This window comes from Pteronotus mesoamericanus, unplaced genomic scaffold (genome assembly GCF_021234165.1).
Source record: "Pteronotus mesoamericanus isolate MK-2021 breed Mesoamerican mustached bat unplaced genomic scaffold, CSHL_Meso_final contig_74, whole genome shotgun sequence".
Taxonomy (NCBI): domain Eukaryota; kingdom Metazoa; phylum Chordata; class Mammalia; order Chiroptera; family Mormoopidae; genus Pteronotus; species Pteronotus mesoamericanus.
In genome coordinates, this window is record NW_026555247.1 from 35454966 (window position 1) to 35597887 (window position 142922).

Here is a 142922-nt window from a genome sequence, read left to right on the forward strand (position 1 = left end):
GAGTCGACAAGGTAGAATGAAAAAATGAATTGGACTTGGGGTCTGCCCCCCCGAGTCCAGATCCCAGCACCACGACTTCGTACTCATGCGACTTCGGGCAAGTCGCCGACAGCTTGACACTCTGGGCTTCAGTTCCCAATCGCTGCCCACTCCACCCCTCTGGGCGGCTGGAGAATCAGACGAGCCATGTGAGATGTACTTTGTACATCTCTGTGTACATATGGTGCAGTCTTCACAGGCCCTCTCATTTGCTACCGTATTTCACTGGTCACCAAACCTTGCTGACTCCGCGCTCCACAGGCTCCCTCCCCCTGTACATTTTGCTTTTCCATCCTTATTGCTGCCACTACCCTTCTAAACTATGCATTCAAGCCAACCTGACCCAGCGGCCCCTCACTGTTATCATACGAGGTTCCCAGCCTTCTGGCAGCTTTCTGAGGGCGGAGGGAAGGAAGGCCATACGTCTTCTCTCCCACCGCCTCTCGACCAGGTGGCCTGCTACAATAAAAGCGCGTCTCAGACCAAATTCTGACACCTCGAGACGCCTCTCAGCCAGCAGGAACAAACACCAGACCACCTGGTTTGTATGCTCAGCAAAGTCCCGGCTCTCCATCCCTTTACTTGGAACAGATGTCACAAGAAGCTAGCAGCAAGATTCAGTTAATTGGTCGGATGACAGGGTTCTCCTTAAGCAGACAGACACAAGATCTGGTGGGATTCTAGGACCAGAGCCCATTCCTAAGGATACGCCTGCTTCTGCCCGGCTCAGGCAAAGGCCAGGGTGCCTGCACAGCTTGTCTGACCAGCCCAACGAGCACCGCAAAGTCCGCCGGCACAAAACTAAAATCGAACACCCGGTGTGCCAGTGAATACACCCTCTGGTGCTCACTGGAAATAATTTCACCGAAGCGTTGGTGTCAGCCCCTGGAATATAACAGATATTGTGAATATTAAAAGTAACATCTGCTTGAGTGTGGTTGGTAGGGTTATAATATGGATGTAATCATTTATAGTTTTAATTTGAACATTTTGCCTAAAATATCATATAATGTGCTTGAGTGTGATAGTGTTATGTTACAGAATTACATGCTTATGCTTTTGTAATAATGTATTTTGTGATAAAAAGGGGGTGCTATTTGTGCCGGACCCTGTATATGCCTCAGTAATGCCCAAATAGCCCAAGAATATTAGGAAACTTCAAATGTTAAATAACTGTGCCTAGAGTAGCAATTAAACAAACTCAAATACACATCATCATCACTTGTTTGAACAGAGTTCTCTTTTAAAAAATTATGGATAATACAACACCACACATAGAGTTTCACTTACTGTCAAATTGTCCTTTCTTCCCCATGAACATACCCCACAAGCATTAGCACGTTCCTCCTCTTCCTCAGGCTTTTAGCAGGGCCTGAAGAAATGTAACAACCCCTTACCTCCTAACTGATGCAATACTCCCTTTCCATTCACCTATTCAGCAACCACCTGAACCCCTAATAATAAAAAGCCATGCAGGCCTGAAGGGGAGGGACTAAAGCAAGCAGTGCCCGGGCTTCAGGGAGCCCTCAGTCCAACAAAGAGGCGATCTTGGAACTGAGCACCATAATACAAGGCAGCGAATCCCAGGATGGAGCAGCGCGCAGGTTACAACAGAAACACAGATGAAGCACCGACTAGAGGGAAAGGGACGAGGACCGGACTGAGCCTTAGAGAAACAGTGGAGGTTTAGGCCATGCATTCTAAGCCGAGAAGCCAAAAAAAATAAAATAAAATAAAATCTAATAACAATAGCTAAACTCTCTGAAGCTCCTGCTGTATTAAATTCCAGGCATTTTTCTAGGCACATCACCTTCAGCACTTCGTTTACTCCTTATATCACTCGAGATAGAAACTGTTATCTCCACTGCACGCAAACGGATGCTCAGAACATTGAACCCCCTTGCCCCGGGTTGGAAAGTGGCAGAGCTGGGATTTGAACCCAGGCCTTTCTGACTCCTAAGGCTTTACCCGATATTCTCTATTCAGGAACTACATACAAATGATTGAGTGCACCGCAAACTTAAGTTCAAGACAGAATGGAGCAATCAAGGTGCAGGGGTAAGTCAGCCAGAACACGGGCTCCTGGTTCACTTTCTCATCGGGAGTGTAACCACCTGAAGTCAGGTACATTTCCTCCCTTCTACCACAGAATTAAACACGCGGAGGCGCTTAGCAAGCCAGAGGGACTGAATTTAGAGAAAGAATTTCCAGAATAGATGGCTGCACCAACCGCTGGGTAGTGAGTCACTCCTTCTTTACAAAATGAGCTTTTCAAAAGTATATATATCTAGGGCTCCCAACATGCCTCAAATCACCAGAGATTTGAGTGTCTTCTGCACTGAAATGAGCATTGGGGATTCGGCTGGGGATAAAATAGACAATGTCCCTTCTGTTACAGAGCTTAAAACAACTGTCTCCCAATTTGACCTCACTGGTTCCTGAAAACTGCCAGGGAAATACCAGCCACCAGCCACCGCGGCTCTGACGGTGAGCGGCCCCGGGCACAGGCCCACCCGCGCACGGCCGCAGCATCCTGGGCCCCTCTCAGACCCTCTTGACTGCCACAAGTCCCTCGTCCCTGCTGTCACTGCCAGCTTCCCACCCCCATGGGGCCTTTATCCAGGCCATCGAGACCCTGCCCAGGGGACGTCCCAGACCCAGTGGCCCAGCCAGGCAGCACCTGCTGATTTGACACCACCCAGAGCACTGCATGCTTTGGCCTAAGAGCTCAGCCTCGGGCAAGGCAGTGGGATGTTTCCCTTAAGAAGAATTCACTTCTGTTCAAACTCCACTCTGCAGGAGTGCCTGGGATGCCAGCGAGGAGCAGGGGGGAAAAAGGATCTAAAACAGAGCATTCTGACGTGGAGTCTAGTTATCAGATCTTATGGCCTTTTTTGTTCTGAACCACAAACTTGCTGAGTGTGGAGGCTATAAACAGCCCCCTGGTTGTGTGTAAATAAACCTAGCCCTGGCCGGCATGGCTCAGTTGGTTGGAATGTCATTCTGTAAACCAAAAGGTCGCAGGTTTGATGCTGGTCGGGGCACACACCTAGGTTGAGGGTTTGGTCCCCAGGCGATACACGCACAAGAGACAACTGATTGACGTTTCTCTCTCACGTTGATGTTTCCCTCCCTCCCACTCCCTCTAAAAGCAATAAGCACGTTCCCAGGAAGGAAGGCATCTGGAGGCCGGGCTTCTCTTTCTCCCCAGCCACATGGCGGGGTCAAGTGAGGAGAGGGTCCTGCACCAGGAGTTCAGGCAGAGGTAGGGCAAAGGCCACTGGAGTGAGGCCTCGCGTGGCCTGTTGTCCGAGTGCGCTGACCCAGAGCTCAGGGTCCTGTAGGAAGCAGCCTATCCCCTAGGCCCACCCTGTGGGATCAGCCCCCGCCCCGGGCTTCCCTCAGAGCCCCCTCCCTTCTGCGGGTGCCCCCGTCACTGTCCTTACAGGTGGTGACCTTGTCCCCAAATGCGCCACTCTCGTTTCCCCCCCAAAGCAGAGCCGGCTGTCCCTGCCAGAGCCCCGTTCCGGGGCTGCTGGGGGCAGAGGAGGCTGGCTCTCTACAGCTCCAGCGTCTCCCAGCCTAAGGCCCGAGACCAGGCTCCACCCTCCTGGGGCCCTGGGCTGTGGGCCCATGGTGACTTGACCCTGAGACCTTGGCCGAACAAGACACACTGCCAGGCTTGGAGCACAGCGCCCTCATGGAGGGAGCTGCCTCCCTGCACTCAGCTGCTGGGGCGCTAGTGGCGCCCCCCTCCCCTGCCCCACTGGCACCCCTCCCCCCGCCGCGTCCCAGAGGGCAGGGCCTGATGGCAACCTTTCTTTCAAGGGTCAGATGGTCAGCATTCTAGGCCTTGTGGCCCTGATACAATCTCTGTTACATATCCTTTAGTTTTTAGGTTGTTTTTTGAAATTTTTTTAAAACACATAAACCATCGTCCGTGGGGCCATGGGCCAGATTGACCCGCAGTGAGCTGAGACCGCGGGCTTCCTCGAGTCTAGCGCAAGGAGCAGGACGGTCTGCTCAGAGGGTTCCTGACATTCACAAAGCTGCTCCTGGGTGGCGGCCCCGCTGGGGCTATGAGGATGCCGCCGTCTAACAAGCAAACATCCATGATCATGGTTTAAGGGAGAAGCATAGAATGTCTCTAGTGGGCGTTAGGGTCCGCTTACCCACTTTCTCCTCACTCAGAAGTTGCCCTGCCTGTACCACAAGTTTGGGGCGCAGACCTTCCAATTGTCTTGCTCTTGTACAAACTGAAACTGAATGCAACCATTCCCTTGGAAACAATTTCCTCAAAAGCACCTGTATGTCTTCCTGTATAAAAAAATGTTAACCTATAAATGAAAATACACACACAGTACACCAATAACCAGTGTCTCCAAACAGACATGTGTGGTGCCTTCCAGACAGTTCATACCTCCTTCTCTACAGCAGAGCTGAATAGAATGTCAAAACAGGAAAACAAAATGTCTAGGCAGCTTAGAACAGCTGCAGGAAATGCTCAGAGTTCACGCTCTCTGGTTCCTACTCGAGAAAGCATGTCCACCAATATGTCTCCTTCCTCGAGAACACGCTGCACACCCTCCAGATGCCAGGGGTTTCCTTGGGGCGGGGGGTGGGGGCAGGTGCTCCATGAGCCTTTCTCTAGGGCCCTTCACAGCCCGTGTCAAGGCGCAGGCTTTCTGTAAAATCCCGACAATAATGGTATTTTTTTTTTTTTTTTGTCTGAATAGAAGACAAATTTCTTTGCCTGAGCAAGAATTTTCTAGCTTCTGTCTTACATTCAGAGACTCCCGCAGCTTTGGCACTAGAGAAAGCAAGAGCCATCTGGCCCTCTTGTGCGGCTTGGCGTGAATTCCTGGGGCCGTTGTCACTCTCTTTGGGGAGGTCTAATGCAAAGGCATTCCCCAGTAAAAGGGGACAATAGCAGGCAGGTAACAAGCTGGCGCTGCAAGGGGAGGAAACAGGTGAGCATTCAAAGCCCTTCCTTTGAATGTCCGACCGCAGCTGCACGACCACAGCGCCAGGGTATGTGGAAGGCTGGAGCGCGGAAGTCTGGTCATTGTTCTACAGCGGGGAACTGCAGTGTTTATAGAAAAGATTACTCTATCATGTGCTCTCTTAGCGGGAGGTTTTGGGCTCCCATGGAGGTTCTATGAGCTATATTTAAAGGGGCAACTGTTTTCCCAGCAGATGAAGAAGAGAATAAATTTCTATGAGAAAGGGCAGCTTTGGAATAAATGCTTTGGAGAAGCAAGATCCTCAGGGGCAGGTGTCTACAAGTGATTGGTTTAGTGCCTCGGTAATTAGCCACTACTAACAAACTGCCACAGAGGATGGCATTGCACAGCACACACAAGCGGTATAGTTTTTAGGCAGCAGTTCTTTTTCCCTTGAATCCTGTAAACTGACCATATTTCTTACAGCAAGGGTCCCAGCAGGGAAAGGATGAAGCGCCTCCTTCCAGGAGCCCTTGGAGGTCGCAGAAAGCAGCGTGGACTTGATTTTCTTTTTCTTCTTCTTCTTCTTCTTCTTTTTTAAATTTATGCGATGTGTCTGTCTGCCTGCTTTCCCAGCACAGCCCAGGTTGGTCCTGGAGTGGACTCGTGGCTACAGGCAAAAAGGAAGAGCAAGCTGGTCCCATCTGCTGTAACCCTGGGGACCAAAGGACTCTCCCGATTCAACCCTGGACAGGGAGTCACACACTGTGATAAGGTGCCACCCCTGCCACCTGGGGCAGCAGCTTCCTCAATCAAAGAGAAATTGGCAAAGAGAAAATTCACTGAGGACACAGTTCTGAACCACAGCCCACGCGTTCAATGCTTCTGAGCTTTGATGATCTAGTGGCTAGCTTTACTTGTGAAACCTTATTGTATGCATTTCCTTCCTCCTTGCTCAGTGACTGTACAGTAAGACAATTGCCCTTATGGAGCCATTGTCACTGCAGGAGCCCTGTGTCTGCTGCAGGAATAGTCCAGGCTAGGAAGCCGGGCGGGAGAGTTAAGAATGGGAGCGCGTCTCAATGGAGCACCCAGAACGTGCCAGGCTGGCGCTTCCTGAGAGTGATGTCATGGAGTCCTCAGCACACACCCCCAAACCCAGACACAAGTTCAAGGGCATCCAGGAATGAGGGCTGAGGATACAGAATTCCAGGCTGCCTCTTGGCCAAATATAAAAGATGCAGCTTTCCCAAATTTACTATAAAATGCGTGGTCAGTCCCTCCATTTTCAGAAGGGTTATCGTGAAGAGGTACTTAGGAGGAAGAGCAAATATTTTTCAGACATTCCCAGAAAGCATTTCCTTCAGCGGTGTTCTACATGTGGGCTACAGAGCAAACCAGTTTGTTATTCTGACAATAACGACTTCTGCTACCTGCCAATAGTGGCTTTAAAAACAGGAAGCAACCGCAAATACTTGAGAAGCATAAACTGAGATAAATCCAAGTCACCCTAAGTGCTCACGCTGTGCTCCACAAAACTCTAAGCTCTTCCTGTAATGAACTCATTTAACCTTCACAAAAGCCCTATAAGGATCATTACTAGTCCTGTGTTATAAACGAGGACCCTGAGGCACAGAAAGGATTGGCCTGCTGCCAAAGGTCAGGAGGGCAGTGAGCAGGGTAGCCGGAATCCAAGCCAGTCTGGCTTCAGGGTCTACACTCTTCACGTTACCCCATCACGCCCCTCTCCACAGCAGATGCCGCCGCAAAGAAACATAGAGCTCCCAACAGGCCTGACTCAACAAGCAAAGGCAGCGTCTGTCTGATTCGCCGTCCTGTGTCATGGCCAAGGAAACCTGGAGTGACTGCTGCCAGCGCCGGGTGACATGTCAGACCAAGGCCTAACGGAAACAGCGTTGTTTAAACCCAGCGCATGATTCTCTTTGCCAGGTTCTGTTACATTAATTAAACCAGGAGGCCATTAGGCTGAGAGGGCCCTAATACTTTGTTCCCATTGGTTACCCAAGTAAACCAAAACTGAAGCCGGTATGTGCTTCATGGTTAAATAACCGCAACCTTAGCCTAAGCGAAAGAAGCCAGTCAGTGAAAGGCAAATACCATATGATCTCACTTATAAGTGGAAGCTAATGAACAAAATAATCAGCAAAATAGAACCAGAGGCACAGAACCATGGGACAGACTGAGAGGTGGAACGTGGGAGCGGGGGGTGGGGACTGATTGAAAGAAGGGGAAGGGATCAGTCAAAGAACATGTACGCATGACTCATGGAGGTGAACAATGGCGTGGGGACTGCCTGAGGGTGTGGGGGTGCTCGGCGGAGGCGGGCAAACGGGGAACAGTCGGGACAACTGTAATAGCGTGAACAATAGCAGCGGTGCCCAACCTTTTGGCATCTCTGGAAGAAGAAGAGTTGTCTTGGGCCACACATTAAATAACACAAACAAAAACAAAAACAAACCTCACAACGTTTTACGTACATTTACGATTTTTGTGTTGGGCCACATTCATAGCCACCCTGGGCCATGTGCAGCCCGTGGGCTGCAGACTGGATGCCCCCGCCTAAAACCTGAGTGAAAGGCCCACAGACTGGAGAACCGCTGCCAGAGGCCTCCACTCCCACGGCGGCCTGAGCTACCGGCCAGACCCCCGCGCGCACAGGGGTAGCGCTGAGGAGACCCGAGGCTGGGGAGGCCTGGGAGGTAGAAGGAATCGCTCAGGTGTGGGGCTCTGCTAACCCCAGCCCTTCTCCATTGACAGCTGCCGGTCCCTGAGGGGTGTCGGGGCCTCTTCCTCCTCACACCAGCTATGTGGTGACTTTGTATTTTCCTATGATGGCACCAAAGAGTGTCCCCTCTTCCTCTCTGTCCTGACCTCCCCAGGGACTGCGTGGAGGCTCAGGGAACCGCAGGGTCCCCTGGCGAGGCACAGGACAGATATTCACGAGTCGGTTCCTGCGGAACCCATTTCACAGGGCTCCGCAGGGCTAGACGGAGGGGCCAGGGAGGAGCCAGGCTGGGTGGGGCCTGAGAGTGATGAGGGGTGGCAGGAGGAAGGGCATGAGGTCCCCGGGACACCAACGTGATCCCCCACAGGGTGGGAGGTCAGCCAGGTCCCAGGGCAGAGGCCCTTATAAAAGCCAAGGCAGCTCAGGAGCCACACTGGGTGAGACGCCAGTGAGCCCGGGGACGGGACCTGCAAGCCGGGCACCGACGATGGCATCGGCCCGGTCCTGGCGCTCTGCGCCGCTTCCCAGGTGCCCTGTAGCTCCATGATTGCTCAGGCCACAGGGATAGCCTAGAACTTGTAAAGGTGCATCCGGACTCTACAGAAGGCCACCGCATGTCACCGCGTGCGCTCTGCTTCGTTTGTAAGGAAGCTCTGCACTCCACGAGTGCATGGTGTCCGCAGCCCGGTGTCGCTTTCTACGGCTGCCGTGACAGAGCGCCACGCACCGGGTGGCTTAAAAGAACAGAAATCGCAGTCTCACAGTTCTGGAGGTCAGGCGTTTTGAACCAAGGTGCACCAAGGACCGCGTCCCCCTGGAGGGGAAGGACAGTAGGACCGTCTCCTTGGGGGGCAGGGGGTGACACCAAGGTGCATCAGGGACGATTCCTGCTGGAAGGCCCTGGTGGAGAGGGTCTGCCCCCGCCCCCTCTTCCAGCTTCTGGCAGGGCCCGGCTGCCTGCGGCACCCTTGGTTCGTAAGTGCTGCACTCAGTCCCTGCCTCCAACTTCAGTTCCCATCTTCCCTGTGTCTGTTCCTGGTGTCCTGTCCTCTTCTTATAAGGACACCAGTCGTGGGGGCTTCAGAGCCCTCCCTACTCCAGCACGACTTCATTTTAACTTGACGTCCACAAAGACCCTATTTCCAAACAAGGTCACATTCTCAGGCACTGAAGGTTAGGACGTGAACGTATCCTGTTAGGGGACATAATTTAACCCACAATGTCTGGGTGACTAAGAGAAGGGAGCAGAGAGGGTCCTGCACACAGACGTGGCGGCCTGTGGCCGTGTCATTTGACCTCCCTGGACGGGGCAGCTTTCTCACTTAGAAAGGAAGGAGTTTGCTTAGACAGTCTGTTCCGGGGCTAAAGGCTGTGAATCTGTTTTCTCCTGTGATGCATCCTCTGCTTCCTCCTCCAATTCCAGACGAGGCGCTGGGATCCACAATGGCTCTCCCTCCCCCATCAGCCTGTGAGCCTTCTGGCTGGCAAGGACTCTGTCTGATACCCCGGCTCCCGCCCTCCGTTTCTGGTGTAATGACGGAATAGCGGTCTCTGTGCGCCTGCGGGCCTGCTCAGCTCCATCCTGGCCTGGCGGCCACTCACCAGCTATTGCACGCCTTCCATCAGTCAGGTTCCTGCCCCGACCAGCCTGTCTCCCTGCTGCTTTTATTTATTTCTCGTCCCACTCTCTTGTCTCACCTGTCTCCCCACAAACACCTTTGTTGACATAAAACACAGAGTCTGGCGTCTTGTCTATAGACAAACAGTCCGCAGGCCGCAGGTGTGGCGGAGCCGGCTCCCGGCTGAGACAGGAGCACCAGTTTTTACCAAGCTGTGCTGCCGCGGGCTTGCTGTGACTGCCTGTCCTTGGGCCTCAGTTTCTCCTGTGGACAACAAAGAAGTGGGACTCGATGAGAACACCAAGCTCCAGACAAGCAAACGCAGGCGTGCAGGGGCTGGTAGTTATACCCTCTGCTAACCTCACGTTAAAGGACTCGCTCCCAAATACCAGGCACAACCTCAGCACATCTGCAGCTCCTGGGCCTGCGAGGATGAGACCCGGGCTTGCTTCTGATTATCCGGCGCATTCCCCACGAACACAGGCTAAATAAAGGCCACTCTGTATATGGTCCCCCACCCCAGCTCAGGGTTTTCTAAATTCTAGGGATCAAAAACCCCTTGGCTGCAGGGGCTCCGAGGAAGATCAGTTCCCTGCAGGGGAAGCAGGACCCCGGCCGCCTATTTGACCTTCCACTTGAGGAGGAACGCCGTGTGCACCCTGCCTGAGACAGCAGCGTAGTGTCGCGGGAGCCGGGGCAGGCAGGACTTCAAGGCGGAGGCGCCGTTCACCCGTCTCACCCGGCACAAGGGTAACATTAATGGAAGTCCCTCCAGGGCCTGGCAGGCAAGGCGAACGTCAGGGAAGGGGTGGCGGCAGGTTCCGACCACTCTTCCAGCCAACCTGTCCCTGACAGGAAGCAGCCTTGGTTCCCCTCGTCCACCGCCACGTCTTCTGCTGGGCCCTTCAATGCACGATGCCCTTTCAGCCCCGTAACTCGTACAGGCATTGCTGTTGCTGTTTGTTTGTTTCTGTTTTAGCAGAGGGGAGACAGGCTGAAGCTCTTCCCCAGAGACACACAGCGAGAGGGGAAGCGAGGATGTTGAGCCCAACTCCGGCCACTGCTTTTCCCACGGGCCTTGTTCTCTCTGAGGTGTGAGGGGAAGGACAGCAGGACGGTCACCCTGTGCGTGTGTGTGTGGGGGGGGGGTGATGACATGTTTCAGTGAATGACTGTTTTTATGTTAGAACAGAGTGGGCATCTTGGGGAGGGCAGGGAGCAAGGGGAAGAAAACAGAGGGGACTTGGGGACCCGGAGAAGGGCCCTTTGCCAGAGTTAAGGGGGGCAAGGCGGGGGGCAGGGGCGAGGCGAGGGAACAGAGACCTCTCTCCATTTAGGAGGGTGTGCAAGAGCCTTGCACTTGAACTTCCCCCAGCCCGGGCTGGCGCCTTCTCTAGAAGGTGTTAGCCAGCAAGGTTTCTCTGACTTTCTTGCTGAGTTACGGCCAGATTTCCCTAGAAAAGCTCAGATATTACTGATTCAACATTCATGCCTTTCTCCCTCCTGCCACCTGCCTTTGCTACCCCAGGTGTAATGTCTGAGAAAAGCAGGAGACTGAAGACATGGAAACAGAAACAGGGAATAGCCTGGACCAATTTCAACATGAAAAAGTTGGGGAAATGTTACATTTTGCTTTTATTTTCTTTGCCTTCGGTGATTCTCAGTCATTGGTACAGAGCTTCAGAGCCTGGAGATGAGATCTTTTATTACTAAGCCTCCTACATGCAACGCTGGAAGAGCCTGGTGGATATTATTAGGTTCACTTCGCAGGTGAGGAAACTGAGTCAGGAAAGGGAGCGCCAGGCCTGTCTGAGCTCAGTGGAGATCAAGAGGCAGAGAGTCGAAAAACGGCCTCAGAAAAGGGCTGAAGTTCAGTCCCCCAGCACAGGGCTGGCGAAGGTGTATCAGTTTGTCTAGCGTGATAAAACTAGGGATTTTAAAGTGCATTCCCTTCCTTACCCTGGAGGGCTCAAGAACTCTTTCCTCTTGGTTTTTACGACTCTGGTTTTGCCTATAGAAGTAAGTGGCACCATAAATCCCAAATAGCTTCATACCTGTGGTTCCTCCCCACTGAGGCTTGAAGTGATTACTAGATATGGTTTCGGGCTCTCTGGAATGACAGGAAACTTCAAGAGTTTGCTTTCTGCTCAGATTTACCGGGAGGGAGGGTAATTTAAGTGGCATTTTATTATCTCAAAAGAGGTAGCAGTAAATATGTTCTGTTACCAAGAACAGACACTTAACTAATCTCTATTACTGGAGATCTTTCTATTGCAATTAGAGTAAAACTCCCAAGTTCAAACAATCGGCCTTTCCAGATGAGGCTGTCACCCTTAAAGACCACCTGCGGTTGGAAATCACCATTCCTTTGAACAAGTGGTGGAGGTAGGGAGGAAGGGAATTCGGTCCTTTGCACCCCCCCACCCTGCCCCAGTGTGGGTCCTTTGTCTGCACTGCCCCAGTGTGGTGGCCCCACTTATGTAGACTAAGGAGGGCTGCCTCCCCCTCCCAAATGGGAAAAAAATTGGTTGACAGTCTGCAAGTTGCCCTTCTTTTTTTTTTTTTTTTGGTAGGGGGCAGGGGATAAATTATTTATAACATCATATAAGTTTCAGGTCTGCAACTTAATAACTCAATATCTATATACACCATAGTGTGCTCACCACCAAAAATCTAGTTTCCGTCATCATGTATTTGACCCCCTTTACTCACTTCACCCTCCTTCCACCCTTTCCCTCTGATAACCACCAGTCCCTATTTATTTATTTTCTCTTTTTGTTCATTTCTTTTACATTCCCTATAATTGTTGTCCTTTTCCAACTGACCTATTTCACAGTACAATAACTTCAAGGTCCATTCCTGCTGTCGCAAATGGCAATATTTTATCTTTTTTCATGGCCGAGTAGTATTCCATTCTATATAGACCACATATTTTTTACCCCTTCATGGGCTGATGCCCACTTAAGTTGTTTACGTATCTTGGCTATTGTAAATAATGCTGCAATGAGCATAGAGGTGCATATATCTTTTTGAATTAATGTTTTCATATTCTTTGGATAAGTAGGTAGAAGTGGAATAGCTAGATCATAGGTAGAGCTATTCTTATATTTTGAGGAACCTCTATACACCTCTCTGTGATGGTTGCACCAACTTACAACCCCAGCAACAGTGTACAAGGGTTTCCTTTTCCCCACATCCTCTCCAACATTCAAGTTGTCTTCTAAAGACAACGTTGTCCCCTTTTAAAGAGGACAGAATCCCATTACGGCTGTAGGAACGACAATGATTGGCAGCTGGGAAATCTCATCATGCATTTCCGAGGAAGTGCAGCAAGGCTTTGATTGGTGTTTAGGCGTTTACATTTACAGACACAGCATTTTTCTTCACCCTTCAAGAGCCCTTGATAACACCAAGGGCCTGCATTGAAGCTCCAGTACGTGCTGAGGACAAGGCCGGTCCCACAGAAAACTAAGGTGTGTCTTGTTTTGTTTTCTCCTTAATTTTACCTTTTCTGGGTCGAAGCTGGTTTCCCTTCTCTTGGACAAAGAAGGAACTGAACAGAAATGATTCAGCCTGCAATTCATCCCAAGATAGCACAGATTTGCTCTTGACCTCTGAAATTCATTTCCTAATTCTTACATGTGATAGGAATGAATGGCAAATTAAGGCAGTTTTAAGATAAACCAAAGTGCCATCTTTATTTGCAATCAAGAATGGTCACATATATACATCTGGTTAAAGCAAACTCCATAGTTACAAGAAAATTAGCACGTGGTCAATAAGGATATTTTGACAGAATCTTGACTTGATATTTAAAGTCTTTGGTGACTAATGATGGAAAATGAGATTTTTCCCAAAACTGTTCCTGTGGCATAACATATGGTGCTGTTGTATCATAGGGCCAGGAGTTCCTCTCACTGGGTTATGGTGATGGGAACAGTGATTGGGTTGGTTATTAAGCTATTGCTTCTCTGCTCCAAACCCACTGTTCTAAATTCTGCTTTGTGGTTCTGGGGCTGGGATGCTGCAAACTCATTTATCCTTTTTTTTACTCTTTTAAAATAACCTTTAACAAATGCAATACCTATTTCAAATTTTAAAAATGTTTTTGAAATCCATTATTTGGAGTGCTTCATTCCCATCAGAATTCTTCCAAAGGGGGTGTTCCATGGGAATGAAGTGTTTAATGGAGCCTTTAGGGTCAATGCTCTGTCTGGGTTAGGCTCCCATCAGGGATAAGGAGTACAAAGCAGATGTGAATGCAGCCGTTCTGTCTGAGAAAGGTCTGCTCATTCTACTAATCTCATGGTAGATAGATCCTTACAGAAAATTATTGCAAATCTGCAAGGTTACATAAAACTACCTATTCCCTCCAATACCCATATGCTGTCTCAGTATTGTGTCCCCTACTCTTCCCAAATTCATAGGTTGAAATCCTTACCCAAAGATGATGGTGTGAGGTGGTAGGGCCTTTGGGAGGTGCCTAGGTTATGAAGCAAGGATGGTACCCTCATGAATAAGATTAGTGCCCTTGTAAAAGAGGTTCCAGAGAGATCCCCGTAACCTTCCATCATGAGAGGGACACAGGGAGAAGATGCCAGGTATGAACCAGGTAGAATGTTCTCATCAGAAAGAAATCACCAAACTCAACCATGTTGACACCTTGATCCTGGACTTCCAGCTTTCACAGCTGTGAGAAGCAAATGCCTATGTTTATAAGCCATCTTGTCTGTGGCTCTTTGTCATAGCAGCCTGAATGAACACACACTACTCCAGTTAATCTTTCTGAGCTCGGAAGAAGTAACTACTGGGAAATGTGGAAGCCTGCAGGGCCCTGAGGAATCTCTTGGAAGGGTTTGCACAATGAGGCATGACCGCTCAAGTTCCCATCCAAAGTGGCCCAAACCAAAGCCTTCTGTCCCATTCCATCTCCAAATCCCAAAACTAAAGTTGTTCATTCCCATGTTAGCAATTCTGAATATATTGACATTTACGATGGACAATTCCTGAGACTTTTTCTCGACATTCCAACATCCATATGTGCTTTTGACAACTGCAGGCCACTGTAGCATTTCCCTGTAAAATGCATAAAGGGAAACATAAAGAAGCAGAGCCCATGGAGATGCAGACGCCTGATATGCTTCTCTGAACATGGGAGCTTGGCCGCACACCTCAGTCTCTCAGGTAAGAGATTCACATCATGTCTCAGCAATTTCAATCCCTGAGCCATGGCCCTTTCAGGTCATTTGTGAATGAACAGTCTACCAAATCTTCAAAGCCAAAAAAGCTTAATTTTCCAATGTCCATTGCCTAGCCTGTATATTGACTTGGGTTGCTCTATTTTGATTAAAATCTAGTAACTAATGTTTATATAAAATGAGAATTATGTATTGGAAATAAAATAAAATCTGGAGGGTATATTTTACATATAAGTCCTTGGGCACAGCATCTGGCCTCCTGAAGCCTCAGTCTCTTCCTCAGTAAAATGGAGCTACTGATATCTACTTCCCCACGTTGTTTGGGGATAAATGCCACCATTCATGCCAAGCCACTCTACCACAAGGACAACTTCCAATCCCAGGAACCACTTTAGAGCTCTTGATAACCCTTACGGCTAACAGAGTATCTGGCATGTAGTGGGCGTTCAAGAAATGTTTGTTGACTGGCCAAATGAATGACTGCATCCCACAATTCACTGAAATGTCCTCACAGCACATCGGTGCTATGAAAAGAGTGTATATAACTCTTAAAGAAACCCATGTCAGGGACAAAGCAGCCCAGAAATCATTTAAATGTGATTCTTCTCCTGAGTTTCCAGGAATTAGGTCATTAATCGTGAATCTTCCCGATAAGAACAAGTGCAAGAGAAAAGCAGGCCAGCTACACAGCAGTTGTATGACAGCCAAAGAGACCTGAGGCACAGCCAGCTTGCCCCAGCCAGCGGCCCTGGGCCCTGGGCCTTCTGCTACTCACCGTGGCTGCTTCCAGAACTCAGGGAGAAAGAATGGCAAAAACCTGTCTTTTGGTTATAAGTAACCGAAGTGCATTTCTGCTGGCAGGCCATTTTCTAATTTCTTCTTTCCTCTTCTAGAAAGGAGAAAAGAAATTGATGTTCTCCACTGACTCCTGGTACGAACTGCCTGGCCATGGAATTTGCTCAGTAAATATAGTTTGCAGGTTCTGGCTTTTCTGTTAAACAGCCTCGGTATTTAGATGAAATAGAGCATGAAGATCATGTGACCAAGCCACTTAATTCTCTTATTAATATCCATGGCCTCAGCGCTGTGTTTCTAATGAAAATCAGAGCCCACAGCTTAGAACTTGCAGGGGAAAGTGAAAAGCTATGCTCGTTACCAACTCCCCTGCCTCACTCCCCAGCTCTGTCTCACTGCCACTCACAAAACCTACAAGCCAGGCCCAAGTGCTCCCAGTGAAAATATCCAGGAAATCCAAAGACGTTTTTTATGTTGCTTGATGTGCTGGACATTTTATACTTCAACGTTAGGCAAAGTTAAAAACAAAACTCAAGGCTATTTATATGTGGTGTTATTCCTTCTGCATCTTTTTACTAAAACACCAAGGATGACAATCTGGAACTCTCCATGGGAGCCCCTCTTCTGAGGATACAAAGGACCATCTAACAAAGGGAAGAAGAGGACTCTGGGAGAGGAGGGGGAAGCAGCAGGCAGGGTACACTGTCAAAGGTGACCAGCCCCTTTGGAAAAGGAACTCAAAGGACAGGGCCATAAATAACAGAAAATTATGTTTATGTTTAACTAATATTTATCACTTACTCTACCAGGGTCATAGTCCATTCGGGCTGCTATCACAAAAATACCATAGACTGGGTGGCTGAAATCCAAGATCAAGGAACCAGTAAGCACGCTGGGTGTCTGGTGAGAGCCTGCTTCCTGTTTGGCAGCCAGCCGTCTCCTTACTATGGGCTCCCATCGACAAAAGCGTGACGGGGCTCTCTGGAGTCTCTTATATAAGGGCACTAATCCCATTCATAAAGACTCCACCCTCATGACCTACTCGCTCCCAAAGGCCCAACCCTCCAAATACCAGAATTTCAACATAACGCATTTTGCAGGGCACACAATCGGAGAGTCCAGAGCCACCGTGTTTTCAGGACGTCCCTCCCCATTGACAACCAGTTCCCTTGGGCTCTCTAAACCAGGGTGCTTTCTTTCAGCCGCTCTCAGGCAGAGCAGTGAGTGGAGTCGGCGGAGTGCCAGGGAATCCCAGACTAACTGCAGGAATGTGAAGAAGTTTCTTCATCTCCCTGAACTTCATTTTCTCACCTGAAAATAAGGATAGTAATAAGTACCCGAGAATTCTGGGAAGCGTAACTGTCCAAGGAAGTCACTATCATAGTTTGTGGCACTTGGACACTTAATTAAGAAAAAACAAACAAACTATTGGGCATGTGCTATATTCTGGCAACCTGCTTCTGCTATGGGAAGAAGAGTGGCCCAGAGTGCTGAGAAATAGGGATCGTTGCTATAGAGCGTGTATCATCTAAATACCTGCCCTGCACCCTATCACTCAGTGAGTGTTCATTTTTTTCTTCCTCAGTTACAGCAAATAATCATTGTCAACTATGACTTTTTAGAGTCACACGGTGGTGCTTCAACAGTGCAAAAGAGTCACAGGCACACAAAAGCCCTGTCTCTCCTGCGATGATTCAGACCACAATCTGGCCTCTTTCCTCTAGGATAGACAACAAAAAGAAGTATGTACAAGAAGCCTCTCTCATCTGTATGTTCATCACTTACTTTCACGATCTCCTGGTCTGTAGAGAAGCACAGAACAGGAGGCGGGCAAAGCAAAGATCTGGCGAGGCCGTGGGGACCCTTCTGTGGGAAGCACTAAGCCACTGCATGGTACAGAGGGCAGGAACGGGCATGGGAGTCCAGAGACACAGGTTCCTGATCCAGCCCTGCTTTTACTGGTTGTACGACTGTAGGCAAGTTCCCTCACCTTGCCTCGGTTTCTATCACTGTGGAATGGGGCCATTCATGCATACTTTTTAAGGTTGCAGAGAAAATTAAATGGCCCATTGGGCCCTTATCCCACAAACATTTCTTTTCCCTCCTCCTGAATTTTTCTTGTAATGGTATAGCACAGGTTTATGTCACATCATCAGCCATTAGTTTATTCCATGCCTGATAATCCCAGGTGACGCTATGCCCTTTACTTTGGGACAAAGCATATCATTACACAGTAAGTAATTTGTTCAAGAAAATTTAAAAAACCACAGTGCTGGTCACATATCAGGGCTCAGAATCTATTTGTGGAAAATGGTCAGTTTGTCTCAAAACATTCAGATCTTCCATGTCATTAGTTCTACGTGGCATCCCCCAAATGAATTGTAGAGTCTCGGTATTTGTGTATGATGCACCTTGTTCAGCGGTTCCCACTCTGAGGTTTTCAACTCTCGGCTTTTCAAAGGGCTCTACAGAGGTGAGACGTTTGGGAAGCATGATGTCATTTGTGGTTCCTTTACGTGTTCTTCCCCCGCTGTTGGGAGGGGCGGTGGGCAGAAGCACCGCATGGCGTCTGTCCTAGGGTCCTGACCTGCCATTTTCTGTCTGTGAAACTGAACACATGCGTCTTCATCTCCTCAAACCCAGATTGCTATTCTGCTCTCATCCAAAGTTACTGAACTGAAACAAAAGGGCTGAATCTATTCTTCCGGGATAATTGCAGTAGTTTCTGCTTCTGGTTGTATTCAGTCTGGCAAAACCACCTTCAAGTGTAGGTTAAAGAGGTAGTGAATATAGGTCTTTGAAGTATTCCCTCCAACCCGACTCACAAAGAAATCATTTCCTATTCTCTCTAGTGGGCCCAGGCTTCCAGCACTGGGTCTGAAGAGATAATGGACGGACACAGGTCCAAAAGAAGACTCATCGTCCGGGGCTGAGGCATTGTCCCTCTGCCACCCTCTCAGTGTCAGCAGTCAGCCTTTTGGCTTACGAGTTTCCAGAACCAAGTCACAGAGATCCTCCTCCAAGTCTCTGAAGGCACTGGGCACTCTTTGTGACCTTCTGTCTCTCTACCTGGAAAACTACTTCCTGCCCATCGTAACTGCGATTGTCACCCCCTCTCCACTCTGCCCAGCAACTCCTACCGCTTAACCTGCAGGGAGCCCTTGTTCCAGAAAGCCCTGCCCGCTTTCCTACGTGTTCTCATAGCACCTGTTTGTTTTCCCAGCATAGCCAATTAATATGCAGTGAAACAAGTGCTATTATGACTGTCACTGCGCGTGCCCCGTTACACTACAAGCCTCACGGAACCAGGGACATAGCCATCTTATTAGTCATCGCTTCTGCAGTGCTGGGCATGACCCTGCTTACCATTTATAGCAGCCACGCCCATCAATTTCCATTTTGAAAGTATCTCCCAACCAAACTGCGTATATAAATAAAATTTTATTTCGTGTTTACATTAACCAATGACATAAATGTATCCCAACCTCCCATCCACACAAATCAGGTTCCTTTGATTATAAGCAATAGATATTATGATTAGGGCAATGTACTGGCAGGGTAACTGGTACATTAGATGCTGAGGATCCAAGTCCAGAACCTTGAATCAAGAAGGAACTGAGTCAGAGAGTTTATTTAGATCACTATTTACAGTCCTATCAGGGTGCTGCCTTTGGAAACTCTGGACAAGAAGTATTTTCAGTCTTTTTCACAGTCTGCTCAAAATTTAAATTCCAGAATACCTTGGGCCATGATACCAGCCCTTAGCTAGGAGGCCAGGATACCCTGAGTGACAATTTCACCAAACTGTATGAAATGGGGGAGAGAGGATTTCCCACAAGGAAATGGAACTGCTGTAACTAAAATGGGTACTGGACGATAGATAGTCAAAAAGCATCCTTACTTTAATAAAATATGCACTGTTACCACACTCAGTCAATTAACTTGTAATCAGAAGCAAATAAAGGTAACATTTTTGTTAGCCTGAGTAAACTTAAATGGATCATTTTCTTGAAACAAAACTTATTTTAATGCACTTTACAGTAAGCCTTGAGAAAGAGTGACTCAATAGGTTGTAAGCAGAAAACACCTCTATGGCTTCCCCTCACTGTTTGAGCTATTCTGCCCCACACCCTCTTGGGTGAACTCCTGGCTACCTACCATGGTTGTGTCAGGCGTCCTTCGGTAAGAAAACATTCTCCACTCCCTTTTAGGACCAAGAACAGCCTCCATTCAGTAGTTTTCTTCTCAAGTGTCATCATAAAACTATGCACTTCATTGAAAGTACCTGCCTGCACTAATCAGCTTTGCTCGTCACAGGGAGGACTGGCAAGGAGGACTTCTTACTGGGTCCCCTGCCTTCCCTTCTTCTTCCCCAGGCATGTAGCCTAGGTTTCTGAATCCTTCACAACTGAAGCTTGAATGTGGGATTGGGGGGGGGGGCAAGCAATTGGGGTGAAAGAGAAAAGCTTACGTGGCTGATACTGCCAAGACCTGCTCAAGGGTTCTGTGAATACAGATCACCCCCTGCAGCTCCCTTGACGGGAAAGGTCCCCTCCAGTTGTCTTCCTGTGACATTTCTACCAGCTCCTGCCTTCCAGAAAGCACCTCCGGCTTCCTCCTGGCAGGATGCCATCTTGGGTGAGCCCCCTCGGGGTGATCTATATTTAGTGTCCAGGGCACCTCTGCCTGGCCATCAGCGGAAGCCCGGCTCCTCCCAACAGAGCGCCTCAATAGTCAACAGCCTTAACAAAGGAATTCTCCGGACAGCAATCCTTTTGTGTTCTTAAGGGAACAAGACAGGCTCATAGAAAGGTCATTGGCAAGTCCTGCAAAGGTTGTCCAGCACCCCACTTCGGAACATGGGGTGCTAATATTTTGTTCTGAGTCTTTGAGTCTCATTTTTAAATGTTGATGTATGAACATCTATTATATTTTTTTAATCGTGTGCCTGGCATTGCTAGTCACTGAGAATCCAAAGATTCATTAAGCTTCCTACTCCCTAGAAGGTCTGAAGATGCACTTTAAGGTAGGAAGAAGAAGTATATTGTAAAAAAAAATTGTAAAAAAAAAATTTATGGTAACTTAACCTTCTTAGTAAGTATGATCTCAAAAAAGCAATTGGCCCTCCCCAATCCTTTTAACCTCCTTTAAAAATGACAGGCTGATTCCTTATAGACTCGCCATATGATCCAGCAATTCCACTCCTAAGTATGTGCAGAAGACTTGAAAGCTTGGACTCAAACAGATGATCTGTTCACAGCAGCATTATTCATGAGAACCAAAGGGTAGAAAAACCCAAGTGTCCATAAACAGATAAATGGATAAACAAAATGTGGTATATATGTACAATGGAATATTATTCATCATAAAAAGAAATGAAACTCTGACACATGCTACAACATAAATGAAGCTTGAAGACATTATGCTCAGTGAAATAACCAGACACAAAAGAATAAATATAATATGATTCCACCTACATGGGGTACCTACAATAGTCAAATGTATAGAGTCAGAAAATAGAATGGTGGTTACCAGAAACTGCAGGGAGGGGGCGGGGAAGGGGAGGCATTGCTTAATGGGTATGGAGTTTCTATTTGGAACGATTTTAAAAGTTCTGGAAATAGATGCTGGTGATGGTTTCAAAACACTGTAAAAGTACTTAACACCCCAGAATCATCCACTTGAAAATAACTGAAATGGTACATTTTATGTTATATCTGCAACAGAAAAAAAAAAAAAGAAGGTCTGGCCATGAGAAACCCCCCTATTTCAGTTAGAGTCTATATTCTCTAAGTATGGAAATTGCCACTCTTGTGAAGTTATTTTGGTTGACTGACTATAAAAATAAATTTACAAATTCTAATAGAAAAGAAAGAGGAGACTATCCACGCACCAAATTCACCTCCACTTAAAAGGGAGGGGACAGAAGTCAGGTGACTGAGACAGCCCAATTCTCACCCTCAGAAGGCACAGCTGCCAGGGAGCGCTTTAATTTATTCATTTACTGACTGTGAAAACCAGCGCTAAATGTCTGAGGTGCGACTTCTCATCCAGAAAGTTTAATTACATGACGTGAAGAAGCAAAGAGAAGCAACGTTTTCTGCTGGGGAAGTAACAGCCAGGGAACTGAGTTTTAAACGGGTTTCTGAGAGCAAGCAGAACTGGGAGAGTGAGACCTATAGACCGAAACACTGAGCGTGCCACCAAGCTGTCCCCTTGGATCTGGGGGGCTTAGTGGCTGTTTCATTTTTACGGACACTTCAGGAGGCAGGTGATATGGCATCCCAGGAATTCTCTAGCCATGAAACCGGAGGTTTCACCACCTGGATGATGGCTGCTTGGGAGACGTCACTGACACCGAATTATTTCACAAGTCTCATTTCAAAACCCAAGTGTGTTAAGGGCACGATTTTGTGAAATATCGCACCTCCAACTCCTCAGAGCAAAGCCAGTTTAGAAGAGGTGGTTATTGGAAGTAAAACAGGCCACAGAGGGAGAGGAAAGTGGAAAACACAGACTTCTGACCACATTACAGAATAAGGCCGGCCCAGAGACATGAGCTTTGGCAAAGGTTCGAGCACACACGCCCCATCAGAAGTCTCTGAAGGCTTGTGCCTGCCTCACCCCTGCTAAGCTCTCTTTACCCCAGCCCTCTGCTGGCAGAGTAAACTCGAGGAGAGGTTTCCTTCTCCATGAGTGATGTGAACTGTCCTCTTCTGAAGGCGGGGGGATGCCTGCCTTACCTCACAGCCTCGTCTGTGGACGGCAGCCTCTTGGGACAGCAGGTAGGACTCTGCCCCTTCGCAGCATCCGCAGCATTGTCCTGGGGACTGGTTCTGCCATCACACACGACTCGTCCGTGTTACTCACCTACGAAGTGTCACAGGACCCCTTTTGCTGTTCCCCTTCCTCACCCACCATGCTCTAGTCTATGAGTTCTGGCCTCGTGTTGGGGCCGCACGTGTCTTTTTGGACTGAAAATGGGCTCCATTTTCCTTAACCCCGTTTTCTCTCTCCCGTGGGAATGTGCCCTCTGCTGTGGCTGCTGGGACAGTGTTTGTATCTGGCCTTCTGCTGGTTGAAAGGAGGCTCTGTCCACCGAAGAGCCCTGTCTCCATTTTCTCCACCAGATTCAGCAGTTAACGCAGTTTGGGGATACAAGCGCGCAATGAGAGAGTTGGATGGGAATTCCTATTCCATCCCTTACTACTTATCTTGATCAAGTCACCTAACCTAAGATTCAATGTTCATATTCTATAAAATAGGGTAATAAGACATAGCCCAAAGGATCGCTGAAAGAATTTAATAAAATAATGTGTTAAATGCCAACGACAGGTTAATACATAAGTGGGAGGTCAAGCTGTTCTAAGTCAAGGTCTTTCAGTATATTGCTGGCCTTACAAGTTACTTGATTTTATTTTTGTTGTTTGTGCTTCTTTCTTTTTTGTTTTTTTTTAATTTTGATAAATGTTGGTACCATCTTATATTCCCACCAGCAATTCCAGTTGCCCCCAATTTTTGTCAACATTGATACTGCCATTTTTTTTTTTAATTTTTAGCCATTCTAATAGATATACAATGGTATCTCATTTTGGTTTTAATTTGCATTTCACTGAGGCAGCTCCTAAGACAGCCTTCAATGTTTTACACCTTCTCTTTTACACCCTCCTGCAATGGACTGAACTTAATGACTTGCTTCTAATGGACAGACACCTGCAAACTGATAGGACATCACATTTGCAACTAGGTTACAAAAAGACTGTAGCTTCCACCTCAGGCTGCCCCTCTCGCACCATCCCCGCAAAGCAAGCTGCCACGGAATGCTCAGGCATTATCTTTTTATGTATTTCCTGTCTGCCTTTTTTTTTTTTCCGCCTCCCTTTATGGAACACAGAAGAAATGTACGTTAGAACTTCTTGCTCCAGTTTCCACGTGTCTTAACTTCTTTTAACAAGTTTCAGTCTCTTTGTTTCTCTCTGCTGCATTCTAGATCATTTCTTCGAGTTTTTCTGCCAGTTCATAATCCCCTCTTCTGTTGTGTCTACTCTGCTATGAAACTTACAGTGTTTTGAATTAGGAGGACTTTCATTCCTAAGGTTCTTTTGGTTCTTTTTATTTTAAATTTCCTATACTTAGTGCATGTCGTCAATCCATTCTTTTATTTCTTTAAACATTCGGCATATTTATTTTCTGTATCCAATCAGTCTAACATCTGAAGTAGTTTTATATCTGCTGCTACTATCTATTATTTCTGCTAGCTTGTATTTACTGTGCCTTATTTCCTTGTTATTTTGACTGCTGACTCATATGCCTGAGAACTTTATCTTTGGGAATATTTAGAGGCCTGAGTTGAAGATGGTTTCCTCCAGAGAGGATTTCCATTTCTTTGCCAGAGGCCTGTTGTGACAATTCATCCTGAGTCCCCTTTAATGACCTCCTGTCTTACGGTTTTAGGAATCACCAGGTATTATAAATTTTGGTGACAAACATTTATGAACATAAGCTTATATTTTGCATTCTCAAGAAAGATTTGTTTTGCTGGACTTACTCCAAAATTCAAGAGAAGCAGTTTCCTTATAGTCCCTGCCTTACCTTTCAACCCAGGTATGGATTTATTTCTAATTCATCATTATCCTCAGGACATAGCACTTTGAGTCTCATCTCCATGCAGGGACCTCTAATTAGACACTCCATGGGGGGGTCCTGGTTTTTGTACAATGTTACTGTCTTCACAAGGCTTTGAAAACCAAGCTCAAGTTCCCTGGGTTTCAGTAAAGACACTCAAGGTGAAAGGTTGATTTAGTGCTCCACCTACTTCTATAGGTTAAACTTCTTCTTAGCTTTGGTGCTGGAGTATCCCTACCTTCTTGCCAGTTCACTGATGCATTGGAAAATAACGTTCAAATAGTTTCAGAGGCAGACTCCGTGCGATATCAAGTCCAGCTGCTGCCAGAAATAGAAAGGGTCCTGTAATTTTTACAGGTTTCTAAGGAAGTGAAATTACTTTGACGAAGTTCAACCATGTATCTAGTGAAATAATTCCCAGGGCTTTGCCTTGGTCACTCAGGCTGCTCTAACAGAATACTATGGACTCAGTGGCTTCACCCACAGAAGTTTACTTCTTACACTTTGGGAGGCTGGGGGGTCCAAGATCAAGGCACTGTCAGGTCCTATGTCTTGTGAAGGGCCTCTTCCTGGTTTGCCAATGGCCATCGTCTTGCCGGGTCCTCACATGGCAGAGAGCAGAGAACAGTCACCTCTCTCCACTTCCTTCTCCTAAGAGCACTAATCCCGTCCACAGGGACTCCGCCCGCATGGCCTCCCAGAGGCCCTGCCCCCCAATACCGCCACAGTGGGGATTAGAGCTTTACGTTTGAATTTGGGGGAAACAAAAACATTCAGTCTCTAGCAGGCTTATTGTTTTCCATTTACATGGTTCAATCCCAATCAGTTGAATGTGCAGCTCTAAATCCAGAAGATTCCAAAGGCAAAAGAGGCGACTGTGCTTTCTTGCTACCTTCAGCAAACTTTTCAGGAAGATACAGCTTCTACTTTTCAACCTCATCCCATATCCATCCCCACACACAGGGATGATTAAAATATTTTCCGACATCCCTAACCTGGGTGGAATGACCTTGAATCCTTCTGCTTTGCTAAAGATGAATCTATCTAGGAGAACATGGAATATGTTAACCTAAACATCTTTAGGCAGGTTTTCAAGAAACCTGGCTACCCAAATCCTCAAGAAGCCCCCTGGAGTTACTGTATCATGAAGGTGTAGAGCTAGAGGTCGTTCCTCCAACATCTCACTTGATAGCTAAGGGAGTCGAGGCCCCAAGACCTCAGCTGGGACCAAACCTGCACCTGGTACATTAAGTAGCTCATCGGCAGCAAGCAGGTTTGCTGCAAGTGGCCTGAATCCCACTCCTGGTCTCTTTCCACCAAGCCTCGTGGCTAATAGCCCTGTTCACACACCCTGGGACTTGCCATCTGAAATGACCCTTGAGGTTTTGTAGTACAAACATCCTCCCGGGAAAACTTCTTTCAATGCTTAATAAAACACACAGAAATATTGTTCATTTATGGTTGAAAATAAATTTCTGCTTCTATTTTAGGTCACGTCTCTGATTTGGACACTTATAATTTTATATGTGCTATCTTTGCACTTTATTGCCCATTGGGAGCCTGTTGTATCATATGCGTAGTACATTTATGATCAATTTATAGGCACTACTATTTGAATTAATTGAAAAGGTTAATACTTTGTATATTTGATTTTATGGCACATGTTTCACATATCCATTATTTATTTTATATTGCATTCTTGATCAGAAATGTAACCCCCCAATTATAATATGGTTCCCATAGGAAAATATAGCTTGCTTTATGACAGTCACTTTATGACATCCATTTCTAGAAGTGAATTATGGTCCACCTATAATTTGCAGTAACAAGTTTATGGGTAATGGGATTAGAACCCGTGGCCTATGTGCTGTCATTTGAGGGACAGTATCAACAGCAGCAGAATTTTGACAATTTATCATGGGAAAACCAAGATTTTATGGTAATTTAGTGGAGGAGAGGGGATTGGAAATAAAGCATTTAAAGAAAGATGATACATTATTAACTGAGATATATCTCATCCCACTAATAAAGAATGCTGCATGTTATTTTATAGCAGACTATCTCCTAGGGAATAGCAGCATTGGTAAATTTTTTCATGGGAGAACTGAAAATTTTTTCTTAATTATACAATTTACAAAGCAACTTTAGAAAAGGAGCAGTAATGACTCAGCTATGGATCTGTTTTAAAGTAGAGAAGGCACATTCGAGATTTAGGATGTCGGAAAATGTAAAGCGTGAGTTATCATGGAAAAGAAAGCCATATGAAAATAAGGGAAATTATCATTTGTTCAAAGGAATTAAGTCAAACATTGGCTTCCAGAGGTTTGTACTTGATTTTGCATCTTTTGTTGTATCCATAATCCCAGCAAAGACTTCCATCACCATTTAACATTAACAAATCATTGAACGAACACAGTGACCCACTGTGGTAATCCATGTTTGCATAGTCAGTGTTAAAGTTCTTAACATGCAGCACCTCCAAGACTTGGTGGTTATGCATGAGCTCTATGTTCCTTGAGAAGCAACTTGGCCTCCAATAATGATCATTTTAATCTGGTAATATTGGCAACTAGTCATCGTCACAACGCGAATAATTGAAACCCATTCTGACCATCTAATTATCATTTAATCTGATTATTACCACCCACCACATCCCCAAAATAGGTTTTAGGAGACTTTCTCATGTAAGCCTAGTTGAGAGCTAATTTAACGCTATCAGTAAGGTGGCTGAGAAAGTTAATCTGCTTCTTTGAGACCATGAGCCACTCAGCAATGAGGTATTAAGAAGGACGTGGATGAACTCTAGGATCACTTTCAAAACCACGCTTCTCATTCTCTGAAGGAAAGTGCATGTTACAATAAGTCACAGCTGGAGAGGCTCACGTGACTAAAGAGCATAGGACATAAGGAGCAAATAAAGTTGTGAATTTCCACTTCAAGGGGAAGCAAATCCAGCCTGAAATTGCTGCTATCACCTGCAAAACATTCACTCATGTGGAATAAGGAGGGGAGCATTGGTCCAAAAGTCAGGAGTTCTAAGTTCAAGTCCCAGCCCTGCCACTACATAACTGAAAGCTCTTAAGCAAGCTTCTTCACCCTCCTGGGCTGACTTGGAACTCAATAGTCCTTTCCAGCCTCAACTTTTGTCCTCTTACTTGCCTGTTCATGGTAAACCAACCTATATCACATTTCTCAAGCAGACCTTTGTCCACGTCAAGGCTCACCACCTCGGCTTCCTCTGGTACAGCAGAGAATGCAGGAAGGTACTAAGAGATAAACAGCCTGCTCTCACAGACTTCATATTCTAACCCATAGATTAGATGGTTCTTACCCACAGGGAAGTAAGAATTAACCTCTGCAATGCTAAGTATAAATAGTCCAAGGCTCTCTTCCCCTATAATTCAATGCATACTTTTTAGCCCTTACCTGGATGAACCACCGAGCGGCAGTTTATCCCACCGACGTCCTCCTCCTCCTTTAAATTGTTTCTGTCTCCCTTTTTCACATCAGACTCTCAGTGTGTCTGTTACCTCTCGTCTCCCCGTCCCTCTCCCCTTCAGGCTGCTTCATGGCCAGGCTTCCTGAACGCGCAGGTGCCGGGGGCCCGCAGCTCCAGCCCAGCTTCTCTTTCACTCTCTCTCTGAGTGGCTGCAGCCCGGCGCCAGCCTCAGCCACCGTCACATGCTCTTGCTCCCAAAGTCAACATCTGCAGCAGAGCTCTCGCCCCGGAACCTTACTTACGCCCGTGGTCACTGGCCCTGTGGACACGTCCACAGGGGTGTCCCGCTAACATTTCAAACCCAATGCGTTCAAACTCTGAAGGCCGCAGGGTTAGCCATAAACACCTTTGCCGCAGACACTTTGGCTGTATCCCTAATGGGCCAGGAGGCAATTTTGCCGTAAAAGGTAAAATACCTGATTGCCAGTTGGCTCACACTGGGCAGACTTAACGCAGTTTGCAAGTTTGGTTTTATTTCTCTGTTGATGAAGTTCTTGCAGAACCCCCTTTTTCCTGTGACGTAGACCTCAGTCCTCATGACAGCCTCTACAGTAAGGAGCAGCCTGGTGTCCCTAAAATAGTGGACAATAACTACGTACGAAGCCAGATTGCACACGGTACTAGAAAACGGTCGCACAGCAGTTTGCCAATCTCCCTGGGGGCGCAGTCATCCCATCTGCCCGTCAAAACCAGGAGTTTCCCAAGTCGCGGCTACAAATTCACAAGTCTTCAAGAGCATTTTCAATTTTTTAGTTGGAAGCTGATGCCTCTGTTAACGAAGGAAGACATTTTAGCCCCCACCTCCAAAAAAGTGATGCCAAACAAGGAGACAAATCAACAAAGTATAATGATATGAAAGACTGCTAAGATGACATATTTTCACTTTTTAATGTATTTCATTATGTCCTTTACAATGTCCCTCTTTAATGTTCTGCTCTTTTATCTCCTGCAGCCAATTAATTATGCAGTGAAAAGGCCTGAGGCAAATTTGTTTGTGGGGAAAATGTTTACTGTGAAAGCAGCTCTAACCTTTCACATTTGAACTCATTTTGGCCCCTCCCACATACACACACATCCAGCGCCTCCTCCGATACCCCTTTGGTTAAAATGGGAGAATGACCATTAAATACCCAAACCAGAAAGTTCACTTCATCTTTTATTTCTCCCTCCCTCTCATGCCCATTTCCCATCAGCTACAATCGCATTGATGTACCTGCTCCGGGAAACTGGAAAATCCTCAGGTAGTGCCAATGGCCCTGAGAAGAAACTGTATGATGCTCTGCTCATCCGAGAGGCCATTGATCGGCTTAACAGTGTGTCAAGGAAATGCTTTAATGGTGGTATGATCTGTGTATTAGGGAAAAGGATGTGAGTATTCAGATGGCGGACATTCATTGGTTATGAATGTTTTGGGATGATGTAGTAACCTGGTATTGAGTATGTCCATAAAGTCTGCTTTTGAAACACTGGAATTGTATTTGTTGTAAAGATTTAATATTGGCAACTGTGCTAAGTTACTCCCAGAGGCCCCAGGAACAGCATGTGTTGTTAGATGATAAGGCCCTGATAAGTAGCCAGCAGGCGGGCAGCTGGAGTTTGCAGGGAAGGGCTGGTGGAGGAAGCCCCGCCTCCTGCTGCAAAGCCTGCTGGAGGCTCCCAGGCTGTCAAAGCCCCTTCGAAGCCTAAACACTTGGCTCGCTCATGCTCCCCTCCAAGGCCCTCCTTTCCAGACAACTTGGAGCAAAGACACAGTACAGAGGGTGATCGCAATAAAATTCATGAAAGTGAAACAACACGGTTTTGTCTTCACTGACTGGTCTTTCTGTGACAGAAACCTCTTAAAGCGCGTTGTATATTGAATTGTGTCCCCCAAAATATGTTTGAGTCGTAGCCCCAATATCTATGCATGTGACCTTACTTAGAAATGGGTTCTTGCAGGAACAATCAAGTTAAGATGAGGTCATACTGGAGTAGAGTAGTTCCTAAGCTAATGACCCGTGTCCTTAGAAGAAGACATTTGGAGACAGACACAGGGAAGAATGTGGGGCACAGACTGAGGCAGGGAGTGGAATGACGTGTCTGCAAGTCAAGGAACACCAAGGATCGCCAGGAGCTGCCTGAGGCTGGGAGAGATGCATGGAACAGATGCTTCCTGGCAAACCTCAGAGGAAGCCTTTGTTCCAAACTTCAGCCTCCAGAACTGTGAGAAAATAATACATCTCTCTTGTTTTAAGCCCCCTAGTTTGTGGCACTTTGTTACAGCAGCCACAGAAAATGAAAGCAACCGGGGACCCCTGGATGGGACAGAAACAGGAGCCAAAAGGGGGACCTCCAGAACCTCCACCACAGATTTAAGTGGCAGCCTAAGCAATACATTGTCTTTTTTTTTTTTAATCCTTATCTTATTGACTTTAGAGAGAGAGAGAAACATTGATGTGAGAGGGAATCACTGACTGGTTGCTTCCTATACACACCCCAACCGGGAATGGAATCCAAGACCTAGGCATGTGCCCTGACTGGGAATCAACCCCCCGACCGTTTGGCACACTGGATGATGCTCCAACCAACTGAGCCACCAGGCCCGAGCCAGTACATTGTATCTAAATGGCTCTCAGATTCACCCACTTGTCTGCTTCTCCCAGGGAGGCCTTCATGCCATCTTGTCTGGATTCCATAATGACCTCTTCACTGGTCTGCCTACACCAGTCTTGCACCAAAGTATAGGGGCAACCCCGACAGCAATCATAGCCACGTTTAGTGAGAACTGTGTGCCTGGCACTGTCTGCAGTAGTCCACATAGTGTGTAAAAGGGCACACAGAAGCCTAAGGGGATCCCAATCCCCCTTTAACGTAATTTTCACAACAACCCTGCTACTTCAGGGCATTTGGGGCACGGGGAGACTGCGGCCCAGACAGGTGGAGTAATTACCCTAAGGTCACACAGCTGGAGTTTGAACTCAGGCCCAGGTAACTCATTTACTCTTTACTGTGAGGCTGTGTTGTAGGGGTGAGGTGGGGGACCACAGTCCAGACCTGGAAGGAGCAAGCAGAACCCCTAAAAGAGAGGGAGCACACATCTCGAACATCTTTTTGAATCCCAGAAGGGCCATCACCCTTATTTCTCAATGGAGGTGCTGAAATCTGAGATTTGCCTCCGGCCCTAGTGTGAGTCAGAACTTGGACCAGAAACACCACTTGCTACATGTCGTCTCGTCTACCAACCACGGCTTGTTCCCTCTTTGGGCCTCCTCCAGCCTGGGCCACAAACAGAGCCTGCAGGATCCCAGGGCTGCAGCCAGCGGCTGACGAGGCTCGTCTCCTGGGGTGAACTGAGGCAAAGGCTTGCTTGCTCACACTCAACAGTCAGCGTGTTATCGGCAACTTTCCCAGGAGTGCAGGGAGAGTTAATGTTCATAAAGCGCTCGGGAAGCCTCTGATCAAAGGCATCAAATGGCATCCACAGCACCCACTCTGCAGGCCCCACATCTCGCTCGGGCTTGATGGATAAGCACCCCTCTTGCGCAGGAGGTGGACTCCTTGCTTCAGATGAATTGAGCTCATTAATTAGGATTCTGCCTGCAGCTGATTGTGAAAGCTGCTCGGTTATTACTGTAATTAGAACCCTGAGCCAACCCCAGCCTGTCTCACTGTAAACATACGGGGGGAGGAGGCTGTCTCCTTGAACCCACTGTGCTCGTAGTGGCTACATTCAAGCCCATTATCTTGCACAGACAGGCAGCCGAGGCTCTAATAAAACAAGCAGACCGCTGATTCCAACAGTGCTTTCTTAGACAATTCGTGTATGAGCACAATAGTGATGAATGCATTGCTTAATAGTGCTTCCCTAGTCCCAGACATGAGCTCAATTCTGGGCCTGTAAAACGCCTCTATACATCATTTCCACTCTGCACCTAACAGACATCTTAAAGCAAAACCAAGCTTCTTTGCCCATTCGCCATCACGGTGCTACTTCCACAGGCTGGAAAAGCGGCAGCACCTGAGAGGCAATCCTTCGCAACCCTGGCAGCACATGAGAGGCCCCCAGGGAGCTCTGAAACATCCAGATGCCCAGGCCTCGGCCTCAGGAATTTCTGATTCATTTGGTCTGGGCATCAGGCATCAGTACATCTGTATTTGTACATCTGCGTGTGCATGTGTGTAAGAGAGTGTTGGCACTGTCTGTCTGTCTTGCTTGCTTTTAATTAAGACCTTTTTTTAGAGTGGTTTTAGGTTTACAGAGAAACTGAGCAGAGTCCGAGAGTCCCCATGTACCCATATATCATATAGAATATATATATGTGTGTGTATATATATTTTTTAATGCCCTAGATGATTCAAATGTGTAGGCAGGAACAAAGAATTCAGTTTTAGTGCAATCATTACAGCTGGAATTCAACCGCCTTTGAAAAAATACTTTCTGACCAAACCACAGCCCAAACTCCTCCAGGTTTTCTCAATACCTTTCCCTGATATAACAGCCCGAGGTTGAGAACGTGACTGGCATTCATTCAAACAAAGATGGCTGCTCACCGTCCCGGTTGGTGCCCTCAGATCGCATAACAAATGGCCTAATCAGTTATTACAGGTGTCGGAGGGTCGCTTGCTTGTTAGATTAAAGGGAGTATAAATAGAGATAATGCAAAGCGTGGCAATCTAGAACTCTGAAATGGTAGGTGATTTGCAGATCTTAAGGAAAATTAACATATTCATTCTAAAAAGGAGTTAATAGAATATTTTTGAACATTAATAGTCATGCTGGAAAGATAAGTAGGATGAAGGCAGAAATCCACTTGATATAGATAAGACAAAGCAATGTTTTACAAAAACCCAAAAGGAAGCCACACACTTAACCAAGGCTTTTGGGTCCATAATCACTCATTCATCCAATTAAAAAATATTTATTGAGCACTTCTACATTTCTGGTTCTAGGTGCCGTGGGTAAACAGTTTACCAAACAGGCAATAGAGCTGTTCTCATAGAACCTATATGCCGGCTGCATGTGTAAACAGTAATGCAAACAGAGTCACTTCAAAATGGAGCAGGAGTTGCCACGTCGGAAGAACTGCCCCTCACGTCTTACACCTCACCCCTTGGAAGGCCAAACACAGGGCAAAATAAGCCTGTTTCCCAAAGAACTGTTTGCAAATGTTAAAAGAAAGTAGCCGTTATGACTACTGGACTGATGACTAAACACAGTGTTTAGAGTTAACATCACGATGATATGTGCACCAACAGAAATGTTTTCCTTCCATGGATGAACCTGTTCCCCTTCCCTTTCTCATAAATACCTGTCCCTGCGTCTCCTACATGGAACGTTGTTTGGCTTCTGCCCGAATGAATGATTCCCGAATAGCTCTTCTTATTGATCTCAAAAACCACTTGTTTGCCTCTCACTTTGAAATGCCTTTTTACTTTAGATTAGCATATATTAGAAAATATACTTTCCACTTATCCAAATACTGTTGAAATTGTCTAATTAACAATTAGATATAACAGTTGGATATTTTGGGAAATGTGAAATATTTAAAGTCACACGTTATTAATATTGACATCAGTTTAGCCTTTTCATTACACTGACATCAAGATACAAATAAAAAACCCCACTAAAATTCACTATGAAATAGTCAGACTTCAGAGAAAGTTAGTATGCTTTGATATCGGTATATTGTAACAACTGGATTGTTGAAACATAAATCATATAAAGTGGAGGGAAATAATGAATTCAGGTTCATTCATAAGGTTAATAGCTTATGGGTTATGTTGCATCTATTTAAGTTGGTAGAGATATTTAAAATCTTGTTAGAATGATTTATTGAAGGGCTCTATCAGTTAGTTGATGCTGCATAATACACTTCCCTGAAAGGAAGTAACTTAAAACAGCCGCCGCTTTATTTATCTCACAGTTCTGTCGTCAGGTGGGAGTTTTCCTGCGCAGCTCGGCTGCTCTCTGCGGGGCACTCTCGTGTGCCGTGGTCAGCCGGCGGATGGCCTCCCCCGCGTGACGGGCGGTTGGCAGGCTGGGCTTTCTGGAGCCCTCCAGCTGGGATGGCTCCCGTCTTATCCACCGGGCCTCTTGCCCTCTGGGTGGCTAGACTGGACGTCTTCACATGGAGGTCCCAGGAGGCCCCACACTCAGAAAGAGAGAGCCAGTCCCAATGCTCAGCCAGCCTGAGCCGGTGCCCCACCCAGGGCCGCCCCCACGGCCGTGTCCCCCGCCGGTGTGGGGAGCCACTCCTGAGAGGCAGCGAAGGAAACCACAGTGGCCGTTTGTGTAAACAATCTACCCCCATGTGCCATTGCTGGGGTACAGGTTTTTGGGTGAGGGTCTCTCAGAAAGTGCTAGTTTATACAAGAAGTTCCCCCTTTGGTCCTGCCCCCTGCCCACTCAGCTCTGATGGTCCCCAGGGATGCAGCCCAGGGAAGACGGTGCCTTACTGCATCCCTGCCCTTCTTGCGTTCTGGGGGTGCACACTTGCTCCACCCCAGGACTGTGCTAGCTTCCACCCCGGGGGCCGAGCTTTCCCATCTTTAAGTGGCCTCATAAAATTTCACATGTACTCTTAATCTCCCTGAGAACCAGACCCTGCATCTTTAAGAGAAGAGAAAGATGTTTGCGATACGGTTGTGAATACTTGTAAATAGGTCTCTCCCAGGACTTAAATCCAAACTACCTTCCTCTTCCTTGATCCCAAACTGTGATTGAATGATTGTTAGAGCTGCTGGCAGCAGATCGGAGACTGGGAGTTCATGGGCGGGGGCAGAAAAGAGGCTCCATCCAGAAAGAGAAAAGATACACTGCCTCCTGAGCAGACGCAGCACGGAGCTCTCCGCTCGGAGGCGAGAGAAAGTGGAATTCGTGGGGAAAAGCCGAGGGTCCCCTCCATCATCCACATTTCCTTACTTAGAATTTAATCAGTTTACTAAACATTTGGTTTCACCTGGGCTTTGTGTAGTGAGTTTGAATATAACTGCCATGAGTGACCCACAGTCCTTGTGCAGGAGGTGATATAGTCCCGCGGTCAGGAGAGCTGATTACTCTCAGACCTGCTTCCATCATGAGTACCCATCATCAGCACCCGCGTGGCCCTGAGCACGCTGGCCTGTGTAAGCCTCAGTCTTCCGGAGAAACGGAGCCGATAGGTATAAATATGGATATGGATATAGATACGGATATTATCTATGCATTTCTGTCTGCATACACATGCATATGTATGCATGCACATATATACACACACACAGGGGTAGGCAGACGTAGTTTACAGTTGTAATACAAAAAATAATACAATGATTAATAAATAACAATACAAGAATAAACTCTGTTTTGCATACTCACAACTGTAAACCCACTTTGCCCACCCTGGTGTGTGTGTGTGAGAGAGAGAGAGAGAGAGAGAGACTGATTTTAAAAAACCGGTCCTTGCAGTTGTGGCAGCTGGCACGTTCGCAAGCCGCAGGACAGGCCGGCAGGCAGAAATTCTGATAAAAATTGATGTTGCAGCGTTGAGTCAGAGCGCCACAGGGCAGCAGACTGGAGACGCACACGGAGTTTTTCTGTTGTGTTCTTAAGGAAAATATCTTCTTCTTGGGGGAAGGGGGGCCAGGGAGGGCTCAGTCTTTGCTCTTAAGGCTTCAGCTGATTGGATGAGGCCCACCCACAGAGTGCATAACTCACTGTACCAGTGTAAACGTTAGTCGCACCTAAAAAATACCTTCACAGCAACATCTAGACTAGGGTTTGACCAGACGCCTGGGCACCGTAGCCTAGCCAAGCCGACACACAAAATTAACTATCACACTGCCCTTTAAAGGGGAGAAAAACAGTCCACACGTCATGAAATTGTGATTCAGCAAAGCATACAAAACAGTGAGAATGGCTCCTAGCACTCATCCTGGGGGTCCTCGTTCTGACCCACGCTCTTCAGGCGCAGTGAGGACTGGTCGTCTGTGCAGAACAGGGCTCCCCAGTTTGGGGAACAGAAGGTTTGGGGGATTTATGACATGCAGGATTTTCACTCCTTATAAAACCAGAGCAGGGCATTTGGGGTTAGTGTTAAATTGATGTTTGCTTTCAAAAGAAAAGGAATTTAGAAAGAGCTCTGATCCTTTAAGACTGAACTATTGCTTTGGAGACCTATCACCTAGCAACAGGAAGATAATACCTTTCCTCCTCCAACAGGTAAACCTCTGGCTTATCTAATTGAAATTTTGGGCTTCCTGCCACACTCCTGAAAAACTATTACTTTAAAGGGATCAAACCGTACCAGCCAGATTTGAATGTGCTACTTTTCAAATGGCAGGCTAATGAGATTTTCATTGGGTGAGGAGATTGGGAGCTTTACAGCTCGCAATTTAAGGAGCTTTGTTCCATTTGCATTCACTGCATATCACAAAAGAAAAAAGTGTTCACAGTAAAATTCCCTTTTTGATTCTCAAAGTGTTTGAAGCAGAAACAAAATGTAAATTGTAAGAAAATAAAGAATTTTCTTGACTTCTCACCAGGTCGAGGTATCTTTTATTCTTCCTTCCCGGTGCCCTGACCCTCCCCCTCTATATTCCTTATAAGTGCTAATCGTTCTACTCTTATATGAGGGCTCACCTCATGCTCCTCATCCCACTCACACTGCCCCTCTCGGGGGTCCTCACGGACCTGCCCGACCACGGATCCCCAGCCTAATCTCCTCTTCACACAGTTGGCCAGTGTATACCTTTTCAGACACAGCCTTTCCTCCTACCTTTCAGCTCTAAAGTTTCAATAGCTACCACTGCTTTTTTCAACAAAGTTAAACGCCTTTGCCTAGCATTTAAGACCTTCTGTGATCTGACCTTACATTTTCTTAGTCAACTTATTTTTATTCTTTCTATCCACCAGTTCTTCCCAAACCCAAATTTCAGGCCCTCTCTTTGCATATCCTGGGTCCTTTTAACCTCACACCTATTTCTATTAGAACTTCTTTGAAATAGCCTCCCTCTGAATTCTAGTAATTCACCTAGGCCCAGGTTGAATGCCCCTTCCTCCAAGAAGCCTTTCTTGATTTCCCTCCTCCTAAGTTAAAGCAGGCTCTCGCCTTTTAGTTACACCTCTGTTGGGATTTATCACATTTAGAGAGGGCAACAGGATACAAGGGTCAAGGGCACAACTTCAGCGACAGGGAACTGGTTTGAGCCCCGGCCCTGCTGCTTCCTAGCAAATCGCTTATCATCTCTGAGTCACAGCTTATGTTTATTTGTCTTTTTGAAAAATGAGGCAGCCAGTGGTTGGACGAGTTAAATCAGGGAAAGTGCTTACTTAGCCCAGAGCCTGGCGTATCGCTGATAGTAAATATTAACTCCTATTTTTAAAAAAAAGTCACATTTCATCTTTATTATTGTCCAAATAGCTTCTGTCTCCTTCACTGTAAAATCCTCAGGGGGTAGAATCTGTAGAAATCCCACCCAGTCCCACTTCCCACAGCCCCTGCCACGGATTCATCCTTGAAAAAAATGTTATGATTCACAATCCATTCATCACGGAGTGCCCTGGGCAACCTATCTAAACCCCAGGCACGCGGAATCTCGTCCCCGGGGCCTTATTTTCCACGTGACACTAATCATCGCCTGAAGTTATGGTACCTACCTATTGTTTTTATAATCTGGAACATTTTGCCATGTCTATCTCACTTATAAAAGGAAAAACGTAACGAGGGCCAGAAGTGCAGTAGACACAAGCAGCATGCCGCAGGAACGCGGAGCCGCCGAGGGCGGGGCGGGGGGCCAGGGCAAAGTGCCCCTGCGGGGCCGAGGCCGAGGAAGGGTAAGATAACACCGCAGACGCGAACGCCAAGGTCCGCAGGGCCCGAGCAGAGAACGCGAGCGGGCGAGGCGTGGGCGGGGCGGAGACGCTCATTCCACGAGCCCAGTCTAGACGGGCCGCCACTAGACTGCCACGTCGGAGGGTGGGACCTGTGTCCCTGGACCTTCTGGCTTTCAACAAGTTACAACTCCAGATATTTGTAAGAAAGAGCCCTATTTGTCGATATTGGCAACTAACGTCAACACGCGGTGGGGGTGCGGCTGAACGGGACGGGCCTTTGCGGTCCCCACCCAGGTCTGGAAGGGGGGCAGCCTAAGAAAAGCTCTCTTTTTTTCCCTGCCACACGGGCCTCCGCATTGCAAATGACGCTAGTTTGGCTGTACGCAGAATGCACTGAACCCTGGCTAAATTGATATTAGATATAGTGCATTGACTTTGCATAAGTCCTTGATTTTGAAGAGGAAATTTCAGCTATTCCGCACCCCGACCTCCGCACATAATTTCGCTGTGTCAACAGGAATTGTCCCGAGCCACTGCCACGCTGCCGAGAGCCGCCGATGGGGGGATCGGCTGTGATTAATTAAACTCTATTTGCTGAGAGCAAATGGCAGAGCCCTGGATCACGCCTCACGCCTCTCCAGCTGCCTCAGGAGAAAGCTGTTGTCCACGATTAGAAAACCGCTATAGCAACCCTCCCCATTTACTGCTTAGTTATTTTTTTTTTTTACTGTGTGAAAATATACATGATATTTACCATTTTTACCATGTTATGGCATTGAGTACATTCACAGTGTTGCGCACTGCATCCTCACTACCCACTCCTGAATCTTCCTCATCCCCAACAGAAGCCACATACCCATAAACCAACAGCCGCCTCTCCTCCCCGTCCCTGGTGACCCCTAATCTACCTCCTGCCTCTTTGCATTTGCCTCTTCTAGGTACCTTATATAAGAGGAATCACACAGTATTTGTCTTCCTGTGTCTGCTTGTGTCACTAAGCACTAAGAAATAACGTTCTCAAGGTCCATCTGTGTTGTAGCGAATATCCTGTTCTTGTTTTGTTCCTTTCCCCATGTCTCTTTCACCTCTTTTTCCCTATTTAGTGGTTAATAGATACAAAAAGGGTAATGCTTTTGGCAAAAAACCCACCTATAGATAGATCATTCAGAGCTTTAATTCTCTTAAAGAGGAAGGATCCTGATTTATCTAAATCTTTGGGTTTTCAGCCACCTGGACTTGAACCCTGGCGTGACCATTAAGTTCTTGTATGGCTCTAGGAATGTTACTGAAACTTTCTGGGTGAGAATCCTTATCTGACAAACTACGATAATAATAATAATCATACATATGTATGTTAATACCCAATGTTATATCTAACATGTATATACATGAACACAGTAGCACCCATTTGTTGGGAAACACCCTGTCTGGTTTCAGGAACTGTAGCCCCACCGACAGGCTGGACGGCCCCAAGGCTGGAAATAATCAAGAGGTCTTGGAGAAACAGGCTCCTTAGGAAACATAACCTGTCCCCCCTGGCGGGGGCATAGCTCCTGCCTCTCTGCTTTGCCATGGATGATCGGTGATCAATGACAGGTAAGTTATCTCTAGCTGAGATATACAACCTAAGACAGATGCCGATTGAATATTGGCAGCAGACAAGAAATTGGGGGACACAGAGAAAGGGCAAGAAGGCCCGCACCTCTCAGCTCAGCTTGGACAGCGCCGGAGTCTTCATTCTATCTGAAAGCAGTTTCTTGTCTTTTGGCGGCTCCCTTCCCCTGTGTGGCTCAGGCTCGAAACAATACCGGAGTCAGTCCTAAACCAGATGTGGCGGTTCCCGGGGGAATCAGGCCTAAAAGTAAATTCTTTAAAGTGTGCTTTGTTCTTCCCTCGGAAGCTGTAGCCAGCTCATGCTGGGAAGGAAGTTTACATTATCCACAGACCCTAACCCTTAGGTACTCTTGTGTTTACTATGCTCTCATGTTTAGCTGTCTCTTGTTTACTAGTAAATCAAGTATGTTCCTGCCATTTGTTTTCTTTAAAACATCACCCATTCTCTGTGAACATTAACATACCGATGTAATGAGATAACCTGTGCGTTCTTGTTAACCTAACGTCACTGATAACCTTTTCAATAAAAGCCTTTGAACAAAGGGACTCTGGGCCTTCCCCACTAGGGGGATGTGCCATGTCCCCTCTCCTGGCAAACAGAGAAGTGTTTGCGACGATTCGTGTTTATTCCCCCCATCGTGGCAACCCCTGGACGGGCTCTGCGGGATTCAGAGCCCTGCTCCCATCTCAGCTGGCCCTGCATGGTCACCCTCAGATCCAGGAGTGCCCTGCTCCTTGTGACACATCCGTCCTCACCCAGGACGCAGCGGTTGCTGCCCGGACCGGGACACGCAGCCACCCGAGCGACACTCCCCGCGGCGGGGCACGCCGTCCCACAGACGTGTCACACCCATTTATTCAGAAAACTTTGGCAGTTTCATTTTCTTGAAACATAACCCCTAAAAGTTCATATATATGAACTATCTTGCTTGAATATATCTCTTGCTATATATTTAAATAATGTAAACAACTTATGAAAATAAGTCCTAGTCAGTAAATATGCACTACTTGCTAACCAGGGACGGACGAGGGACCCGGGACCATCGGTGGCTAGAGAGACGGCCACCTGACCGCAGGGTGCCCCACCCCAGGCTTCACCCTGGAGCTTGGGAGCAGAGGACACACTACGTAACAGGATCACGGTGGCAGCTTTTAGTGGGAAATTTGACAAATATTTAGAAGGAAAAGAGGAATACAGAGAGAGGAAGCGACCTAAAAGGAGGAATCCAACCTATGGAATGGGGCCGCCCGTGTAGGGACAGAAATCCTAATGTGCCTTTTCTTAGCCCTCAAGAGCACCCCCTCCTCAGTGGACAAGCCCCGCGCGAGGAGGCCAGTAAGAAGGCCCTGCACCGAGCCCTGGCACGGAGGAACAGGGGCAAGGCCCCTCACGGGGAGATCGTGGCTCAGCAGGAGAGAGGGCTACGTATTCTCACGGGTCCTACAAGAATGCCAAGCGCAAGACGAGAAGTGGGTAAGATACCGGGCACCGCAGAGGTGGGGCTGATGAGCCCTCTCTGTAGGGTCAGGAAAGCTACCGGGCGTACAGACACCTACGCGGGAAATCTGGGTAGAGTCTCGAGTCAGACCAGAGTGACAGGGAGGGAGGGACCGTATAGGAGCAGCTGCATTCACGGAGCATTTACGACAAACAAGCTGCAGGGACCAGTGGGGGCAGGAGTGAGGAACCCGTGTGACACTCAGGGGCCTGGCCCCGCCTTACCGATGAGATGGAGACAGGGAAGCGGGGTTCAGTCGGGGAGGGGCAGGCTCGGAGGCCGGCAGTTTCTGAAAGAACACACTCGCGCTGGTGCAGAGGCCGGAAGCCGGGTAGGAGGGCTGGAGGCGAGGGCAGGGGCGGTAGCCAGGGGTCCACCGGAAAGTCCTACTGCGCATCTAAACCAGGACAGTGGCCAAAGGAGGGTAGGGGGAAAACCCAAAAAACAAATGCCGTGTTCCTTTAATTATCCCTTACTGTCTTTATAGTCCTTCATTAAACAGCTATTTAATGAGCATTCACTGTTAACTAAAGCACCGCATTAATACATATTGTAAAGCTTTTTGGAGGATTCTCACAAGCTTCACGATCTTACTGGGTGCCCATAGTAATTACGCAAGATAGGAAGAATAAGTTCTATCATCCCTTAGAACTTATCTGTATTAAGTTCTTTACAGATAAAAAAAACTGAGCTTCAGAGAACTGAACTCACCTTCCCCAAGTTCCACAGGTAACAAGCTGCAAAGCTGGAGCTTGGACCTGAGGCTTACTCTGGGCCAGCTGTACCCTGCCCCCCCTCGCCATGACATCATAGGTCAAAACAACTTCCCTGCCTGTGCATCCCCAGGAAATGAAATCAGCTTGGCAATGGGCTATTGGTCAGGGAGATGGAAAATTTTAAGAAAGCCAAAAAGTTTAGCAAACTGAAGAACTCTCAGTCGTTGACCAATGGCCCAGCAAATGGGAAGGAATGCAGCTCAGCATCTGGTTTGCCTTCTAAGCAAGCAATGAGCCCACTTACCCACACGCCCAGCTCGGGCGCAGTTAATAACGAGGATCTATGGGGCAGCCAACAGGGTGCTTCCTCCCAGCTGCCGCGTGGAATCTGTAAAACCTCTGCTTTAGATGGGAAGGTGAAGCGGCATGAGGCTCTGTCCTGATCACTAAAGAAAACCAAAAAGCCTTTGGTGACCCAGTTAGTGGCTTCTAGGCCCCCTGCCACCTGTGGGAGCTGGGAGCTGAGCTGGGCTCTGCCCATTCATTCACGCTCATTCTGTCTGGTGTCTCCATCCGCCAGTGTCCCAAACACGAGGGCTTTCAAAAAGGCTCAGTCCCATCTTCTACCTCGTGCTCAGTCGTCATTTATTGGTGGCTCCCTGGTCTCTAACGTTTTCCTCTCCCCCTTCAGAGTTAACTCCGGCTGATTCGGCCACCACAGTTATATAGCTGGGTCTGCGTTTTATTTCTGTACAAAGAGGTTTGTGTCACTGTAATCATAATTCGCATTCAGAGAATACTTAGGGCTGAGAGGCCCATCGAGAGGCTGCTGCTTTCCTAAAATCAGCCACTTTCCCCCATCGAACTGTGAGAATGACAAACGGCCTCTGGGTACAACCCTCGCAAGGACCTGGTAGGAAAACAGCCTTGAAGAAGGTTATGGTGGCAATTTGTTTCCTGACCCCCGTGGGAAAGGCTGCCAAAACATCGAGTTTAGACCCAAATGAGAGTCAGCCACTTTGGCAGGAAGAAATCGGCTGCAGGAAAGTCGAGAACTGGAAAGAACCTTCAAAATCACCAAGAAGAGGGATTTTCAAGTGTATTTCTCCCAGTGGAACTGCTTTTAGCAGAACAAATCCACGCCGACTGACCAACATGGTCTCCCCCCATCTCCCCTCTTTCTCGAACCTGTGGCCCCTGAGCTTCCAGGGGCCACTCTTTGAAAACCTCTCTTGTGGGCCAACTTCCTCACTTTTCAGATAAGAAGATGGAGGTCCGGAGAGGCGAAGTGACCTGCTCGAAGGCCGACAGCAAGTGACAGGGACAGCGTGGTGTCCTAACAGGTTTCCTCCGCCGAGATGGAACTCAACAAAAAGAGGGACGGGGACGGCGTTCTGCTTCCTCTTTGGTCATTTGGAAGTTTGTGTGTTTTACGAGTGGGAACCTTCAGAGGATCATGGATTTGGTTCCTCTCCGGTTTGCTTCCTCCCTGTTAGTGGGCATTAGCATCTTTTCTCTCTTTTTTTTCCTCCTTGAATACAGGGAGGAACGGCCTTTCAAGGACACGCAGAATCATCCACCCCAAAGCCTTCTCCTTCATGAGTCACAAAATAAATTGACCTCCAGGGGCGGAGCCCAGGCCTTTGCAGATGATTGGGTGGGGGGCGCCCCTTACCTCTGGGTCCCCCCTGCCTTGCATGGGACTCCTCTCTACCCATGCCACCCTTGCTCAGGGATTTCTCTCGTATATGTCAAATAAAACGACACGAGCATGCACCTAAAATGTCAGTATCCAAGAGAACTGGAAGACCAGCCTGCTTCAAAAGCCATTCTGGAAGGCAGGCGTCCTTTTGACAAATGTTTTTAGACTGACTGCTCACTGTCCATCCATCACTAGTCCTTGTTTGCCTAGCAGGTCATTTATATGTGCCTAGAATCTCTGGGTAATGAGCATGCTGTAAAAATAAATGGAATAAATAAATTAGTGCTTGAACTTCTCAAATAAATCTGGTTGAATTAAACGCACCTAAAGCCGCTTAGTCTTGAAGAGCAAAGTGGAGACTGTAATGAAATAGGAAATAGGCTCTTTGCTTCAGGAAAAAAAAAACAAAAAGAGGGATGGAAAGTCACTCAAAAGGCATGAAAAAATTCTAGAAATAAAGGGAATCATACTCGCACAGTTAGTCATTGTTCTGCTTGAGGCATTGTCTTCCAGCGGCCTTTTCCCACGGCCTCAAGTCATGAGATTTGCATTCAGGTCTTTTCAAAAGTGGAGTCAGAAGGTAAGCTTCCACCTCCAAGAGTTACCCCTCAGAAAGAGGAAATGGCCCAAATTTTCACACCCTTACTGACTTTCCCAATATGAGGTTCATGTCCTTTGAATAACAAGGTTCTACTTCAGTTAAATACATGAGTTAGAAACACATACATACATGCACACACATGTATACACGTAGCCATTCTTTGTTGAGACCCCATAGCATACCAGGCACTGTTCAAAATCCTTTATTTGCATTAACTGTTTTTATCCTCACAACAACTCTATAAATCATGTACTGTTATTATCGTCCCCATTGTAATATGAAAAAACTGCTAATTTTAGATACTTTTAAAGGTCACCTGATGAAACTGCTTTTTTTAAGGGGCGAAGAAAGAAAAATGACCTAACGTTTAAAATGTATTGCACAATTAAGGTAAAGACTATTTAAAGCAGACATTTGACATCTGCACCTGTATACGTTTATATATTCAAGCCAGCCTCAATCACATTATTCTTTTCTCGATCTTTCAACTGGGAAGGTGAAGTATGACCTTGTAATTTGAGTAATTTTCTACTTGGGCATAGCCAATAATTACGGAGCACCTATTACGTATGGAAGACTGTCTTAGCAACTGCTGGGAAAACGGGCGATGCGTATCTGGCTGTTACCTTCCATCCAATCACAGTCAAGACTAACATGCACTCACACACATTTACTGACACTCACACGCTCGTGCTCACACTCACCCGCCCTTCCTCTTCCCAGGGCTGGGACTGGGGTGAGGTGAGTAAGGACTTTCAGACAGTGTGTGCCTCCTAGATGCCTCACTTGCCTTACCCCAGTCCAAGCCCTGTCACCTGCCATAATTAAATGCCAGAAAATAGAGCGCGGTCATGTATTCAAACGAACAGGCTATGGGGAGTGCACAACATCAGCAGGTGGTCGAAGCGAGAAGGGGGGGGTGTAGGCTCATCAGTGAATTCTGATTAACAAGCCAAGTTGCCAAGCCCGTGAGCCTGGAGCATGAACATGGTGAGGAAAAGGAAATGACTTCGTTGCAGGAAGACAGCTGAACAGGAAGAGCTCATTAAACTGGGTTTGATGGGCAGGAAGGAGAAAGCAGACGATTCCCCAGAGCAAAAGCAAGAATCTAAGGGCAGAAAGTGATGAGGTCTGCAAAGGAGACAGCCTCAACCACCCGCGTATTCCAGAACTGTCAGAGCCTCCAAAGCCTGATGCTACTGCCTTATCTCAGCAGGCAGGACGGCTCAGACACTCAGTCATTCAGCAAACCTTCACGGAGCGTCAATCATTCCACTGGGTGCTAGGCATGTGGTGACAAGTGCGAAGCACAGATAGGTCCCAGCTTCGCAGGGACAGATCCCAGGTGGGATCAACCGGATCTCGTCTGTCAGCGGTGTCTAGTTTGAAATCTCTTGTAGGAAGTCTTTCTCCATTTAACTGCACATTCACTATAATTCTGCTTCTCTTAATAACATACACATGCAATCTACCCTTTTCCTTAGAGCAAAACCCCACTTGCCAGAGTTATATAAGCTGAAGTCATTCTGAAATTAATAGCAGCCTCTGTAAAAATAAAAACTACTAAATATCTTCCTTGGAAAAGGCTAGGAGACGTGCGCTGAAACTTCAGGAGGTTCGAGCATTTTATTTTGGAATGAATGCTGCCTTTCCCGATGGCTAGAGGATGGGGCAGTTCACATGGGATTAACTCAAGACCATTTCTTGGCTGCCCCACATGAGGCTAGAAAGCTGTGCTTTGTCCTAAGTGGTGACAACAGGGAAATGTAATTTAACAGTCAACTTAACCGTGCAGTGGGGGTTAAAATATATAAAACTGATGGAAATTCATAGAAGCACAGGTTGTTCTTATATTGTCTATATATTGAGTGTATTTGAAAGAAAATATTACACCTCTTGATTTCATTCCCTGAAATTTATATTTCCATTGAAGGGATGTTCTATGAACTAGAAAAATAATTTAAGTGTCTTGCACATGTTCATAAATTCCTTTGTTTGCCGAATCCTCCAGCAGTGGTTCTCAAAGTGCTGCTCCTGGCGGGAGCCCACAGGCCTTCCTCACGGATTGCCCCCCCCAATTCCAAAGTTTGTTTTTAAATGCCTGAGTGAGAGTAACTCATTAATAGTTGCCTACATATGTTTTGCTAAATTTGGTATTTTTAGACTAACATGAATGCTTTTTAGAGTATAGAGAATTTACGCCCGGCTCCGGTTCAGTGTTTTACCGATTCAGGGTTTTACTGCAAGACTCCCAGTGCACACGTGTGGGTGCAGACAGTTGGACTCCGGATGTGGGGGAGGGATGCGGATTCATCACCAGTACTGCCCTGAGTGATTATAGTTTTTTGTTTTTACACTGTCTAAGTCTATGAAACGGCTTGTCTCATAGAGGAGAGAGTGCTGGGATAGGTTAGACTTTGTTGCTATAGCAAGTTTGGATTGTGTCAGACAGTTTTGATCATCTGCTACAGAATGTTGCTTGCAATGATGTTTTTTAATTGCTGCTCTTCTTGCTTCTTAATAGCAAATTATTGTTAGTTTTTCTTGTCATTATCAATTTAGTTTGTTGTGGGTTGTTTTTAACCCCACAGTATGTACTAATGAATATTTATGCTTTTTTTTAGGCTATAATTTTCCAAAACTACTCTATCATGTATGCACTGTGCTCAAGTATGAATCATCCACATCCTTATTACTAAAGCAGATGTATACATATATTTCCCTATAATTTGCTAATGTGAGAGCATTTTTCTAGTAATGTGCGCAGTGCATGGAATTTTAGCATGCCAATTACTTAAAATCTACCAATAAGGAAAAGTCTAACACAAGTATTAAATTGTTTTACATTTGCATCACAGTGTTTTAAAATACAGATGCAAACATGAGCTGATGGTTTAATCTTACTACATACATTATAAGCACTAATGTTTTTTTGTTTTTGTTTTTTTGCCAGATTTTGATTATCGGGGGTAAGTCAAAACTGTGAATCATTACTCAAGGTCAATATTCCCCAATCTGTGTTCTACCAGATGTTAATAGGCGTTCTGCAAATAATGGCTTCTTTACTCAGATAAATTGGGAGGCAGGGAAATGTATTGTGTTCCCGTTTTAGAGATCGGCAAGGACCTTTAGCACATTGTGGTACTTAGTTTTATGTGTCAGCTGGGATAGGTAGGCCACAACACCCAAGTACTTGGTCAAACATTAGTCTAGATGTTGCTGTGAAGGTATTTTTTAGAGATTAACACGTAAACCAGTAGACTTTAAGTAAAGTAGATTGTTCTCCATAGTGCGCCAGGGCCTAGTCAATCAGCTGAAGGTCCTAAGACAGAAGACTGACCTGCCCGGAGGAAGAGGGACCTGCCTGTGCTGCCTCTGGGCCCAAGCGGTCACATCAGCTCCCCCTGGGCCAGCAGCCCCCTGACCGGCTTTGAAGACTTTGCATTTACCAGCCTCTGCAATGACGCGAGCCAATTCCTTAAAAGAAACCTCTATAGATGACAGATACACAGACATAAAACACAGATACATAAATACATAGCTATAAGATATACTATGTACGATATATGTATATATGATATAAAATGTATAGACATACATCCTATATCTCATGTATACATATAGGAGGGGGATATACACACACACATCCTATCAGTTCTGCTTCTCAAAAACTAAGACCTATGTGAAAGCTCGGAGATGTTGTGCAATTTAAAACACTACCTGAACTATTTTTCCAGTTTACTTAACCACAAAACATTTTTTCATGGAACCCCTCCTAGTATGTCAGAATACAGCTTGGAAAATGCTTTTCTCAAGACTGTACATAGAGGCTGACCTCTACCCTACATCAGCAACATCGGACTCTAAGTCCACCTGATTCAGAAACTGATAACAGAAGTTTCGGAACAAAAGATTTCACGTGTCCTTTTCTCTGCACAAGGCGTAGGCAGAGGGAAATAACCCCGTGTTATGCAAGCACAATGAGCTAAAATGTCCACTGTGGAGCAGGTCCCACACGTGGTGATGTCTGATGAAAATATGTTCCGGTGAAATAGCCCCCATACTGTGCTTTTGTAAAACGTCCCTTTGTAGATATTCTTGGTGACTGGAGAGTCATACTGAAATGTCATCCACTGCTGGGTGACACAGCACAAGGCAATGCAGGAATGGCAGGGGGCCGAACAAGAAAGGGCGGCTCTATCTCCTCAAAGGCCTCCTTTGTCTCCCATTGTTCCCTCTCCAATGTGTCCCTTCACGTGGTCCTCCCTGGTCCCAATTTATCCTTCAGATCTAATCCTGGAAGCCACTTCCGCCAAGAAGCCTTTCTTTTCCGACTACCTCCCCACCCTCAACCCACCAGGTCAGCCCATCTCTTCCCTGTTAAACGCATTCAAACACCAGGTACCTCTCTCGGCATTGGATGTAAACATCGCTTAGTTAGTAATACCTGTCTCTCCTACCAGGCTGGGAGGCCCACGAGGACAGGGGATGTTCCCAGCTCACTTGTCTGTGCAGCCCCAGCACCTGGCGATCAGTGGGAACTCTGAGTGAAGGATGAGGTGATTGAAGGGGAACTTTTCTCCCCCCAATTTTCCTCATGATTCTATGTAAATTGTTCTTTCTTTGTAGCCAAACCTGAGTACTTTTCTCTACTTTGATCTCTCTCTTGAAGATCTTCACTCTTTCAGCCTCAAAAAATATCTATGCCAAGTGTCCATGAAATGTTCATATATGAGTATGTGTGTATGTACATATGAGGTCTGTCCGGTAAAAATCCATCCATTTTCAATATAATGAGAACGGTTTGCACAACATCAGTGTAACCTGGCAGCCAAGGAGAGTGGACTGGAATGCACATGCTTGAACAATGACCACTTCACTATACTAGTCAGTGGGGTGGCAGATGCCATTGAGTGAACATGTGTACCATGTGGACATCACATTCAAAATGGCTGAGCAAGCAAAGCAACAAATCCGCATCAGATTTCGTGTTAAGCTTGAACATTCCTCCACAGAAGCAATTTGGATGATTCAGAAGAGCACGGCTCTGGGCAACTGCTGTTTGGCAGCTTCATCATGACAATGCACCTGCTCATGCATCACAACCCATTCAGAGTTTTTTGGCAAAATGTCAGATCACCCAGGTGACTCAGTCCCCCTACACCCTAGATTTGGTGCCCTGTGACTTCTGGCTTTTCTCAAAACTGAAGTCACCTTTGAAAGGGAAAAGATTTCAGACCATCAATGAGATTCAGGTAAATACAACAGGGCAGCTGATGGTGACTGGGAGAACTGTGTGAGTCCCAAGGTGCCTAGTTGGAAGGGGACTGCAGCATGATTGTCCTACGGACAATGTTTCTTGTATCCCCTTCAATAAATGTCTCTATTTTTCATAGTGCATGGCTGGATACTTTCTGGACATTGTTCATATGTGTATGTACACGTGTGCATGCTCACACGCATCTGTACACACATCCACGTGCAAATAATAACAATCATTTATTAAGCACAACTGTGCGAAGAGAGATGGGGCAGGGGGCAGTAGGTATGTGAAAAGGAAAGACAGATTCCAATCACAGCTGTACCATTTTTGGGCGGGGGGGCGGGGGGTCAAGTATAATCGTGCAGGTTTCAAACCTGTGAAAAGAAAAGCAGGCGCTCAGTCTGATCCCAGGATCGGCGCCCCCTACCCTGCCGCAGGTGCCAGTTACCCAGCCCCGGTGCTGCATTTCGGTGTGTAGCTGAAACGGGTTTCTCTTCCAAGAATTATCACTGGAAACAAAGGTGCTAAAAAAAATAAGGCATTGGCAGACAGACAGGCTTTCACTTCAGGAAACCTGGCCGAGTATTTGGCGGGGGGTGGTGGGGGGGGCCGGGGGGGATATGTATGTAAAAAGTGAAGGTCAGGGCGGCACCCAGGGGTCACCAGGTCTGGCTCCACACCCTCTCTGTGCACCCTCCCACATCCTCTCTGGACTCTCAGCTACTCACGCTCAGTCCCCCTTGGCAGGGAGGGGCCCAGAAGGCAGAGATCTGGGAGCTGACACAGGCTCACCCTCTCCTCCCCGCCTTACCCCCAGAGGCTGGAAAAGGTGCCACCCACACAGTCATCTGAGGGAGTTGCCAAAGTGGGTCCTTCCCGGACAAGAGGCACATCCAGGGCTCTCTCACAACCCCTTCCCCTTCGCCCTGGTCCCCATTAAAGAGCTAAAGAGAAGTTGCTTCCAACCCAGTCGTGGCGTGGAAGAAGACCTAAGGTACAGAGAAGGCAAGGCATCTCTAGCTGATAGAAAAACTCAAGAGCAAGCAGGTCTCTAACCGTGAGCCTCTTTCCACACCACTACTCGGGACCAGGAAAATCTATACCAGAATTTCTAAGATATGCTAAATACATTTTCACATGTTCAAAATCTGGGCTCCCTATTACAAAGCTTCGTTTTTTGGTAAAAGAAATGGGTATTGAATCACAATACTTTAATATTCGCTTTAAAAGCATTGTTCACGGAGAGCCGGAACATGCTCACCCAGCATCCAGGCTTATTAGATCATCAACAACCCTTTAATGAGGATGAGGCCACCGCCAACCTGAATTGAAATTCCTTGATGTGATCCAGACTTACTCAAAGACAGGATGCTTTGAGCAAAAACAACTCTCCAAGACAAATTCCTTCCCATCGATGAGAACATTTATTGAAGGAAGGGTACCTCTCCAGACTTAGAGCCGAGGCGGGTCCCAGTGCCTTTCGCTACACAAGCATGAAGCTGCTCTGCTCGGCACGAGATGGTCCCCCTGGGGCCGGACATGCACAGCGTCATTTCTAAACAGTGGAAGGTAAAGGCAGGGCTCCCAGAAGCCACAAAATCCCAACTTTGTAAAAATATGCTTGGGTTTACTCGTTATGAATGAGTTCTTCACCTCCTCAGAGGCACCACTTGGAGGTTACCTCCACATATAATCTTTGGCTTTTAAAATCCTTCAGAGCTCCTTATTGCTTTATTACCTTAGTCTATTAAAATCCTAAGAGTAGCTACTGATGAAAATTCCAGTCATTTTTTTTTAAATCTCTGTGGAGAGGGGGAAAAGAAAAGTCAACGCATGAGTCTATTTGAAATCGTTTTATGAATTTTAATCATAGCAAATGTATTTTAACAGTAGTCATAAAATCAACATTACCACATATACAAAGGACAAGACACCAGTTTGGCATACAAAAATACCATATATTAAAATTGAGTTCATCGGAAAAACTCAGGACTTGCTAAGACACCATCTACAACAGAGAGAGCAAGCAAGAATGCTTTTAAGACATTCAGATTTATAAACAGCAGCTTGATATCCCCCTTATGAAGTCAGTATTTGGCAACGTTTAGACAGTATTTTCTACACAGCCCAGCAGCTCATTTATCTGCAGGGTGATCCAACCCTTTAAAAGAAAAGCTCCTAAAATAAATAATCCCAATAATTGTAAATGAAACCTGTCACAGACTTGAGTGAACGGCCTCTGAGCAGCATTAATCTAGCCATCTGACTGGAGTATTAGTTACAGAGAGGGGCCAGGCAACCCACCGGTGCAGCCGTGAGGGCAGTAACCCCGCGCAGTAGCTGCGTGGCTTATGCGGGAGTTCAAACCCACCCCAGGCTGAAACCAGCCTCCCCACCTGCACCTGTCAAGTGAGGCAAACAGGAACAAGTGACAGAAGAAAAAAAAAGAGAGTAAAGGTCAACAACCAGGATAGAAACCTAAATATTCTTGAATGCATCTTTCCAATACTACTAACCTCTTCAAACCAAGACACATCCCTAGGTACAGGCATTGCGTCCCACAGCCGAGGGTGTGAGCAGTCTGTCTGTGACTCAGCAACCAACTCTAGAGCAGGCTCCGAGATTGCCCAGGGTGCTGGCCACACAGGGGCCTCCTTGGACCCTCTCATCTGCTGAGCACATTCAATGTAAACATCATCAATTGAATCTGGTAGGCCACACTGAAGTGACAAATTGTGCTTGGCCATTGTTCCCAGCTGTCGTGCTTCAGCTGGTTTCTGCCATGACCGACCTCCAGCTCCTACCCAGTTTGCTTTGGAGCTATAATCCCATTACAGGTTTCTTTCCCTTTTACGCCAGTCTTTTCTCACCCTGGGCAGACCTGTTCATCTTTTGCCATAGGCCTGAGGCCACGTCTCCACCTTTCCCACACAGGACCTACTCAATAATGGGACTGTACCTCAGCCAGAAAACCCATACAGGAACTGTCTGAAGTAAGTGTGAGAGACCAGCTCATCCATCCTCCCACTGTTTAAACAGAGATGACATAAATACAACTTGGTTCCCTTTGAGAGGCATTTGCTTCATCTGTTTCCTTCCTCTTACAGACCAGTTCCTTCACCACCATCGGTCATATCCGATCTTCTACTCCCAGATTCTCAAAAAGCCAATGTCAAGTTAAAAACGGAGCATACCTTTGGAAAACTCTTGTTAGAGTAGCCCAGTAACTCACACCCTAGGGAGACCACAGAAGACTTGCTCGTGGGCTACTAGCTACATCCAGGGTGATGAAGTTAGGGTGGTATTCTAGAAGAACAGGGATAGCTATAGAAAACACCCCCAGAAAAACAAGGAAAATACATGCTGTTGCAGACTTCAAGAGACCCCTCAGTACTTTGCTACAAATATTACTGATTGTCCCTAAAAGGATTCATAATATGAATAGTATCAAAAACCTTAGACGAGAATAAGAAAGTCTAGCTAACAAGATGAATGTTTTCAAGCACCACTACACCATAAGTGAGATATACATAGAGGGATACACCCCAGGCAGTAAATCCTGAAGAGAAAAAAAAAAAAGAAAAAGAAAAAAGTTCATTGGCTCAACTGTGCAAGGAAACTTGTATAGAAAAACCAGAGCCATATTCCAAGAGCTCAGGAAAAATGGTGCTCTACCCATGACCACTTGAGCAGGGCCAAACAGGAAGCCATTTGGAAGACAAATTAAATACCCCACCTGCTTATGTTCTTCAACCATCAATAACTTTCCAAGAAAATGTATGCAGAACCCACCTCTTCATATATTTGAAAAGTCTCAAGAGTTTATAGTTATATACACATTCACAAAGGTGGATGGTTTGCCATAACGGGTGCAGCCAACAGAATTTGTTAACATATTAACATCTAAGTTCAGCATCACATAACCCACACATTGGAAAACATGACCAATAACATCTTTATTTAACTCATTACTACTAAATCATGTATCTACACATATATCTATACCTACATGTGAATCAATTGTCAGGAAAAAAAAAATCAATGGCTTGAATATCCCCTTATTTTTAAGAAGTGTTTCGTGTTTAACGAAATTCAACAACTGATCATCATCCCTTTTCAAATAGACTACGATTTTCAAAACAGCTGCAGAATTATCATGGCGACCTCCTTCTCTGGAGTCTGCCTTGGCGAGGGCTATCTGGTGGGTAACGTGTTGCTGTGAATAGCAGGGGCGGAAGGGAGCAGCTCCTTTCTTGCAGGCCAGGGATGTCAGAGCAGCTGATGACTCATCTTGTGTGCAAACGAAATGCGGACAGGTTAGCAGCATTGTTTTTCTCAGAGAAGACAGAAATTCAAATCTTTTGCAGATGACTCCTCTCATACCAATAACTTTGGAGCTCCAACTTCCTTGTAGTCTAAAGAAAAACTATCATTTTGGCAAAAATAAAAGTTTTTTTAGTGATTTTTAAAAACAAGCTAAAAAAGAACAGACAACACCCGTTGAGTTTTGGTGCGGGGAGGAGGAAGCAACTCAATTCTGCTAAATGAAGCAAATGCATTTGGTTTACATTGTATTTGAAAACAACGAAAAGCAGACTAACCAATTTTGACACAGCATGGGTTTTCAAATCAAGCTATGGGAACTCTTTAAAATCAAAATTTAGACTGGAACAAATGCTGCACTCTCAGGAAGAGTCTGATCTTTCTATGAATATATATCACACACTGATTTTTCTGCTTCCATTTACCCACTTAAGAAGCAATTTTAGTAACTTCCAGGGGCAGTGCTTTTTAATGTTTAAAAAAAAAAAAAAGGACCAGCGCCAGGCTGCAGTTCTTCAGTTCTTTCAGTGATAATGAAAATTAAAAACACCAAATAAGGCTAAAAACAATGTCAAATGTGACTAAAAATAGTACCTATGTTATAGTCTGGCAAATGAAAAATGACGCTCACATAGGCCCGCACCACCGCGGCAGGCTGGCAGACTTCAAGGGCAAACAGAAACATGCTCCGTGAGCGGTGTGAGCCGTGCTTGCTCTCCCGCCCCACACCCTACTCACGCAGCGGCGAGGTCTGGGTAAGATGTGGGAGGCGAAGAGGATTTCATCAGGCTTTTTTTTTTTCTATAACATTTACTTTTTGGCCACAAAACCCTAAACACATTTTCACAGTTACAGGTCATGCATAACTTGCAAGTCAAAGGTTTTACAACTACTGTCTAACTACTATTTTTGGACAACAGATTCACATGCAGCTAATCATCCCAAAAGACGGGGCTTCGATAGCACTCTTTAAGCTTCACCATCATTCCTTGACCCAAAATATCTAAGGAATAACTCCAAAGGGCAGTCAATGAATTTTTACTGTCGTATTTGAGATCATATACTTTATAAGCCCAGAAAGGTTTTCTTTGTTTTTGTTTTCTTCTTAGCCAGCTGCATGTTACTCCTAAACCACCAACCGTCTTCTTAGCCTGACTCTGCTACTCCTAACGCTTTGATGCTAGACACCATTGCACAACCATCCAGAACTGTGGCCAGTGTGTTAGCCACAAAGCAGGAGCCACTAAATTTAAATAACTTAAAATAAAATAATACAACACAAAATCCAGTTATTTAGGCAAACTGACCCCATTTCAACCACCTGATGTTGGACCGCAGAGGTTATATAACATTTCCATAGTCACGAAAAGTTCGATTGACCTGCACCAACCTGGGCAGTCCGGCGGCTGCACCCCCATCAGCTTGACCTTCAAGGGGTCCGCTCTTCAGTCATGTGCGAGAGTGAACTTAATTATATATTTAAAGAAAACACTTGATAGCTCTCTGATCACACAGTATGACTGGAACTGATAACTGATTTGCCTTTTCATTACAACTTATGCCCCAGGTCACTGTACAGAAATTTTCCAAAGACAATGCTTTGTGACAGCCTATTTGGCTCTATTTAACACAGTAAGCATTCTCTTGCTTATGTCAAGGTCATTAATAAAGATGAAAATTCATGCTTCTTATAGTTTACTATTTACACAACACTCATTGTCCTTTATACAGAAGGGGCAGAGGGTAGGGGAACCAATGGTTTGCAATTTTTAAAAATTCACATCCCATGGTTTTCTTCCAACGTCCATACTCACCCCTAAATCAACCCTCCGTTGATCTCTCAGAGAGGTAGATGCTAACTAAAAAATGAATATATGAATCTACAAAAGAAAGAAAAAACTTGAAAGCAAGAGTTGAGTTCGTAAAGGGCACTCATCCACCCTGAAAAGAGTCACGCAGAGCCCACCGGAGAATTCGAGAGGCCTGGGACGGAGGAGAGGAAAGCGCCGCGCTTGTCAGCCTTCGCTGGGGAAGTCCAAGCTGCCGCGTGACTCTGCCGCTCTGTGGGTCTTGGTGCCATCCTCAAAATGGAGCCACCCGAGGTTGCTTTCCACTCTGACTTTCTGTGCTTTCCGTTGTGAAATTTTCTCACTGATGTGCAACTGTGAATTCTGGCCGATTGTGTCACTGGGCTTTGGTCACTGGGGTAGATGAGCTGTTAGTGCCATGGGCTAACGCCAGAACAGTCCAGAGCAATGGGATGCGGAATCCGTTAAAACATCAAGTCTCTAAAAATTCTATCAGGCAGGCTGAGCCATCACACACACACACACACACACACACAAACCCTGAACAAACAGGTGCGCAAGTGACTGTAGGCAGAATTCCCTCAAACAGTATTTCTTATGCCAGTAACACTCACGCAGAAAATTCTGATTTGGTTGTTACTGTTATGCTAGGTTGTAAAGTCAAGATTCTATCACAGAGGTGACTGATTTTGCACTGCTTAATTGCAACTCTAGCATCAGATTGTTTTTAAAAGTTACATGAATGTTTTTACTCAGTATTTTTACACTAAGAAACACAGGGCGCTGGACTGTCATACACGTTAGTGTCTGTATGTAACCTACTTAACACATAGAAGTCTATCAAATACTACACTACACGGCTGGTCATTTCTTACTGTACATAAACATATGCAGATATCATTTACAAAATGAACTGGAACATGGCATGGCTTAAAATTGCGAGGGCAAAGTCCATCTGAAATATAGCGTTCTTAACGCAACATTTCTGTGAGTTTGGGTTCCCCCCACCCCCGAGAGGAATAGAAATTAGGTCAGACATGCAGTACAGCAGCCTGGCTGAGTCTGAGAAATTGACACTAACCCAACAGTATATTGTGTTACGTAATAGAGGACAGCATTCAGCTAATGTGATACCTAAATTATTAATACAAAAAAAAAATCCTAGATTTGTTGTATAATACCCAATAGCTTACACAATAAAATGGCATTTTAACCTAATTTCTAGCTTGAGCTTTCAAATATATTTCCTAAAGGTCTTAAGAAAAAAAATGTGAAAGATTTGAAAAACCCGAGTTCATATTTTTATATTGAATCTCCACAACAATGAACAGTGTTAGCTTTGGATTCTGGTCATTATACTGTCATTTTATCTCACACAATTACCATCACTTTACTCTGCATATTTTGTGCTGCTTGAAGGTAATAGTTAGCATGTAAGTAAATTAAATTGTCTCCATCATACAGGGTTACTTGAGCCTTGCTTTTTGGAACCAGTTACTGCTTATCTTTCTTTCCCCTAGTTTCACAGATTCAATGGAACATAAACATTTATTTGCGAGGAGTCTGTCACATAGCACTTGCTCCAGGAATTCCAAAAAGAAATCAAAAAAAGAGCTGTAAGCACAGCGATTTGTCATTTAATTCTAGCAGATCTTTCTTCCTGAGCGTCCCAAGACCTTCACACACTGAAGCATATTTAGGAATTTAGGAGGAACTGGTCCATTTAAATTGAGAATGTAAGTTGTTGGTTTACCTTGCCACTTTTCTCAAGAAAAACATATGTCAAAATACAAGAGATTGCCTTACTTATACAGCAAGATGGAACTGGAATTCTGAATGGGTTAACTCTCATGGAACAATAATTTCTTTCAAAAAATAACTGTGGACTGTCTGCTGAAATGCCAGCCCAGGTCTGACATTGGTTCACAACACTCACTGCCAGTATAATCCCCCAAACTGGGGACAAAAGACAAGATTCTGCTTCTCTCCATTTGTGCCTTGCAGAATACAGGACTTGACCACAACACAGAAGAGGAGCTAGTGTGGGAAAGGAAAAGCATGGAACACCTCACCGGTGGGTCTGGGCGCTCGGGAGGTGGCCACTGTTTCAGACCCTGGACTCGCTCATGCCCACCAAGTCCTCCTACTGGGATTCTCCTGACAAGATCCAAAACCTGAGGCAAATCAAATTATACACACATACACATACACACATACAAATGCTCACTATTTACATTTAAAATCCTTGTTTTGTGAGATGGCTTGAGAAAAATTGGCATATAGTTTTCCTGTGGGATGAGGCATTTCCCATCATTACTCAGTTTACTGCTCCCCTGTTGGGCTTTCAATTTAATAAGCACGTATCAAGCTCTAATTACAAGGGAAGGAAAATGAAGGTACGTGATAAAACACAAAACATTGGAAACACTTGTTCAAATATTTCCTTCAAAAAATGACGGTCCACTTAACTTGTCGTAATTTGGGTGCCATTCAAAAAGTATAAAAGGCCTTGGCAACTGAATGAAGACTGGGTTTCATTTTTAAAAAGGAATCAAACCAGCTCTGTGTATTGTCGCTGAATTTGTACGTGGATTCTCAGGTTTAATTCTACTTGTATACATAGCATCTTTGTTTTAATCTACCACATTTAGAGAAGATCACATTGTATGCACTTGCACAGTTTAACGTCTATGTAGAATAGGTCTATCTTGTCACATGATTTTGGAAAATCATAAATTACAATCCATTTAATAAGTGACTATGAGGATGCATGCAATCGTCTTCGAGCTGCTGCCACCGATGCTCAGAGCCATCTGCCTGGCCTCTCCTTGAGACCCCACATTTCTGTCCTCCATGTTTGTCTTGCATTAGTCAAGTGGCAGCCCAAAGGCCAGCCCTCGGCACCAAACGATCAGCGTTGCCCCATCATCTCCCCGCAGTCCAATCACCAACACCTGCTCAACCCCTGGTTGGCACCCACAAGAGACGTCCCTGACGCCCTCTTCAGCCACAGGATATCACAGTGAAGCGCTTAGAAATGCAAGACATGTTGTGGAGCACGATGCCCAGGAGGAAGACCAGGACACAGGCCACCAGGATCACAGTGCACACCCCGGACCAGGTGGAGCTTTTCACTGCACCCCGCCTGTCTGGCTCCTCCTCCACGGCCTCCTGGGGAGGCCCGCCCTGCAGAGGCTGCTGCTCCGCAGGGACGGTCACCACGGTGACAGACTTCTGCTGGCTCCCAGGCAGCAGGCGGCAGCCCATGTCTCCGGGCAGCAGCGCTCGCTCCTTGGAGATGGGCAGGGGCAGCATGTAGCACCCGTTGCTGGGAAGTTTGATGAAGACCGGGGTGTGCTCGGAGGCGTGCGGGATGGCAATGACGGCAAGGACCTCAGGGTCATCAGGCAGCTGCGACACGGAGAGGCCCGGGGGCAGCTTGGTGATGCCCCGGCACCACGGGCACCTCACGTCCTTCTGGCTGGTCCTCATCTGCTGAAGGCACACGGAGCAGCAGGTGTGCTTGCAGTCCAGGAGCTTGGGCCTTCGCCGGGGGCTGTAATAATTGAAACAGATCTGACATTCCAGCAGAGAATCTTGGGAGAGTGTCTCCATCGTGAACTGGGAGCAGGGAGGTCAAGGCCAAGGGGAAGAATCTTGTTCTCAGAGGCCACCACTCCGGCACCTTCCTTCTTCGAGTCTTCCCAAAGTCGCGAGGTGATGAGGAAGCTCACAGGCATCGAGCAAGCTCAGGTGGGTTCATTTCTGAAGGAGACAAAAATGCACACGGAGTTAATTATTTCAAACAAGCTGAGACATCAGCATATCTGATGGATTTACGCCACTGCTCAAGAGCCTTGACAGTAGGTCAAAAGCATAAAAATTTCCCACCCGTGAGACTGCAGGATTCCTGTTACGTCCAGTGGCAGGTGAATGACTTGTCTCAGATGGCTTGACATGGTGAATACTTTGTTCGTTTCTACAGAATCCAATACCTCTGGTGTGTATGGATACACAACGCCCCACATTTCGTAAAAGGACCGGTCAGTTGTTTGTTTTGTACACTGCAGTGGACCTGGATTATTCTCCCAATACACCGGAGAAATTCTCGTTTCCACTAAGTTTGTAGCATTTTCTAAAAGTAAACTTCTTTCGATCTCCTCACTCTCTTTCCCTGACCCTACTTGCCCTCCCGTAGGTGGTCACGGCCGCATGCAAGCAGCTTTACAATGCAGGCGCCTCCTGTAACTGAGCTGCCGCTTTCGAAGGGTCAGGACTGTCCCTCTCTCCTAGGCCATCAGGATGAGGCCGAGAGAGCACATGCCGGCCTGTTTCTTTTTTCACCCAACCATCTGAACCAAGGCCATTCTTGTCCATTGATTTTAAGAAAGACAAAAACAAAACAAGACCCCAAAAAATAAGACAATACCACTACCTGAACCACCAGCGGCCATGAACCTTGAGGCGGCTGGGGTCCCAAAGGCACACAGCATCAGGAATAGCACTCAGGCAGTTTATTAAGTTCATTCCTACTTAGGCTCGTGCCCCGTAACGTGACCACAGGCAAAGACCATTCTAATCAGGTGAAACGTTGTCAGAAGACCAGCATGCACGCAGCCTTCACCGCTGACCCCCCAAAAGCACAGCGTTAGCTTCCTGGTATGGACCAGCTGCAGGGTGACTCAGCACAACTCACTCGGGGCTGGAGGGACCCCTCGGAGCTCCAGCAGCGTTCACAAAGGCTGCCCGGCTCTGGTTCCTACTGAAAGCCTCCAAATCATGTGTCTCTGGATGGAGCCATGATGACTCTGGAAAGAACTGTTTGACCACAGATTGTAGCAATAATTGCTAGTCCTAGAACCCCAGCCACACCCAGAGGCGGGAGCTAAAGACAAGGAAAATCTCTTCCACATTCTTCTGAAGAAGGAAAGCTTCTTTCCCTAACTTCCTTCGTGAAATTAAGAATGCACACTCGCTCGTGTTAAAGTCAAAATTAAGAACACAGAAAAAGCATGAAGTAAAGAACAATTGCTGATAAAAATTAACAGTGACAATCAAGAGAGCAATATATTTTGAAAATCCTTTGGCTGTATATTAAATTATTAAAAGTAAAATATAATAACATAGCATTAAGAAAGTTCACATCATAATCAATTATTTATCTAGCCACTACTTCAAGAAATGTTTATTGAATAATTAAAATCTGCTCAGAGTAGAACTTGAATATTCTCATCTAAAAGAAAAAAAGAATATAAACATGTGAAGTGATGCATATGTGATCAGTGGGGGGAATCCTTTCCCAAAGCATGCATTTACCATGTCGCGATGATGGACAAGTAAGACAAATATCTTACTTGTCAACTATGCCTCAATCAAGGTGAAAAAAATAAAGTATCTATCAAGTATCTATCATGCACAAATCCAGCTACTGTAGGATATGAAGAAGAATCAGACCCAAATCCTACCCTGAAGCAATTTACAGTTAGGTAAGAATGAATGTGTATTTTTTTCTCTTCCATTCATTTATTCATTCCAATGTTCACTGCATAGCTACCATGTGTCAATCATTACAGTATTTACTTTTGTTCCTTGTGGCTAAGGCCTTGTCACTGCCCATAAGAAACTCCCAGCCTAGAAGGACTCACACAGTGATACATGCAAAGTGATATGTGACACACAGGAGCTGAAGGAATCAGGGACAGCTCAGTGACAAATCTGGACGATGGGGAGGATGTAGACATGTCCAAGCAGAGGACGGGTTATTGCCAGGCCAGAGATCAGCCTGAGAGGAGGAAAGGCAGTGAGCTATCACAGAATTCTCTCTAGACTGTGGCTGTGACACAGACTACAGGTTTTTTCTAACAAGAGTCACCTAGAGGCCCAACCCCTAACAGTTTCACAGTTTTAGCTCTTACATGTAGGTTTTTGATATGGATACCCACAGGCCCAGCCAGGGGCAGCAGGTAAGAGAGGGAAGAGATGAGTAAAGCCAGCAACAGGTTAAGGGCCACAGACCATCGACAGTGGACAGCCTCAAGCACCAGGCCAAGGCCGCAGGGCCCTCGTGGGGCCTTCTGCTGAGCGACGGGAAAACACCAGCAAGGTTAGGAGCGTGAGAATGGCTCATCAAGTAGCTGTATTCAGGCTAGATTCGAAAGACCTGCTGGGGCGCTGTTCTAACATTAGACGAGAGTAATGAGTAGCTGAAGTAAACAGTGGCAATTAGCGTGAAGAGAGGCAGACTGTTGAGCAGTCTTACAGGAGTCAAGTGGGATCAGCTGTGGCTTCTGGTGAACCTGTAAGAGGGAAGGAGTCAAGCGAGGTCTTGAGAGGAGGCCGCGATCATTGTGAAAAACGGGGGTCCCCAAGACAAAGACGAGTTCTGCGGCCATATTCCATCTGAGGTGCTCGAAGAGACAAGAAATACGTTCTTCAGAGCAATATTACAGAGTCAAAAAGAAGCTGAAAATGTGAGGCTGATATTGCAGAGGAAAGTCAGGACTAGACCCAAGAGACCAGGCAACATCCACAGAGAAGAGACATCAGCCAGAGACAGGCAAAAGAGAACAGAGAAGACCTCGGGGAAAACCTCTATTTAAGCCCAGTCAAAAAGGAAACTGGAGGCAAAGTAAGAGGAAACTCATCACTATGTCCCAGGTGAAGAGTTCTGAGAGTGAACGTTGAGGAAAGGCCTTGGGGATCGGTGACCAGGAAGCAGCTAGTACTGCTAAGTGGTTTCGGCAGGTGTGAGGGTGGAGCCTGGCGGAGCTGCTGGAATATAAGAACGAGAGCCCCAGATGGGCAGTGTGAGGGCCAGGGGTAGCTTAAAGGGAGGACAATCAAGAAACGCTTCTTTTTATCCTCAGAATAGAGAAATCTGAGCCAAGAGGGGCAGAGGAGGCAAACTCGGGTGCTCCAAGCCAGAGAGATGTCAGGGGTATGCTGTCCAGCACAGTGACCACCAGCCCCAGGAGCAAGCAAAAGCAGTGAGCGGAGCTTAGAAATGGGAACGCGTATGGGCAGCCACAGTGGGGAATGGGGACTGGAATAGGGTTGCCCAATGTGTTAGTGACCAGGGTAGATTTCTTCTAACTTTATAGTTCCATGGTCCTGAATTTATTTTTTCTTAACGAAAACACAGGGTTTCCTGGCCAATACTGGCAAATTCTCTCTCATCTATCTTTACCATTTAAACCCATTGATATTATAAACCACAGGGAGACAGCATGTGTCCGGCCGGCATGGAAGGATTGATCTCTCGGAGCTAGAAATGACAGCATCAGGGAAGGACAGTTGAAAAAAGCACAGATTGCTGCAACTTTAAGAATTTGGAGAGAGCCTTCCTCAACCATGGCCCCTGAGGACAGCCACCCTCAACACAGATGGAGTTGAGGACAATGTTTCCTGACACTGATTTCTTTCTTAACCTTCCTTTTGTCCCCTATTATTTACTTTTCTTTCTTAGGAAAATGCAGGCAGAATGGGGGGCTTTGGCCTCAGAGAATCTTGGGTCAAACCCCTGCTGTCACACAGGAGAAAGTCACTTAACTCCTCAGGACCTGCTTCCTCCCTGGTCAGATGGGGAGGATGGAGTTGTGGCTGAAGGTCAAGTGAGTTCAGAGTCCGCGTGGAGCCAGACAGTGAAGGACTGGGTGCCAGTTCCCTCCTTCCTCCCAAGTGTCCCCACGGTCCTGTGTGTGACCTGCCCAGAGGCACTCCCCGGCTCTCCAAGAACTGCCATTTTGAACAGCTTGGAAGGAATGTAGTGTTCTCCTTGGCCCTGCCCCAAGACCTGCCACACCATTTTTTTTCCTTCAACAAAACCAACATGCAATTTTCCTCATGAATTTATGTTCCAAGTAATGCTCACTTAATTGCTGTTGAGCTCCCTTCAAATTAGAGCATATTACTCAAATTTCCAACTCCATCCGAGGAAGCTCTAGGCCTTACCGCACAGGCTGAGCACAAAGGGGAGGCTGCTCGGCACTCGGCCACTCAAGCCATTTTGGCGGCAGCCGCTCTGATTTATACACCGGCCTGTTCACAACGAAGCCAACCTGCACTGCATTCCGGTTACCTTTCTCGAGTACAGCTAGGCACGATGGTGATGCGTGAGGTAAAGAGAGGAAAATTTATGAGGCTGCCGACCACCGGAGCTAATGAGGAATCATTCTTTCTCCCTTTCATCATAAACTCAAAATGTGTGAATAAACTACATTAGAAAGAGAATGGAAACAAGGGCCACACGCTGGCTCGAAAGAAAACCCAGAAACCCTGGCCAAACGCAGGAGCGTGCGCTGGTGACTGTTTGGCCAGATCAGATGCTCCAACACTCCTTACATTTAAAAGGACGGGGTACCCCTGCTAGGGTGCCTAAGAACAAGTATATACTGAAATATACTGGGACAATTTTCAATGTCACCACAGCCTATGTTGAAAGAATCTACAGCAAAGATCAAAGAGAAAAACAGGCCACAAAAAGGGAGGGCATTCTCAAAATAATTACGGCTTACAGGGTAGGACTTACGCTCAAAGACATCTTCATAAAACGGTACTTGGTTTCATATATAATATCAGTTGTACCATATGCAGATAAAAGGCCTTGAGTAATCATTAAACTCAATACTAACGCATGCCTTGGTTTTAAAATACTTTAAAAAATGACCTGAGATGTTTGTACGTGGGGGAGGGAAATTTGGGGGGAAAACTGTCAAAGCCAAAGGGCTCTGTTGGTTGCTGCTGCCGTCTGGGCAGTAATATCGGGCATTTATAACATTATATGTTTTCACACAATAAAATTTCTTCTTTAAAAAAAAACCCTCTGTAATTTTAAGCATCTTTATAAAAGGCATAGGTATAATAAATCGCAAAGGGCTCCAACACTGAATTTTTATCATCTCACTTGCTTCTAGAAGTCCAGGCATGAGGACAGAAAAGCCAAGAAAATAAATAATCCAGATAGTTTTACTCTAATAATCTTTCACTCTTACACTCTTAAGACTCTTCATACATCCCGATTTAGATCAGCGACAGTGGCATTAATTACGGAGCCGCAGAACTGTTGCAAGAACTGGTATTAGTTACACCTGGCCGACATTGACTTGTTCCATTGGATGGTCTACGTGAGGACCGTAAACTCGATGCTTGTGTTGAGAAAAACCTCAGTCTGAGACGAAACTAGACACTCGACTGCTTTTCTTATTGTAACTGAAGCAGCATGTCTTTTTGATGCAGGTCATTTCCTCAAGTCTTCGAGAAAATGTAAATATTTGAAATGGGATTAAACAAAATAATTACAATTCCATTTAATGTGGTATTTCAGCTGGCAAGACCATTTAGTTATATTGGACCTTAGCAAACACTTCAATTAGTGGCAAGAAAGGGAATGGCCTGGCAGTGACAGATGTCACTGACTTCTGGTCCTCTGGTAGCAGAGAGTAATTCACTCAGGGAGCAGTTGCCGAATCCGCGTAGAGCCCAACTGGTGTAACGACTGTCTTTGTTTTAATGGAGAAGACAGTGAACCCTGACAGTTCTCAAATGAGAATTCCACGGGCCAGTCTCTAATATTTGCACCATTTCCTCCTGTGAGCACCCTGTTTTGCTGCTTTCGACAGCAAAGAATTCAGCAAATGAAGGCTGTCGCTGGAAAGTCTTAGCTGACCACGGGAGGATGGGGCAGGTGACGGGGACAGTGCTGGAGGTGGACTGGCCCTGGCAGCCAAGGCAGGCAGGCGTGGGACAGAGAGATCGATGGTGAAACAGGCAGAGAGCAGCAGATCGGCCAGAACGCCAAGGTCGGTCGAGCGACCTGCCACCCAGGCACAGGACCAGTCCTGCCAGCGCTGCCCCCTGGGAGCTGACCGCAGCGTAGGCGCCACCCTGGTCTGCGTGTGCCGATTCTGTTGCTGCAAAAACACAGCTAACCAGTCCGCTTAGCCCAAACCGCGGTCTCCAGAAATGTATTTACTCAGGAGCATTTCATTAAGCTGAGTCTGGGAAAAAGATGAATGAATTTGAGCCACCCACAGTATAGTGATACGTGGGTAAATTCAAAGACTATCAGAATGAATACATTTTAAGGAATGAAAGATAAATTCCCATATTGCCATGAGTGATGATAACCACTGGTGTTCTCTGGCTTGTTTGTTTTACTATCAGATAGTTATTACTATCAGGGATTAGGAGATGACAATTTCAGCTCTAATTCCGCCCTTCGGTGTATAGGTTACCTCAAGCAAATCACTTCTCTGTGTACCAGTGTCCTTGCCTGCAAGGGCCTGGACTAAGTGTCTGTGGAGTACTTCTAGTAAAAATAGCCTATGACCTCAGTGATTGCTAAACACACTCCTGCGTTTCTGAAGGCAGGACAAGAGCTATCAGGCTGTGTGTTCGATGATCACTGTACCTGATAGACAACATATATTCCTTATCTGTCCATGACCTCAAAGTGCACATTTGCATGAGACACTAAGCATCTAATAAATGGGAAGCAACTTACACTAGAGCTTCTTCCTCATATGCCTTTGGTTCAATCAATGAATCTAAATAGCACTAACACCCTAACAAAAACAGCCTCAACTTTCACTACAGCAACAGTCAAAAGAATAACTATTTTATGACTCTTCAATAACCTTCCCAGACCAAGTAAGAGATCCCTGTTACCTAAACTTGCTATTAGGTGACGGTGGTCCTGACTCGCCCTTGAAAAGTAGCCTGCCTGGCTGTCCGGCTCCTTTGAAGGCCAAGGTTAACACCGGCATTAATCAGAAACGCTGCTTCACCTTCGCTTGCTCTGATTGCCCAGTGACAGCAAAGACAAAGTTGCGGACAGTCATAAAAGCAGGAAAGAGCTATAAAAGACTGTCAGGGGTCCCCAGGCTCCCCAGAGAGGACTGATAAAAGATGCCACCAGACGGACAGACAGGCAGGCAGAGCAAAGGGAAATGATCAATTACCCCAACTCAGAATTCTGAGTAGAACTGAAGGGCCTAACAAGCCAGACACACCGGGAAGCCAAAGAAATGGAAAACAAATGAAAAGCCTCAGTCTTCTCAATGGTTGGCCACCTACTAAGGCAAAGTGTGTAGTGGGAAGAAAACAAATCTTCAATGGGAACCCACCGTGTGCCAAGCATTGCTCAGGACACTGGGGACACCATGACAGACAAATATCTGACCTCAGGGGGCCTGTATGTGCAACCTGAAGGAAGATAGAGAACTGCCGGGAAGGGGGAGGGCAGAGAAAGGGGGAGGACAGAGAAAGGGGGAGGGAAGATGGAGCAGTGGAGGAGATTCTTCTTCAACGATCAGCTTTTCAATGGATTGTGCATAGGGCTTAGAACCACTACGCAGGGAAGAGTCATTTTCTGTTTGAGCTGGAAAGGGAATTGGAACCCAAGGAGTTTACAAGCTGGTCCACTGTGGTTTCCACTCCAAAGACACTAGAGAGCAAGAAAGGACACCAAAATGCCCTTTCTTTTGTTAAGCACCCCCTCTGACCCAGGCTGGCGCCATCCGCCATCCGGGGCAGCAATGCAGGCCCTGAGCATCAGGAAATGCAGATGCGTAAGACGGTCTCTCAAGATAGTGAAAAAACAGCCCCGTGCTAGGGTGCGGGGAGGGCTGGGGAGCTGGGAGTTGTGTGTTAAGGGCTGTGAGGCTCCTCGCCCGCCCCTGCCCCACAGGCGAACTCTGCGGGAAGCGTGCCTCTCTCTGCAGCCATTCTCCCCGCCCCGCCCTGCACTCCGTGTGCAGGGTGCAGAGGACCTTCCAAGGCCCCAAACTTCCACAGTAAATACTTCCATTTCATTATACAAACCACACATGTGCAGCCCCCACGCCTCTGTTTTACCCCATCACAAATTCCAGCACAAACTGAAACCTTAAGGCAATTTGTTTTTAAGTGTTTTCCCATTACATTTTACCTACACCAGGGACCCATACCCTTTCCTGCAAAGGGGCAGGGAATAAGTATTTTAGGCTCTGCATATACTCTTTGCCATCAAAATGTGAAAGCAGACATAGACAACAGACAACGTGTCAAAGACCATGCAAGGCTACGTTCCACTGAAACTGCCTTTCCAAAAACAGGCCGCAGCTGAATTTGGCCAACAGGCCGTCGTTTGCTGACCCCAGCTCTATGTAATTTCTCATCAGCCCTTCTCATCAGTAGGTTGCTCTGCAGACACCAATCCTCAAATTAGCATATTGCTCTAACATTAGCTACCTCACCTGAACTTCCTGTCAAGCTATAGAATGCAAAATATTTTCATAGTCATTTGCGGGGGAGGGGGGGCGGGGTGGCAGCGGCGGGGTGTGGGGGGCAATAGAAAATATCGGCTTTATGGATGCAACGTCTTTATAAACGACCATTTCCAGACAACTGGAGGAAAGAGAGCCAAGCGAAGAACGTTAACAATGGCCTGCCCCACCAACAGCAAGTGCTAAGGCTGTCAGTAAGAAATACAGCTGGAGTTTCGAACTTTCTTCACACTTAGATGCATGAAGCTGTCACTTTAACAGAACGAGCACTGATTTGAACTGAAGGGACAGCCTCAGATTAAAGAAAACCCTCTGTCTGACAGAAGGTCAGAGACGTGAGCGTCTGAACTTGGGTACCACCCGCGTCCATCCGCACAGCTGGGGCAGATCCCAAAGCAGCTGGACAACTTCCGCTTTGGCCACATTAGCCTCTGCTCTATGCAGCAGCCAAGGGGGCTCCCCTTTCCCAGCAGGGACATCAGGCAAATCCCCCCAACCTAGGCAGCATTCCTTCAAAGTGCCTCTGAACGTGTTTTTTTTTCCTTAAGATTTCTTTAAATTACCCGGAGACCATTCTATAGTAAACCCTGGAAAAGAATGGAACATTAAAAACCTGGTGGGTTTTACAGAGATTTCTTTAACTAAGTCTGTTCGAAAGCCATTCTTAGGATTACTCTCTCCGAGCAGAGTGTGTATTGCTGCGGCCTCCCCGCCTCCCCCGCCACAGCCGTGATTCACCCGCAGCAGCGGGGCCTCCTACTGAACTCGGGAAGGTTTCCTAAAGGCTCCGAGACTAAAATAAAGCGCCGTGGGGAGTCAGCTATCAGTCTGCTCATCATTCCTGCTTTTCTCTCCCTTCCAGCTGCAATAACTCAATGAGCATTGACGCTCCATTCAGGCAAGGTAAGAAGAAGAGAAAAAAAGGAAAAAGCCCCGAACTCAGTATTGAACAGTGGAGCAACCGCCAGGCATTAATTAATCTAACTTTCTGAACCAAACAATAAATCCCAAAGATTTCTCCTCTTGCTTTCTTCTAGTTAAGTCAACTTTGAGATAAAATTCACAACAATAAAATGCACATATTTTAATATGCAGTTCAAGGAGTTTTGGGGAAAAAAATGGTTGCACAGCTGTGCAACCACTATGCCAATCAAGCTATTTCCATCACCCTCAAAAGGTCCCTTTGTGCCTCATCCGGTTCATTCTGCCTACCTCCACCCCGCCCCCGTCTGCTCTCCATCTTCGAATTTGTGTATTTAAAATCCTACCTATGGGATTTGGTTTAGGGGAAAGTGGTAATATTCTGAGCGTACTGTCATATGACTGTAGGTATTCTGACTGTATGTCATATGGGTGTACCGTCTAGGATGGTATTTGGGGAAATAAGGTGTTATTCAACTTCACCTTCCTATTTCCTAGAGAAAAATGCTGGAGTAACAAATCCTACCACAAATGCATTTGTTCAAATATGTATTGAGTACGAGGCACTGTCCTAGGTTTAGGAGAATCTAAAGAGGAAAAGATGGGGCCCTTCCCCTGCAAGACAGGCATGCTAACAACTGTAGCTCATTGTGATCTGGGCATAAGACAGGGATCGGGTGCAAATGGAAGAAAGGAACACCTGTCTGTCTGGAGGCACCAGGGAAGTTCTTTCTGGAAAAGGCAGTGAAAGTCAAGGATGAGGACACGGCATCTGCAAAGACACAGAGGCCTGGATGAGGCAGAGCCAATGTGGTTGAGAGCAGGGACCAGAGCCTGTGACCTCCAGCAAGCGACTAAAATACCACTCAAGTAACAATTACAGCACCTACCTGAAAGGTTGTTCAGAGTAAGGTGCGTTAACCTGGGTGCAGCACTTAGAATGGTACCTGGCACCCAGCTGGCTCTCCCTGGTATGATCTCGGTGGTTGGATCAATCACGAGGCAGGAAAGAGAAGGCCGGCCTCCCACGCAAGGCGGCGGGGACGGAGCTGTACTAGGTCCTCAACCATGAAGCACTGTCGTTCCCTTCCCTTGGCTCCCTGAGCCCAGGGGAGAAGCAGGTGAAGGGCAGATGGGGGATCAAACACGGCCTCAGCCTTGTTCCAAAGCAAGACTGGGGGCAACAGCGGGGTCCCAAAGCTGAAATGGCACTCCCTCCCCCTTCTGGTCCGAAAGAACGGAGCAGTGGTCTCTGCAGGCTGGGAGAGGCCAGGTCACTGGGCAGCCATGAGAGTAAAACCTGACCCCAGGAGGTCTGAGAGGGGGAGGGGAAGGCCAGGAAGGTAGACAAGGGGAGGGTGCAGGCCGAAGCAGGGTCCATTCCCCTCCTCCTTCCGCCCTCAGTGAGGGTGCTGAGCAAGGTGGGGGCCCCGGGGAACCCCCAGAAGCGGTAGTTCTCATCTGGTGGGAGGAGGTGGGAAACCAAGGAATAGAGGAGCCACCTCTCCCCTTTCTACCGAGCACTGTTCCAATTGCACCCTGTAACTGGTTGGACCTGTATTACCTGGACACTTACCAGGACATTTTTATGACTATTTTAACCATGTGAAAGTGTACAGTTCAGTGCCATTAGGTACATTCTTCATGTTGTGACCATCGCCACTATCTTCCGAACTTTTTCTTCATCATCCCAAACAGAAATTCTGGACCCGCTAAACAGTAATTCCCCACTCCCCGCCCCCCCCTCCCCAGCCTCCTTCTGCTTTCCAGCTCTATGAACTTGCCTATTCTAGGCACCTCGTATCAGCGGGACCTGGTAACACTTGTGCTCTTGGCCCAATTCGCCAAGCGTGTTTTCAAGCTTCATCCATGTCAAAGTGTGGATCAGAATGCCATCCCTTTTTACAGCTAAGTAATATTCCATTGTGCATAATTTTGTATATTTCCCCTGGCAGCAGAGCAGAGAGTGAACTGGCAGGGGGTCCCACACAAAGCGGAGATGGGCAAGGCTGGAATGAAGGCAGCGGGGAGGAGCGGGACGGAGAGCGAAGGAGGAATGAGGAGTATATCCCCAGGGCCCTGGGCCAGGCAGCCGGGTGGAGGTGGCATGCCTGAGGGGCCCTGCTCCGGCGGAACTCGGCGGGGGGACTGAAGATCACCGAGCTGGCAGAACGCTCCAAATCCTGACATTTTCTATCTTCTGAAGTCCTGACATGTATCTGAAATTCAGAGAACTACTGGGGGCCTAACTTTACCACATAATTTTATTTACGTGAAGCTATATTACACTAATCAATTATTACACAACAAAGAAATAGATATTTTCATTAATAGACCTCCTTGGAGAAAAACGGGGGAGGGAAAGAGACAGGATCACAGATGTTTACAAGAGATAAACTGTAATGGCGTTCAAATTCTCCTCCACTGTGGAGCCAAGCTAGGCTGTTCATTGGGCCCTCACATTGTCAATCAAGGACCATCTCTATGCCCACAGCCATGTCTTGCCTCACAAATTCCTTTCTCTCTAAACACTGCACCGTGATTAAAGAATCAACGCGGGAAAATGCTCGATTCACCCACTTTTCTTATGTTATTTATTCGGTTCTAGCTCTTGCCTCCTCTTTAAACAGACGCATCTTGATGGATTAATGAAGTTGCAAGCACAGGAGACAGCACATAGTGTGCACTTGTTTATTCAAGAAAGCTGGGACAAAGGGCGTGCCTGCCACTCACTCTCTTAGCACCTTGACAGTAAGAATAGTGGGCTTTCCAAGGTGCCCAAAGCCAGAAGGGGAGGTCATGGATGAGCCAAAATTTTTTATATCCAGGACTATACCCAAGTGTTTAAGCTGCAAGAGAAAGAGAACTGAGACATTTAGGACACAGTGCTCACCCCCTATTCCCACCAGCTTCCCTTGAAGCAAAAAATAGTGTAAAAATACAATTTTTATGTCAGATAGAGAGCAATGATTCATTTTGTTAAAGAACTTTCCATGTAAATGGCTTCTATGAAAAATGTGTTTTCTTGTTGCATGTTGAAACTTCAAGGTCTCATCATCAAAAACCACTTACTTCCAAAACATTTTATTTAATTATGTAACCTTTTAGAATATAAATGCATACTCTAAATATAGTACTGTGAAGACATATATGTCATGACCTATAAGTATATTTAAATATGTAGGCCACATAAAATCCAATTCATTTTTTTAAATTAAAAAAAAAAATAACAAAAACCAGACAATTCCTAAGTCTTAAACTGGTTTCGTTATGGAGTTATTGCAATTATTCTTCATAACAAATACATTCAGTTTGGGGGGAAGTAAAATATCTGTCATGTTTTTTAACAGTCGAGAGTCCTTTAAACATCAGAATTAATCAGTAATGATTAACATTTAATGGTAACTTTTACCAATGCAAATGTTGTTTTTGGTTGGGGTAAAGTCATTCTAAATGCATTTTGAATCCGAACAAGAAAGAAAGTCTATGTTGTTATTTATAATATATGGATATTTAATTTTTGTGTAGATATTTAATTTTGTGTTAAGGACACATGTATATAACACTACTTAAAACATAAAAATATCTGTCTTTATAGCACAGAATGTTTATTTATACTAAGCTAGTAGTTTTAGTTAAGTAATTGCTAAGTCTTAGTTGGTGAAAACTGGTACCCCAATTCAGTAAGGCAAAAATACCCCCCAAAGAGCCACGGACCACCACTCCCTATTAAAGCAAGCCTGTTTAATCCGCCAATGACTTCTTGAGTTTCAGCTTTCATTTCATTTGCAAAAAACAAAAAACCAAAAACCCAGAAAACAAACAAACCCTCAATAACTTATTTCTCAGAATAGTCACAAAATGTCTAAAAAGTAAGTTACCCAAATGCTGCCTTTGAATTTAAAACAGCCTGATTTAACAAGCTCGCATTCTGTAAGTAGAAAGTAAGTTACAACAGAGTCTTTCAAGCCAACAAATAAAATGGACAGGATTTTAGAAACCAGCCCCAATACAGAGCCCATCTGCAGCAGGTCTTGCCTGAATGAAGAATGTGTTTTCAACCACCAAACAGAAATTTGCTATAGCTGACACTGCTGAGCTTCTGTGGGTCTATTCTCATCTTGTAAGTACCTATAATAGCACAGGGAATCTATACGTATCTACTAATTCAAATTTTTGGTCAAAGCAGGAGAAATGGCGAAGCATCGCAGGCTGCTGTGCCCATCCAGGAAAGGTAACGAGCATCCGTCCGTCCAGCCCAACTCCACGTCCCTCCTCCAGTTCACTGATGCTACCAACAGAGGAAACAGCCATTCCCTTGCTTCGTGCATGTTCTAGCGCGTTCCACAGAGACATGATGATAATAGGAGTAAAATAACAAACACAGGTTTAAATGAAAACAGACTTCCCACAAAGCATTAATTGATGTAGGTCACGGGGATCAGATGAAATTGGTTTACTGAGGCGGCCAGTCTATCTCAGAAAATAATTCTCTAATGCTCTCAGTCATTGAGTAACTTAAAATAAGGTCAAATTTACCCTACTTTAAAAGGAGAGAAAAGGTAGCAAAACCTCAAAAAAGTACAAATCTACGGTGATTCCAGTGTTCCGCCGCTACACCTGTCCTTCAGGCAATCATTTTAATTGTCACAAGCCTGTCTCATGGAATATCGATGAGACCACAGAGCCCCAGAGACACGCAAACACATTTCCTGAGGAGGTGATTCTGGAGCTAACGCCACTAACACGGGGCGTCTGGTATTTCGGCTGTTTGTTTTTCTCTAGCTGAAGGGGCTCTGCAGGCCAATGGGGCTGTGCGTTTTTAAAATGCCATCTATCCCAGAAGCTGGATTAAAATAAGCAGATAAAGAGACAGGAACATCGTGACAACAATTTGAAGAGATTGATTTTTTTTTTCTTCCTGTCCATCAATCCAGCATGGAGCAATACATCATCCAGGTGACCCTGTTCAACTATGGCTACTTCCATCATCTGATTGCCATCTGCATTAAAACAATTCAATTTTATTACAAGATAAAATATCAAATACACTGGGAACACTAACTGCTTTTATTGTGATTAGCAAAATGCTACTGCAAAACTGCTTGTTCCACAAGCCGGCAAGTCACCATTCAGGCCATCGGCCACCCAGTGCCATCCAATGATTGGAGCACCTGCTATGCACCAGGCATTGAAGCAAAGCCTGTGGCCTCTGGTTACCTTGAGGGGTACCCCCCGCCATGTGTGGCCTTGAATGCCACACCCCAGCCACCCTGAGCCATTTGAACATCTCTAAATGCAACACAACATGCCTCTCACCTCTGAACCTTTGCACGCACATTCTCTCAGCTTGAAATGCTGTTCCTCCCCTCTTGACCAGGAAAAATTCAGCCCAAATGTCTATCACCAAGTCCAAAAAGTCTTCTCTTACCAATCTAGCTGGGCTAGACAACACTCCTATGGTCTCTGAGTTCCTTTCGGTACCAATCACTCTGTTTACTTGTGTCTGCCCCACTGGAAAGTGAGTCCTCAAGGACAAGAACCTACACACACACACACACACACACACACACACACACACACAAGCCCTGTGTTTGGCTTACTGAGGTATGTGGTTGGTGGGCTCCTGTTCACCTTCCTCCCTCCCGACTAGAATGAAGGCCCTCAGGACAGGACTTGATCTGTCTCCTATTTTTCCCTCAGTATCTAGACAGTAACTGGCATTCAGGAAGTACTCAATATATGCTCATAGAATGGTTGAAAACTAATTGCTTATTGGGCCATTTTTGAAAAATTAAGGATGCACATATGTTCACCAGTATTTGTAGACAATTCAGCAATCATGAGCATGAGAGAATTCACGCATTCAAAGTATAATTTTATTGATATTCATCCCCTCCTAGAATGGTAAGTTTGTTAAAGGGAAGAGCTATTGTGTAGGTAACTAAAGGTAAATGTTAAACTAGCACTTCTACAAAGTAATTGGAATCCCTGTGTCATAATGTCTACCGAAGACCAGATAAATCAGTACCTGAGGGCACAGTCCCAGCATTCCTACCTAAAAGGAGCTCCTTGCGTGAGTGTGATGTCAACTGAGGGCATTTGGAAACAAAGATCTGGGTCATAGGTGACTAAGGGCACTTGAAAACAAAGATCTAGGCCACAGTTGTGCTCACCGCGACCAGGTGTCACTGCCCCCCAGCCTTGTCAGAGGACTCGGCTGGGAAATATATAAGACCTGGAGGGAGACATGCCAAATCTTGCTCCCATGAAGCAAATAAACCTCAACAGCAGTAAACTCTCCTACGAGGCTACAGCCTGGACAGGTCTGTCTTTTCTCCATAACCCACAACCCCAAGGAGCAGTCCTCAGAGCGGGGATCCTGTCCCGTCTCTCACAGCTCTTCCTCCTCCTCTTGCAAAGCCTCACAGGCTCCTCTGGGGGCTCCTGGTTCCATCCTGCAGGTCATCCTTGGTCTTTCTCCTTGCCACGTTTCTCCACGTGTTTGCTTTAATTGCTTGGCTTCATAGGCAGACTTTCAAAGTCCATGGACCCTAGACAGCCCGCGACGGGACATCCTGCCCTGCATAGAGCTCCTCCTCAGCTCCCAGAACACACAACCCTGGGAACACGTTTGTCCCAAAGGAGACACCCCCCCCCGCCCCCGCACCACCACCACCATCACCACACACACTGAGAAAACCCCAGGAAGGATTTACATTCTTCATAATGGAGTCTACCTTACCCTACATTCATTTCTAATAGATACAAAGTCTTAGCTCATGTAGCAAAGCAATGGGTACCTTTCTGGATTTGTGGGTGGCGCTTTGGTCCCAAGGTCAGTGCTCCTCAGCCAGTCCTGCTTTTCTGAGCTTCCTCCCTTTCTCTACCTCTGACCCCACAGTTTTCTAAAAGCACTGTTGTCAGTCCTCGCTCTACGGAGCTGCCCAGCTCCCATCCCCAGAAGCACCTATCCATATGGGCAACCTAGAGATGACCCATCCATCTCTGGTTCCTACCACCTCCTGCAGGAGCCTAAGGCGGGGTAAGGAAGTCCCAGGGTGTATACAAAACAGCCATTCATGGGAAAGGTAATCAGAAGTCAGCCTCAGACCATGTTCGACTCCATCTTCTGCTTTTCAGAAATTCCTACACGGTTTCATACGTGATGGATGTGTGGTAACATTGTCAGGCCAATGAGAGGTGATTTCTTCTAGTGGGTGCCCATAAAAAGTCATTACAAAGGCTTGTAATTTTAGGTCTTAGAGCTTCCGCTCTCCTAGGTGGGAGAGGCATGTAATAAATATCTCCAGAGCCACAATGTGATGTGACACTGGCCGTGAGGGCTTGAGGAGCCAATATCCATGAAGCAGTCCCTTGTCCATTAATAACAGTTACAAAATAGCCTATGCCCCAGCCGTGCTGTGTGGCAGATCTGTTAGCCTTTATTTAAGAATAAATAAATAAGTGTATACAAGCTGTGTTTGGCATTTTTTGGCATAGAGTATTGGGATCTTTCTAACCATCCTTTTTCTAGCTTAATGATTCTTAACTTTGGGGGAGGGGTTGTAAATCAGTCTGCAGAAGAGACAGGGCACAGAACCCTCCACCTGAGAGAGGGTAGAGTGCCGAAAAACACCCTGAACCGTGCCTACGAGTCTGTGACTTCAGCGACCTTCACTGCTGAAGCCATGAGGAGTCGCGACCCCAGGCCGCTGCTCTCAAACTGCAATGTGCCAATGAACAGCTGATGCTTCTTTGCATGGCTGAGTTCTAGAACACAGCTCTGTGTGTGTGTGTGTGTGTGTGTGTGTGTGTACACGGTCCAGCAGAAGTAACACCTGCTTGAGTGTGGTTGGTAGGGTAATAATAAGGGTGTAATAACTTACAGTTTTAATTTGAACATTGTACCTAAAATGTCATAGGGTGTGCTTGAGTGTGATATTATGTTACAGAATTACATGCTTATGATTTTTTAATAAAAGATTTTGTAATAAAAAAGGGTGTTATCTGTGCTGGGCTCTGTGTGTGTGTGTGTGTGTGTGTGTGTGTGTGTGTGTGTCTTGTACAGGACAGATGGTTAATATTTTAGGCTCTGGGGGCCATCTCGGATCTGTTACAACTTACTCAAGCCTGCCATCGGGGCAGAAAGCAGCCATATCCTAAGTGCAAACAAATGTACGTGCCTGAGTTCCAATAAAACTGTATTTACAAAAATAAAATGTGGGCTGGACTTGGCCCCATGACTATTCTGGTAGGCATTGCTTTAAAGCAAGAACAAGGAATGAAATAGCAAATCACAAGACTATACTTGGTTCTGATTATTTTTAAGGGTTCACATTTATTTTTACCATGAGTTTATCATATTCATTTGTTATACATGTAACCAGAAATTCCCATTACCAGTTTTCCCTACTGAACAATTGGGTATGAAAAAGCCATTGTTCCATTATCCAGTCGACACAATGAGGGTCAGGATAATTCCGCGTTACAAACATTTCCTGAAAGACCCTCTGCGGCGTAGTTTTCTGACTCCCAGCACCGTTCCATTCACTGACAGCCGACCACACGCCGGACGTGAAAGCAGAAGCCGTCCCCTCGTGGCCATGCTGCCCATTTGGCTTCTGGAGGCTGCCGTCATTTCTTCAACAAGCCTGGCAGCTGTCAGACTCAGGCCAACAGTCACAGGGCTTTGTTGTCCGGCAGCCTTGTTTTCTCAAAAAATCAGGACCCAGTCTGGGCTCTTCACTGGCCTATCCTTCCCTCATGGCAAGAGGTCAAGGGCTTGGTTACTGAGCACCTTCCTGGGTGAACTTCCGAGAGTCGCTTCCTGTTTCCTGACTGGCTCTGGAAACTCACTTCAACTACGCGCCCCGCTCCACAGCACGGTTTCCTCCCAAGGGTCTGGCATTTTCAAGGTTGGGCCCGGCCAGGGGCCTGCTGCCCCGCTCTCTGGGGAGAATTTTAAAATGGCCTGTACAGGGGGCTACCCTGACAACCATCTCCAAGTGACTGAGGACACTATTTTCTTTTCAACTCAGGCACATCCTAACAGAAAAGCCAGCTCCAGCTGGAAGCGACTAGGGCTGATGGTGTGTTTCCAGTCATTTTCAATGGTTTCTCAAGTGAAGCTTCACCAAATTAGATATTAACTTTTGTCTGGATTGTTTGCTGTCATTTAAAAACCTACAGTAGTATTTAGGTGTCTAAAAAGCACAAGTGTAAAACTCAACCAAGCACACAAGACAGTTATCATTGTGTATGAAAGCCAAAGTCAAATTCATGAGCAAACTCCTTTTATGAAATCTCATACCACAAATCTGAAAAGGGCTATGAGTAATAATAGGAGGTTGGAAGTCACAAAAACACCCTTCGCCATGGCCAAGGGCAGCCATCACCCCATCTGCTGCCTGATGGAGTAAGACACACCGCCTATTGTGGGAGTTTGTTTTGTGTTTGTTGTTGTTTGTGTGTGAGGCATGTTCAGGACTGTAAGATATTCACAACACTATTTTCTTCTCAGAAGGTAAACTTCTTTCTCTAAATCAGAAGGCCACACAGTCCAGCAAACTATTCATCTTTAATCTACCCAATACTTCTGCAGGTTATAAGAGGATAAAAGTAATGACAACACGGGTCTGAAAGTCATACCATATTTTGCTGTGTATAATGCACACCTTTTTTGTCCAAATTTTTGAGGGAAAAATAAGAACACACATTATACATGGGTAGTATAATGATTACATACAATGGTATAATAATCCTGTATATAATGCACACAAAAACATGAGTGCGCATTATAAACAGCAAAATACAGTGTATGCTTAAAACCTGCATCCCCAACGAGGGCACTAAGATGCAGTGAAACTTGATTTCTCAAGGGAATGTGCAGAATGCACTTCACCCTAGTTTTTAAAGGTCCTGATGACCTTTAGATATCCACAATGACCTTGCAAAAAAGGCATTTATTCACCTCCTCACCCTAGTGATGTACAATTTAATGTAGGGCAAGTAACAAAGGGCCTATTTCATTCATTTTATTCCCTCTGCTCCTCCCAGGGGCATAAGCGGAGACGAGGGCAGACAAACGTTGGTGACACGGTAGGGACTCTATATGAGCAGGGAGGCCGGGTTCGGACGATTTTCCTCCTGACTTGTAGAGGTGACTGTGTTGGCTGTGCTGTTTAAGTGGGGAAAAGCGAGGGACCTCAGAATGAACCTGGTTGGACAATGAAGACACTCCGAGTGCCAGGCCCCTCTCCAGGGCCCCACGCCAGCCCATGCCAGCTGGGCGCGCAGTCCATACCGTTCATTCAGGCGCATCTCAGGCCAGCGGGGCCACCTGGGAGCTTTTGTGTTAGAAAGCATCAGTATGTCCTCTATTTAGGTGCTGACGTTTGAAGTTTATAGTCAGAAAGTTTTCTTCCATTACAGCAGGTTTTGAAATGTTTTCTATTATTTCTTCTTAAGTAGGTGCATTCGTACTTTAAGGCATTGCCTGGTTTACGTGACTACCCTCAAATGCGCGCGCACTCCCCGTTCCTGGACAAACCGCTTCCCGCAGCAGACACGGCCCAGCTGCCAGTCCTCCCAGGCAAAACTCTACGCCCAGGCAGCACCTGCACTTGGTGAGCCTGACCGTAACCCCTCTCACAAATTTAGCCAACGCCCACCTTAGAATAATTCTCAATCCAACCACGCTCACTCTTGTTCTTGGCTTTTTCCTAATCAAAAAAACAAATAAACAAAAACAAAAACAAAAACCCAAAGCACTATCTTGGAGAGTGGTTATGGTATCATGAAATAAAAAGTGAAAGGTATGGGGGACTGGGAGACTGGGTGAAAGAGGTGAAAAGATGAATAAGTACAGGCCGGCAGTCACAAAATAGTCACAGGGATGTAAAGTACAGCATAGGGAATTTAGTCAACATTTCAATAACTATGTATAGGCCCAGATGGGTACTGGATATATGGGGGACACTTTAAAAAAAGTATATGACCGTCTAACCACTACGCTGTACACCGGAAACCAAGACAAAATAATATTGAATGTAAACTGTAATTGAAAAAAATAATAATAAAATTTTTTAAAAAGTCAAAGATACCACAGTCACTTAGTACCAAAGAGTGGACTGCTTCTATTCCCTGCAGGCCCACTTCACCTCCCCACCTCCCCACCGCACCTGAGTGTCTCATCTGCTCCAATCTGGCCCGCCCTCAGGCCTCGGTTTGCGCCGTTCCTGCTGCCAGGGGCTTCCTTCCTACCTTCTCGGCTGGGCAATGCTTTGGCGTGGAGGGGGCTGAAGGGTGCAAACCGATGCACGCTTGCAAAGCACCTGCTCCTCCCTCATCCTCACTCTTTCCCCATGAAATCCCTCATTTACTGTTCACTGGAGTTTAACCCCGAGCACATGCTTCCGCCTCCCAACACAGAGCACACGGCAGGTGTGCACCACACATTCGGTAAACTCGTGGGAGCACTTCACGAGGACAGATGTCAGCACTGCTGTCCTCTTCTTCACCAGGAGGAACACCGGACGGTGCAATACACTGACATCTAGGAGCACTCACCTGCCGGAAAAGATAACTTTGTGTAGGCAGAGTCGAGGCCCTGGACCTTGAGAATTCACTAATCTAGACTGGAACCTCAACTCTTGTCGCTAATTAGCCATGTGTTTATGCAAGTCACTGAACCTCTGTGAGTTTCAGTTTCCTCCTCTGTTGTTAAGCAAGAACAATCACACTATCTCAAAATATTGTTTTGAGAATGAAATGCATAGCTAGTAAGGTATCCAGCCCAAGAGCCGTCATATAATATTGGGTTGGCCAAAAAGTTCATTTAGTTTTTTCGTGAGATTGGCTTAGTTTTCTTTAACTTCACTGGAAACAATTTTGTTGGACTGTACTGTGACAGCTGTCCTATCAGCATGTATTTTTTAAAAACTTATCAAAATTGGTGCATTTTTGTACAGCCATTTTAATATCGAAGATGGAAGAATGTCTAGAACATTTCCAGTATATTATGCTTTACTATTTCAAGAAAGATAAAAAATGCAACAGAAATGCAAAAAAAGATTTGTGCAGCGTGTGGAGAAGGGACAATGATTGATCGAATGTGTCAAAGGTGGCTTGTGAAGTTTCTTGGTACTATTGACATTTTTGCCAAATAAGTCTCTGCTGTGCAGCTGCCTCATGCATTGGAAGATGTTTAGCAGCACCCCAGGCCTCTACCCACTAGAAGCCAACAGCTGGGGATAGCCGACGTACTCAGAGTATCCAAATCGATAAAGTTATTGGTGAAAATGAAAAATGTGTCCTTCTCCCTTTGCATAGTCTCACCTCACTTTGGGAGCCACAGTGGCATGGCCAGCAAGAAAACAGAGCTTTCAGAAAGGAAGGAAAAAAAAAGATGTGGAAAGAAAGCACAAGCAAAACATGCCACAGTAGCATTTATTTTTATTTTATTTATTTATTTTTAGAGAGAAGGGAAGGGAGGAAGTGAAACATCGATGTGTGAGAGATACTTCGATCAGTTGCCTCTCATACGCCCCTAACTGGGGACCTGGCCCTCCACCCAGGCATGTGCCCTGCCCAGGAATCAAAACAGGCTATCTTTCGGTTCACAGGCTGGCACTCAATCCACTGAGCCACACCAGCCAGGGCCAGAAGAACATTTAAAAGAAAAGTATGTCTAAAAGGGCATCCAAGCTGTAACACACAGCAAATCGGGGCTTTGCTAAATGTGCCAGTTCCACGTGCGTGAGGTCCGCTTCTGTTGCGTAACGCCATAATGGGCGGCTCTGCTCTAAAAAGGTCCCGTGCAGTTACAGTCAGAGCTGGGAAAACGGTGCCAAAACTCTCTTGGCTCCGAATAAATTCCCACGAGTCTCCTTGAATCTGTTAACTATGCAGAGACGGTTTTGGCATCAATGGAAAATATAGGCATGGCATATTCTGCCTTGAGGCGTGCGTGCCCTCACAATCACTACAGCCATGGTATAAACATTCCTTTTTCCTTCTATTTTTCCAGCTTGCTTATTTATTTTTTTTAATTACATTTTATTGATGATGCTATTATAGTTGTCCCAATTTTTCCCCCTTTGCCCCCCTCCACCCAGCACCCCCCACTCCTTCAGGCAGCCCCCACACCATTGTTCATGTCCATGGGTCATGCGTTTAAGTCCATTTCTTATACTGTCCTGTACATCCCCATGGCTGTTCTGTGACCACCAACTTGTTTTTCTTAATCCTCTCCCCTCTGCACCCACCCCCCCCCCCCCCTCCAATCTGGCAACCATCAAATGCTCTCCCTTTCCATGAAGGACTCACGGACATGGACAACAGTGTGGTGATTGCTGGGGGGAGGTAGGGTTTAGGAGACTAAATGGTAATGGGGAAAAAAATACTATAAAGATTAAATTAAAAAATTAAAAAATAAAAGTAATGTATAATTTTTTGTTTCAATGTCCTTCAAACGTTGACCAGTCACACGTTTGAGATTGCAATGGGGGCACACGCATCAGCGCTGACCTGTCCAGAAGGGAAAGCCTGGCCTCCCTCCAGCCCACCCCAAGCCTGTGCTTCCCGCAGTCCCCCGAGATCAAAACCCTCGGCGCCACCCATGACTCCTCTCTGTCGCATCTCATAGTCCACCTACCCCATCAGCCTCACCGCTTTAAAAATGTCTGGAATCTGACCACTTTTTCGTCCACCGCTGCCCCCCATCCTGGTCCAGGCCACCACCCCTGTCCCTGGTATTGACAACATCCTGGCCTGGCTCCAAGTCCCTCGGTTGTCCCCCTACAGCGTGCTCTCGGTACTGTGTTCAGGCGACGGGGTGACGACAGAATTCAGAGAAAGCTACCGCTTCCCCAAACCTACCCTAGTCACTCGTTTCTCAAGAAGCAAAACCAAAGTTCTCACCGTGGCTCACAGGGCCCTGCAACCCGGTCCCCCACCTCCCAGCTCCCTCCCTGGCTCCCTCTGCCCCAGGCTCTCCCCACCCTCCTCAGCGCTGCTCTCTCATGTTGAGGGGCCTTTCCCCGTCACCTCCTCCAACTCTGTGCTCAAAGGTCACCTTCCTTGGCGGCCTTTTTGACAAACCGCAGCGCCTCCCAGCATCCCCTCTCCCCTCTCTGCGGCTGTTTTTCTCACGTCCTCACCTATCTGACTTTGCTCGGAGTCCCCAGACCGCGCGCTCCATGCGTGTCTGACTCAGTGCTGCGTCCCCAGCCTCTGGAGCCGTGCCTGGCACAGAGTGGCCACTCCAGCAGCCATCACAGGCAGGCCGGCGAGGCAGCAGGAGGGACAGGCTCTTGCGGCCCCTGTCTGCCCCTCTCTGCCCCATCACTCCCGTCTCCCCAGTACGGAGGCCGCACACAGTGCTTCCACAATGCTCCCGACCGCTAATAAGCGCACCAGGGTTGCACCATTCCATATGCTCAAGGAGAAGCGCACATGTCAGATATAATCAAAGATAGTTCTCTACCATCATTTCCCCCAAATAGAACTGAAGAGCAAGCCACGCCCACATGCTTAGCCTTTGAACACACAGCCGCCCAGTCTGTGCATGGCCTGTGCGGACACAGCTACATTTTCCTAAGGAGAATCTGAAGGCAGACTAAGGAAGGGAGTGCACAGGGGTCTGTGCAGACTTGAGGGTCCCATCCAGGCCCCCAGGGATTAGCAACAGGAGAAGGCCCCTACCAACCCCAGGGCTGAAGAACAAGAGAAAGGAGCTGGCACCAGAGTCTGCAGAAGCTCACAGCAGTGGGCCACGGAAGCCTGCCCGCCCGGCAGGGGCCAACAGGCAGGAGGGGACCTGGGGCCCCCGCAGAGAAAGGGCAGGGACGTAGGGGAGGGGAGGAGGGCTGTGACCTCTCTCTCCTCCTGTTTTTCCATCTCCTGCTGGTGGCCAAACCCAACCTGAAGCCAGAGGGCAAGGGAGTCAAGGTGCTGCAGTCCAGGGAGGTCTGGGAAGATGGGAGACCCACCAGGGAAGATGCGTGGAGAATGTTCGGCACACTCTTGTCAGCCAGCAGAGATCCTGGACTCTACCAGTCCAAGGAGGAGAATGAAAAGGCAGCTTAGACAGGGAACCTTTTTATCTCCCCACTGTTACCTGTCTAGGATGAAGAAGCCACGTCTGTGTCAGAAGTCGTTAGTGTTAACAGCTCATACCCTAAGTGACTATCGCCCACATGGTCTCCAGTGTTCAACACACGAGAACTCGGATGCAACTGCTACGTGGCATGGCCAAAGCGTTTCCTTTTTAGAAAACCTCCATTTCTGCTATCTTGAAGTTGAACCTGAGGAATTTCCCCAGACCCATGATCACAGTTTTGAGAATTCTGGCTCTCTCCTCTTAAGTTATTAAAAATGTATAATCAGTGACCAGTCATGAAGCAATTCAAAGCAAACAGCTCCCAGCAGCCACACACAGGAAGTATTCGTTGCCAGTGGAAGTTCACCAGCCCCAGGGTGACTACCACCAAAGCCTGGGCAGGTTTCCAAAATATATCCTTAAAATTCCAAAATTTAATCCAAATTCTTAAACCTATGGTTATGGATTCCCCGCAACAAAATGGCTCTCTCCTTCACCGATTCATTTAAGTTGACGTAGACTGTGCCGCTGTGTGCACTGAGCCTTTGTGGAATGAGTTCGCAGGGCGGCCGGCTTGTGGGTGAAGTTTACTTTGTGACCCGAGGCAGCTCTCAATTTCCCAGCACCCCGGTGTCCCTGTCCCTAAGACAGGCATCCAAACCTGTCAGCGACATATTGGGGCAAGTTAGCTAGTAGATCCTTCCCATCTCTCTTAGAGGCTCTGCTCTCCCCCACCTCCTAGGTGCGGGTTTTGCCCAAGGCATTAATACAGGAAACAGTGTGAGAGGCCCATCTGAGCCAGACCCATATGGAATCGAAAGTAGACCTTCCCCGGACAAGCCCTTTGAACTTGGACAACTTATGCAACCTTGTGGTGCCTTGATGGCGCTCGTCTGTACACTGAAAACTAAGAAAGCGCGCCCCTCTTACTTTTGCTGGGTGATCAAATGAAAACAAGACTATGTGTGCAAAACCCTTAGGATACTGTCTGGCATGGAATTACCACTAAAAGGCAGCATACAATCATTGTCATCATTAAGACCCTCATTATCATTTTTCCTTCGCGGTTTTAAGTGAAACTGGAGAAGGCACAAAATTTCTTTGAGCATTCTCTAGAATTATTCTAAGTCCTTAAAGTAAGTATCCTCTTTAGTCTTGAAAAGTAGAGTTGAAAATAACACCAACAGTGATGATAATCACCACCGACCTTGATTAATGGCTCTCTAATCACTAATAAAATCCATGTTAGTGAAATGCAAGGCCCCTACTGGGGACCTTGCCAGCAACCCAGGCATGTGCCTCAACTGGGAATCAAACAGGCGACTGACTATTGGTTCTCAGGCCGGCACTCAATCCACTGAGCCACACCAGCCAGGGCCAATTAAAATTTACTGAAGGGAGGGAAGGAGGAAGAAAGGAAAAGAGGAGAAAACATTCATCCAGTTCATGAGCTGCCCAGTCAGGGGTTAGCAAATAGATTAGCATGCCTTAGCTAATCCTTACAACAGTCCTAGGAGGAGTTATCTTATTTGCCCATTTTACAGATGTGGAAACTGAGGTATAGGAGGCTAAATAGTTTCCAGAGTATCACCCAGACAGTAAGATGCAGAGCCAAGACTTAAACTGAGACAATATAACCTGGAGCTACACTCCAGTAAGGCACTACTGTTGGGACACCCAAATTCACCCAATGCGCCCTTAAGAAAGCCAAGCATTTAATGTTTCCATTAATAGACAAGAAAATGAAACCCAGCTGATTCAATGGCCAGGAAGAAAGCACGTGCCATAGAGAGACCAGAACCAGTGCCTCTACTTGGTCACTGAGAACCCTAGAACATAAGGACCCGCCCCCGCAACTGTTTTCATACATAAATATAATAATCTTTTGCTACAGGCTTTCCACCATCTTTCTAACTTCAATCGAGAACTCCCACTGAAAATGCAAGGGCAACATCTTCACTTCGTGAGTTATAAAAAACGATTTTATCTGTAATACTTTTCTTGGGATGTCCATGAGGCAGATAACATCGCCTGCCCACAAAGGCCAGGGCGCCCTCAGTGACGGGGCCCAGAGATGCCCTCAGCAGCACCTTGCAGCGCAAAGCACCCAGAGATGAAAGCGGTTCTGAAGTCAAAATGATCATTTTTCTCCTCCAGACTGGAGACGTAAGGGCGCACGACATATGTAAAAACAGTATTTATTCTTTCTCCACATACCTAGGCATTTGAAGAGAAAGCCTCGACGTCTTCCTTTTCACCCCCATACGATCGTTTTTAGAACCCTTTGGGCAAGATGAGGGGACTACGTTTGCTCATTGAAATTGTGTTTGCCGGCGGGGCATACCCGTCTGTGTACTGACCGGCTCAGGAATGCTGGCTAACACTTGCGTATTTCTTGCTGGAAACACACCACACAGCTCAGAAGCTGATATGTTAGTATCACCGGGAGAAATGACGCCGAGGCCTTGGCAGAGCACTTCCCCAAACGCGCAGAAGAACACTCAGACCAGACTTCAAAGAGGATGGATTTAAAATCTTCCACAACAGACACAACACACCGCAGTCACCCCGAGAGCTTTAAAACAATACCGACGCTCAGGTTCCACCTGCGAAGCTGCCGATGCGGCTGTGCTGGTGTGCAGCCGGGGCTCCAGGCTTTTAAAAGCTCCCCTGGCGACTCCCATGAGCGCTCCAGGCTGAGACCCCCAGGTGCAGAAAGTAAGGCACACACCTGCCTGCTCACCTAACGAATGACTCGCAGGCGCTTGTGACCATCCGCAACTGCACAGTGATGAATTATTCGATAACATGGGTTTAAATTTCCAGATACAATCTGTTTACTGCCTAACTGAAAAGTCCTGCTTACTACTCTCCTCATCTTCCTGAGGTACCTGGATCACTTTATCCTGGGAACCCAGGGGAATACAAAAACATTTTAAAAGTACTGCCATCTGTGCAGCGCCTTGGCATTTATAAAAATATAAACATAGGTAAATACAGTCACATTTAACCGTTATGAAGACTATGAGGCAGGTACGTGTATTAGTTCCCTACCGCTGCTGTAACAAATTATCACAGGTTCAGTGATTTACTACAACAGGAATATCCTTACAGTTCTAAAGGCCAGACGTGCAGAATCAGTCTCCTTGGGCTAAAGTCAAAGTGTGGGTACGGCTGGTTCCTCCTGGAGGATGTGAGGGGAGGTGCCTGTCTCCTTGCTTTTTTCAGCTTCTAGAAGCCCCTGCATTCCTGACTCACGGCCCCTTCCTCAGCTTCCTCGGCCACCTCCCTCTCCTGAGGAAGGAGCCTGGCTGGGGGTCTCACTGGCCCCACCCAGTAATCCAGGATCACCTCTCCATTTCCAGATCCTTAGTCACTTCTGCAAAGTCCCTTTTGTCGGGCAGGGTAGCACGCCCAGCTTATAGGATTGGGACAAGGACCCCTTTGGGGGCCGCCGTTCAGCCTACCGCAGAGGAAGGCAAACCCTACTGTCGTCACCCTTTTGCCCGTTGCCCCTGCTCAAAAGCCTCGCATTGTCATTGAAACGGAGGCCCTGGGCCAGGGCTGAACGCAGGCCCGACTTCGAACTCAAAGTCCTTTCTCTCCGGCACTCCGTCACCCTCCACCCCACACGATGAGCTTATATTTACCAATCATTTCCTTTCCCAAGCTCTCACCAGACTGTTAACAAGAGGGGTTTCCACTTTGCCCCCCGTCAACACTTGCCAAGCAGCAAATCCAGTTCTGTGCACCACAGATACACCTGTCTCCACGCAGATTCCTCCCCGCCGCTGCCCCCGCACCGCCTCTGCCCTCTACAGCCCAGAAGAACCAGCCAGCCAGACTGCGCTGCCACAAGGATCTGAGAAAGCGCACAGGGGGGAAAAAGCAAGCTCTCAATTTTAAGAGAGCAACGCCAACTGAACTCGCAAAGCCACACACCCAGTAACCGTCTCCAGGTGTAACAGGTGCTGTCCCTGTCCTCCGGGGTCAGCACAACCTGCTCAGGACCCCTTGGGAAAGCATCCCCTTGGCGACGTCCCATGGTTCCTTTCTGTCTTCCTCTCAACTGAGGGGACTCGAGAGGGGGAGGGGTGGTCATTAGCGGCTCAGGCAGTGATCTTCGGAAAGGAGTGGGAAGGCTTTCTACAGGCAGGATATTCTGATAGGTTGGTCGCTGTGCCACACACGATGGGAGTTTCACATCCCAGCCCTCTCTAGCCCGTCGGAGGGGGAAAGACCCTGGTGCTGAATCACAGCCATGTTAACAACAGCCACGCATGTCTCTCCGCCACATGTGCCTTGCCCGATTTCAGTCTGATGTGAAAATGATGGGGAAGGGGGAAAAAAAAAAATCAATGCCACACCAGAACACCACTAGTATAATAACAGCAACGCATCAACTCTGTCCCCAAAACTATAACCTAACAGCAAGTAGGGCTTTTAAGGATCACATGGGAGAATTCAGATTAGACTATCCTACTTTAAATAAGCTAAGGAGAAGGCACAGTGCTGGACTATATCCTGTGACTTGTGACCATGTCGAATCCAGGCTCGGAAGCTATAATTTCATACAGTTATAACCAATATGTGAAATGATCTTAAGGGGCAGCGAGATTCCGTGCATCTAAGAGTCAGCTTTGGCGACTCATTCAGAAAAGCAAACCAATGCCTTTGGTAAAGCTTTTCAACAAGGGCAGCGTCGTAGGGGAATGCTGGTCTACCAGCAGTCAGCCAGAACATGTAACAAAAGTAAGACGCCCTTGTCTCTGTGACTCATTGTGTTGAAACAGCACGGCCCCAGAATAACCTGGCAGAACGAAAGGAGCTTTCCCAAGCTGGGGATTCCCTGCTCCGCCCTTCAGTGTGACCCCTTGATGTCTCCCAACACCTAGGTTGTTAAGGAGTCCTGAGTTCTTGTCCTGGCACTGTTGTTCACTCACTGCGTAACCTGGACCAGCCACTCAGCTTCCCTGGGTCTCAGAGGTCTCATCAAACTGGACAAGATGACACCCGGGGCTCCTCCAGCCCTGACTCTCTAGAAGCTTCCCAAAGATCCATTAACAAAATTCACTGGCTGCCTTCTTCTACCTGAAATTAAGATGCCAGTGGAGTGGGTGAGTCAAGTGAGGACAATGAAGCTGATGCTGGCGACTCTTAACAACTAAAAGCCAGAGAACACACAGGAGCTGGAGAATGACGTGGTGAAATACACAACGGGTCCTTCTCCTGGCAAAGCCACAATGCCTGGGGGCCCCAAGAGTGTGTTTCAAAGACCCCTGAGGGCATGTATACTTACCTGCAGGAGGGACCTGTCCTTTTATGCCACCTCCAGCACTCAGAGGCTCCCAAGTACAGGCGCAGAAGGAACGGGTGACATGGGGTTCATACTCGGGGTGCAGATTCCCCAGGGCATCCTCTGTAGGGCCTGCTGGCCAATGAGGGTTCAGCGTTCAAGTCACTGTGACCCTGTGTTCCAGCTCCGATGGTGACTCATTGGAGCTGGAACCTGAGAGTCTGGGGAGGGAGCTGCACCTTCCTCCTGTCTGTGCTGGGGTGGGGCAGGGGGTGCCGTACGGCCGCCTCTGTCCTCTTGAAGGTCTGCAGAATTAGCCACATAAAAGGAAAACTGGATTCACAGAGCTGGTGAGCTCTCTGGGGATCCAGAGCCCCAAACAGCCAGTTCGGGGAAACAAATGTGCTTGCATTAAGTGGGAGCCCAGGAAAAAAGTGACAGGAAAATTGAGGACTGGCTATAAAACTCATCTTCAAAAAGCCATAATTATCACAATAGTGTCACCTAAGCATTATTTACAAACACCCTTCTACACAATTCCTGCTCTTTGAACAGCCCTCGTCTAGATTATAGTGCTATTACTCAGGGTAACATTTTAAATTAATTAAGTAGTAAAACAAGGAAAACCCAGCATTTTTCAATCAACACTTGGGGTGAATATAATTAAAATAGATGCAGGGGAACAGGCATAAAGGAGAGAGACTCTGACTTTCTAGCTTTGTGCCAATAATTCCTACTCATCAGTTGTATAATACATCAATTTTCAAACACTGTTGTGTGTTATTACTCACTAGATGACCCACAACACTGTATGTACCAGGGGAAAAAATGTAGACCTTCCTCTCTTTCACAGATGAGAAAACTGAGACATTCAGGAAGTTAAATGATTCATCCAACATGGAATTAAAAGGAAATTAAAGTATTCACCCAACATCGAGTCACAATAAAAACCCAAATCACCAAATCCCTTATTTCTGTGCCTCAGACACTGTGTCCATAGCAGGGTTTTCATGTCAAAAGCTGTCATATATTTAGGCTGGACCTTGCTCTTGAACCCTTAGGGCCCCAGAAAACTCTGGTTCGAATCCAGGAAAAAGGAAGCCAATTTGCAGCCGCCACACGTAAACAAGCAGAGACAGGCCAGAGAACGCTCCTCTGGTCCGCGGTTCTAACTGCAGCTCCCTCCTCAGCTCCCGCCACTTCCTTCACATAGCGACCACGCCTTGTGATGCACGGTCACCTTCCCATCCTACAGCAGCACCAAAGGAGCAAACAATCCCACACTCCACTCCCATGTCTTCCAGGTCCCGGCCAGCAGTCAAAGATATGACTGTGGGCCTTTGTGCAGACCATCTTTGGACGGTACCCTATCATATAACGTCTCAGCCTTAATCAATAGTCATTTAAAGCAAATTTGTCATGGGCGTATATAAACATCTACAGTCCATAGTGTTTTCCAAAATCATGCATCTGCCCTGTGGTTATAAATAATCCGATAACTCAAACAACAGCAGCAACAAAAATAACTTGAGTCTGGGTGGAGGGGGTGGGTATTTTTGATTTGGGGATCTCCTCTGCTACTGAGTCGACTGCAGTAAATGAAGCAGGAGAGTTGCTCTGTCCCAGGCACAGTCTGTCCCCACCCGGGGTCCGGGGCCTCCAGCCCTCTTTTACCCAACCAGGATCCCCTCCCCCACCTCAGTTTCTAGGACCGCCCTAACCTTAACGGGGCATCTAGGCAGCTTTGGGGCAACCCTCTGGGACCCACCCAAGCCCCGTGGACGGCCAACTCAGCTGTGACTTCCAGCCTGGGGCGCCTCTCCCTTCTGAGTCCTTTCTGGGCTCCTGAGCCCTCGGGGCGTGGAGCTCCCTGGACTCCCAGCTGCCCCTCTCTCCCCCACAAGCCCCCTGGACCTGCCAGGACTACAGCCCTGCACCGTAGGATGGAGAGCCAGTCCCTGAGACACTGCCACCTCTAGAAACACTCACCAATTCTGTCTCTCTCAACACCCTAGTGCAACCCACCACCCGGAGGGGCCATGCAGGCAGCCACCCCCCTGCAGTCCCCCCACCTTATCTGCAGGTGACGTCCACCCTGCAGGTGACATCCACCCAGGGCTGCTGCCTGGCCCTCCTTCCAGGCCTGTCCAGGCCCTGAGGGCAAGACCAGCAGCTTGTCCCTCTCCATGCCAGACCCCACCCTTACTCCCATCCCTGTGTCCTGGCCTGCCAGTGCGAGCAGGCTGTTTCTTCGCACAGAGAGGGCTGCTGGGTGACCGTCCCCATGCACGCCCTCCCTGTTTGCTTGAGGTCAGCCAGCGGCTCGCACACGGCAACCTGAAGAAATCATGACACAGCCAATTTCACCATTTTCACAGCGATGAGGACCCAGTGGTCCCTGTAGGAAGAAATGTGCTGAAGTTCAGTCAGTGAGAGGGGGCAAAGCCAGAATTACACGCGGGAGCTCCTGGCTCCCTTCCTCCAGCATGAACCTCGCATGGGGAAAAGTCCACGTGTCTTAGGCACCAGGCGGCGGCAATTACTGAGTGCAGGTGGGCGAGGAGGCTCTTTCTCACTACATGGGCTGACCTGATGCCCCTCGGCCCCACCCTGCATGAGGGACAGGTGCTGAGGACCCCTGCAGCCCGGCCACCTGCCTGCACCACGCAGAAGCCACCACGTGCTCGCCCCGCCTCCCAGAACAGGATGCACTGGCTCAAATCCCCAGCTCGGCACTTCTGATAAAACCAATTGTTTCCAATAAAACTGGAAGGACTTTTGTACTTCCCAGAGGCACCATGGAAACCTCCCGGTTTCAGGCTTAGTTGACTGGAGTGAAACGGGCGGCGAAGCACGGGGGCTGTACCGGTGCTCCTTCCAGCGGCGGGCTGCTTCCGGAGCGCTGCGCGGTGCTCGCGGCCGCGTGCCAGGGCCCCCTCGTCAGGGGCCTGAGGTCAGCGCTGCCAGTTCTAGGAAGAGCCAGGGGACTGCATCCCTGCGCAGGGGACATGCGGCCCTCTGAAAATGGTCTTGAAGCTGTGCGGTGAATGAACTCCAAACCACCGGGGGGGGGTTGGGGCGGGGGTGGGGGGGGCGCCGTTGTCATAGGTTGAATGGTGTCTCCCCGAAAGGTATGTTAAGTCCTAACCCTGATACATCAGAATGTGGCCTTGTGGGAAAATAGGGTTGTTGCACATGTTGATTCGTTAAGATGAGGTCACACTGGGCTCGGGGCAGAGGGCCTTAACCCAGCCCAATGTGTGTCTTTAAGAGGAAGAGACACACAAGAGAAGGCCACATGACAACTGAGGTGGAGTCCTTAAGAAGAGACACATCGGGACAGAAGGCCATGTGACAACTGAGGCGGAGTCCTTAAGAAGAAGAGACACGTAAGAAAAGAAAGCCATGTGATGACAGAGGCGGAGATCAGAGCAATGCACCTACGTGCCCAGGATCACAGGCGTCTTTCCAGAAGCTGGAAGAGGCCGCAGGGACTGTCCTGGACAGCTTTCAGCCCAGAACACGGCCTGCTGACACCTTGACCTTGCACAGAATTCTGGCCTCCAGATCGGTCAGGGAATACATTACTGTGGTTTGAAGCCACACGGTTTGTGGTGCCTTGTTACGGCAGCCCCGGGAAATTAACACAAGGTGGAAAAGAACAACTGGGGAATCCCAGAAACCTCTTGATCCAGAAGCAGCCCCAACCGGGAAGGAGAAAACACAGGCCTGTGCTCAGGAGCGGCTCTCCCGGCCTGGCCGCCTGCCTGGTTGGACCGGAGGAAGACAGACGAGGCCCTGACTCCCTCAAAGAAAACTCCCTTCCCCTAAAAAGCTGGTCAATCTAATTGAGGTCCTAAGTCGGGGAAGGAACGGGGACGTGTGGGGGGACCGATTTTTCTCCCTGGCTGCATTCACAGGCCTGCGCTGCTCCAGCCCGACCCTCTTCACCGCCCTCTGCTGTGCATGTTTGCAGAAAGGTACTGGATGGGTGTTTTCACACCGCGATCCCACTCAGTCTTCATGACACTTTGTGCAGTGGGGGAGGGGCAGGCATTATCATATCCGCTCTGCACTTGGAAGAAACTGAGGTTCAGAGGAGACTGGAGGCAGCGCAGATGAGGTGACCCCTCCCAAAAAATCTTCAGGTGACAAAGCCAAAGGCTTTATCAAAAGGTGCAGTTGGGGGTGAAGGATCAGGGGAGCCCTAAATATTGTCTTAAAAAAAAAAAGACAAGGTAAAAGTCCTAGAAGTCAAATCTGTTGGCCTTGAGAAGTAGCCCCTTTACCTTTCCAGTTGTTCGGATAACATTGCTGTACACACAAGCTGTCGTTTCTCTGACAAGCTTTTTAAAGTGTCTTTGTGGAAAACAGCGTTTTCCAGGCCTGAAATATAAAGGCTCCGGCCCTTGCGTTCCATCTCCCTCTGGGCTTCCACATCTTCCAGCACTGCTGCGTCGCCGCCGGGCGCTTCCACAGCCGTCCTCCTGCCCACAGTGGGGTTCAGGGTGTTCGAGAGGCTGGAGCGCCCATGGACGCGTGTCCCACAACCTCTGATGACCAAAGGAGCCCACCCCGCAGCAACATTTGATAAGTGGAAGAAGGTAGGGACAGAGAAGGGTGTCAGGTGCCCCAGCAAAGAATCAGACTGAGAAGCTGAAGCTGCAAAGCAGGAAAGATAAACTTGGGTGGAGGGCTGACTCCAATCACCTGCCTTCTCCATGTATCTTCTGGAAAACACCCAGTCCCTGGTCACCGAGAAACCTTGACTTCAGTTTAAATGCCCCCCACCCTGCAGCCAAGACGCGGGGCGCACAGACCCCCGATACCTTCCGCCAACCGCTCTGGGAAACGACGCCCACAGAAAGCCGTTCCGCATTTTGTGAGCCGGGAAATACTGAACATGACTGAAAAAAATTTAAGTTTTCTTTTTTCAGATTTAAATGTCGACTTATTTCAAAATGAATTAGTAGTTCTCCAGGATTCATAATGTTCAATTCATTAATGATAACGACGGCTTGAAAATTTGAAAGGAATTTGCTTCCAGGATAAAATGAAATGCGAAACTCAAAGCAGTGATTCATGGCTGTTTCTATCGAAATGACTGACCCATGTGACAAACCTGGTTGGCAGCACAAAAAAGCCATACGATTTCCCCCCATTGCCTTTTTATACTTTGCTGAATTGTTTTTCGCAGACTGACTAAAACCAAGGCCTAGATGATGCCCCACTGCTAGGAATTTAGTACTTAGAGTCTCTCTTGGCTCATAAAGGTTCATAATGGACTAATATTTTTGTGCCTCAGAAAAGATTTTTATCAACATTAGTGTTTAAACATACAGTCCAATAGATTTCCCAGGAAACTCATTTTAAACTGAAGGCAAATATCCCCATGACATCTGTCCACATCTTCCCCAAACACCCGCATGAGGCCTGGCCAGTGTGGCTCAGTTCATTGGAGCACCATCCATCCCATAACCAAAAGCCTGCCAGTTCGATCCCCCGTCCAGGTGTGTACAGGAGGCAACCAACAGACGCTTCTCTCTTGCATTGGTGTGTGTCTCTCTCTTCCTCTCACCCCTCCTCTCTCTCTAAAAGCAATTAAATAAATATCCTCGGATGAGGATAAAGAAAGAAAAAAAAAGAAAACTGCACAGAGGTCTAAAAATGGCTTATTTCATTTTCTTTGCAAAGAAGGCTGCCCAGCCGGGGTGTAATTCCCTCCTTCCCTGTTCGAACAAGTGGGCGCTGGAGTAACCCTGTCATCCGAAAGACGAGATAATAAAACGCTTCTGAGCTTTCACCGAGCCCTGGTTATTCTGCCTCCTAACGTGTCTCTCAGATCTGTCCCTACAACCACCCTCGGCTAATAGAGAAGCAGGCAGGGCTGTTCCCAGAGCTCAGAGGACCTGTGTCCCAAAGGGCACACCTCGTTGGGAACTGCTGGCCAGGCCACCACACCCCAGGTCCCTCGTCACAGTCTGTCCCTCACGCCAGCCTTCCTGTGCACCGCGCCCGGGTGACAAGAAGCCAGATCCGCACCCACCCTCAGGAGGGCTGCTCCACGCAGGGCTGCACATAGGGTGACCCTTTCCACCTTGGGACAACGCAGGGAATGCGCCCCCATGGTCCCCATATCGCAGGTCAAGAGAGGGCGGCAAACATGTTCAGAACACTCACTCCCAGCGCAGAGCCAGGACTCTCGCCGCACTTCCGGGCCGATTTCCCGTCCTGAGGGCCCCGCGATGCCACGCCACAGAGTCCAATGTCCTGCTCCCTCCTTATTCCCACTGGGTGGGGCCCACACGCCTGCCAGGGTCTAGGGGGTCTTTTGGTGATGTGGTTACATTTCCAGCCTCATCTGACCCATACCTTCTTCTTCATCCACACCCCCCCACTCCTGCCAATCTGTGCTCTGCCCCCTCCCCCTCCCCCGAGGGCTTTGAGACCGCCAGCTCCTCCCCTGCATGCCCCCTTTCCGCCCGCCCCCCCCCCCGCTAGATACACCTGCAGTGCCGTTCCTCACTTTCTACTGACACTAGAGGGGGCCACGTGTGTCCTCCCGAGCCAGCGACCTTCTGCCAGGCAGCAGCTCTGGCTCTTCCACCACCCGCCCCTGTGCTCCCACGGCTGAGCAGGGCCGCAGTCAGATGGCCCCTAACCTTCTGACCTGACGAATGTGTTCTGACAAATCGGCAGCAACACAAAACCAACAGCCTGAGGGTTCCGTCCCAGGCTGACCCAGCAGGGTCCCTCAAGACCAGGGCTGAGCAGATGGAAGGGTTTGTGAGCACTTTTTAAAAGCTCTGCCCATCAGGGAATTTTTTTTTCCACCGAGCATTCAAATGTCGCAGGCAGGGATGAAGAGAACGCCTAGGTATCTGCATGCCAGCTAGTGGGTTCAGGAAGGAAGCCTGCTTTGGATTTAAAAAGAGACTAGTGCTAACTCAAGACTTACCCCTGCATTACCAAAGCAAAGAGATGACAAACTGAACCCACAACTCAGAGTTTTTGTCTGCGTCTCCTGGCAGCAGGAGGGGGAGCAAAGAGATATTTGAAAGAAGTTCTTTTCTTTTATTTTAAGCATCCAGGCATCCATTTCTGACCGTGAATAAATCCTGACACCAAGAGCATCAAATAAATCCTGACACTGGCAGCAACGCAGCCCGGAAAGCAAAGCAAACAACCAACCATAACTCCCGGGGCATCATTTAAAATGTAAAATAATGCTCCTAAATTCCGCTGACCGGTTACAAAAGCCCAGCCCATTCAAATTCCTGGGTATCTGGAAAAGCACAAAATGCACCAAAAAAACACACAACTCTCCTGTTATGTAAATTTCACCTTAAGCTAATTCACTAGGTAAAACAAACAATATATTAAATCCATTTTGCTCACCTTCTTAGAACTTGACGAGCCCCCAGGGGCTGTGTGGATGCTCAGCACCAGTCTCTCGCTCCATCCCAGGGGACTCATGGTGGGGAATGGAACAGGCTCTGCTCTCCCCGGTCCTCGTCCCCGCTGCCAGCTCAGGCGTTTGGAACAAGCTGCTGACTACAGAGGGCGGCCTGCAAGAGCTAGTGAGGGCTTGCAACGCACGCCTGGGCGACGTTCAGGGGTGCCCCTCCCCCCAAAAAAGCATTTAAAAATATTTCCCAATATTTCTCTTTTCCTCCATTTATTCAATGTCTCAAGAGCACCCGCAATGTCAGCTTGGAGACCCCAGGAAGGAGGTAAGTCCAGCCGGCCGCCCTCAGCTGACCTGCAGGGCCCTGGGCACCCAGAGAGGCCAGTTCGGATGAATGAGGAGCATAATGGGTTTGCCACCTGGTAGCTGTGTGGAGGGAAAAGGCAGAGCAGGAAAGGGTGCAGGTGGGTCAGGGGCAGCTTCGTGAAGAGGTCAACGACATACAGGATTCTTCCCACATGACTTAAAGGCAGAATGATAGGGAATTGCTTATCCTTGAGGTTCTTAGGGTTCCCACTTTACTGATTAAATAGAAGAACTAAAAAGCATTTATCATTTGTAAGGACACAGGTCTTTCATAAATATGTGAGGTTCCCAGGAAAGATTTTTTGAACATTCTAACATCTTGCAGGTGATACTGTTTGTCCGATGCCTAAGTTCTCCATTTCTTTGTTCACAGGACTAGCAAAGGTAAACCCCAGTCTTAACCATTTCAAAATTCTAACTTGGGAAATCCTTAGAAATGAAAAATTTCTATCTACTGCTAACTGTACAAGCAACAATGATATAAAGACAAAAAATGAGAAAGTTTACATAAGCAGATGTGGACAGGAGACCATGAGAATAACAGTTCAATTAGGATTCACTATAAGCATTTGCATTTTCTCATAAAGACTTACATGCACTGAGCTTGTGCACTGTGAATTCAATCTAGGAAGAGGCTGGGCAAGTCTACCAACTCCAGTTAGGCATTACCTTACATCCTGTCAAATCGCGGCTGTCCATTTCCCCGAAACTTCATTCACCGTCCCTCAGAAAGAAAACACTTGAAAACACGGGAATATTATTTTACTGCACCCACACTGAACACTAATCTCCTGCTGCCGGGATTAGAGCCTGGAGTGGAGGGAGGGGCGGGGGTGGCTGCATGGGGGGAGCCTGCCGTGGCCAAATTTCATCGCAGGCATGACGGGGCCAAAGAGCAACGGGTTTCACTGATCAGCGGCGGTGGATGAGATTTATTACCGCAAATATACACAAGCCCAGCATCTTCCCAAAAATCTTTGTGTCCCACGTGTCGTCTCCTTGCCTCCTACGTAGGCTTTTTCTTTTTTTAAAAAAAACAAATCCTCTGGTCTGCTCTGCTTTCTTTCCTTCTACCCAAGGAGGAAGGAGTGGAGGCCACGCGGTCCTTGCCGGTTCCCACCGTCTGTCCCCTCGCCCCCAGGTCCTGAACAGCTGGTTTGCTCCCCTTAAGGAAAGACTTAAAATTCCTGCCGACTCCACGGCACCAAGGCCCAGTCCAGTGTTCGTGTCTTGGCCAGATATGACCCTAAACCCCGCTCCCTTTACATGTTGCTTCAGGACATCAATGTTCTCGCTCTACCTTTTTTTAAGGATGTGGAAAGAAGGAGAAGAGATCTTTTAGGTTAACAGAGAAAGAAAAAGGATCAAAGTCCTATTTCCGTGCCTGCGTGTCTATAGACCTTACTTCTTCAATCCAGAAGAAGTAAAACGAAGCCAAAGTAAGGGACTGGTCCATCCCAGGCCAGAGGTCCGGTTGGCAGTGAGCGTCTGTCCTCTGGTGTCCCTGCCTCCCACCCCGCTTCCCACCACTCCCACCAGCCCGGAGCCCCTGCCACCGCACCCCCCAGCCTCAGCAGAGCCCAGGTAATGGAACAACATGCGTTCTGCTTTTTCTTATTCCCACCCCCTCTCTGCCCCTGCTCCCCAGAGGGGATGGTGTACACTGAATTCAAATGACTAGCCTTCTGGAGGCATTACCCTTCACAAGGGCACGCTATCTTAGCAAAGGCCTCTTGGACATAAAACCCAAAAGGAAGAGAGAAAGGAACTAATTTATGCCGATTTGTCTATGTGCCAGCTTCAGACCTCAGGTACATCATTTCATTTCTCTGGGCCTGCCTCCGGCCCCTACCGCACGTTGTTCTGAGGCTTAAATGAACTAATGTATATATATTATTACTTACAGCAGCAACTGGCACAACCGTTATCATTACTAACCTTCACCGTGACCTCCTGAGATAGGTATTGCTGGTCTTGTCTTAAATGAGATCCTGTGCTTAGGGGTGATTTGCTCAGGATCAGAAGGTTGATAAGTAAGTAGCAGAGTAGGGACACAGCCCTCCATCTACCAACTGACCCCGATTGACCACAATTCCCACTCTTTTCACACCACGAGGAACGACCCTTGAATGGTAAAACCACGGTCTCTGCAGGCCCACGGGGTGAGGTCACATCGGTGTCCTGTGGTTCGCTGAGGACATGCTCTCAGGAGGGAGGGCTGGGGTGGGCAGAGCGTGATTCCCGGGGCATGAATGACCAGGGTGAGCGGCGGCGCGTGCTCTGTCCACCCGTGAACCGCAGGGTCCTGCCCCATTTACTCTCATGGTTTTCCCGACTATAAAATGGGAACATTTCCTCAGGACTGGGTGAGCCCCAGACACCAGACGTGTTCATGGTAAAAGTCGAAACCTCCTGGGTGGGAGACTCCAGGAAGGGACCCTGCAGTACAGAAGGCAGTGAACCCGGAGACAAAAGTTACTTCCAACACTGGGGATGGAGGCTGCATAGGACAGGAGAGAGGTTAACGATGTTTATTTTAAAAAACTTATACGACCAGAGCCCAAAGTATTGCTAATGGCCTTGCTGCTGTCTGGTAAAAAACTCTGAAGGAACTCTGGGTGGTCTAATTTTTATTCTCTAAAATAGTCCTGAAAACTTACCCATTTTCATTACACATTACAAATCCATATTAGGCCTCCTTCCTTTCTGACTTGTCCTACATTTGAGAACCATTCACTATTCTACTAAAGCAACTTCCCTCAAAATTACCTCATTATTCTCTCCTTGCACAATTTTGTCATGGATATAATCACCACCATCATGCCTTCAGCAGCTCGTTGTTGAACTATAATTTCCAGATGAATTTTTGGTGTGGAAACAACACAGCCACAATAAGATAATTAATTACAACTCTATTACGGCTAGAGCACAGAGAGACTGAAATTAAAATGCTAACATTTTTAGTATTTCATTGTTAATATCGTGTTCATCTTTGTATCCAGAAATTAATTACTATAAAGACGTTCATCGTTAGTATATTTTGTTTCCGGTAGCAGCCACGGCTGCTGCTTCTGCTACAACAGCCACGTCTGCAAAGTCTGAAAACCCACTGTACCGTAAGGGGCGGGCACACTCCTGCCGCGACTGACGGGATGCGGCGTTTCCACCGGGATTGGCCCCTTGGCAGCACAATATGGAGCAAGCTCCTCAATGTCTCTGTGCTTCAGTTCATTCATCCAAAAACTGGGGACCAAAAAAAACAGAACCTAATCCTAAATTACCCTGAGAATTAAATTGGGCGAAGTGTACACAGCTTCACAAAATGCTCAGGACTTGGTTACTGCCAAACTCACATTAGCAATTATCTCTTCAACGCGTAACTTACGAACTCAATTCAAAGCTATTCCATTTTTAAAATTCTACTCAGAAGTTTGCCATGTCACCCTTCGAAATGGGTAGGCCTCCAATCCTTCAGTGGCGGGGCTGCCAGTACCATGCGCTCCTTGTCCTGCCAACAGACTAAACCCCTGATTATTCGAAAGTCAGTTATGAACAGCAGTCGACCTAACACGTCCTCTGAATGCGTAAGAGTTCTTTCTCCAAAACCTGAGAACAGCAGGCTCATTCTCTGAGAGGCTGGAACAGGCCAGGGTGCAGGACAGCAGGTTCTACCTCACCGGCACTACCTGTGGACTAGCAGCTTTGGGAGGCTGACGGAGCTGCGGCGGCATTGCCCAACGACCTCACGAGAGGACGCAAGAGCCACTGCACTCGCAGGGTGTGTTCCCCATGACCTGTCTTAATGAGCATCATCTCATTCTGTCTGTTCACAGCCATTCCTCACGCCGTACTCCGTGCATGTTGTCTGATTCATTTCAGAAATAGCAAAACTAATTTTGAGCGTCTACCGCTGTTTGACCCACTTGGCCTTGGAGTGTATTTTGGTTCCTGAAAACTTACCCAACATCTTACAGGAAACCAAAGGCAAAAACTCAGGGTAATTTGCCCCAATCTGACCTCCTCATTGCCATGGCCTACGCATCAACTGATAAAAGAGAAGGCTCAGCCAAGAGAGTCAGTGTCTGTTGAACAGTAGACAAGTATAAGCTAAGCCAATGGTGGTACCCAGAATATGATACTTCTGATGGCAGGTACGAGATTCAGCTGCCAAGATGTTGCACCCCCAGAGAAAAGAAAAATTCCTGATGATACAGACCTTAACCAACCAGTAGCATGAAGGTACCATAACCCAAGTAATGTGGGGACATTAAAACAGTAGAGGGTCACTGCAGTCTTTCAGGTGATGAAGAACTGGTTAGACACATAACAGTTCATAACTCCACTGACTGGTGAGAAAAATATACATGGGGTACCCGGGATGCAAAGACGCAGGAGGCGGGCACAGCCCTCGAGGATCTGCATCTGTTATGGTCAGCAGCTGGCCTCCCCCAGGACTAAGAGCTGCGAGGTGTGGGTGGAAGCCAAGGCCACCATCAGGTGCAAGCATCTGGGATTCAGAGAGAGAATTCGAGTGGGATATTAAAGGAAGAGTTGGGATCTGAATAGAAGGACAGAGGAAGAAAGAAGAGGCAGGCATCCTAAAGGAGGCAAGAAGGGGAAGACTGGTGAGTCCGCAGCATATTGAGGGGCTGAGAGGTACTGGACTGGCCAAAAAGTGTGTTTGTTTTTTTACATAAGCTGGCTCTAGGAGTGCTTCGAAACAATTGTTAGATTGTATTGTGACAGCTGTCATATCAGCATGCATTTAAAAAACTTATCAAAATTGGTGAATTTTTGTGTAGCCATTTTAACAGTGAAGATGGAAGAAAATACGCAACATTTTCGGCATATTATGATGTATTATTTCAAGAAAGGTAAAAACACCAAAAAAGATTTATGCAGTGAATGAAGAAGGTGCTGTGACTGATTGAATATGTCAAAAGTGGTTTGAGAAATTTAGTGATGGAGATTTCTCGCCGGATGATGCTCCACGGTTGGATCGACCGGTTGAAGTTGATAGTGATCCAATCGATACATTAATTGAGAACATCAACATTATACCATGCAAGAGATAGCCGACATACTCAAAATATCCAAATCAATACAGTTATTGGTGAAAATGAACACTGTGTCTTTTATTTTACAGAAAAAACTAAAGAGACTTTTGGGCCAACCCAACAGCAGACAGATCAGAGGGGCAGAGGGTCTTCCATCCAGATTCCCAAATTCCAGGCAGGGTTCCATATGGAATACCCCTCACTCACGGTCTGTAAAACATTTTAAGTATTTTAAATCCAGGAGAAGTCAAAACTCATTGGGGGATAATATATGTGAACTAAGCTACAGCATAGCATGAAGTCACACATCGCTTTCAGTTTCCAACAAATGGACGCCCTCTGCCCGGGAGTCAGGTTTTCCTGTGCCCGCCACCCATTCGGCCAGGTCCTTCCACAGCCAGGTCCCTGCAGGCTGCCTCTCTCCCCAACTTGGCAGCCTGGTTCAACCACAGACTCCTAATGACCATCTGGATGTGGATTCCTCTCGAAGGTACAGCTTCTGCCTGTCTACTAACTGCCACTTCCAACATGAACTCTTGATTTCTCCCAAATCTGGTCTTTCCCATGCAGTTTTGTATTTGCGGCCTTTATTCACCCAGTACTTCCGACCTGAAAGCCTGTTTACCTCCCCACTTTTATTTAATCAGTCTCTAAAGTGTGTCTTCCATTCATGCATCCTCTCCATTCCCGTCGCCCTCCCCTGAGGTTCAGTCCCCACCATATCTGTCACCCAGGCCTCAACTGGTCTCTGCACCTTTGTCCTTTCCTGCTCCAATCCGTATGGACCACTGCCAGATTAGACTTCTGAACGCACAGCGTCATACCCCTTCTTATCCCCCAGACCCTCAATGGCTTCCTACCAAACAAGTCCAAAGTCTCTGTTCCCACCAACCTTCCCAATCCTTTTCCTACGAGTCTGGCTCACAGCTCTGTGACTCAGGCATAATGTAACATTCGTCATCCAGAAGATAAGATCCACCCTCCCCCACCACCTAGCTCCTGCTGGAATGCCACTCTACCTGACCACACGTCCAGGTGACTGCCTTCCCTGAAGGCCATGGTCAGATGCTCCTCTTCCAGGAAGCCATTCTAAAACCTCTAGCAGGGAGTGGTCTTTCCCCAGCCAACTGAGGCTTGAGGATAGAGCTATCAATAACTCTCTTTACTCATCATATATAGATGTTAACTCATGTTATGAAAATATAAGACATCTCAGAGAAAATGAATCTCCTTAACAAAACAAAAATATCTGAGGTAGCATTTTGCAATGGCTTCTAACATCAACCCTGGAGTCATTCGAGGCTGGGTTCTAATCCCAGCCCCAACATTTACTCATGCCGTGACCTTGAGCAAGTCAATTAGTTTCTCCGTACCTCAATTTCTGGTGCATAAATTAAGCTAGAGATAGTAATAGTACCTTCCCCATTAGATTGTGTGAGAATTATGCACATACTGTATGCAAAACACTTAGAGCCTGGCACACAATTAGTGCCATCCAGGTGAGCTAGTCTTATTATCATTGCAAAAATGTTTTCTATGGGAAAAAAAAAAACACAAGAAGCAGACACTTGGCAGTTCAAATGCCCAGCAGGGTTTTTACTAGAAAGACTTTGCCATCTTAAAATCGTCAAACCAGATTTGCTCTATTTCCTGACAGGGATCCTCTGACTGACAGGTAGGGTGAAATTCACCTAGAGGAGGCTCTTCGAGCACTGAAGTGCAATGAATTGAATGCTGTGAAAGCGGAGCAGGCTCCAGGACCACTGAATCCAACACAAAGCTTTCGGCCATGGAGGGCTGGCCCACAAACAGCCATTGTTTGCACAAACAACCCGCCGTTGTCCTCCAGAAGGGTGCCAAAAGGAGCCGGCTGACCTACGCATTTCGGTCAGCGGCTCTGCACAGACACAACCACAAATAGAATTAATTGCTGCCAAAGAATCTAGAACTGCGCACTGGATTGAGTCTGATAAGCAAGGTTTTCAGTTCAGCCTTTTAAAGGACACTAATCCACAACATTCGGCTGCACTAAGCATATATGAGCCCCTTTCAAAGCCCATCATATCATACAGTGATTTGTTTATTAATGTTGTGGGAACAGCTGTGCCTGGAGGGTAGCAACATCTGTCATCTTCCCTCACAATTGTTAGAACGCATTACATATAAATTCCCACAAGTATCTCAACTTCAACCTGTGTTGCAGGTACATAGCCATACACAGTAAAATGAAAACTGCTAGGACACTTGATGCTTTATTGCTTTTTACTAAAATTATTTATAGCTCAAAACTGTTCATTATTCACATGTCAGAATGATTAGAGTGGTAGAATAACAAATTCACATTTATCATCATCTTTTTTTTTTTTTTTAATTCTCACCCAAGGATATGCCCATCGATTTTGGAGAGAGGAGAAGGGAGGGAGAGAGAGGGAAAGAAACATTAATGTAAGAAACATTGATTGGCCACCCCTCACATGGGCCCCAACTGGGGACTGAACTCGTAACCCAGACATGTGCTGAGGCCGGGAATTGAACCCATAACCTTTAGGTTTACAGGGCAACACTACAGCCAACTGAGCCACACTGGCCAGGGCTATCATCTTATTTTCTGATAAAAATAGAAATTATAAATATTATGGCAATAAGACTGATCCTACACAAGAACAAACAAACAAAAAAAACCCCACAAAAATCTGTTTCCAAGGTTGGAATCTCTGTTGTCATTCACTATGGAACGCTAACCTGGCTCCCTCAGTAAGGTCTCTTCACCCCGAGCGGGGGAGGATAGGCAAGGTAGACTGACTGCCGAAATAAACACCCCGGAATCTCACTGGTCTAACGCAGTAATAGTTTAATTTCTTCTTCACACTGCATTCCAGGGCGGCTTGGCAGGGAGGCTCTGCTCCACACGGTCCTTCGGGACCCAGATTCCGTCCATCCTGTGGCTCCGCCATTCCCGAGGACTTCAGGCCTCGCTGCTGCACCCCTGCAAGCGGCCCAGCAGACCAGACGGCAAGCAAGTGTGGAAAAGGCACCCCCCTCTTATCTGCCTCTCATCTCTACACACGTCCTGTTGGCGAGAACCAGTCCTGGGGTCCCATCTAGACGCAGAACGTAGTTGAGGACAGTGATAGTCAACTAGGGGGTCATTTTGACTCTTGGGGACATTTGGCAATGTCTGCTGACACCTCTGATTGTGACAACTGGGCCACTGGCATCAAGTGAGTAGAGTGAGCCCAGGGATGCTACTAGACACCCCACTGAGACTACCCTACAGTTTCCCTAGGACAAAAAAATTATGTGGCCCCAAATGCCAGCCATGTTGACATTCGTAAACACTCAGCCAGACTCCACAATGACACAGCACGTCACCGCTGCGGTCTACCACCATTTTCCTATAACACACACTCCAATTAATCACAACAAACCCGCATCATCTGTAGTTTCTTCATTCATTTGCTTCTTTATTCCTCCATTCATTCATCCAAACTCCTAAACAAAACAAGGTCCCTACAGACAAAAGTGTCGCAGTGGAGCAGGGGAGCAATCATAGACCGAGTCACCATACACAGGGGTAAGAGGGATTAAAAAGAACAAATGGAAGGAAAACTAAGTCTGCCTAAGAGAGCTGGGGACCACCCACTGGAGAGGTCAAAGGGCAAGGAAATCTTGAAGGAAGACTATACTTAAAGCTTCCATCAAGATGGTATGAAGGTTATAGTTAGTTTTCATTTTTGTTTGGTGCTGGGGGCGGGGAGGAGTGGGGAGGGGCCCGTTTCAGGGAAAGGGAACTGCATGAACATAGCAGAGGCAAAACGAAAGGACATGATTTATTCCACTTTCTAATACGGAGGAACGCAGTAACTGGGGTAGGAGGGGTTGCTTCGTTGAAACATATTTTTAAATCCGGTATTCACGCACGTCTTCAGCTCCCAGCATCAGATCCAATTTCTCACACAGCCACATACGCCGGCCTTCTGTCAAGCGGTCCCTCCAGAAACATTTCACACCACCAGACTTCACAGAAACTTGTTAGCGTAAGGCAAAGCTCGGGTAATAACCAGAAATCTCACTGCAAAGTCCCCAACAAAATCCATCACCGACTCTTTCAAACAATGCGGCCTCAAAGTCAACATCAAATTGATTTGGTGGTTGACCAAAATCGTCCATCTTTGTTCCCAAAGACAAGACAATTTAGAAGTCAGACCTCTTAAATTATGCTACACTGAATCCGTTTGGTGTTTTTTTTTGTTGTTTAAATTTTCACCTCTTTCAATTCTTAATCCCCACTGTGAGTGTGGGTCCCAGGGTGTGGAGAGCGTGAACCATGGAGAGGGCCGGGTCATGCACATCCCAGCCCGCCAGAAACTCACCACGTGACCTTGGGCAAGTCACCTAACCTTCCAGGCTCAGCTGCCTCCCAGAAAACGTGCTGAGAGCACTTAGAGCAGCGCCCGAAGCACACAACAAACACTATTATCTTTGTGCTCTTGTTAGCTCTCCACCCCCCAAAATTGTTATAGATTGTGGAATCTAACACAGTTTGGGGAAGAAAATATCTGATAAACTTCTGTGTAGAACATCAGACATCAAACAACTGCAATTTGCTTTGGGCAAAGATGTTCTTAATTACAGAGCCAACATTATCACCATGTAAAAACACAGTTGTTTTTTATTTTTGAAGCTAAAATTGAACTTTAAAAACACCATATTCCTATGCAATAATTTACCCCCATTATTCTCTTGACTCATTCTTCTTTCCTCAAACGGTTGGCCCCTCTCTCTCTACTTTTCTCATTTTAACTGTGATCAGCTTTGGGAAAACAAAGTGTTTTTAGCTATTAAGTACTATAGATTATATCGAACGACACCAGTCACCTAGCACTAAAAAGCCTCATAAAAGGAAGAAATTTGTTTCTTTACAAGTCAGAATCTCAAAGGAGAAGTTAAAATGAGGGAAGCAGACAGCAGATCCCGCAGGGGAGTGGGCGTGTTCGGAATCGCTTCCTCTCCTGGCTGGGTGAGAATTCCAAACTGCAGGCGATCCGTCATTCATTTCTAGGGTTTCACCTAACTGAAACCCTGTTCACCTTCACCGAAAGCGGTAACAGAATCTCACGGCACTGCCCTTCGCAATAAGTCGGAGGGAAGGAAGGACGAGGCTGCAGAAGTGATCGTTACTGCCCTCCTAATTTACCAGGAGCTCTAAATTGGCTGGACAGCAGCTTTTTCTCTATTTCCACGGCAGACTGGATGTGATCCCCAAAAGAAAGTTATTCTAAGGAGCACGTTCAAGAGAGGGTTTGGTACATCTACGGGCAGGTTCCACAAATAAGGTGAAATAAATCTGGGGTCAAATCTGACATGTTCTTTTTACTTGTTAGTGAAGATGTTTTTCTGTAAATCAATGAACTTATTGGAAAGTATCGCCGCCAAGGGATGCAATTCTCAAAAATCCCATTATTATTTTGTCATAAACCCAAGGTGTGTGAACGATTAATTTTTGATAGACCTGACTCCAGTATTGGAAAAAATAGGTAAACTACTCACTCTGCAAAGAAACACTAATTCTTTGGACTGATGTTCAGCATTCTGTGCACAGAAATAGAGGTAATTTATTAAATGAATTGTTTGCCTAGAAGATTCCCCTTCCACAAACAGCTGTTTACCTTTTCTGTAGGTGAAGTCATAGACCACGAGGAAATCTGGCTTATTGGGGACATAAATGAATACACCTTGGCATACAAAATGATTACAGGGAAATCCAACCAAAACGGTGACGTGAATGTCTAGCAATCGCCTTCAGGCCCGCTGCGCAGCGGACTCACAGAAGTGCGGCCAGCAAGCTCCTCAGTGTTTCTGGCAATTTGCTGCAGGTCAGCTTGCACGGACCTAACGTCCCCAGGTGAACAATGACACTCCAAAGAAGACACGGAATGCAAAGGATATTATTTGGCATTCAGCTTAACACCAGAAAAATAGGTGGCTGATCTAAGGGTCCTATCAGTCGCCATTAAAAGGGTTGGAACAAACTCGCCTCAAGGTTCTTTGGGCTGTTCTAATAATCAAAGAGACAGATTGCCTCCAGAAAATTACCAAATTTAATACACACACATGAGAAAGTCAGAGATGCTCCGCCCACCCCGCCCCACCTCCCATGCAAAAGAGGTTCAGAGGCAGAAAGACGGAAAGACAGACTGAGGTGCGTAAAAGGGCCAGAGCTGGGGAAGAGGCCCTGTACCCTGGGGGTTTCAAAGGGTCTTTGCAGGCCCTAAGAGCAGATGTTTAGTAAATGAAAGTTTGCCCTGAGGCCTAGGTGGACCACAAAATAATCTCTTCTTATGGTCAAGGCCCCTCATTCAAGTTCTTCTAGGTAAAAGGAGGGGCAGAAGTCTCTAGAGCCTGAAGCTAAAATTGCCCTTAGCTCCAAACAACCCACATAACCACGGAAGCACGTTTTGGGGTGACCAGCTCTGAACCCCCACACTATCAGTCCCACAGGTTAGAGATTCAGCGAGAAGGAACACCAGTGAACCGCAGTCAGGGCTGCAGATCTTTCCGCTCGGCTGTAACAGACTCCACAGGAAACCTCTCCCACATCTTTGGGAGAAAAGCACCGGGCCTGCGGGCACAGGCACCCCCATCGCAGTCCATGCCAGGCTCATGCCCGTACCATGGGTACATTCCAGAAGCATCCCAGCTGCCGAAGGACAAGGCGACTCATCTGCTGGCATCATGTGGTTCCACCAAGAAGAAAACAAAGACTCAAGAAGAGCGTCAGCTCATCCATAAATACACTCCAGACATGAGGGCAACAGGAAAACCAGAGCAGGTCCGGGCTCACGCATTTTCTAACAAGCTCCCGAACGGCCCAGACTGAAGGGCCCAGACTGAATTCCTACAACAAGCAGCAACGCAGCCTGGACTTGAAACCAGCTCTCGAAGTTATTTCTGAAGAATAAACTGATGCCGCCATTCCTTCAACAAGCATTTATTGAGTGCCTGCTGTGTACCAGGCCCTGTGCCACAATCCTACCAAGCACAGCAAACACCAGTAAGTATAATTCCTTGGAGATCCCATTCACTTTACATTTAAGTTGTCAAGTCTCCCGTCTTGCCTGTATTAAAGAGCTCTCGTCCTTAAAATAACCCCATTCCAAAAAGCAGATTCATAAATAAAGGTACACCTCTTAGGGTGACTCTATGTCTCACCATGTAAAATGCCCACAAAGCCTGATTCAGGATTCGAACCACCACCACAGAACGAGGGCAGGACCCCTAAGGAGGGCGACGCATTTCCCCTGGTTCTCCTGGGATCATTCAGGTTTTAATATGGAAAGTCCCTCCACCCAGCTATCCTCTCAGTCCTGAACAAACCGAGGCCAGGCCCTAGGCAGGGAAGGTCCCTCACAGGGGGTCCCGAGTGAAGCCCCAGGAGAGGAGAGCCTGGTGCCCTTTGGCTGTGGGCTGTCTCAGAACCAGCTTTCTCTGGCCTCCTCCTGAGAAGGCCTATCATTTTCAACCCTGGGCCATTTCAAGAAAGCTTTACAAAGTCTCTCCAATGACAATGACAGGAAAGAAATCCTCACAAATGCCAAAGGCTGTAGTTATTTGGATGTGGTTGTCTCCACAGCTGGTTTAAGAGCTTCTTCCTTTTAGACCAAGACTACTTATCCTGAGGTTTCCAGAGCCCAGCACAATGACTGGTGCATGGCAGCTGCGATATGAAGCAGACGTTACTCCTAGCCGCCGTATGTGTAATGTTTCTGATGTGTAAGGCAACACCTTATGTGAATGATCTTACTCTTGCAATAATAACTCAACAAGGTTGACTGCTCCCATCTTACAGGTGAAGAAACAAAAGGCCCCCTCCGACCTTATTTACTCAAGGTCACTATGGCAGAGCTCACACTGGAACCCAACCCATCTAATCAAAATGTTTTAACTGCTCAACTGAATGAGGACCAAGTAAGGTGGGCATATATGGTAAGGGATCAAGAATTGACAGAGGAGAGTATCAGATTCATTTCTTTTATTCTCTGGCCTTTTAGCTTTCCCACTGCCTAAAAAGCAGAAAAGCAACTTAATTATGAGTTAAGTTCACATATTAAGCTACAGCAAGGCAGGGATTGCGGTTAGAATAGTGTAGAATTATGCCTGGCAAACAGTAGGCGCTCAATATTTAAATAAATGTAATAAATACAATTGTATACCTAAGTCACTGATGTTCCCTGTTTCAAGTGCTAGTTTACCCACCACCACAGGTGAATAGATGGATCCTGATGTGTTAGCGTGGAGCAGGAATGGACCGACAAGTTCCCCAGTTAAAAATGGTTCTCTATCTACATGGCTGAATTAGCTGCTACTCACTTAAAATGACGGTAATCCTTAGGTCTCAGGCAACAAAGGGACAAATTCTCTCAACATACAGAGATCTATCCAGTGCTCTGCAACCACTTTTAATCTCATATTAACCTGCAAGGAAGCAATTTGCAAACCTACCCCAGAGCAATACAACTGCAAAAGAATACCACACTAAATATTTTGTTTGGGGGACATTTATCTTAGCTCCATTCACTATTTGTCAAGCTGAGAACATTTTAATGTTAATGCATTCCTGGCCATTTTCTCCAAGCAGCTGAACACATTTCCTCTTTCATAATAACACTATCCATAATGATCAAGCATCCCGAGTGTTAAAGAAGAACGTCTAGCATGTGGATGAGTATTCCAAAAAAGAAGTGAGGTAGACCAGATGTCTATCACAAAGGCGCTGATGGCCACTAGTTAATTAGGGATGGAGATGTGGTAGCCAGTTGTGGGCAACTGTTATCCCTCTGGTGTCAAACCCAAACAGCACAGTCTGCTTCCTGAGATCGTAGAGTGACTTGGTAGGTGTAAAGTTTCAGGGTTGCTTGCTCTTTGCCACCAAGGAGAGAGTGTTTTTGTTTTGTTGTTGTTTTGGAAGAAGCAGGCAAATGGAAGTTGAAAAAACAGACTGTCAATAACGATTCATTTTCTTAGAAGGGTGATCCCCAGTGAGACTGTTCACCTCTCAAGCATCAATATGCACACTGTCGCCTGACAGCTCTAATTTCATTCAATTTTTAATCATTATTCATGCAAGTAGGTAAAGCTCTTAAAAATTAAGTCTCTCAACTTCCTTTAAACAGACAGAGTAAAAGCATCTATAATTCCTTTATCATAGTAGTGACCTATCATTTCTGTTGTGAGTGATTATTTACTGAGCTTTTACTTTGTATAAACATTGGGGGGGGCGCGAGGTGGGAAGGGATGAAATACAAATCAGGTCTAAACTCATCCAATCTTTAAGGATCTTGCAAAGGAACTGAGATCCTGCTGGTCCTGATCTCTACATCTGCCAGTTCAAAGGCCCCTTGGGAGAAACTGTACCCCTCAGCCTCTCCCCAGGCTAAGCAATGACTAGAAGAGTCCTGTCCACTCTTGTAGTATGTGGCTTGGTGACAAAAGATGTCCTGAGACATCTTTTCAATACACCTCCCTTTAGCTTGAGTGGGTTTCAGTTCTTTACAATTAAACAGACACAAAAAGGCACGTCAATCTTAGCTGATAATTAATACAAGACGATCTATGCTAAGTGCCCTTTGTCCAATGAATGAAATGAATGTTGAATGAAATGAAAGATGGAGGCAATTTTGCCAAATCAAGTGGAGAACTCTGGAGGAGTGAAGGACTGGAAAGGTCTAAAGTGATAGAATTAACTTTTATAAAAGAGTTAAGAATGGAGTCCATCTTTAAAGATGAGGTACAGGGAGAGGACACTGTAGGCCACAGAATGTTCCAAACTGAAGAAAGAGGCTACGCAAAGCATTTTGAGGCAACAGTGGGTTAACCGTCCCAGCTAGTGGGGCGTCTTTAAGTCAGGCAGAATGAAAGTCAAGGTTGGAAAGGAAGTCTGGAGGTCAAGCTGCAGACAACTTTAAAGGAAAGAATATAAACTTCTTCCTCTTCCCCTCAAAAAGAAACAGAAGCCACCGAAGCTTATTAAGTAAGGGAATGAACAATGAAAACAGCCTACTAACCTACATGTGCGGATATTTTGTAATAAGAATTGGTGGTGGGAAAGCCAGGAGGTTAAGGGCACCCACACTAACAGCCCAGAGAGAAACAACGTTCTCGGCTAGGATAGAAATTAAGGGAAATGTGGGACTTGCCCTGGCTGGTGTGGCTCAGTGGACTGAGCACTGGCCTGAGAACCAAGCGGTCACCGGTTCGATTCCCAGTCGGGGTGCATACCTGGGTTGCGGGCCAGGTCCCCAGTAAGGGTGTACAAGAGGCAACCACACACTGATGTTTCTCTCCCTCTCTTCCTCCCTCCCTTCCCCTCTCTCTATAAATAAATTTTTAAAAAAAAGAAAGAAATGTGGGACCTGTCACTAGGGAGGGACAGTTAACCTGTTCATAAACAGAATACCAGTAATAATAATGCTCCCTATTTCCACTGTATCTGTGGAAGCTTTTACTAGAAACTCATCAGTTCTTACAGAGGCTCGGGGAGGAGTGCATCGAGGGGGAGCATCTGGATTGATGAATGGGAAGTCAGCCAGTGAAGTTACATTTGCTTGGTGGGTGCGAGCAGGATGGGGGCGGAGAGGAGCAAGCGGCAAGAGAGACACGGGACACAGCGCCTGTGCTTCCAGTCTGTCAGGACTGTGCCCCACCTGGGCATGCCTGGACTTCCGTCCCTGCCGTGTGTGAAGGTCTGATACCCCGGAAGCCCCCGTATGTGAGAAAAAGTTTTTTCCTGCAAGAACATCCACAATGAGTGTAACCCATGCAGGAGTTACCAAATCAAGCGGCAAAAAAGGCCCCTTCTCCCTGTGCCTCCCAGCAGAGTGCAGGCAGCCCCCACAGCTCCACAAGGAAGGCCTCCCGGCCCCAGCGGCCAGACAGGGCCTAGGCCAGGAAATGGCAGGCTGAGACCCACCCAAAGGAAACGCCAGTCGCACATATGCCACTTGAGGCCTTCCTCTTTAACTCTTACAAATGACGCTAAGTCAACCAGAAGTAGAAAACCTTAAAGATCAAACAAGTCCTTCATTTTATCCAAATCGTGATTTCAATCCCAGAGGCCGACTCCTGGAACACACAGCATGGCTCCCTGAGCCGGGAGGGAAGGAGCAGGAGAACCAACGCCTTCCTCCCTTCTGGCTTCTGCGACCTTTGACCTTACATCGGTAGTTCCAGGAACCACAGTCCCTCCAATAAGTCTGACTACCTGGACGCTGGCTTCATTATGAAATTAAAGTGGTGGGGAGTCAGAGGCCAACCAAAATATAGAAATATATTTTGGAGCTTCCCAAATATATTTCAAGACAAGTCCCTCAGGGCTTAATTTTCCCTCTCAGCCCAGGCCTGGCTCTCAGCCCAACCCTGCACTGGTTCTTGGGGGTCAAGGCTCTGTCTGGTTCCCTCTGCTGGTTGCTGGGCTGCTCAGCTCCCACTTCAGAACCTTTTGGGTTGCAACCTTTTGTCACTCACTCAAGGGACCCTGGACCAGAGGGCAGCCCCCGCATTCTTGGGCCAACACTCATGTCCTCTACTCACTGTGTCTCAGTAACGAACAGCCAGTTCACCATGTCACCCGCCTACACTGAGCTGTCGCTATAAAGATGACTTCGACGAGATTATTGAGTCGGAAGCAACACTATTCCGTTAAATTCCATGCGCATGCTAAAAGTGCTCATCAAAATCCAAAAAGTTCTTATCCATGCATGTATTTTTCACAACATGAACAAAGATGTTGCAGTGACCAGCACGTCCCACAGCAAAATCGCTCTACAAGCCACCAACAGCTTGAGCCACAGCTCTTTGTGATGCCTATATCACAGCACCCAACAGTTTGTAGGGAGACGGAGGGAAGGGAGGTCTTCCAATTTACCGCCGTCGGTCACCATGGCTGCTGACGGAGTACGCTGAACTCACTGGGGTCCTTAGTCCTGTGACCCAAAAAAGCTCTCACCCAAATGGCTCTTTCTAAGCATCAAAGTAACGAGAGGGTGACCCAAGGCCACCCTACACACATTCCTGCCTGTTCTAGGTCCTACCTGCTGCCCTGCAGTCTTTGTCGGGCGAGGCCACATCCTGGGTGACAACCAGGCCCTTTGCCACTTTTTCTACCCCGAGCTGTGCCAGACACACTCAGGAAGCCTTAGAGAAGAGGCAGATGGGGAGGGAGAGAAAGTCAATAGGGAAGACGTCTGTCACGTAATGCTAAGCACCGAACTTCCTGAGACCAGCCATGGAAATACCTCCTGGCCAAGCACTTCAGAATAAACAACTACTTGAAAGAGAAAATTATAATTTTTCACTTGATTACCAGGCTACAGTCAGATTAGGTTGCGGTGGAACCAGATTCTTTAAGATATGTGTCATTCATTCATTCAGTCGATACTTGAGCGGTGCCCAATACCTGCAAAGCGCTGAGCGAGGCCTGGTAGGTACACACTTTATAACCTCGTCTAGGCCACGTCAGCTGGAAAAGTCGGTCGTGTTGCTCCCCTATATCCCACTCTCCCTTTTCGGTACAAGAAATATTCACCTGTGGCTCAGTGGGGTCACAGGACTAGTCCTGGCCGAAGCAGTGTTAAGTCCCTTCTGGGTCAGATCATGTCAAGGTTAAAACAAGACCTCGGGTTCCTTTCCAATGCTGCAGCGATCCTGCAAGCGCACTCGAGACCACAGGTCCATCAGTTCGGGTCCTTGAGTGGCCACAATGAGCAGGGACCACCTGCTGCCCACGCTGGACACACAGCACGGGCAAGAATCTGCACTCAGCCACTGAGATTGGGCGGTCGTGAACTACCGCAGAACAACCTAACCGACCTTGCTGATACATTACTGTTTAAAAAAGAGAAACCTGCAAAGTTCCCCCCCATTTGTTTTCTAAATCACATTATACAGAAAAGCAGAATTTGTTTCAAAATTTAAGTGCAGTAGGGACTGAATAAAACCTTGGAATGTGTGCCCTGACCGGTGTGGCTCCGTGGGTGTTGGCTCAGTGGGTCGAGCGTCATCATCGCACCAAGAGAAAGGTCAAAGGTTAGATTCCTGGTCAGAGCACGTGCCTGGGCTGCAGGCTGGTCCCTGGCTGGGGCACAGAGGAGAGCAATTGACTGATGTTTCTCTCTCATATTGACATTTTTCTCCCTCCCTTCCCCTTTCTCCAAATATAAATAAATAAAATCTTAAAAAAAAAAACGCTTGAAATGCAGAGGATGCCAACAGAAAGACAACTCTGAAGGAGTAAGGAATGAAAACAGAATGACCTTTCAACAACGGTGATATCCAACCATTCGTGAAATTCAGCAGAAGAGTTTAAAGGCTAGAAAGAAAAGGTCACCTTCTAACAACAGGTCCAGTCATTTACAAAGTAGTGAGCTCCTCAGTGAAAGAGGCATTCAAGCAAAGGCTGAATGGTCACATGCTCCCTCCTCACAAGTCTAATACTACTCTGTTACTCTTTCTAGCTTCCAGGGAACTTAATTAGAATCAGGTCCTCATTTCTCCATTGCCCTGTAAGCTCCCTGAAGGTGGGTCGTTGGTACCTCTCCTCACCCCACCTCAACCCCCTGGCGCTTATCCCAAAGCCCATTATCCATCAGGTGCTTGATAAACATCTGTAGAATGAATTAAATGAACATTGTAGAGAGAGCTCTGTTGGAAAAACGTTCGAATAACCTCTAGGGCTGCCCCAACCTAGAGCTAAATACACTATTGCAGACATCTGGGGGTGGGGGTGCCACCACCTACAAAAAAACAAAATTGAACATCAATATAATACTTGATTATGATTTATTACCATACACAATTAAAAACCACAGTGAAACCTAACACTGCACTATGGCTATCTTTGTTCCTGGACAAGCATTTACATGTGCAGGCAGCTGTTTTCCCAAGTGGAATTGTGTGAGGTTATTTTTTTTTTCTACCTAAAAAAAAAAAAAAAAAAACCACCACACCCTTTGTTTCTATTGCATTGTTACACTCCCTCTTACCCCATCACGTGGTTTTTCTTCTAGCAGGAACACAGCACACACCCTGCATTATTGCTGACATAAAAATTACTTGTCAAAATACCTCTATCCTAACACCATTACAAATCGGATCTTTGTAAAGCCTTGGCCTTTGTTTTGGCTGGAACCAGATAGCTCACCTACTTATCCCGGTGCTTCCTGCATGCTTAGAGTGCAAGGGTGAATGCCAGTGTCATTTATATTTTTTAAAGTCATCTTTCAAAACAAAACTACCCTGGAGGTGAGTGACAAATCTTTCAAGTTATTTTATTTTATTTTTCTAAGGGACTTGGAGGGTGGGGACCGGTGAGGAGAGAGGCTGCCACTGGTAACCTGCTGGGGCTACTGCTGCAGAGCAGGCTACAGCACCCGTAACCAGCAGCCTTTGGTCCTCAGCAATCCCTCCTTCCTCCAAAACAAACCCCGAGTCCATTCCCATAGCCGTTCCTATCCTCTGCTACTTGTGCAGGGCGCCAGGACTCTGCCCTCTAGGAGACAATGCCAAGGCCAAGGTGTCCTCTTACGTCTGAAGGTTACGTTTTCATTGAGCTCTATCAAGATAACCCCAGATCTGGTTAAACTGACATCAAAACAGAACTATCCTTGGAAAGAAAAGAACAGGCCAGAGTTTCTGGAAAAGGACCAACAACCTAAAGATAAAATGCAGACTGAGAGCCTAATGGTTCACGGCTTTATAAATGGAAACTTAACTAACGCTCTGTTTCTGTTCTTTCTGCTCCCCTAACAGCCCTCCCTTCCACCTCCCACTAACTTATCGCTGACACATTGGTACTGCAAACACTATCACAAGGAAGGGATGGGGGAGAGACATTATTTCATAAGAAAGTCACTATATTTGACCTGTGCCCCATTTGAGCGCTGGTCAAATTTATAATCAGCCATACTATGATACCTTTTCCACAAACGCTATCCCACTGAAGCTAAAATATGTTACTACAGATAAGAAAGCAGGTATATATCCAAATCCCATGTTCAGATACAACTGCCTATTCTCATCATAGGAAACCAGGCGGAATGCACACAGCCCCACACGCTCCCTGCCTGCCCTCGATGCCTTCCTCAGAAGGAAGATTTCAAGTCGTCCGCGATTGCTCTCCAGCAGCCCCACTCCTCCCCGCAGAGGGCAGCGGAATGGTGCGATGCAGAACCCACTCCAACGGCCCCGCGTGAACACCGTTGGCCCAAATGACCCAGAGACACCCAGGCGGCTACCCAGATTATTGGGGGTTACCTGAATCTGTCATCGAGTGCCTTTCACCCTCTTCTGCGTGATGACATCAAGTGGAAATGGTATGCGTTTGGGAGGCAAGAGGCTGACAAGCAGGAAGCACAATCGAGTCTGAGCTGTGTTCAGCCTGCAGTGAAACACATGCAGTAAGGGTTAGATACGCGCAGCAGAGAAAGACATCCGAGCATCCTCCCGGCCAGCGGCGGTGGAGCCGGTGCACTGAGCGGGTGGGGGGAGGTGGCGGAGGTGTGGAGGGCTGGCGGGCCGCGGAGGGGGCGGAACGCTTCCTAATTGTCTCTACCGGAGACACAACCACCTCCCGCCACTCCTCTGCAGTCTCCCCCGCCCCCAAGTTCTCCTCTGGTGGTAGCGCTTTTGCTAGCAACTGTAATCCCTCAAGGAAGAAATACGAAAGAAATACAAGAAAGCGGAGAATAACATCTTGGGGCAAATACACACTGGCAAAATATACCAGGTACGCCTGGTTAGGTGGGAATGCGGGGCGCCCAGTCCCCCGGCCAGACAGTCACACCAGCGCTGCATTCGTTAGCATCCTTCTTTCCTTCACGCCGTCTGCCACCTCATTAAGTCACTGTCACTGTTTTGTCGATTTCTCTACTCTTCCCAAAACCATGCCGCGCTCCCCGCTCCCACCCCCTCCCCACCCTAGGTGGGACGCGGGGGGGGGGGGGGGCACTGCTTATCGAGCGGCGTCCCACTGGTCCAGCCTGCTTTGTCCTGCTGCTGCCCTTCCAGGAGCCAGAGCCCCAGGCGCGTGGGTCCGCGCAAAGCACCCCCCGCCCCTAATCTGGCACGCCACTGCGCCCTCCTCCCAGGAAGGGCCACGGGGCCACAGAGGGGCGCGCAAGGGCAACTTCTGCGGGTGGGGAAGGCACTCAACAAGGGGCTAGCGAGAGGACCTACTCCAGTGTGTGCGGGGTGGGGGCGCAGCTGGGACGCGCGTGCATGCACGTGCTCCCCTAGGGGCGCGCGCGCGCGGCGCGGGCAAGAGACAGCTCCTTCGGACCGGAGCTCCAGGGGGCATCCGAGGACTCAGCAGGGCCGCCAACAGCGCGGTTCCCCACCATAAACCCACCCCCTTCCTTCCCCAGCTCCCTCCGACAACCCAACTCCACTAGCGCACCGGACAAACGCAACTCCAGGGACCACCTCCCCTCGCCCCTCACCCTGCGCTCCCCTCCCTGAAACCCCTGAGGCCCTGCCACCCCCCATCCACTGGCCAAAAGATACCACCAACACACCAGGTGGCGGCTCCCCGCCTTCTGCTTCCCTGCTCCGGGTGCAGCCGCCTTGGGGGCGCTGACATTCCAGGGAGCCCCCGACTCAGGAGGGGCAGAGCAAAGAAACAAACCGAAACTCACCGACCTCTCTCGGCGGCAGGCTCGGGCGCTCCCTACAGAAGGGGTGGCGGCGACAGTATCGCCGGGTGGTCCCGCCACGCCCGCCAGCCACCAGTTCGGCCAGAGGTGCGTGCGGCGCGGTGCGGACAAGAGCTGGGAGCGCGGTGACCGCGTCTGCAGCCCCAGCTCCCTGCCCCGCCCTTGGGGAGGCGCCCCACCTGCCCTGCCACCCTCGCGCTCCCTTCGGACACTGCCCGCAGCAGGCAGCGAGCGGGAGCTTTTTGTGTCACCGCCCAGACTGAGGCACCGAGGGGGGTGGGGGCGGGAGGCAGGGCCCTGCTCCCCACGGCACCGCCCTTCCCCGGTGGCTCCACCTCCTCCAGCTAACAACCCCCACCCCCCCCACTAGTCCGGGACGTCCGTTTGTCTGTCTGGAATCGCAGACCACCTCCACCCCCCCTCCTCCCGTGAGGAGCAGCCCACCCTCCCTCGTGCCCTCCCTCGGCTTTGCCCCGAAGGGCCCAACCTCAGCGGGGACCTCGACGTAGTCTTTTCTGCGCACAGGTGGGACCTGAGCTGAAATCAGGTGTGAAAAGAGGCCGAACTCAGCCGGCTGAAAGGCGGGGCGGAGGGGACCGAGGCCGGCAGGAACCAGTCTGCAGCTCCCGACCAGGGGACGAGCGAGGGAGGAGTTGGGATCGTCTCCATTCCAGAAACTGCCTGGGCGCACGTCACCGAGGCTACTTGTTGGCTGACCCTTAAAGTTCATGTAGTCCAGCCAGGGCGAGTCCTGTTTTCGTGGACTGGAGGCCCGATGCATCCCCTGCCCTTTGGTTCCCTTGGGTGGGGTACGGGGAGCAGGGAGGTCAAGTCCTGAGGGTCCTGTGATAGCAGGGACCACCGAACCCCTGGCCCACCCTAACGTTCACCATAAAACCAAACTCCTACGGTAGGGACGTGCTTAGATATCTAGTTTTCCTCAAGAAAATCCAAAGGCATGGTCTCTTCCCTCTGGCATTAATTGTAAAATAGGAGAATGGAGCAGAGAGGTCGCGGGTAGAAGATGGTTTCCATGTTCTGCGGTCCTTTGAAAGGATTTCTGTGTAGAATGAAGACCCAGCACTTTAAAATGGGACAGTTAAGCCGGCCAGCTTCCCTGGCCTGCAGCGCCAGGTTCAGCAGAGTGGCCCTTCAGCCACCCATCCAAGCCCCTTTCGGGCTGCCTGTCTCCAGGTCCTCGGGTCCGGCCTGAAAGGAAAGAACTGCCATTCTAACCTCTCCCCGCGGCTCGCTGAAGCGCTTCTGCCAAGAGGATGAAAAGGAAACCCTGCGAACCAAAAGGGGCTCTGACCTACTGACATTCCTAACGTGCTCGGCTCAGCTGACCGTCCCGGTCCTGTCCCTCGAATAAAACCTGTTAGTACTGTTTCCAGACACGTCCAGAAACCAGTCGGCGAGAGCCAGAGGAAGCTTGATGACTGTCCGTCCTCTCTAGGACCCCAGCTACACAGTTCGCCTGGCTGATCCGTGTGCCTGTGTTCCCTGAAGTTACAGCTTCTACTGTACACCTGGCAGGAGTGAAAGTTTTATGTGTGTTCTGAAAGCCTAAGGGGTCTTGGCATGAAGGCTTCAAGAGTATTTTCAACGTCCACTTTGGGCAGAAAAAACCTTTTTTTTTTTTTTCCCAATGAGAGTATTGAAAACTCTGATGTTGGCTGGGAGCTTGGACGAGGATGCTGAGTTACAACAACCCAAGATTTTACTGGGAAAATTTAGCCCAGAAATACTATGGTTATACAAGAGGGACTTCAAAGATTCATTTTAAGAAGCTAATTTCAGGGATCAGTAATGATTTCAAAATGTTTAAACTTTTTTCAGCCGTTTTCAGAGCCCTTTAGGATTCACGCATTCGGCACGGTGCGGGGTAAACGTCCCATCCTGGGGAATCGATTCCCAGTGGCTGGTGTTTTAATTCACATAGCATCATGGGTGTTCTGCCTTCTGTCCAGTCTTGTCAAGCTGTCACACAGAGAAGGTTAATTAACTGGGGCAGACTGGGATAAGCCAGTTCTCAAGGCTAGCTGGGGGCCAGCGCCAAGCAGGCAGCAACCGTCTGAGGCAGGGGAGGAACAGGCAACAACATGTCGGTGGAAACAGATTCTGAAGTGAGACAGTTCCAGGAACAAGGCAACTGCGACCAGGCAGTGTTCGGAGCTGCAAGCTCAAAGCTTCCAGAAACCCACTCCAGACTGAGGCTCCGCCTATGCCTGGGGGTGAGATAGGATCAAGGCAGTGTTCCAAGTCTTGATAAAGCAGAGTATCAGGGTGGCGCCCAGCATTGGGGAACAAGATAAGGGACAGACAGATATTCATGAATTCATTCAACAAATATTCCTTGAGTTCAGACTGTCCTGAGAACCGGGCCCCAGGGTTAGGATAGAGAAGAAAATAGACCCAAATTCCTGCCCTCACAGAATTGATAGTCTAATGGAGGAAGCAGAGAATACACAGTATCATAAATAAGTAAAATACATTGTGTCGAAGGGTGAAAAAGACAAGGGGGTTATGAAGTCTTCATTGCAAGAGGACAGACATTTTAGCTCCACGGTCAAGGACATGACTTTAGAGCAGAAAGCGGAAGGAGGGGTGGGAACAAGCCATGCCAGTCAATAGAGAAGACTTCCTTTTAACAGGGTACAGTGGGGTGTGAAGAGGCAGACCCCAGAGATATCATGGGTTTGATTCCAGACCACCACAAAGGAACAAGGTGTCCTCTTTTTCTGGTGAGGGACTTGCCTTCAGATTGTAAAAGCGCAATATCTGCGAAGCACAATAAAAACCATGCGCAATAAAATGGGGTATGTTGATATTTCTCCAAGGGCAAAGGTCAAGATACTGGAACTGGGTCTGTCAGATAGTGGTCAGTCAGACCAATAATATTGATTCATGCTTAGTCACCTGAGGTGGAATTAAAGCTGCTTAAATCAAGACAGGGCTGAGTTCTTATCTCTGTACCCTCAGCAGAGAGCACAGGTACCCGATAAATGTTTATTGTGCTGAGGCCTTAAATCTTCCAGGACCTGGATGGGGCTGAGATAAAGATGACCCCATAATACCCAAGACAGCCCTTCAATTGGGGGTGACTCTTCCATAAAAAAGAAAAAAAGTCTACATCTCTTCCGTGGCTTTTCCTGTCTTTCTGATCCAGGCAGGAATCAGCTTTCTGGTTCTACCTAACGCACTAGGGGGGAGGGAGAGAACCGAGCGATGGGGAGGAGGGGGGAGGAGGAGGGAGGAGGGTCAGGAGCCAGGACTGGGAAGCAAACCCCGCTCCCTGCTGTCTGCCCAAAATATCTAAATCTCGCCCAGTATGAGGCTGAGTTTCTGTGTAACATGTCTGAGGTTTTACACATTAAAATTGCCTCTTGAAACTGAATTATAGTGATAGTTGCACATATAAAAGAAGTGGATTTTATGGTACATAAATTATACCTCAAAAATTTGTTTAAAAACATTGAAGCAGGCACCCATGTTTACTCCGTTTTGGGGGTGTTTGGTTTTTTTTTTTTTGGTTAACGTTTAGACCACTTTCCTGTGCCCTCCATGATTAGACAAAGGGGCACATATCTAACCAATTACATTATCGTCCTAATAGATGTTTAACCCAATTGATTTGCATGAAATCAAAGGGTATATTTTGGTCTCTGCCCTCTGGCTCCTGACATGGAGCTCCTAAATCCCTTGGAATTTCCTCAGTGACAGGAGCCTTTTTGTTGTTCTGAGGAGGTGACTCTGGGTGGGCTGCTGGATGAGGGCCGTCACCAGAAAGACCAACCGATGACAAGCAGCGTGGGATTTGCAGCCCCACCCCCATTGTCCAGAGAGGGGAGGAGGCTGGGATGCAGTTAATGATCCATCGTGCCTACGTGACAAAGCCTCCCTAAAAATCCCGAAAGTGTGGGGTCCAGAGACCTTCCGGGCTGGTGAACACGTGGAAGTGGGGGGAGAAGGGTGTGGTCAGAGCCCGGGGAAGCTCCGTGGCCCGGCCCACGCACCCGGCCCCGCACAGCTCGTCCATCTGGATGCTCGTCTGTATCCTTTCTCATAACCTTTGTAATAAACTGCTAAGCGGTAAGTAAACGGAGTTCTGGAGTTCTGTGAGCCACCCTAGCAAATTAATCAAACGCAAGGAGGGCGCCGTGGGAACCTCCTATTTATAGCCCATCCGTCAGAAGCACAGGTGACAATCTGGACTCGGGATTGGTGTCTTGTGGTGGGGAGCAGCCTTGTAAGACTGAGCCCTGAACCTGTGGGATCTGCCACTATGTCCAGGTAAATGAGTTCAATTGCAGGCCCCCCAGCTGGTGTTGCAGAGAATCACTTGGGGGGGGGGCCGTTGGGGCGGGGAGGGCAGAAATCCACACATTTGTTGACCACGAGTCTCAGAAGGGAAGTGTTTTTATGTGAAAGTGAAGAAGAAAAATGTGGGAGGAAGAGTGAATTTCTCTTACTCAATTTGAAAATTATTTTTTCCTTTATGGGATATTTGCTACCTTAAAGTATATGTAGTCTAATTCAAAATCTAAAAGAAAGTTTTCAAGAACATAGAGTCTAAGATAGATTACTAATAATGACTGCTAAATATGGTACACATTTCAAAACTGGCTTTTATTTGGGGGCCCACTTAAATCAATCCCATCGGACTAATTAATTACTCTGATAAGGTGTTCTAAGTGAGGGAGGTAGTGTACACAACACAGAGTCTAGAACCAGGTACTATATAAGGACAACTCAACCTCATCTGAATAAACTACAGGAATATTCAGGAAACCCCAAAGGATTTTCTCAGGAGCTATGTTCAGATTGCGTTTCTACGAGGGGTGAAGGGCTGAACGAAGACATCTCTCTTTTTCTTTAACCTCATCTTTGATGTGTACAACAGGCATTTCAAAACAGCTGGTTACAATTATGTGACCATATTCATGAGGGATAGTCAACATATTTGACAGGCTGTAGTCACAGGTATCCACCGATCCGTTTGGATGATGGCCGTGAACTAAATGGCCATTTTGGTGTGTCCTGGCCGAATGTCAACTTAGACTTGTCCATCCCCTGGACACCCTCCTTCACAGCAGGTATCTAGTGTTTTCTCATCACATTTGTGCCGTGTGGGTCGGGTAAGATGCTGACACCCACCAGTAAGTTGCTAGTGCCTTTGCTATAAGGATGGTGGAGGGCAGTCTCTATAGACTGACTCCATTCCCGCAAGAGCAATGCGGGACACTGTTTTCACCACCTAGTGGTTTGGAGTGACCCCATCTGATCAGCCAGGGAGGGCGAGGTCCCCTCGCCCCTGCGTCGTCTGTCCTACCTGACTTCCCTCCCAGTTGCCCTCGCTTTCTGTGCGTCCGCACCATCCCTCCTGTCTGCCTCAACTTCCCTTCCTATCACCTCTCAGAGTCCTGGCATCCAATGAGCTCTTGCCCTCATCCTGCCACCAAACCAACGCCAGATAGTGAAACGGTGCAGTTTTGAGCCAGGAGAAAAGGAATAAAAGCACAAGGAAGTTCCACCGCCATTTTTCAAGACCCAAGTCTGAATGCGATGTCTTGCCCCACGGATCCCCAGAAGCGGGCGCCAATGCCTTCAGGGTCCATTCTTCAGTGCTCCGTCCCTAGCCTGCAACTTACCCTCGCTGACCTGGCACCTGGACCTGCGGCAGGTCCACACTTGGACTCACCCAGCCCTTCTCCCCACTGTTGCAGCTCTCAGCCACAACCAGCCACAATCCTTCTAACAAAAGGGAGCAAACATGCGTTGCTGGTCCTCCTGGATCCAGAGGATCAAGTTAGGGTATCCTCTAGTGGTCAGGAGGAGGGACGGCAACCTCTGGCATCACCCCAGAGGTCGGAGCCTTGAAGAGGTCAGCACAGGGCAAAGCCCGGTGGACCGTTGTCCACATGTTTTCTTCCTCTTCTTGCTTTAGTGCCTTTCCTCTGCTATTGCTGCCTTCCCTTCCCAGTGGGTGGAGTGTGCTGGGAGGGGGGATGGAGTAAAGCACCCCCATTTGATTCTCAATGTTTTTCCTTCAACCTCTTCATGTCTCCCCCTTCAGAGTGTCCATAGCAGTTTGGCGGGTTCACATATTAGACTTCTTTTCTATCCACACATGAAGATATATTTTTCCCATTGACCTCAGAGAGACAGAGAGGAAGAGGGAGAGACAGAGAGACATCAATGTGAGAGAGAAACACCAATCAGCTGCCTCCTGAATGCGCCCCACCCAGGGATCGAACTGGCAACCTAGGTATGTTCCCTGACCCAGGATCAAGCCCGCAACTCTTGCTGTATGGAACGACATCCCAACCAACCGAGACACCTTGCCAGGTGTAGATTATTTTAAAGAAGAAAAATTGTTTTGTCATAGGGCAAGGGGACTTCAGGATAGCGATCAAGTCCAAAATCAGTAAACAACAACAATTCTTGTTAGTGAACGCGTGTTGGGCCCGTGTACCAGAGAGCGTTGCTGGCCGTTCCCAGCAGTATCTCCACTCACGGGGCAAGAATCTCAGCATGATCATCCCCCCTTCAGAGGGGAGGAAACCGGCACCCAGAGAACGTAAGCGCCTTGCCCAATGTGACGTAACCAGTAAACAGGGAACAGGGCCGTGACCCAGGCCTGCTGAATCCAAAGCACACCCCCTGAATCGCCACTCCAACCTTCCTCCCATCGACCACAGAATCAAAGGTGTTCTGCTTGATTTGGCTTAAAATCACTCAGTCTCTCCCAAGTCTCTTCTATGGGAGGTCAAGGTCAGCAAGTAGCTTCCAAGCCTGACACTGTGGCTCAAAATTAATTAAGAATTTTAAGAAGGTGACAACAGAGCATTTAAGCAAGTATTGGGCCCTTCAGAGTGTGGGGCTCTGTGTGACTGCACGGGTCACATGTCCACGAAGCCAGGCCAGCCAACTCTTATAATCCTCAAAACCATGGGAAACAGATCCAGTAATTCTACCATTTATTAATGACATGACATTCACTCCCCTCCTAAAGTGTGCTCAGGGGTCATTTAAGGCCTATTTGCATTGTGCACATCTTCGCATTGGAAAATGTAGAGGCAGAGAGACAGAAAAATCCAAGGTGCCTTTGGTGATTTAACAAGAACTCATGTTTGTGAGCTTCTAGATGGTCCGCTCATTTATGCACCCATTGGTTGCTTCTCGTCTGTGCCCTAACCAGAGAGATCAAACCCGCAACCTTGGTGCATCAGGACCACGCTCCAACCAACTTAGCTCCCCCGCCAGGGCAGAAGAGTAGTTTGAGTTTCTATCTGAGGATGTCTAGAGAGGTGAACTGCGTTTGGAAATAAAACACAGGAGAGTTTTTGAGCAAAAGTGTGATTCAGAAAAGGTGGCCTGGCCCTGGCAGGGAGGGCGGGCTGAAGGGCAGAGATGGCGGGAGTGAGGCGTGCGGCTGGGCGGCCCTCACCCTCGCGCCCAGAAGGTGACTAGGGCTGGAAAGGACTGGTGGCAGAGGGACTGTGATAATCCTAACAACGGCGCCTAATTCCTTACAGTCCTCACAGCTTTTCATACCACTGTTTCCTTTGCTCCTTCCATAGCCCTGCTCAGGAGAGTTATCACATTCTGCAGAACCGGAAATTGAGTCTCACCCAATGTGGAAGATTTCCCAGGTGAGAGCACGTCAAGACCAGGCCAGCAGCAGCAGATCCCCAGGCGACGCTTTTTCTCGTCACCCCTGGACACCATAGACCGCATGTTGGAATCGCAGGATGCCTAGATGTCTAGGGATTCAGACTTAACTGGTCTCGAGTGAGGCCCAGGCAAGGGAGCTTTTAAAAGCTCTGCAGAGATTTCAACTGGCAGCCAGGTTGAAGCCCTCTAGGCAGTGAGTACCAGCCAGAACACTTGGGTGGGGGCGGGGGCGGGGGCGGGGGCGGGGAGGTGAGGGGGGAGTTTGGCTAAAAACCAGAGACAATGGGGAGACAGAATTGATGAGACTTGACAATTAATTGCAGAAAGATACCAATGTGATGACAAAGTTTATAGCTCGAGGAATTAATTTCAACAACCTCATCTTGCCCGTCTCCAGTGGATGCTTTCCACTGCAACAGCTACATCCAGGGTTAAAATAAAAAGACTAATTGCTCCCTGTGAACTACAGCAGTCACCTAGTGATGCTAGCAAGTGAGGACGGGACACATGGGGGTGGTGAGGGGGAACGGCTAATTTTAGAGACGTGGCCAGTGCCTCCTCTGGATCATCCCCTTGGAAACATCCCATGTAAGTTTCCCCTTGGGTTCCCATAAATACACCCAGATGTGTGTGGTCCATGGGAAAACCACCAGGATGGCGAGGGTTCTAAAACCATCCTTTTGTGACTGAACATTGAGACCCTTCTGCAATTTGGTCTCTGACCCTACTCAATTGACTAGGGCATTTTGCTGTTTAAACTCTGACTGTTCTACCTGACGAACTACATTGTCTACAATGTCCATTTTACCACAAAACCGTTTTACTAGTCTATTTTGCAGACTCCAAGGGAAACGGAGGCATCAGCCCCTGCCTGTGACTGTGCCCCTCCCTGCTGATCACATCCATTGACTCCAGCTGTTGGCCATAACCCTGGTGACCACAAGCGAACCAAACCACCCATAGTTCTTACCCCAGAACCCCACTAGCTGCTCCCTGAGTCAGCTGACCCTTGAAAGTGAGGTGCCTCCATTAACCATGAAAGATGTATGTTTATGGTCTGGTTGCCCTGGCAACCCTGCCTCTGAGCCTTTCACCAGCTCATGCCAAAGGCTGCATTCTATGATTTGTAAATCATATCAGAACAAAATTCTTTTTAGTTCCTCCAGAGAGTCCTGTGGCACTTTCGTTTACGATGGTGATGATGTAGCAGTGCCATCCCTGAGACCCAATAAGGGGGGGTCTCTGATAAGGGGCGTGGCTGGTGGGGAAGAGGAACACAGGAGCCAGAAGTGTTTGAGATGCTGGTAGCATATCCAGGTAGAAAAGGGCAGCAAGCAATTGGAGATATGAGACTGCATCGCTGATGTTAGGTCTGGGTTAGATTTTAAAGCAGCCCAGGAAGGAACTGGTTAAAATCCTCGATGTAAATGAGATCGCCAAGGAACCCCATAAAGAAAGAGAAGTGGTTCGAGGACCAAACTGCGGTGCGAGAATTTGAAAGAAAATAAGCAAAATAGGCCATGGCTGAAAAATTCAAGGAAGTAAAAAAACAGAAATAACACAAATTAGAAATGGTACAGTATGCAACAACTAATATGGAGGGAAATTTAAATAGATTAGCATATACTTGGACATGGAATTATCATACCATGTTCCACTCTATGTTAATAAATTTCAAACACTGGCAATTTCACAAAAAATGTAAATTTCCAAAAATTGATGCCAGAAGTATAAAATATATTATGTCAAAAGCAATAAAATAAGCTGAAAAAACAATCAAGAAATACTTTCCCCCAAAAGGCTCCAATACCCAATCATTTTACTAACAGTCTTTCAAATTCCTAAGGAATAAATATACACATCCTCCATAATTTGACCCAGAGCATGTAAAAAATGGAAATTACTCCACTAATTCTGTACTCTTTCCCTTCCACTTTCTTTTGCCCCTACATTTCACCATTTATTTATTTTATTGGTCCTTTACACTCAGTTAACCTCATATTCTATCAAACTTGCTGCTTCACAAAAATGGTTTAAAAAGTGTTTTTGCTTCTGAGTTTGAATAGGCTGTGAAACATATTTATAGATAAGATGTAAACAGGAAGATGTTTCTGTCCTCCTTTTCAGAGCCCAAAGTAACCACAAAGGTTAGTTTGAACGTAAAAATTCCTGACTACATGTGGGCCATGGTGGATGGTCATCTCCTGAGTCTGTAGCTTCCTTGGCAAAGGTCAGTCTTTAACTTTAGATGTCACGTAACCCTCTTTGCGTCCCCGGCTTTGATCCTAAGGTATAAAGTAAGCTGCGAAACTGCCATTCTTTGGAGCATTTTTTCAATCTGTTAAGATTTTGCTTCCCAACCATTGTTATCAGTTCGGCTCAAATAAACTCTTATAAGACTTTTTCTCAGACTGGACCTTCTTTGCTCGACACATTAAAGTTCAAACACACACACACACACACACACACACACATGTTTTCACTCTAGTGTTAGAAGGTACAACTGAACTTTTTGTTCCTTGGAGCCTACTACAATAACCAGCACATAGTTTATACTTAATAAATGTTATTTCAAACTAAATCAGATCAAATTGAATTGAATCTAGCTAAAATAGAAGTGTAAAGAAAAAGCTATGGGAACAACAGAGGAAAGCAATTTCTAATTCTGCCTAGGGGAATTAGAAAAAGTCGAAACAAAAATAACACAAAATGTGTCTTGAGGAGTTATACACACCATTTTGACAATGAAATTTAATTGCATGGAGCAAACATTTATTTAATTTTACTAATAAATGCTTACACATTTTTACACAGCATTTTAATCTTTGGAAAATGCTTCTAGGCACTAAATAATTGAATTTTCTAGATTATATTCTTCAAAAATCATCTGCATTGATTTAAAGTTCCCAACAGAGCAGTTAAATAAAAATATAAACAGCCCTGGCTGGGTAGCTCAGTTGGTTAGAGCGTCATCCAGACACACCAAGGTTGTAGGTTCAATCCCCGGTCAGGGAACACAGAAGCATCACCCAATTAATAGATAAATAAGCAGAACAATAAATCAATGTTTCTCCCTCTCTTTCTCCCTCTCTCTCTCTCTTTCTAAAAATCAATACATAAAAAAGAAAAGAAAATACAAATAAATTAGAGACAGCACAAAGCTCAGAACGTCTCTCCATATTCAGATACTACCCAAGAGGGGGGAAGGGGGTACTAAGAGGAGGCAGATGGCCCTGATTCTGTCTCTGACCAATGGGAAGCCTGGCGTCAATGTGGACACCAACATCACCTTCCATGTGCACAGGGGAGATAACGTGAGAGGACACTCAGAACCTCTGGGCCCTAACAAGTAAAATAACAGCATCAAAAGGTCAAATTGGCTATTATGTCACCATTCACTTTCTATAGTCACTTCTTTCCTAGTAAATGAAAGAATTTCTAAAAATTGTGTCGCTCTCTGATGAACTCTGATCATGCGAAGAGAAATGACTACGCAGGAGTCGACTTGTGCTATGATATATGCGTCTGTAAAACGATGTTTAGCGGGACACTTCCTGTTGTCATATATTGTGAGTACAGCCCTGATGCTGAAAATAATAGGAGAAAAAATCCCTGTAGTCCACCTCCATCTTATTTAAGAATGATTAGGAATAAGAAAAATTTGAGAAAATGATCAAGTGTCAGAATGATCGCTTCCTTCCACTCCTGGCCAAAAGTGGGAAGCCACCAATCAGCTCAGGGCTGAGGGCAGGGGTTTTCGAGGAGACAATGGGAGAGCAAGGGAAGCAGGAAGGAAAGCAAGGACCTGGCTGTTTTCAGCCCTGTCCCCTGCCTGTGGTGAGGTAGAGGTAGGGAAGAAAGAAGCTCAGGATTGTATAGACCACTCAACTTTTGACCTAGATTAGAGGAGACATTTTAACTCTTGAAAGTGAGTCACAGCTACTTAAGTGAAATTGTTCTCCTAACTGAAAGCCACTCAGAAGCAAGGAGGCACATCACAGTGTGTCATGGGTCAGGGAACAGAGATCTGACAGGGCTGTGAAGGGAAAAGTAAATAATGCTGTGTCCTCTTTGTATCCACTGAGATCGTTCCATTCACTCAGCTGGTTGCACAGTCTTAAAACATTATCTCATTTGTCCTAACATGGCCAAAATAAATACGCTGTTACATAGTCAATTCTGTCCTCTGTTGAAATGACCCAGTTGGCTTAACTACAGGGTATTCAAATAATTATGCAAAAATCAAATACAGTAAACAGCCACACAGAATGTTAACTGAATGACCATATATAGCTAGCTACAGCTTTAGACTGCTCCCTTTGATCTCATAATAGAACCCCCAATAAAACTGAAAAATGAAATTTAGATCAAGCTATCATTAACATGACAGTATGACTTGCCTGGATAATCAAAACCTGGCAGACATTCAGCAGAATTGTTATTTTAAACGAACACCTTTGGTTTTCCACTTGGGAACAGGACAAGGGACTAACCTCTGTGATTAAGAAGGACAAAGTTTAGCTGGAGAAACGAACTTCACTGAGGGTAATAGGACAAAAGCCACTTTCTCAGGCCCTCTGTCCCAGAGCCTGCTAGACAGACCCCCCAGCATGACTGACCCTAATTGTTTTATGAGCCTTTATCCTCAGGATAAGAAAGTTGCTGGAAGCGCCCAGAGGGCACAGAGGCTTGGGAACCACGAAACAAGACGGACCAGACCACAATGAGTGGGTTATGGGACCCTGTACCCAAAGCTAACATCGGAACAGGGGGCGGCCCAACGGACACCTCCTGCTCGACAACCACCCCGCACCCAATAGAGACTCACAGCCCGAACCCATGGGTGCTGGCGCTGGAGCTGGCGCACCCACCTCTTTCCCTCCCTTGGGAAAGTAAAAATTAACCCTTGACTCTCTGCACTTTCCTCTCTTTGTGAGTTCTGTCACAGCCCGCATCATCAACCACCCCAACAGAAGGCCCAAATGTTCCAAGCTTAAATGGCTTTTGTAAGGACAAGGTGCTTTAGTGACATAATCCAATCCTCCCACTCACTCCCGAGTTATTATGGACCTGGCCTCTTGATTTTGAATCACTGAGATGCCCAGGGCTCATCGGTCCCCTGGGGACCTGGGGGCACCGGGGAGCTGCTTCTGTCGCTATGAACTGCTTTCCTTTTCCCCTGTTGGAAAGGTCAGTAACCCTGACAAAAAATAAAATTAAAAGAAAAGAAAAGAAAGGAAAGGAAAGGAAAGGAAAGGAAAGGAAAGGAAAGGAAAGGGGGAAAAAAGAAAATATTGGGAGGTGGTTAAAGAGAATAACTAATAAAATTTGGAATGCTTTATAACTGCATGATCATACAGAAACTACAATAATAAAACGGCCCACAATTTAAATGTACAATCCCTACTTATTACATAAAGCCCTTGTATTTTAGAGGCCAGATTATCTATTCACAAGGCTCCTGCCCACCTCATGCAAGAGGATTCTATTATGTGTAAACTGGAGATAAAATGAGAATTTTAATATGACTATAGGTCAATGGTTTTTGAACTGTTAATGTATAAAAGACTCCAAAGGCATATGCTGAATATATAGTCCGTGAAAGAGAAAATTAAATAAACAAAAAAGCAATTTACAGCCTGGAGAACACTTTTGAGTTCTCATGGAGTGTTATAGCACATGCCCCCTGGCCTCCAGCTTCGCGGGGCTGTGCTGGCCCCTCAGAAAAGGGGGCGGGGAGTGCGACTTCGCTTCCCAGGCCCGGCACTGGAAGAAAATGGTTCATGGGAAAGCTTTTCAAAATTGAAAATCTGAACCCCAGGCATAGACACAGGACTTTTGAGGGCGTGGAAACTCTTTTGAATGAGAGTCATCTTAGTGACATTACAAGATAATAAAGATGAGACAGTTATTTATGTTTGTTGTGCCCTGCCCACCTCCAGAAAGGATTTGCTGTGAATGAGAAAACCCTGGGGAGACGGGGTAGGGGGACATTTTCAGTCCAGACCAGGCAGTGTCTCGAACATTATCCGCAAGGCCGGCACGCTCACTGTGGCGCCTGCGAGCGGTCCCACACGCGGCCCCCACTCTGGCAGTGCAAGGATAACCTTGGCCATGATAACTAACTGTTGGAATGTACCGGGACAGGGTGAACCTAAGCCACCGCCTATGCTGGAACAAAGAAGGTATGTGACACCAGCTAAATACCTGACCTCAGACACTCCATTATCAGAAGCAACTGAGGCAGAGCCGCAGGCATCCTCCTGGAAACAGCTCAATCCTCACTGCCCCTCCCCTCTCCCTGGGGCCTTTCCCAGAAACGAGGCCCATAAATCTCCCTGATCGAGGACACTGTCTTGCACACACCTACACCCTGGACACCTGGGGCAGGTCGGCAGGGTGACGTACCCTTCCCAGGCGTCTGCTACACACCCTTAAAAACCTTCTACCCTTTCCCTTGTCACTGTAGTCTGCTTGGATTTCGCCCGCCTGATCACAGTGTCCCACCTTGAATAAAATCCCCTAATTGGACCTTTCTGGCTCCTAGTCCTTTTTTAGCCACCCTGGCTACCTAACACTAACTTCCCTATTTCCTTGACTACCGCCCCTACAGCTGCTCGCTTAGGCCATCTGTCCGTTTCTCACCCTAAGATGCCCATCTGATAGCGGCACTCAGGGGAGACAGGCGGCCGTCCCTATCAGCGCCGCTGCGCACAGTCACACACACTGTGGAGACGCCGGGAAGAACGCACACAACTCTGAGCCCTTCCAGCCGCCCTTCTAGTTAACGGTCTAGAAACAAGAGACATGAGTGGGTTGGGTTACAAAGCTTATTGGAAATGGTCATTATAAGCTCTCAGGTTCTTTGATTCTCTGGCACCACCTGGGTGTCCGACAATTCCATTCACTTCTGACACTAAGTACCGGGAGTTAGCATTACGTCACAGGGGTGTGAGGGTTCAGTCCCACAAGACTGGCCTCACATCAAACACTAGGCGCAAATGGGATGCCCAGACCGCTCGCACATCCCCGCAACCTGCTTACAAATTTGGGGGTTCCCACACCCCACCCCCTTTCAAGTTCAATAATTTGCTAGAACAATTTACAGAACTCAGGAAAATGTTTACTTACTATGAGAGTTTATTATTAAGGATACAAGCGAACAACCAGACGAAGAGGGCATAGAGGGCAAGTCTGGAAGGGTCCCAAATGCAGAAGCCTTTGTCCTCGTGGAGTTGGGGTGCACCTCCCTCCTGACACAGAGAGGTGCTCACCAACTTGGAAGATCCCCGAACTCCCTCCTTTAGGATGTAGGAAGGTTTTGTTACCATCGGCGTGTATCTAGATATTGAGGAGAGTAAAAAGGATGTAGATATTGAACTTAATAAACTGGGAAGAAGCAGCCTGTTTATTTCACCAGGAAGCTACAGCTTGTCACACCCCAGTGGACCACAGGCCTGATCTGCCAAGGGGACTAACACTCCTCCCTCCTCCCTCCCTCCTCTGGTGCTGGATCCGTGGGGGGGTGTGCCCAGGAGGAGGTGCCGGACCTCAGCGGTCAGTCTAACTAGGGGTGCCAAAACTTGGGAGTTGATTAGGCATTTTGAGAAAGCTCCTAGTCTGTTCTAAGCCCAAACTCTTGGTTATAGCCCCAGGGGAACAAAGAAACACTGCCCCTCCCCCCCCACCTGGCCTGTGGCCTGCTCTGACGCTGCACACACCTGCCCTCTCCGCGGCCTCCAGCAGAGAGCCAGGGTACTGAGGCGCAGCAATGGGCCACGGCTGGAAACGCACGCTAAGCTGGCCAGCACGGGACTGCACTGTCCTTTAATATGCAGTGGCCTTCACCCTGGCCCTGCTGAAGTCAAGACTGGACGTTTTCTATGGCGAGATGGACAGAGACGGGACATTGGGAAGTCAGGAGGGAACCTCTGTCATTGCACATCGTCAATAAATCATACCGCAGTGCCACATCCTCCCGTGGGGTCTCAGGAAATTCTTGACCTTCAGACACTGCAAGAACCCCACTTCCACCAATAGCAGTCTCATTAAGTGGGCATGATTGATCCAGTCACTGGCCGTCGGTGATGAAACTCAGTCTCCAGCTGCTCCCTCCTCCTCAGAGGTCAGGGAGCTCCAAACTTCTGGTCACAGTTTGCTTGGTCTTTCTGGCCACCAGCCCCCATCCTGAAGCTACCCCCTCCCCACCAAGAGTCCCCTCATTAGCAAAAACTCAGTGGTTGAAAGGAGCTCATTATTAATAACAAAAGATGGTCACACCATAACTCAGGAAGTCCCAAGGGATTTAAGAGCTCTGTACCAGGAACGTGGGACAAAGGCTGTATTTCTGACTACCCCACATAGGCTCATCTAGCACTAAACCTACAAGGGCTGAGATCCTCTACCTCAAACCAACTATCCCACAGTAAGGGCAAATGAGGGCAGTTCTTTTTCACATGAGCCCCCCAGCACACGTAATGGCGATTTCAATTTTGTTCCATGAACAGTTCCTCTGAGACAATCACAGGTGTGAGACACTGCTGGGTGCAGGAGAGGCGGACCAGGAGTGAGCTCCTCCCACCGGCAGACAGTGAGCAGGTGCGTATACGAGCCCTGACCCTGCTTTATCCCAGGCAGCCCTGCTAACTCTCCTATGAAGTGGGACCCATTTCACAGGTGTGGAGTGGGAGGCGTAGAGAAGTTAAGGTCACGTGTTAGTGAGAATGTTATTTGAATTCAGGTCTGACGCCAGGGTCCTTACCCCTGGACCGTGCTGCCTCTCAGCCATTATGAGAGAGAAGACAGCTGTGGAACAAACCACTGGCTCAGGATTAAAATATTCTGCAATGTTCACAAATAATGAAGCATCATCCCCATTTGCCAAGGTTGCAGGTTCAATCCCCAGTCAGGGCATGTACAAGAATCACCCAAATAAGAGGAACAATAAATCAATATCTGTCTCTGTCTCTGTCTCTCTCTCTCTCTCTTAGATCAATAAATTAAAAAAAAAAAAAATGCCTCTAAGAATATGGCCCTCAGGGTGGTATCTCTGGCTCCCATGAGTGGGCACTTTCAGTTATTGGAGACATCATGGACACAACAACAACAACAACAAAAATGTTATGCAATTGAAGCAAATGTTTTTAAAAAGTAAAGTTTCATTCAAAGGAAAACCTTGTTAATTCAGATGCCACTAATTCATCACCAATGGTATATGAGTAGGACCCTGGCTGCACTTTACCTTTGCCAACGCTTTCCTAATAAATCAAGAAATTAATTGTATTGTTGTGTGAGATTTATATTCATTATTGCATTCCAGGGCACTTTATTATTGTCAATTAAAATTCTGCATTACTATTTTGACTATTATCATCATTATTATTCTGAAGCCATACTTGCAAAACCTAATAGAAAGGCAAAATATAGTTCCTAGTATATGTAATATAGTGTATAGATATTAGGAATATTTATGCAGCAAACATTTGCTTATTTTCCAAAATTTACATAATCAATTTCGCAAACCACTGTATTCAAGGCATACATTTTCTACATACACAGAAAAAATCTATACTTCTGTGGTGTAGTCAATATAAGTCTTACAAAGAATGTGGTTCGAGTGGTTATTTCCTAAGTAATAACATCATTCATAACAAAACCACAACTTCTAGGACTCCAGTAGCATTGGGAGTTAAAAGTTATTTAGCAATAAAGCTCCATTGAGACCCTAAGCGTTCTTCCCGGCCTTGAAATATGTTCAATTGCTTCATAAGTATGAAACAGATGGACTCCGTTATAGGGTATTTGCTAGAAGAAAGGACTCCCCCCCTTATTTTGAGGGATGTGAGTCCCCAGTCCCACTTTCAGCCCATGAACCACGTGGACATCAGCAGTCCCCCTGGGACAGGCCTCTAAAGACCGGAGATGAATACAAACACATTTGCAGTTCCCTGTGTGAGTTTTCCTATTAAAAAAAAAAAAAAAAAAAAATTTTTTTTTTCTGTGTTTGATTCTGTCTCTTAATGTTGTTCCAAAGTTGCCCAAAGTAGTGATTGAAATAAAGCTGGATCCTATAACAATCTACTACATGGAGGTGGGCTTTGTAAAAATACTAATAAATTTTAGTATCAGCGGTTTAAGACTGAAATAAGGGAACAGAGAACAAATTTCAGTGGGAAAGGGCCCCGTGGTTCGAAGGCTGCTGTCAGGGAGCCTTGTGGGCAGATCCAGCGGGAGCTCCCTGCGGGGGGCCGGTGCTGCCCTTTCTCTACTTATCCCAGGTCCCCATGGGGGGGGGGCGGGGGGAACATGACTTCCTGTTCAATGAATTTGGAATTCAGGAGACTTCATGAAACCCTAAAATGTTAAGGCTGAGGGATGTGAGTGAGCATCTTGCCCAATCTCCTCATTCCGCAGACGGTACAGAGGGGGAAACTGAGGGCAAAGATGTTAAACGGCTTGTCCGAGTCATACAGCAGGTTCCTGAGAGAACCTTTTCCTCCCTGCCAGCGTCTCAAACTACGTTCACGGTCACTGCTGGGGGGGGCGGGGTAAATTCCATCTGCACAGCAATACGCTCGAACCCTAAGCCCTGGTACCGATGCTCCCGACCTTATTTGGAAATAGGGTCTTTGCAGGTGTAAAGAAGTTAAGACGGCGTCTACTGCGTCAGGTGGGCCTTCAACCAGGGACTGATGTCCTTATAAAAGAGGGAAATTTGGACACAGAGACGCAGCGGGAAGAAGACCACGTGATGACAGAAGCAGAGACTCGGACTGGGGTAGCTGCAGCCAGGACTGCCGGGGACTGCAGGCGGCCACCGGCACCGGGAAGAGGCAGGAAGGACCCTCCGCTGGAGCCTCCGCGCGTGGGGAGCAGGAGCGGCTCTGCCAGCACCTTGGACTCCCAGCCGCCGGGACTGTCAGACACTAAATGCCTGTTGTCCAAGCCACCCAGTTTGCAGTGTTTGTTATGGCTGCTCTGGGAAATTCAAACAGCTGCATTCACGTGTAACAGCCTCAAAACCCATTCTGCGGGAACAGTTCACAGTGGCATGAGTCCCTGGTGAAGAGTCACAACTAACCACAGGCACGCAAAGCACGTTTGTTAAGCATTTGCCATTTTTTTTCAGGGTCATACCTGACCTCGTGTAATCCTCATAACAACACAATGTGTAATTCTCCCCATTTGAAAGATGAGGCAATAGAGGTTTGGAGAACTCGAAGGAACTTCTGCAGAGTCAATAAATCAATAAATGCTGCTCTAACCAGGTGGCTCAGTTGGTTCAGTGCTGACCCGTGCACCAAAATGTTGCAGGTTCAATTCCCAGTCAGGGCACATACCTAGGCTGCAGGTTCGGTCCCCGGTCCGGGTGTGTACAGGGGGCAACCAGTTGATGTTTTTCTCCCTCCCTTTTTTCCTTTTTCTCTAAAATCAATAACTAAGTCCTTGGATGAGGATTTTTTTTAAAACTAGTAAATGCCAAAGCTGGGAATGAAATCTGGGAACACATACCTCGACACCCAAGCCTTTTGCACCACCTCAGGCCGGTGGCACACGGAGGGTCACCCTGGGCCCTGAACGCACGCAGGCCATGTGACAGGGTAGCCCCACGCAGGACCATGGCGCTGCAACCACTGCAAACGAGTTGTCAAAGAAAAATTGCCAGACCTATCAGTGTCGCTGAATAAACCACTAAAAAGCCAGAGAGCAATCCAGCTGCAATAGTTCACCTTCCTTACCAAGCCTTCCTCTGTATGCTTGGGTGAGTTCCAGGAAGCGTCCACGTACATTCCATTCGTTCTTGCAATAAACATACACAACACGGCATCGTATACCAGCCACTGCCTTGAGGCCTTCAGTGGCCACTCAAGGAACAAAACGCTAGCTTTTCCCAGACAGAACTTCCCGAGAAGTTGTGTTGGAAGTTAAAAAGACTTTAGTTCTTGCTTGAAAAAGTCAGAAAACTTCCCTACGGTTTGCACATTCCAGCCCTTTAGCAAATTTAGGATTTTCCTCTAAGAAATTAAACTGTAGCTCAGAAGACTCAGGGCAAAGCCCACAAATGGGGCCCTTTGAATTTCTTCTCACTCACCCATGGGCAAGGGAATGAAAGCTCAAAACCGTAAGCCTGAAACAGAAAAGCGTGTTTCCCAGGCGTGCTCCGTGCTCCGAGAGAGAAGGGATTAGGTTTCCTGTTCTTCAGAGCCAGGTGTTGGGGGCAACTGAATGGCTTCAACAGGCCCACAAGGCATGGAATCAGCAAAAGCAAAGGCAGGAGGATTGAAAGTTTGTGGGGTCTGTAGAGAGCTGGGCAGTTAATGGGGCCAAGGCCGCGTGCGTGTGTGTGTTCACGGTGCCTGGTACATGTGCACGGATGTGCACACACACATGCAGTCGTGCGGAAGCGTTGGCCGATGGCGCTGGAGGGGTAGGTGGGTGCAGCTGAGCTCCGGTGTTGGCCAAAACGGCCCACAGAGCACCCAGTTTGGAAAGGAGCTGCTCCGAAGGGAGGCCTGGGAGGAAGCCCTGGCCCATAAATTAGTCCTGCGTGTGTCGCAGACCCGGCTCGGGGGAGAACGGTAAGCTATTGCTATCTAATCGCATGCAGTTTAAATAAAAAGGCTAGAGCTTTTCCCATTTAAGCTAATTAATACCTGATGCCAATTAACATTAAAGCCTTAGTTTTAAACCTGATCACTCCCCTCTTCGCCAACAGACATCACTAACAGCCAAACATAAAGGCAGAGAAGCTCACAACTCTCACAGCCAAAACAAGGTTTTAATTTTAAAAATTCTTCTATTACAGAATTAAGATCCCTTTTACTGTCAGAAAGAATGTTAATAGAAAAAGGAGTTTCCCCCACACATGTCCACGTTACAAGCTTCTACAGAACGAATTTTGTCCGGCTCATAGATCGCCTCTAGACTAGAGGGCGGCAGGCATTTCCTAGAAAGGGCCAAATGGCAAATATTTTAAGCTCTGCAGACCTTACAGTGGCTGTCATACCTACCGACTCTGCAGGCGTCACCAACAATACGTAAATAACGCACTTAAAGAGTGCCTTTGGTTTAGGAGATTCTTTGAAGGAAGTGTGAATAGCCGTCAGAAATGATGCCCCCTGGCCCCGAGGGGATAAGTACAGAGAGAGAGAGAGAGAGAGAGAGAGAGAGAGAGAGAACGAGCGCAGAGGACCTTGCCAGACTTGGTTTTGAATTTTAAGATTTTATGAAAAGCATGACTGGGAATGTTCTCTGCCCTCCAAGCTAGAGGGCCGCACATCCCAGTATTCCAGTCTACAAAATACACTTCATCGCGTAAGTAAACATGTGGTGCATCCAGCTCATAGAAGCAGAAGAATTCATGATTCGGAATCTCAGAATCCAAAAGTACCTCGGACAGCAGGAAGTCCCGGTTACATGTGCGCTTCTTCAAGTAAAAGAAGCTGAAAAAATTTCGTGCAACAGTGAATTTTACTACACATGAGAAAAGACATTTTAACTGATATAAACTTTAAAAGCGGAGAAATACGACAGCCATTTCATTTCAGATTACCTTTCGGGTTTCCACTAAGATACTTCTTTTATGTCACATTTAAATTTTTTTTTAGCTGGTTAATAGCCGAGAAAAAATATTATAAATTGATCTAAAATGAAAGAACGCACAAAAGTGATATAATGCTTTTATGATCGCTGCTCCATTGGAAGAGTGGCATTTTGCATTATCAAATTACTCCTGGTGCAACTTTGTCACGGGAACATGTTTTTTGCCATTGTCTCTTGTTCTTTCGAGATTGTCTGCCGTGTTGGTGGCAATGTTGCATGCTATGTCCCCCGGAACCACCGTACTTTGTCAGGACGTGTGTCACATATGCTACAATGCGATCTGCTACCCTGGGATGCACAACAACACCTAACTTCACCCAGAACTGCACTCACAGCACCGATTCATGTGTGGTACCGACACAGCCTGGAACTCTGATCAAGTCCGCTTCAAGAAATTCCCAGAAAAAAATTAAGTTCCAGTGGCAACAGTCAGCAGTCTTAACTGTAATCCAAAGATCTGCACATTTCTAGAAACGATGGCTGTGCAAGCGCTGCACCAGGGCCCTGAGCAGGGGGAGGTCCGAAAGCCTCGGCTCCGTGAACCCGCCTCTGCCCTTCAAAGTCACGCAGGTTAGGCCTCATATCAGTCACACATCCCTGGTGGTTAAAAAGCCTCTGTATGAACACTGTTGAGTTTATTATCTCCTGAGGCAATGCGTTCCATTCTTAGACACTGTATTCATCAGGGTTCCCCCGAGAAACAGAACTAATAGAGGATTATGTATGTAATTGGCTCACGCAGTTATGGAGGCCAAAAAGTGCCGTGACCTGCCCATCTGCCGTGTGCGAGCCGAGAACCGGGAGTGCCCGTGTCCGAGGGCGGAGAGGGTGGCCCCGCTCAAGCAGAGGCAGCGATCCCTCCTCCCCTGGCCTGACTGTTCTGCTCAGGCTCTCCATGGGTTGGATGATGCCCCCTCCCATTGGCGAGGGTGATCATCACTCAGTTTACAATCTCTTCTGGACACACCCTTACAGACCCATGCAGACAGAGTGTTTTACTGGGCACCCCTTAGCCCTGCCAAGTTAACACATAAAATTAACCATCATGGGCACCTCAAGTTCCTACTGAATTCTTCCTTACGCTAAACTAAAACCCACACCCTGACACCTGTAACCTCGTGGTCCTAGCTATTCCCAATGGATACCCAATGCTACGCTTGGGGTAACCTGTCTCACGGTCCAGCAGTATATCCCTAGCACATGGAGAGCGCAGGCAGCGCCAGATGGCCTTGTGAGAGAATCGCGAATTGTTGGCCTTCTACCTGAAAGGGGCAGAGTTCTTTCTTATGATTCATTGTCATGGAATCTCCATTTTCTGCTAGTTCTTAATGAAATTCTAAATTATTTATCAATAACTTTCCATGGCCATTTCTTAAATCGCATGTTTTTACCTGTCTCGCTCCCTCTACAGCCCCCAGCCAGTCTCAGCGATGGAAATGCTACGACTGCCCACAGCGGCACCGCCAGGGCACCGCCAGGGCACCGCCAGGACTCCACCGACGGACGGCTGGCCGCCCTGCCCTGAGGCCACAGACTACATATCTCAACCAGAGCGGGGCAGCGCCCGGGCCTCAGGGGGAGGCTTTACTTTGATACATTTCATTAATTATCTTTTTTATATTTCTCTTTCTAGTCCCATTCCCAAATGATCTAATAATAGCAATATTCAGTGCTAGCTCATAAAAAAACAAGCAAAAAAAAAAAAAAAGAAAAGAAAGAAAGCCCCCCCCCCCCCTTCTCCATACACACACACAAAAAGCCTTCCTGCTTTTGGTGCCTCATGAACAAAATAGGAAGAAACAGCCCAGCCAATTCCACCGACTCTGGCCAATTAGAGTGTTAGCTGAGAAGTATTTCTACAGAAGGCCTGGGTTCCCTGTGCCTCCCAGAATGCTGTGGGAAGTAATAAAACAGTGAGTTAAGGCTGGGGCCGGGGAGGGCTGGCCTTTGTTCTTAGATAGTGCTTCTCTGACAACAGCCATTAGGCTTCTCCTTGCAGTGGATTGAATCTACCTTTTTTTCTTTGCACCCCCCACTCCCCGCCCAAACAGCTGCAGTTGCCAGTTATTGCTTGACAGAACTTATTTTTCTTATACCTGTTCAAACATCTATGAGCGAGGAAAGGCTGATGGAAGGGAAAGGATGCTTGGCTGTAGTCAAATTATAAGTGACTAAAGAATTGAATGCATACTGACACCAGGATAGAATCGAGGATATTTTTTCCTACAGTTATGTCAGAACTAGAGAGTGAGAGAGAATGCTGGTTGTGGGTATAAATAAATATATGCTCGTGTTCTTAAAGAAATATTGTTTGCCTCATTTGGAACTCCCAAGTCCATTCCAGTGTGGCTCATCACAGTTTTTGTAGTGTAATCATCCTTCAGGAAAAGAAAAATAAAACATGTTTTACCTGGTAGTAAAAATTCTCAGGGTGAGTCGGCGGGTTCATGAGCATCTCAGGTGCTGATTTTGCGCCTCTGACTCCAGACACTCAGCTGCCCAAAGTCCAGATGCCACTGTCTCGGTGCCCAGTTTGAGCCTCTTCCATTTGGCTGCTCCTCTGTGGGTCTTTCTTGCCTTCCCGATTCACACTCGAAACGGAGACTCCGTAAGCCAGGTCAAATCACTGTATTTCAAGGGTTTCTTCCAATCTCTTTCATTGTTCTGTTAATGATGATTTAGGTCCAAGATGACTCAGAATCTTGTGCCAACCCTGAAGTTATTCCAAAATGCTTTTTTGGGAGATGAGTACTAGAAAGTCTGGCCCACAGCAGGCACTCAGTATATGTTTATGGAGTCCTCGTGTGTCTGCTTGGTATTGTTTTACTGAGATAATGTCTATTTTCAATAGACAGTAGAAGCAAGCTGCTCCTGGCCGGTGACGCACTGCCTCACAGTCGCTTTGATAACAGGAGCACGAAATGGAATTCCTGGAAGGATGAGCTCTCCTGGCTTCTTTATTGTCATGTCATATTCCGCTCTTCACTGATTTCCTCAAAGGCCCACAGATATTAGAATAAACACGCTGGAGCCTTACGGTTCCGTGAGGACATAAAATTCAGCAGTCTATCTAAGACTCGTCACTGTCTGAGCTGCAACGGTCTTTGTAATATACCCCCTTGTATGGACTAGCATGGCAAATTGGCCCTAGGGGTTTCCTTTTAATAAAATGAAGGAAAAAGAAGGGGAGGGAGGGAGAGAAAACGAAGAGAGGGAGAGAAAGAACGTCAAATCCGAACTCGGCGTATTCATAGGAATATATAGGAGAAATGATGCAACGTCAAAACTGAACTTTTAAAATTTCATCCTAGGAACGATCTTTCCCCTCCACCACCTCCCATGAAATGAAACTTTTCCATCTCCTTATTCTGGTGAAAGAAATGGGGAAGGCTGACGAAAGGATCTTTCTTTCAAAAGTCCTCTCTGTCCGCTTAGAGCAAGGAAAATGAAAATGCCAAACATATTCATCCATCATGATACACCTCTTGTCTCTTTTTCATCTTCCTTCTCCTTCCTAAATTACTAACCTCTCAGCCACTGTGTTTTCACTCCCTGTCTGATGGTGAGCATATTTATAATACTTATACTTGCCATATCTAAAGATACTGGTACTTTAGCACTGAAGATTTGCCATATACACAGGATTTCAAAGAACTTTATGAATATTAATGAGGTGTCTCAAGCTAAATATTTCGGAAATTAGAATAGGAAAGCAAACTTTAGAAAAATCAAAAGGATGACCG

The 142922-nt window shown here is 47.2% G+C and overlaps 1 protein-coding gene and 1 non-coding gene across 4 annotated transcripts; both read right to left on the reverse strand.

The window, feature by feature from the left end:
* Positions 1 to 45741: 45741 nt before the first annotated feature.
* Positions 45742 to 45867, reverse strand: LOC129078962 (small nucleolar RNA SNORA28). The gene has a single exon (XR_008530030.1). It is a non-coding gene; the product is annotated as a small nucleolar RNA SNORA28 (small nucleolar RNA).
* Positions 45868 to 52238: 6371 nt separating this feature from the next.
* On the reverse strand, positions 52239 to 117994 carry RNF152 (ring finger protein 152). Of its 3 annotated transcripts, none has more exons than XM_054583753.1 (3): positions 117887 to 117994; positions 116504 to 116627; positions 52239 to 58545 (listed from the first exon to the last, which is right to left on the reverse strand). In XM_054583753.1, the coding sequence occupies exon 3, from the start codon at positions 58393 to 58395 to the stop codon at positions 57784 to 57786; it is 612 nt and encodes a 203-aa protein (XP_054439728.1). In that variant the 5' UTR covers positions 58396 to 58545; positions 116504 to 116627; positions 117887 to 117994; the 3' UTR covers positions 52239 to 57783. The 3 variants fall into 3 exon arrangements, with proteins under 3 accessions (XP_054439728.1, XP_054439727.1, XP_054439729.1); XM_054583752.1 differs by having other exon boundaries at positions 117883 to 117989; XM_054583754.1 differs by lacking the exons at positions 116504 to 116627; positions 117887 to 117994 and adding an exon at positions 95762 to 95814.
* Positions 117995 to 142922: the final 24928 nt, after the last annotated feature.

Coding starts and splice junctions, on each gene's coding strand:
- RNF152 (XM_054583753.1), bottom strand. CDS start 58,395: ATGGAGACACTCTCCCAAGATTCTCTGCTGGAATGTCAGATCTGTTTC.